The 137,744-nt window shown below is 36.3% G+C and overlaps 3 protein-coding genes across 3 annotated transcripts in view; 1 reads left to right on the forward strand and 2 right to left on the reverse strand.

Annotated features, from left to right (window-relative positions):
* Positions 1 to 1,444: 1,444 nt before the first annotated feature.
* On the reverse strand, positions 1,445 to 50,555 carry LOC121411945 (neuropeptide CCHamide-1 receptor-like). Its single transcript, XM_041604860.1, has 3 exons — positions 50,497 to 50,555; positions 23,090 to 23,162; positions 1,445 to 3,709 (listed from the first exon to the last, which is right to left on the reverse strand). The coding sequence occupies exon 3, from the start codon at positions 3,668 to 3,670 to the stop codon at positions 2,468 to 2,470; it is 1,203 nt and encodes a 400-aa protein (XP_041460794.1). The 5' UTR covers positions 3,671 to 3,709; positions 23,090 to 23,162; positions 50,497 to 50,555; the 3' UTR covers positions 1,445 to 2,467.
* Positions 50,556 to 118,906: 68,351 nt separating this feature from the next.
* LOC121430384 (neuronal acetylcholine receptor subunit alpha-9-like) lies at positions 118,907 to 127,164 on the reverse strand. Its single transcript, XM_041627672.1, has 7 exons — positions 127,032 to 127,164; positions 125,135 to 125,179; positions 121,497 to 121,606; positions 120,945 to 121,125; positions 120,460 to 120,615; positions 119,825 to 120,023; positions 118,907 to 119,454 (listed from the first exon to the last, which is right to left on the reverse strand). The coding sequence occupies exons 1-7, from the start codon at positions 127,071 to 127,073 to the stop codon at positions 118,907 to 118,909; spliced, it is 1,281 nt and encodes a 426-aa protein (XP_041483606.1). The 5' UTR covers positions 127,074 to 127,164.
* A 7,955-nt stretch (positions 127,165 to 135,119) lies between these two features.
* LOC121406418 (neuronal acetylcholine receptor subunit alpha-10-like) overlaps positions 135,120 to 137,744 on the forward strand; it is a 3,659-nt gene continuing 1,034 nt past the window's right edge. The window contains exons 1-5 of the mRNA XM_041597445.1: positions 135,120 to 135,325; positions 136,079 to 136,259; positions 136,657 to 136,818; positions 137,095 to 137,293; positions 137,478 to 137,744. The exon at positions 137,478 to 137,744 is cut by the window's right edge and continues 1,034 nt beyond it. Coding sequence (XP_041453379.1) covers positions 136,101 to 136,259; positions 136,657 to 136,818; positions 137,095 to 137,293; positions 137,478 to 137,744 — 787 coding nt within the window. The 5' untranslated portion in view covers positions 135,120 to 135,325; positions 136,079 to 136,100. The remainder of the gene's footprint in view (positions 135,326 to 136,078; positions 136,260 to 136,656; positions 136,819 to 137,094; positions 137,294 to 137,477) is intronic.

Genomic DNA, 137,744 nt, shown 5'->3' on the forward strand with positions numbered 1-137,744 from the left:
ATCAAACCGATTTAGGGCAGTATTTTACCCAAATGCGGGAAGCATATTGTCCAGTAATGGTAAACAATAAGCAGCAATCACTTTAGAATATGCAAAATTTTCATCACACTGGAAAAATGAAAATGCCCCACAGAAATTGCCAATATTGGTCGGACACATAATTACCCTTATGGAGCACTTTTACCAAATATTTTAAGGAGATCATGGACGACGTATAATGATACAAAATTAATTAGATTCAATCTATGTATAATAAAAATGTCGTCCCTTGCTCATCCTAAATATCTTAAATAATTTACAATTAAACGACCGTCGTTCAAAGACTAACGCATTAAAGCTGAATACATGTACATAAATTAGATTACGAAGCACACTTTGGAGATTGTTATTGGTTGAACGAGAGTTTGGTGAGGTTTGCAGAATTGTTAAGGTGTGGAGGCTTCCAAATGTATGATTGACTTTGGAAAAAGACAGTGAAAACCATATTTTGAACACAGTAAACCGGTAATCACAAGGAGTTGTTGAGGTCATACGGCTATATGGCAGTCGTGGAAGTTGCGGCAGTAGAAGTAGCAGTACAAAAGAGGTAGTACTTAAGTCGTACTTGGGTGGCAGGAATTAAAATCAATCTATTGTTCATGATCATGATAGTGGTGGTGGTAATGAGAGCAATGAGAGCTGAAGAAGGAACAGTAATAGACGTTTAAAACAAACAGCAAGGAAAAGGAAAGAAGATAAAAGAAGGTAGTAGTGTGATAATCGAAGTAGTAGTAATAATAGTAATAGTAGTGTAAAAGTAGTAGTAGTAGTAGTAGTAGTAGTAGTAGTAGTAGTAGTAGTAGTAGTAGTAGTAGTAATAGTAGTAGTAGTCGTAGTAGCAGTAGTAGTCAGTAGTGGTATTACATTTTTTTTTATTAACAGGAGTAGAAATAGCCAAATTATCAGGAGTAGCATAAAAAAGTGGGGGAAATATTTCAGTATCAGTCAGTGCTATTACAGAAGAAATTTATCGTAACATCGGTATCACTTTCATGCAAGAACCTCTAAAATAATTCGTAATGAAGCAGTAAATTGAACAGTTTAGAACTCTGTAATCAATATTTTGAATTATTAAAGATAAATTCCGGTTTTGGTAACGATCTCAAAATGACTTTTTACAGAATCTAATATAATGACCACCCAAGTGTCTGTTTGTATGAATAAAAAATATGTGCCAAAGGATTCTGGGAGAAATTGTGTAATTACTAAGAAATAAGCAAAATAAGCGCGGATTCGGTCACTTCCGTCGGGTCTTTATTCCAGCAATAATAATACACTGTCCCACGTGTGCCTATCTGTGTTGGTGATCTTCAGTGTAAACGTTTTAGATTTCACAAAGTTCAGTTTATGTAACTGTACCAGATCTAGATCCTCGATGATATTCTGACAATTAAGCCTGGTTTTACAGACTTTCTCATGAAATCAGTGTTTACTGCAACTACTGGCATTTATCTTTAATCTCGTAAGCGAGCATAGGTATTAGATCAACATAAATTGGTGAATTGACAGTTTACTTTTGGAGTGCACCTTATATCTGTCGGACGAAGAAACTAGTGCACTACTGTGTTATGCCCCCAAAGATGAGCTTTCATTAGACTGGCGCCAACGCAAAATATGCTTCGTGATTTGACAATCATGTTACACTAACATCATTAGAACCTTTCATTACCAGATTCCAAATAGCATTCTTTTTACTGGAAAACCTAATCTCCTTTTCCGGTAACAGATGTGTCGATAGCTTACTTGGTGGTAAAGGCCAAGTACAGCCAACGAACAAATTGTTTTGAATAAAAAGAAAAAATCAAACAAGCATAACACTAAGAACAGAATAAGGCGTTACACAGGAACGATATGGCTTTTTACATTTTAAATTTCACAAAAAATGCTGCATGCACAATGCAGGTGATATTACAATAATCATAGAGATGATGATGTCACATTCTCTCTATATTTTTTCAATTTTCACATCCACGGGTTTCATGCGGAATCTATCTCACATTTCATAAAATAAAATAGGAATAATAGTGACTGTGTAATGTAATTATTTCACCCATTTTCATACATCTAGTTGGAAAAATTTGCTTCACATTCGATTTCACTTTGATGAATTATCTGCATTGTGCCCTTTTTTGACGTTTGACCTTCAGGTCATGTAGGAGAACAAAGTCAAATGAGTACCATTTAACATTCAACCTCTCAAGATACCTTTGTGCGAATACAGATATTTCTACAGCATTAAACAAAAATGATTGAAATGAAAAATACTTTGATGATTTGATTGAGAATAAACATCTATTTCTTTCAATGTTGATAAAGGTAACCCTTTTTCATCAGATGGCCACTAGTTAAATCGTTCAAGTTACCCGACTGAATGAGTTATGGAATGTGCATCTATTTACAGTCATGAGAGTTTAATGTTTCTTCGTGATCACACCGCATCTGACGCAGTACGGACGTAATGGTTTTCTACGTTGCTAGTGTTGTCAACCAACGGAAGGGCTATCTGGGGGATAGAACGAAGAGATGGTGTACGAATGATAACGGAACTCCTGGTGCGTCCACTGGCCTCACTATTCGTCGGCCGTCTTCCGGTCAACCGATTGAGACCGAACTTCCTGGCGAGGTGTTGTCGAAATGACGAACTCATGGAGTAGAGGATGATGGGGTTGATACACGACGCCAGGTAGTACATGACTATACGGACGCGGCGGAAAATGCTCATAGACCTTGTGCCGAACACAAACACGTCGAATCCAAACAAAAGCCAAGCGGTGTAGATATACTGAGGCAACCAACAGATTGTAAACACGAGTGTGATGAGAAACAAGTTCACTGATACTCGAACCCTAGCCTTGGTATCTGCGCTCCCTCTTCGTCTTCGCTGTAGAATTGTCTTTTCTCGTAGGAGTTTCTTGGCACAGAGACCGTAAAAGATGGCCATGGAGCAAACAGGCAGGACGTACATGAATACAAGCTGTAAGACGTAGTAAATATGGTAGGACAGGTCCTCATAGGCAAACGTACAGGTGGTTTGAAACGACGGCACGGCGGCGACGAATACATAGGAGGCGATCGCGCAGGCGATACCCCAAATGATAAGGCATATTACCACAGTTGCGCGCATGATGCGCAACCGACGCACTAGGAAAGGCTTCACGATAGCGAAATACCGTTCAATGCTAATCGCGGTAAGACTGAACGAAGATACGCCGAACGACGTAAAATAAAAGAAGTGATTCATACGGCAATAGTCGAATGAGGTTGTCATGTACGAGGGTGCTATGGTAGGTGGTCCAGTTATAAGGACAAAGATAAAGTCACCGATAGCAAGATTCGCCAAGAGGATGTTGGGTGATGTCCGCAACTCGCGCACCGATGCCACCAGGTAGATCAATGTCCCATTGGTCATAGTCCCTAGAACCAATTCCATGACGATTATGATGGTGTATGCTATAGGCGAAGTGGGCATTCTGGGCCTGAACGGTGGGATATCGGTACCGTTCCAATAGTAATCAAATGGGGACACGGCTTCTGACTCCAGTAGCGACATGGTTGGTACATCTAGGAGGGAGTCGATGTGTGAGTCTAGATGCGGCCCCAAGTGGGATTCCCCGTTTGCCTCTGTTAACATCGTCGGGGTCCTAGTAGGCGTTACTTGTACATCTAGATCCTAGGTGTTTGAGAAGAACAGAGCATATGAAATGGGTTAGATGTTAGTTGTAAATGATGATGATTTTTTATAATGGCGAACTAGTGGTTAAGACAACAGAGGCACCGACGATGAAGAGGTACTGTCTACCCTTCAAAGTAGGTTTATCTGAACAGATAAACAGACATAAGGGGATTCCTTTCTACCGGGAAAAATAAGATGTGAAAGCATATAGAAATTACTTAATATATTGAATTAAAGTGAGTGAAGGATGAAACTACCACACATGACAATTAACTAATTTTTCATGATTTTTATTACTTACTCTTCGTTGAAATATCAAAAGGTAAAGGAAACATTTGAAGGTTGAATGTTTCACACCATTTGATCATGATTACACCATTCGTCAGAAAAGTGACAAATCAAGATTTATTATAAAAACACACTCGGGTTCATGGGATCAGAGAAGAGGCACAGACATCGTGCTTCAAAAATTAGCTAGTTACGTCACTGCTTATAGTGCCTGAATTTTTTTTGAACGGATATGAAGTAGGGGTGCACAAGGGTATTTTTAATGTTGATAGGAGGCAAGAATATATAGCAAAAGGTAGTGTATTACCAATCTGTCTAATTTAAATGCTCCTCTTCGTCCTCAATTCTCTCTCTTTTTTTCACTTGAAAATTAGAAGGGACAGTTGATCATTTTGTTGTTTCGACTTTTTATATGTGGATGCAGGAAAATATTGACGAGAAAAACAAATCGTTGCCTCCGTGCCATATTATGTAATTGGGGGTAAATGCACGGTTCCGTGACATTTGCTCTGGCGACAATTGCTCCGTTCTAAATTCCACACGCTAATGACGAAATTCAACCCTGGGTTTTACACTAAACCTAAACATACCCTAAACCTAACCGTAAACATAACATTAAACCCTATTACAACCATAACCCTACATCTCAGACGAAACACGGAGCAATTGTCGCAGGAACAAATGTCGTGTCACTAAATGGGTTTCCTTATTCAAACCCGTGATATTGGTTTTACTAGAGCCATTCTCTTCCGCAAGAATATACGTGCCATGACGCTTTTTCGAATGTCCACTAGACGGTCTCCACTCTAATGAAGTTTGGGCTTAATGTGGAATCCCCCTAAACACACTTCTTTTGAAACATTATTACTAGTAGAGGAAATGGCGGTGGACTGGAATGAGAAAATGAGCGATTACGAATTTAATGATGCGCGCACCGAAGATCCTTTTTTTAGTTTGATGTGATACCAATTATAGACATAATTGCATTGAGGCCACATTCGTCCTTCAGCAAATAATGTAATTGAGATGAAGATGGAACCTAAACTTGAACTACAATTATTCCAGGAAAACAATCAATTTGGTATCATGGGCAAGAAGTGCACGATGAGACAGCGCAAAAAATGAAAGAATGGAGATAATAAGATCCAAATGTGGAGGGATCGTTTGGTTGGAATTCAATATCTATTATACATTATAGGAAGAAAAATAATGTATCGTGGATTAAGTGGATTGAGGCCCAATATGGGAGGGGATGATATCTTTCTAATGTCTAATCTTATCATAACTCTTCTAGGAATATGCGATGTTATACACCACATGAAAATGGGGTACAAGGCAGGAGAGGGAAAATAAATTCAAATTGGACGGAGCCTCAAATTGAACTTCAATTCTGAGAATGCATTGCAACCTGGGACGCTGGTACAGAATTCAAATAACCAAGATAGATTCCAAACTTTATACTGGAAGCATAGAATCAAATAAAGGTAAACCGGGTCGTGTGGTCCAGTGGTTAGAGCATTGGACTCATAATCGTAAGGTTGTGAGTTCGAATCCCAACTCTGCCATTGTCTCCACTTTGATAAAAAGGCCCGAGAGTGATATCTGTCGTCTATAACGTCAGCCACTATGACTGATTAACCTAGACGTAAAATGTTTCATAGGTAATTGGTTTTATACCAGCTTGGCGTTTACCAGCAAAAATGCTGTCCTGCCGAGTTCCGACGGGAGTTACCACAAACAGAAACAGAAATAAATAAAGAATGTAGAGCGTTGAATCCAGATGGAAAAGTTTGTTGAAGAGGATAAGGAGTGACAAACATACAGGAAATATATCCACATGAGGGTGCAGAGAGAAACGAGATGAAAAGAGAAAACAGAAAAAAAAATACATTCCTTAATGAGCAAGGGATTATTTGTCCATTATCAAACGACAAATGAAGCATTCAAATGGAAATGGGCATAGAGTCGCATGGATTCGGACAGAGATCGCAAGTAAGTGGGATGGGTGCAGATGTGTGGGTGGGTGGGTGTGGCAGAGAGAGAGAGAGAGAGATGTAGGAAGATGGTCTTAGATAAATTAGAATGCGGGGGGTCAAAGATGATACGAGGATAAGGCATCAACGGAAGAAGAAAATAAGGTAGATATATTGAGTGAAGGGGAATTGTGATGGGTATGAATGGGTTGGCATAATAGTTTACACCTTGCATGTGAGTGCTTAAAACAAACATGTCAAAGCTGGCGTCAATGCTAACATCGAGAAATCTTGTAAGCTACGATTAAAATTCAAATATCGTCTGTTCGTTACACAACTAATGGTTTTAATTCGCAACCTCATGAAATGTTCTCTGTCGCATTTTGTAGACAGTATTTGCACATTGGAGCCAACTACAGTGAATTAGCCAATAAAAGCCTTCCGCATTTCTAGAACAGGAACAGAGCTCCGGCCATTTACGTAAACTAGTGAAGTTAAGGGATTCGAAATTACTTCTAATGAAGAAATTGTGAAATTATCTACATAGCATTATGAATGAGAGTTTTAAGCACTTAAATGTACATATTTTATAAATTAATTTTACCCCCGCACACAAAGCATTCAGACACATACTAAAACTTCCATGCGATTAATAAAACCCAAGGTCGTCATCAAAATAAATGGATTTAGATCAACCGAATAAAATCATGAAACCATTTAGTGAAAAGGTCATATAAGAAGAAGAGAAATGTTTGAAAATTATCCATCGTTAGGTGAACAATGTTGCCATGTTATTGATTACAGTTTAGTAACTAATCCGCTCATGGGGCCATAGACCACCCTTTCTGTAGTTTTCCTCCTGAACACAACTAAAAGAAACAGACACTTAGAGTTCTCTGACTGATCTGATATCTGTGATCTGAAATTATTTTTCTATTGTTTTCCAATAAGAATGAATCTAATAAAGTGATTTATTTTATAAATTTTAAAAACACAACGACGGGAAAGGGGGGGGGGTGATATAGTTATCCACTTCTTTAGAAAACGTTGTCACTCCGCTCGGCATTTTTAAATGATTATTTAATCCTTTCCATAATTTCATTTTTATTACGTACAAAAACTGAGCCAGTTAGTGCATTAAATTAGCGGTATAAGATAAATAATAAAAAAGGAATGTTTGTGCGTATGTGTAGATAGTGTGTGTGTGTGTTCAAGCGTTGGTGCGTGATAGAAAAGCGGGAGAATATTTTGTAATTAGAATCTTCCATATTTTGCTCTTAATTTACTGTCCCAAACACTTTTATTTCCTTATTTATTCCATTTCATGTGTCTATTCATTTATCTATTTATCACTTTGTTCTATGGTTAGTTTTATTCTGGTGTGTATTTACATTTCGTTGTGACGAATTTGTCTCTTCGCAATCTACGTCACAGATTGAGGAAATTAGTTACACCAACATGCTATTATGGGGTTGGAATGTAATTATTATCAGAAAATGTGAAATGTGTATCAATGTTTTCCCCAGACCTTATATGATTATTTTGAGAAATAACAGATGGCTATTGAATTGTATGACATCTGTTATATTCCCCGCTGAATTGCTATTCAAATAATACTGTAATTATTGGTTCTCCTGCAAATGAAAAAGAAAAACAGAATTGAAAATTCGTTTGTATTTCTCTTTTGCTACATTCTCGTTGCGGTTCAGTTGCGAATAGTGAACGCAGAGCGTACACAACTTATACTTCAGTTTAATGGATGACACACTTTTGACTATAATGAACTTGACCCATATCTGCTGCTAATGTTTGGAAGCTTTAGGCAGTTAGGCATTATATGGTTCAAGTTAAACATAAAGCATTAGTTTATTTCAGAAGGGAGGCGGTTTCCAGTTAGTACTGCTTAAAGCTGGGAGTTTTTTTCACCATGCTCGAAACCCAAATTATTTTATCATTCATTCAATCATAATGAATCTTTAAAACCGAAGTGTTATATCATCAGATTAATTTCTGACATAATTTTAGGAAGCCTTTTAAGCTCATCAAGGTGAGTTTTATATAATGAAAGTAATTTTTGACACAATTTTCATATTGAATAATGAAAACTATCAGAAAACCGTGAAGGCTGCATATCACCAACATGGATAATGATGATCACGTGGTCATGATCAATTTTGCAATCAAGTATTTGGTGAAAGTATACTATAATACTAGAATGCTACGCTAATGCAAAATACCAATATAGCAACCGTGGTGATGTTATTTATAACTGTAAACCGTCTTTAAATATGCATGAATTATATTTTTGATATCATAATACACATTATGTATAAAACAGTTCATAATTTTATGTGTAACCTTAAGAACAATTTTGTAAGAAACACTACACTTTCTAAAAAAGAGACATAGATGTAAAATACCAAAGAAAATGAGTAATGACTTGAAAGGGGGTACAAGTTTTTCCATTCTCAATCAAATTCTGATCGATTGCACGAGAGATATGAGAATACTAAGACTTGGTTTCCGGGCATCTTCGATGTGACCTCCTGTTTGAATCAAATATTCTGCCTGAATCCCCAACATTTCATTTCTTCAAAGGGAAAACCCTAACGTTTAACTCTGCAAAGATATCAATTTGCGATAAGAACAACATAATTATTCAAAACCATGTTAGTGGTAAGAGGCTTCTGATATAAGAAAACATCCCACGAAGATGAAATATCTCCAAATGCCGACTTCAACATACCCAAAGAGGGGCCTAGACAACCCTTCTTACATTTTAAGATCTCCGTCGGCTATACAAGTTATATTGGAATGTTTTCTATGGAGATTTATCTAAGTATGTTGGTGTCGTGTGCAGCATTTGAAGAGGCTAAGATATTTTCCATATGTCGGTTTTAACATACCATATCGATCATAACACATGTCGGTTGAACAAAATAATGACGAAAGAGGATAATGGAATGTGATCCCTCCTTCAATTATTTAGCTCAGAATCAATTCTAAACAGAACAAGATAAGCAAAATCTTTCAGTTTTTGCAGCAATAAGCAGCATTACTTTTAAAATGCACCTTTGACCACATGTTTTGGGGGTTTTGGATTACTGAACAAGTGTAAAATCGCAAGCAGGTACGCCCTATATCAAATACATGTATGTATGATTGCCTTCAGGCGAGTATTATTTCCCGATGTAGGGGTAGAGTCCTTTTTTTTCATAACAGTCGAGCGTTTCATCAACATTTGCCGCCAGACGAGTTGCCAGACCTGACAACTTTCCTTGATTTTCATTGGCTAAGATCCAAAGTCACTATGGTAACTACCGGATGAAAATACTTTGTCGGACATCCCACAAATCATTTCTTAAAACGCTCCCCGGATCGACCCAACCTAACTTGAACGCTATGATATTACTCAGATACTGCGTGCCGAGTCTTCCTGTTTTTAACGGCCAAGAGTTAGATATTAAAGTAGGAAGTCTATATGCCCCCGCGTATTGGCGCTTTAAGTCCATGTAAGTATATTGGTGTTTCCTCAGTGAATTCTCAAACGTACGTTAGTTCTTAAATACCCATTAGACGTGTTTAAAAAAGCATTTCAACTCAGGAAAATGAGCCAAGTGCCACATGCAAAGCCCAAGTTCTCTCCTTATTGCAACCGAATGCAACCCTTTTCTGTAAATGTTAAAACCGTAAAAGCCAACTTGTACCCTTGGGCAAAGTCTGTATGTTGAGTTGTATAAAGATCCTTTCAATAGGTGGTAATCGAGCGAAACTTCTTCTCGAATGAGAAACAGGATAGTTAACTGCATGGTTTATCATCAACTCAAAGTCGTATACGGCAAACATGAAAACATGAATAATGGTATATATAATCTGGTATTTATCTGGTTTATCGATTTGTTATTAACATGGAAGAGCTACATCGTATTTATTGTTAAATCATAAAACAAAAATAATGCTAAAATACTCTTTTTTTTATAACAACGAAGATACAAGCAAACGAAAGAAAGATGATTACATAGAGATACAGTAAACAGAAAATTGAAATTATTCTTTAAGTTCTTTCATTCTTCTTCTTGTATCTTACGTCTTATACGACGCCATTTTGGTCTTCCACATAATGATGTTATAAAATTTATGAAGTATCATTCTGCTCTTTCCATTTCGAAAATACACAATTAACCTTTCAAAAATGATAACGCTATCTTCTCATTTCTTTGATTACTTTCCTGTTTTTGATCAGAATGTTATTGCCAATGTCCGATGCAGGGGAATTATGAAAGCGTCATATTGGTATTGCTCGTGTGAGATGGGTAATTCGATCATGGTGTCCATTAGGATAGTGGCTTTACAGGACTATATCGGCGAGGTCAAACTGGAGCAAAAAGACGATAGGAGAAATGTCGTTAAAATAGGAGGGAGGGAGAGGGCGGCATTATTTTTTGCACGGTTATGCCTTTGCTGTGCTATATGCAATGGCGTTATATTAGGCCCCAACTATATACGGAACGGAGAAATGTTATACGATTCATTATTTCTGACAATAGAAAAGATTGTTAGACAAGCTAGTTCCCCCAAAGCGCCACTTTCAACGTTTTATCCCATATTTGGGACTGAACCGCTCGAAAATGCCACCCTTTGTTTTTTTAGGGAAGTCGGTTAACTTATCTTCAATTTTGTTCTGCAATGTCATTGAATTGTCTGTATTATTTTGAATATGTACTATTATTTCGATTATATTTTGATTATTTTGTTGAACGGAAATAAATGAATTCAAAATTTGGATAGTACTGTATCAGCATTGATATTATTTTTAAATGCAATAGTCAATAATTTCAGATAAATAAAATTGGTGTTGAACAAAACAATATACAATTAATAAAAATATGGTAATGAATGCTTGAGAACACGAAAATCATTATAACTGCACTGTAAACACTGTGGTGTTAAAACTGACACCAATCAGTGTTAATAGAGGACCACACCCTGAGGTGTTAAAATAACACCCTAGAGATTGAACATAACACCAAAGAGTGTAAATGTTACAACCATAGGTGTTGCAATAACACCTGTAGTTGTAAAACTAATACCACCAATTTAACAACGGTGTAACTGGTGTTGTTCTCTATATGTACACTGGTTAGCACCACAGTTTTTGCTGTGTGCTCAGTTACGCAGCAGTGGCATTTAAATTCACCGTATAGAGTTCACTTGATGCCATGATACCTGATAACATATAGGGCATATTCATTAATTAAATAATGGCATTGAGAGGTATACATCAGTACGGTACTATATAAGAAACATAATAATAAGTGCAACCGAATGCAGTAAGTATACATGTACATGTATAATGAAAAAAAATATTTGTTTCATTTAGCTTTCTTACCGTAAAATGCAATTCCACTTTAGTTCACATAACCCACTGATAAATAGAAAATTATAGTGATTCTAGGACCCCATCGCATTCAAGAACACATTAACTTGAAAGGGGCATTTTGATGATATGGCTTATATAAAGAATAAATTACTCTAAAGAAGTATGAAACTTTAAGATAATTTAAAGAACTTTAAAATCATGCCTATCTTTAACTCTTCTATATAATTGTTTCAGGACATCTCCAAATGGTTATTTAATCCTCCTCGCCATCTCATTTTCAAGAAATATTATTCCAATTATTTCCAGGAGTAGAAATATACTTTAAAAATGATGACGCTGTCCTGGAATTGGAAAACATGATATGGAAATAATCGCATTTCTGTATATGAACATGATAAAAAAGGAGTTTTATGCAACATGATTATGAAATTCAGTGTTATGAATTATTTCAATACTGTCTGATAAATTTGTTAGAGGGGTGCAACGAAATTGGTTTTGGATTTGTGGCTCTTATACCTTATTCATAACACTTGGCGATGCGAAATAGTTTGTCCTATTCCCGATCGATCTGATATTGGCAATACCATGAAAAATGAATTAGCTCAAAAATCAAGTGTTATTTGGATAGAAATTGAGGGCTTTTTTTTAACAGAAACATTCGAAATTCACTTCACATACACCCTCCCCTAACTAAATCCATGCAATCAGTAATGATTTGTTTCGATAATAGCTTTTCTGGAAGGATCGATGCAATGTTCTATCATCGAAAATAAAACAGACGGATGTAGATTAATATGGCACCGAAATAAGAACCATCTCATTTACTCATTGAAATTCAAGTACCTTTGGTGATAAAGTTAGTCCCAAATACATTGCCCATTTTGGATACCTATTTCATAAACTGATTCACCAGGAAATGTGATTAGGACCCGATTAGACCATTTGGGAGCGGCGGCTGGGTGGATGTTTGTTGGTCTTGCCAAGTCTCGCCTAATCGATTTCTGTATCAACTTCCCCTGGCTTTGCGACTGATGAACATTACGACCATATTCCTGATGAAGTTCTGATGCAAGGGGGGTGTAGAGGGACGTCTGTGTGGGATTGATGTCGTTGGCTTAAAAACGAGGGCTAGGACCCCAATCGACTATCAAGGGGATCTTAAAAGACATTTGAAAGATTGTTTCACCGACGAACAGAAGAGGAATATCTTTTCACATTGGCCTTCTGATTACTAAAGCGTTTGATAACACCATTATCGTCTCTACCCTAAATGCTTTAGGCGGTCATTTGTAAGATCGGACAGGCTGAGAACGAACGTGAACGTGCTCTGTGTCTTCATAACCTATAAACTTTTTCAAAGTAATTTAGGAAAAACAACAATGATCTTAATCCACGCACATTCCTTTAATTAAAGAAATAATAATAATGATATCAAAGTTTATGCACACACACACACACGCTATTTCTTGTCTTACATGGCAGAAACTAGCAAGAAATGAAAGACTTCTCTTTTACTAAAAGTTTCAAAATCAGTACTAACCTAGATAAAATTCAAATGAATATCAAAGTCTTTTTTAAATTATGATATATGAATCCCCATTTAAGGAAAAAGTACATGCATGAAAATGATATGATAACATTTCGCAATATCATCTATTTTTGTAGCTTAATGATATAAAAGCAATCAATGTGTAAGAAAGGCGCCAAAGGACCCTTTCAAAGGAGACGCTACCGAGAGAGGGAGGTAGATGTATTCAGAGGTAAATTTATCTTTTATTCTCCCCCCCCCCCCCAGCATAAACACATGAAATAAGATTCACCGATGACTATCCTTTTGAATGATTTGGAAGTAAAATGATACTCCAATCGACATTACTTTACCTTCATCAAGGCTTTAGACGGGTTTTTAGCCATTTTTATCTGAAAAAATGCGAACTTAGAGGAGGGCTTGAAGAGGCGTGCAAGGAAAAGTAAAATATTAATATGCAGGGTTTTTACAATAGAATTATGATAATAGGCCAGTAATAAGGCATCTCTTTATGTGTTTCTCCTTAGAGTTTCCACAAACCAATCGCACGATTTTTTCATTAGACTTATTTGGTATATAGGGAAAACAATCCTCAGTAATTTACTATCGTTGTAGCTAATTTCGACACGATGAAACAGATTATGATGAAATGAAAATGATGAAAATCTAAAATTTATTGTTCGAAATCGAGTCACCTGACATGAAATACTCCGAAAATTTGCTTTGCCCAATTGATCATTGGCCCGGCAGCCGCTGTGCAGCGCCAGATCGACGAGGTTCTATGCCTGTAATCGTTGAACGCCAAATCGGGTAGCAGTAACTCCCATCTTTTATCGTCTTATGGTCTGACGCGGCAGGAGTTTGAACCCCCGACCTCCCGGTTGTGAGACGGACGCTCTACCTACTGAGCCAACACACCGGTCAATTCTCTATCTTGATTGTCCATCGACAACATGGTTAGGTTGATGTCTATCGTTTGAACGATTTGTTTTCTATTTCACCTGGGACTTGCACTGCAAAGTAAAGTAGTACTTAGTGATTTGAAAACTATTGTCCTGTTGTCCACCAATTAAATTGTCAAGTCTTGCAGAAATCGTTCATAGTTTAAAAAAAACAAAGATAGAAACATCTTACCTATTTAGAAATCAATCAAATGCTACAATATAATCAATTATTTCACATGTAAGTCTCTCCGTCAAACGTAGGTCTCTCCATCACTTTATCACAACCGTCGACATATTATATAATGTGTGTACATGCGTGTATGTGTTTGTGTAACTAAGTTTTGTCTCACTTGTATCAATCAAATATGATTATTTATATCTGGACGGACCTTTAACGTCACTATCTGAAAGACTTGACCAGGGCTCGAACCTCGGCATCAATATTTTTGTAGCTTCCCCACTATACTAGCTTGGATTACAGGCGCACTCACAACGCCCCCAAAGCCTTGCGAGCAGAGACCTGGACGTATAAAAACGGGGGTGTCGTGGTATAGTGGTTGAGACTCTCGTCCTTCAATCTGATGGACGTGGGTTCGATTCCCAGCCATGGCATGTTTTCCTTGAGCAGAACAAAAAATAACAACTTTGTGCTGCACTCAACCCAGACGACTTAAATGGGTACCGGCAAAAAGTAATTCATCAAAAAAGCTGTGCGCACCGGAATTTATAGACTGGATTAGCCGGGGTAATATAGGAGCGCCTTGAGCACCAAACAAGGTAGAAACGTGCGCTAAAGAAGTCCTATGTTATTATTCTAATTATTAGTGACGGAGATGGGACTCGGGGCACTTGCCCCTCAAAAAAGTCCAGGTTCACAAAAATTGGGAAGGCAAATGACACACATCAGAAATGGTAAAGGAAAATAATAATGTTTAAACGCGATATATCTTGGTACTATGTGAAAATCGATCACGAAAATGTCTGATATGCAAAGCCATTAAGTAAAATGGCATTTGAACAAAGTTGTAATAGATTCGTCAAATCAAAACCCTGATATGAATGTCTATCGCCAAATAGTGCCGTTCTAAATTTCTACTTTGTCAATATAACGATCCAGTGATTTCTTCTTTGTCAGTATCCTCTCTCCCTTGTCATTCCTTTATTTCTAATATATTTCATCGTACCACTCATACTCTCCCTGGAGAAGAGAAAATATTTAGTATCTTTCACACCGTGTCAAGGAAATTTATTTCCGTCGGATTGAACGAAAAACATAATGCCTTCACTCCACAGCTTGACTGCCAGATCTTCAAAATAATCAATTCCAATTTCAAAATCCCTGATGAGAGTCCATCAATACCGTGGCAAATGATATTTCATTTCAAAAGATGCAAAAGCTGTGAAAGATTATTCTCCGATCTTAATGGATTGACTCACATGTTGTTGCCTGTCGGTCACAGACAATCGTGATCATTTCTCCAGGCTCAGACAATACCTTCTTAGGGATCATTAATTGTCACTTTCCTAATCGTTCTGTATAACCATGCCTGCGGCGAGAATCAAGATCTATATACCCTCCATGGAAAATTGAACATCGAAGCGACTCGCATCACTGAAACTCACACCAGGAAATTCTCCAACGTCTAACAGGTTGTACTTTGAAACTTCTAGTTCATCGATCGGACCTGTCGCAAATCGCTCAAACTTCATACACTGAAGGTACGTCATTGATATCCATCCCAACAAAAATTTAATCATGTGGGACTTCAGTGTGATATCTAACCTGCGAAAAACAAGATATTTTTTTCAATCACGAAAGCGCATTTGCTATAAAGATGTAATTCAGCATAGATGAAATGATGCATGTGACTGATATCATATTTGTATCAGGTACAATAGAATTATTGTCTCGTAACCTTTCATTTTAGGGACGGGAAACGATTAAAGTACTGGCACCGAAAGAAAAACATAAAACGGCAAACCGATTACATCTGAGTCAAATAGTCAATAGTAAATTAGTAAAATAAGTGTAGTAACCATGATATTTTACGAGAAATAGGTGCAGACATTTGGTAATTTTTTTTCCCGAAAAAAGACGGTCTCATTGACGAAGTCAGTAGACCTAATTGTAGCCATGAGAAAGGTGAAAAAATTCACGTAAGATACGCTCAGAATTGTCTTCAAAGACACCTGACAAACCCAAATAAAGGAAAAAAGAAAAAAGTTCGTCCTAGGGTACATGGATAATTGAATACGACTGGATGAGGTAGCGGAGGGGGGGGGGGGGGGGGCAGCGTTCCATCTGTGAATCCTCGATACATGATTTGATTTGATTTTATTGTTTACTTCTGCAATTACATCATTCGTATATAATACATTTTCCATAACATAACAAACATAGTATATTGAGAACTTTTTTTGGCATGAATCATAACTAAAAGTACTAAAATTATCATTACAAACAAAACTGATCTCATACCAAATTAGTTAACATAACATTTACAATTTGCAGGAGAAGGATTGTCATCATAAGCAGATTGCTTGAAAAAATGACATGAGTCTACATTTTCAAGATTTCAATTACTTACAAGCATTCTCTTTGTGAAAAGTAAACAATTTGTCCAATTACCCCTAAAGAATTAAAGATTAACATACAATATTTTTAAACTTCTCTTTCGGGATGTGGAGTTGCCACTTTATTTCATCATTTTTTAAAATCTCCTGGTGCAGATAGATATTTTGTGATAATAATAAGAAGATAAGTTTCAATCAAACTGGTTGCAAGGTTAATTTTACCTCACCATCCGAGTGTGCTAAATATAGATTTGCGTGTGTGCGTGGATGCGGGTGTGTCTGGGAGATGGGAAATAATGATTTCGCAAGTGTGGCAGAATTTCTTTTTATCCACCAATCAGATTATTGTTCCAAATCAATTACTATTGCTGATCTGTTTCTTAAATCAAAGGTCATAACTTTATTTGCGATGGTTAATTCATCTATCAATTACATACAATCCTGTCAATTGAAACAACCAACCACCCCCTCCCAGATGTTCAATGGACGTACTTTGTTTTATAAAAAAAGTGGCAAAATACATTTGAAATTGGAAAAAAAAGTACATGAAAGCTGGAAGTACATTTTAAATGAGATTAGAAAAATCGGCCGAAGCAATCAATGTGGGACGCGCCGAAAAGCTTGCCCTGTCAATGGAAAACGGTAAAATTATTATAATTTCTCTTTTTTTTATAATAATTGGTACCATGCTTATTCTTTGATACTGTTTAAGCAAATTAATGATTATCCTTTAGTGATGATTTATTCATTTTAGTACATTATTGTCGACGCAATATGAAAGATAATGATGTGCTCGAATGGCTAAAAGATGTAATCTGTCACTAAACCCATGCTAAAACACAGTTGTATCGTGCATCACTAAAAAAAATTGATTAACAGATTAACACGATTCGGTGTGGGAGGGGGGAATTTGTTGGTAAATTATCCTGATCGGATATTTCCTGTAACTTAAAGGTATTGTTTAACTTTGTGAGCAGCCGATTTTAAAAATTCTCAAACCAAGATGAAACATGTGTACAAGTGCATGTATTAGAACTAATAAACCCTGAAAACAACCATTATTGAGAATGAAAAGCTTAAACTACAAGGCAAACACCGTTTTTGTAAATAGGTGTCTTATAGACGCCTAAATACTACACATAAGTGTATTGGATGAAATTAAGATGGCGTTTCCGGTCATTTTATATTTCGATTTTTAAAGCACTAAAAAAAATTTTGGCACGCATTTTTTTTTTTTGGGGGGGGGCTTCATTTTTGTAACATATCACAGACACAGGTGACGAGTGTGACCTTCTAGCTCAGATTTTTAAAAAGTCAAACCAATGTTAATCAATCACTTTGATATTGACCATCCGTCAACTTGGATAAATAACACCTGACTAAAATTGACTAAAATTGGGTATATTCAATAGTGGATAAAACCTGGTCAGGAGATGTAATATACAACCATACACATTATGTCAAGGCAGAAAACAATATTATCTATGATTGGATCTATTTTCCCAACGATGGTTCAAAATATAGATAACCATACATGAAAGGAAAAATAACATAGGTAGTCATGACAGAGTTTTGATAGCTTTAAACAATTTGTCTCCATCAATTTTTAACCAAGTATATTTTAAAACCCATTGACCCGAATTCACAAAGATGGTTTTGGTGAACGAGGCCAAACAGTGATATAACACCAAAACCAGGGATATAAATATATGCTTTTGAAACTTGAAGGGCATAACAAGCGATCTAGTACTGTCAGTGGAATGTGCCCAGTATGTCATGGCGACGGGCTGCGAAGATGTAACGGTAACAATTATCAGTTTTGCTAGAGTCACACCTACGAAACCGACTCCAGACCGACCGATAGTATAATTGGATATAGCATAATAGAATTTTTCGGTTTGGTGTAATTTGGACCCTCGACGTGAATGGCGTGAAGTATATAGACATGTGACTTATATACCAAGGGAAATGACATTACCATGATAAACAAGTGCGAGACGGCCTGACATCATTAAGCCAGTTGTTTGATTAAGATTTCCACCGGAATTCGTGAGGCTGCATCATAAACTGCCTCATATGACGCCATTTTGAAAATTTCATCAGTCGCTGGGGAATATCTCTGAATGAAAAAGGTTTCTGATCGACCTCTGCGGATTGAGCCACACTACGATCCTCGGCCGCCTTAATGTGTAAATTCTGATTCTTTTGGAATACTGTGGGGGCAGTCGGAAACTCAGGTCAAGTGTGACCAAGATTAAGAATCTTATTTTAAAAATGAAATCCTTTCCTCCAAGTACGCTTGACTGTCTCGAAGGAGTTGCGGCAATTTAGCCATTCTAAGAACTCGTGATTGACAGGAACTTGCGCGAGGGTTAAGAAACTCTCAGTGCCTTAAATACTTTTCATCTGAGAAATCTACCCTCTTCTGTTTAAAGACGTTTAATCATAATCCAATAGTTTCTTTTTAAATAATGGAACAGAGAGGGATTTCCTGATTAAGAAACATCTAATTCAGTTTCAAATATATCGGCACCGATTGATTGAACATGTACATTGTCTATTTGAATTTTGACATCTTGAACATATTTTCACGTTTTCTTAAAAAAATAAAACCATTTCCTGCTATACACCTTTCTACTTCATAGGTGAAAAACGGCTATTGCTCTGCCAAATGGAATGGAGCTTGATAAGATAAGATTGATTTTATTCATACACGCTTAAAAGAGCCCAAATTTGTTACTTGCATAATATAAGATAGTGCCATCTGCATACAAATTTATTTTGCATTTTTTAAGACCTGAAAGCAAATCATTTAATATGCAAAATGAAAATAAGTGGCCCTTGGATGGACCCTTAAGGAATTCCAGATTTAATGGGTAATAGTTAAGATGATATACTATGAACTGTCGTTCGCTGATGTCTTCCATATTGATAACCTTCAAATTCAGTGATCCCCAATTCCATATTGTTTTGATTATTGGAAAAGAAATTCAGAATCACCATGTCAAAGGCTTTTTCTTTAAAGTCTATACACCTCTATCTGGGTATTTTGAAACCAATAAATCATTTGAGAAGAAGTAATTACCACAGACAGCTCCTTGGCAGAAAAGATAGGTTGGAAAAGATTTGCGCCAGCCTGGTACTATATTACTTCCAAAGAGTCTAATTACTTGCCTTTATCATGTCGAGTATGTATATACGGTAAGCAGAAAGGGATTTCTAACACAAAAATCAACAAAGCTTATCTTTAACTCTTAATGAAATTACCGTACGAACAACGCCATTCTATTTTTGTTTCCTTTTGCAAGTCTGAACTTCTTTTCAACCTTGCCAGCAGAATTCAAAAAAGAAAAGGAAACATATATTGATTCATGTTTCCTTGTTATTGAGATGGTGCAGGAGATAAACTCAAACATGGATCAAGTATCCGATAAAAAAACAGACATGGTCATATTTCGTTTGGTTATTTCAAATTACATTTCTCATCAGTTTTTTCCATGCTTTTATATAAATAGAAACATGTTTACTTGAAGGAATATCTAAATAAACGAAGTGAAATCCGGATGATGTTACATATTTTCATCACATGAAGTTTCGGATGCAGTTAAAAAGTGTCCATGAGTTGGCAATGGTTTCTTGGCTACAAGAATGATTTTCTTTTAGACCATTTTATCACTTACCTAACCTGCGGCCGTACGGCGAGTGGAAAACATCCGTTTTAACATTTTTTTGTACCAGCTACATATAGGTGGCTTGATAGGTGGTTTGAATAAAAAATATATAGATAACAATGAATAATGTGACTGCGACATAAATTCAACATGTTCGTTCTAATGAGAATGAACATGAGCTCGTCGAATGCTCCAAAAATGCCGTTCAAACGATTTTCCTTCTCTCCTCATGTTCTTCTATATACTAACCTTTGCCAGATAACATGAGAAATGCACCAAAATACGTGTAATAAGCAACTCGATCAATTTCTTCCCTGTCGTTATTGCCTTTGGGAATCTACCTTTTTATATTTTCCTACTAAAAAATATCCCGTGCTCGACACCCATCTAATTCATTTTCATATTGTTCAATAGATTGAAGTTGAAAGGCCGTTTTTGCTGGATTGAAAAAGAAATCTACATTGTTGTAAAACGGAATGAAAGGCCTCCTGGCTACAAAGGCAACGAGATGATCATCTTTAAACAAGCCTTTAAAAATTATAGCTCACCCAGTTAGAAATAACATCAATTTCTGGGTCTTTTGTAAATAATATTTATTTCAGATTAACCAAATAACACAAACAGCTCAGCAAAAAAGATAGGTGAAAAGAGGTTTGCGCTGGAAAATTTATTTTCAAACAGTAAATTTACCTGTCTTGAACATTACGATAAGTATGGTAACACAAAAGTAACAACACATATCTTTGTCTTTGAATTATAATCAGGCTATTCTAGTTTTTTCCCCTCGATACACTTCTAAACTTCTTTTTTGCTTTACCATCATCTGAATTCCATATAGAAAAGAACTCATGATGAGTTATATTTCATTGCTGCTGAGATTTTACTGGATATAGATCAGGCATCCGGTAAAAAAAAATCAGACATGCTCGACACTGCCTTTGATCACCAGTTTGGAATCAAACCGATATTGCTTTAATACTATAATTGGTGTTGTATAAACACATATCTGGTGTTAGACGAAAACCAAACTGGTGTTGTTTAACACTTCTCTGGTGTGGACAGATATAGATTCCGGGCTGGTTTTAAATCAACACCGGAGTTTTGCAGTGTGTATGTATGTAGCCATTTTGATACTTCTGCTGGTTTCTATAAATATATAGACTTGAATGTTGGTTAGGTTAGGTTTAAGTTAGGTTTACAGCCGTCCTACACTGTAAAAACTGTGGTGCTAAAACTGACACCAATTGGTGTTAATAGAGGACCACACCCTGAGGTGTTAAAATAACAACCTAGAGATTGAACATAACACCAAAGAGTGTAAATGTAACAACCATAGGTGTTGTAATAACACCTATAGGTGTAAAACAACAACACCATTTTAACACCGGTGTAAAATAACTGGTGTGGTCCTCTATGTACACCAGCTAACACCACAGTTTTTGCTGTGTATCCAGTATGAGAGAATTTGTTAGACGGAGGACAAGACGTTTACGAAAATAGTTGGCCAATGCTTCAAAAGAGATTACGACACATTTTACCATGATCTGGGCTAAAATCTATTCATCTAAAGAGGTCTTGTCTAGCCGTCACGTGGTGTAATATTTTTCATTTAAAGTTTCATATGAGATTGTCTGTCGCCTTGGGTGTTTTGTATTACACTTTGTATTCATGGCCAAGGGCGTTGAAAACTTGAACGAGTCAGAAACAGGAAGTGCCTACAGATGGCTTAGGACTAAGTTAGGTTTTTCTTTTAGAAACGGAAATGTTAAAATCACTCGACACACATCAGGATTTAAAGAACTTTAATGACAAATACACTTTCGTTTTCATGCGTATGAAAATAAATGAATTTGTTTGTATTACGGATTGAAAGAAAAAAAAAGAGAAACATTATGGAGAGAAAAGTAGCGATATTTCATATCACTCGAGGCAGGGAAAGTCCAAAATGCAGGATAACAGAGCTGTATGTAATACATAAACTGTGAAAGAGAGGGAAGGAAAGAGATAGAAAGAAACTTGGAAATTAGGGAAACAGTGGCAGGGAAATGATATGAGAGAGGCGATGCAGGGATGAAATGGGCGCAAAATTAGGAGTATTAATATTAATGAGAGAGGGGAGGGAGAGAGTAGACACAATAAAAGGATAAGAAATGACTTCATTAACTTATTTTAGGTAATTTTTTTTATTAGGTGAAACGCTTTCTAACGTGAGTGGCGATCTGCATCTGGCCACTTAAACATTTCTGCTGATAAAATCATTCGTAGTTGCTCGATAAATAGAATATGTAAAGAGAATAAACTAGGCATTGTGTCAAAAGCTTTTTAGAGTATAACAGATGTGTCATAAAAAGTCAAGTCCGACCATTCCATACTTCTAAAGAAAGATGTTAAATCTTCATGGTAATTGCGCCAAAAATAAATATGCTGAAGATTCCTCAATAGAAAGGTCAAAATATGATTTCATGAATTTAGTCAAACGTTTCACCATGGGAGAAGAACGGATTGAACTTTAACATGTCTAATTTAAACAAGACTGGCAACAAAAACACTTTGTAGTTATTTATATTCAATGAATGAGTGATTATTCCTACCATGAAGAGAATTTACTTCATTAATTTCTCCCATTTAGATGCAACTAACACGTGTATTGATCGTGCATTTTATCGCCGTTGAGAGCGCAGACCAATTCTTTCTTTTAATATTGTGTGATGCACTAGTGGTCGTTGTACCTAATGGGACCCTTTTCAACCAAGGAGTACTTTAATGAATGTTGACAACGCTAACATTTCGGTAGGCCTACTCACATTACTTATGAACCCACATTTTCCAGACAAACCAAAGCAAGTAAAGCTGAAAAATTATTAACGTTAAATTTTGCTGAAAGTGATATTTGAAAACAGTAATCAAATAAACAATAATGATACATAAACCAACGCCATGCATGAGACCGAGTTTCTTACGGAAAATTATAACGACGCTGAACCAAAGTAGCAAATATTATGTCTGTAACAGAAAATACCTCTTTGTGCTGGTTCTGAAAAGTATCCTCAGCAAGAATTCAACAAGTGCAATACGGGTAATCCCAGCTGAACCTGCATAATAGAGAGGTGGAGGAATAAAAAGAAGGTATCAATACTAAAATGAATCGATCTTCGCAAGAAAGGAACCTTGAAAGATCCTCCCACGAAAACATCCGGAGGGGGGCATTTTGAATGGATTGAAGTTGTTGACGAACCGATAAGTCCTAAAATATACTAATGAACTCTCTAGATACTATTAAAAGTTTAACACGATTATCATATCTATATGTCTGGTCAGATCGAAGCGCCTTGGTTCAGTTTAAAGTACTGAACGCCTGCATGCATATGGGCCTCTGGGGATGATCTGATGGCGAGGCGAATAAACGAATTGGAACGGACAAAGATCATGATGACATCTTTGGGGGTAATAATGGTAGATGGCGGATTGTCACGCCTCGCTAAAGGTCTGGACCAGGATAAAGGATGGAGCATAACAAGGTATCTTCGAACTTTTTACGAGGTTAGATCGTTTCCATGAGTATACTGAGTTTAGAGGAATTATAAGGGGAAAATAATCGTTTTAATCGGAGTTGTTTTTTTTAATAGAGAACGTGTAAATCTTTAGTCGTATTTCTTAGACATGATTATTATGTTTATAAAGTTGATACTCGGAAAGAAATATGATACGGAAATTCATATTTCAAGGGGAAACTATCAACAAAGTCACCATATTCTCTACCACATCTTTCATATCCAACCTACCAATTGTCATCATAATCAATATTTTGGAAGTCCTCGTGATAAAAAACAAGTGGAATGCCTCTGGCCGTCTCACCTGCATCACGCGGTTCAATATAGCATCAGTGCTGACTTTGAAAACTACTCTAACTCGCACAAGATGTTCAGTGATACATGGTTACTTTTATGTCCACTTTTTATGAACTAGACCAATAAACTTACAGAGATATGATGGTTATTCAACAAAAAAAACCCAACATGGCCAAAGTTCATTGACCTTACATGACCTTTGACCTTGATCATGTGACTTGAAACTCGCACAGGATGTTCAGTGATACTTGATTACTCTTATGTCCAAGATTCATGAATCAGATCTATAAACTTTCAAAGTTATGATGGTAATTCAACAGATACACCCAATTCGGCCAAAGTTCATTAACCTTTGACCTTGGTCATGTGACCTGAAATGCGCACAGGATGTTCAGTGATACTTGATTACTCTAATGTCCAAGTTTAACGAACTAGACCAATAAACTTTCAAAGTTATGATGGTAATTCAACAGATACCCCCAATTCGGCCAAAGTTCATTGACCCTAAATGACCTTTGACCTTGGTCATGTGACATAAAACTCACGCAGGATGTTAAGTGATAATTGATTAACCTTATGTCCAAGTTTCATGAACTAGGTCCATATATTTTCTAAGTTATGATGACATTGCCGCCGTCGCCGTCGCCGCCGCCGTCGGAAAAGCGGCGCCTATAGTCTCACTCTGCTATGCAGGTGATAAAAAAAACATCGCATTCACTTCCCAAGCAAAATGGTATCGATGCTGCATGAAAATATCAATAAAAAGTCGGTCTTCTAAGAAAAAAAGTCCATTCACGTCCAATGCAGAGGATTCCGGAAAGTTTGGTATATACAATATATACAGTATAAACAATAAACTTAAAGGTCACATAATATACGTGGAATCGTCGTCTTTAGTGTGTGTGTGACCACCCATGCAGTAATTAATATGTACATCGTTTAATGGTTACGTGAAACCGCCTGTCAAGATACGACAACACCGCGCCTCGAGGCCTCCTTGTCACTCTACTGATCGACATGACCTATTTCAGGACTTATTCTATGAAAAATTGATCAACTTACATGTAATAATCGGTGTTTTGCCATTATACACACCCCATGGGATACAAAACAGAAATGCAAATTGCTCGTTTCTGTTATGCAAATACAACAATATCACATAAGAGCTGAAATGTAATCCCTCGATCATACCCCAGATAGAACTTTTCATGAGTTTTCATTGATAATGCCCTCTATATTTTACCTTTTTCTTGGGTTCAGCCTCTTCGATTTTCCGCCAGTTAGAATGAAATAGTCATAATTTTATGCTTTCATAAATGATTTATTTTTACTCGGATTTTTATCGTCATATTTGTTAGCGCGTTTTTCACTTAATTGTATGCCCTGAGATGTGATTCTAGGTCAATCGTTGCCATAAATTTATTCCAAGGCCATTCATTATCTTGTCTCAGAAATTGAGGAAAGGTTTGAATACAGTGTATAATAATAACAATAGTTACATTTTATGGCGCCTAATACGTTGGTTTACTTTGCAATTATTATTACCTCGATCATAAGATCCATCACTATTCCAGACATAAAGTGCACCATCTCCACTCCCTGGGGAGTATCATTGCCAGGCAACCGTTTATCGGAACACACGTGCCAATCTAATCACATTGACGTTCACGTTCTATACCTGGTACCCGTTTAACACCAGGGTGGAGAGTCACAAACGTGATTAAGTACCTTGCCAAAGACAGCGCCGAATGGGATTCGAACCCTCGACCTATGGTTTAAGAATCAAGTGACTGAACCACTACGCCACGACACTTCCACTTATAAATGATCAGATTCAAGCTAATGGTAAGCGGTTTATTTTGGTCTATTTCTTTTATTTGAACATAGACTAATCACAGTCAGACTTTTTTTCCTTAACAGCATTCCTAAATAAGCCCTCAGACGCTTCTCAAAACTAAAGTTCTCTTTGTTATCATTATCAATATTTCGGCAATGAAAAGTATATCATATTGGTACAATGTATGAACATAGCAGTATAGATAGAGTATACATTGAGCACGCAATAGACGGCCTGGGTCAAATAAAGTTAACTCAATTACTCTATCCAATAAAGACCGTGACAAAATAGTGGGTATATGAACAAAAAGCTTAAGAACAACAAACAAAAGAATGGCATGCTTGATAACCTTAAGTTCATCTTAACTTATCTATAAATGGATACTAATAAAGTTACATTATGACACGAAAAAATAAATGTATTACAAAATCAACATTATTGTATAGTGTCTTTAAGAATAATATAGAATTCTAAGAACACCAATGCCTCTCGATAAGTAATCACATTTAAGAGTATCATTGATGCCTTTAAGATACGGCAAATGTATTTATTGCACCATCGATATATCTTTGGGGTATCCCTAATGGAACGTTTTTATTTCTTAATGGAGTATTCATTACGGATAACCAACGAGGATATTTAATTCAATGGAACTTGCCAGAGGCGTCCTGTAACAGTCTAAGTCGATAGCTAACATGTAAGTTGAAAAACAAAAACTTACTTGGAATATTACAAGTCTATATTGGCCCCGGGAACCTCTGCTATCTACTACGATCTTGAAAACATGGATCAACCAATGATTTTATATGTTGAAAGTTCCTCTTGTACGTTATATAATGTTAACATTGTCATGATAACTATGTTCAAAGAATAATGATAGGGATACAGTCATATACGATATTGAATAAACTGAAGTAAGTGTATAATGTATTAAAATTTATTGATAAATTTGATGATATGATTTCAGAAAGTAAACAGAGGGAAAAGGGAAATGCTCTGAAAATCAAGATAATCCTTACATTTGCTCGAGCTACCTATATTTTCAACGGCGATCAGTGCAATCAAGAAATCAATCTTGCCAGGTACCCATTCAACTTACCTGGGTCGAGTGCAGAACTGTGAAGATAGATTTCTTTCTGAAGGAAAACACGCCATGGTTAGGATTCGAACCCAGGGCTCTCTGGTTGAACGACGAGAATCAGAACCACTAGACCACGACACGCCAGCTACACAATTGTGCATTCATTTTCATACGTCGATATTTAGACTAAAGACTTTCCTACGTCAAAGTGAACTTTTCAAGATATAATGTAATATGTGTATATCCTAAAATTGGATGAGTAAAATTAACCCTACATTGGGTTAAACAGAAAGACATGTTTGTGTGTTGGCTAAAATATTAGGCCAAAACATATTTTAAGAATAATCTTTCACCTTACATTGCATATACACTTTGAAAAAATTAACTTCATTTCCCCAGTGCCCAGTAAGATGTGTTTCCCGATTTCTTCGCAAAGGAAACTAGAGGAAATTGCCATTGTACATTGTGATGTCCTATCAGTTGCCTGTCAGTTTGCTCTTGATGCTCTATCATGCTCCACAAGATAGCTAGGTTTTTTTTAATTATTTGTCATTCTGGTCGTCAACGTACTGGTTAGCATTCGGAGATTAAACAATTTTATCTGGACAAGAAAACCTGAAATTAGATCGTTTGACAGAGTTCAAGAAAATAGGTGAAACGAACTGTTGGTTAAATGAGACGTGATGTAATGATCATCAATATCTTGTCGGGTTGGAGAGGGTTTCTAAGTAGGTGCAAGAACATGACTCAATTGATACTTAATCTATATGCCAATGTGTAAGCGTGAAATTGGATGAACTAATGTAAAGTCTTTGCGTAAGTGCGTGTCTGGGTGTGTGAGGTCGTGCGTGCGCGCATGCGTGTTTGTATGTCCAATGCGTGCATGTGGGCATAGTGTATACCTTTTGCTAAAAAGAGAAAGCTGCAGCGTTCACACTGAAAAAAGAAGGCACACGGTACAAAACTGTATAAATACGATCTAACAAATGAATTCAAACACAAAGTTAAGATCCCATTTTGACAGATGGCCGTTGGATAAAAAAAATCAGTGTCTCTAATGGATACGTAATTTCAATTGATTTTATCACTTATATATCGAGGCCTGAAGACATTGCAGCCTTTAGCAACAGATTCTAGCTTAATTGAACAGATTTAGCAAAAATAGAAAGAAGTCTAGAAAAATAAAAGGTATCAAACAGCAGATGTTTGTCCATTGATGTATTTCATCATCCCATTTTCCTCTGTTTTAGTCCGTTGGTCAATAATACTTACGTGGATATTCTAGGGGAAAAATCAATCTTGATTTTGCAATTCGTTTGGTTCTGTTTTTAAATTGAATGTTATCTTCTTTTTACTAAAGGAAGCCTGACATTGAACCTGGCATACTCTTTCTTATTAATGTTAATCACGGCCTGGAAAAAATGTATAAGTGTCTGATCAGTTGACTACGCATGCTATCATCATGTTCAAAGATTAATGTACATAATTTTTTACAATTAATGACGCAGTAAAACTTACAAAACTTGAGATTGAATTGCCCTGGGCTGTTAATCAATCATAATAATTGGGGGAACCTTTCACTATCTCTGACTGTGATTGTCTTCCTCAACAAGAAAATATGAATACTAGCAAGGAAGTTAACTACTTCATGAACTGACTGATCGTGATAAATCCCTTCCCCATAAAGAACTAATAATAAATACAATAGGAAAAATACTAAAAATCAATTTGATAACTGAAATAAATAAATAAAGAAAAGAGTAAAAAAAAAAAAAAAGGAAATAGATACAAATCTGAAAGTGAACAAGGTGGCTGAAGTAATTTTCCAACTGTTGCAGAGATAATGGGGGTACCAAGGAGAAGCGAAAATGACGTTATCATTTCTCTTCAATAATGAAAGGGGTAATACAGACTTACAGGAACAATGCTTATCTCTTCGATGCTCTTTTTATCCGTTCTTCCCTTTCCCCGTTTTTCTCGTGTTATTTAACGAGTCACAAAAATAAAAGGAGGCGGCCGCCCCCGCATCGGCCCCTGTAGCGCCACCCTGACAAACTGCTTTAGTATGCAGTCAGTCCAGTATGCATAAGATGAGAACACTGCCCTAACAGAAGATACAAACATTTCGTAATTGATATCCCTAATCATTTATCGTGCTCCACTGCTTGACTATGTTGTTCTACTCATATCACTGCATAGATTTAGAGGTGCAATAGGTTTTCCTCTTATCCGTCAAAGCGCTATCATATTTCTATATTAGTAATAATAATTCCTTACTCTGTTACAGACAATTGTGTGATACCGCAGGGCTCTACTTTCTGGCCTTTCCTTTTCTCACATCCATGACATATCCCACTGGAAAAAACACAGTGTCACACAATGTGTTCACATAGTGGAAAGAGAGCTGTGATTCACACTGATAAAACCCTCAAATTTAACAGTGCGAATTTATTTTCACACTGTGGACACCTCGACAGTGTGACTGTTCACAGCATGTTCACATGGTCGACTATGAGAAAATAAGATTCATACTGTTAGATCCCTCAAACAGTGTGAAGGTGAATAACTGTGTCCCACAAGGTAAACGCATGCAGTTTGGGACACTGTGATCTGTCCAGAAAGTTATACAGATGAAATAAATGTACATTAATTAACCATGGACTTAGGAAGAACATGATTGAACATTCACCAAAATAAATTGCAATTGATGTCAGCAAAGAATGCATCAATTGTTACTGGTATTATTATTTTCTTCATCGATGTTATTCTCGTAAGTCTAGAGCAGATCCCATATTATAAGCGTGTGAGATTCATTGTACATCTAAGTTCTTTATGTCACATTGCTCTGTTACAACCATACAATGCAAAGCTAATTGTAATTCACCAACAACCCCAAGTTTTTACGGACCTGGACAGATTATAATTGATATTGTGTACCTTCAAGGCTCCTAGACCACTGGCGTGATTAAACAAATTTTTGACGACATTGCCATCGAAAGTATTCGTTATCAGGACAACGCCCTCTGGCGTTTACAAGCGTTCAGAGCTTCACAACTCAATTATTCATCCATTTAAATTGGCTTGATAAGATCGCTTTAATTCAATACAGGGTTTAATGTCATTTGACATTTAAATGAGCAAGTAACTATATCACTTTTATTTTTTCAATTGTCGTAACTTTAAATGGATTCTCAAATAAGAGATGATGAAAAGACAAAACAGCCATCAAAACTATTTGTTTTCCTCCATAGTGATTGAATGATATTAAAGGGGGAAAAAGGGAAACCACCTATGCCTTGTTTCGTGTGATGTGAGTGTTAAAATCACTATGGTCAATTCTATTCACAATGGGAAATCATCATTGAAGATGAAAATCATTATTAAAATCACTTCAAATCAGTACAATAATGATTAAATAAACATGGAACCAAATTGCTGAATTTTGGCCGATGTGCGCAATATCTTTATTCTTATAACGGAACTCTTCCATATTGTATTGCATCTGTAATATATATGATAGAAAAATGCAATAAATACTTCTTTATATCTATATTTTGTTTTTCATTAAAACAGAAGCTCATTCTTTATTCATTATATTAATTCAATAGATTACTACGTCAAACGACAGGTGGTTTAAAGTCCTGGTAATACGCATTTCCGTCCTTCTTTGGAAATAAACACTAGCAAACATTTAGGAAAATCCTTGCACAAAAAATTCTACTCCTCGGGCATTTTGTCCCAAACCGTAAAAAGACCGTTAAAAAGAATTTATGAGGTTTTCTATAACCGAAATTAATAGATTCCCAGGTAGGTATGTGACCTTTAAATCGGTATTATTTAACCTATATAAGAATAGGGAGGGGAGGGTAAGAAACACATCTAGAAACGTGCATAAATAAATTGAGTGAACGTCAAGGAGACACAAAGCTATCTTATAGGTTATATCTTGTTAAAGGAAACCAAAACCCAAGAAGAGAAGTAATCCTATTAAAAAAAGTAAAATGAGAGGAACAATAAAAAAAAAAGTTTCATCAAAATCGGTTATGAAATAAGCAAGTTATGGAAGTTTGAAAACTCTTGTTGTACTTTCTATGGGCATTGGCAAATGTGCTTCAAAATGGCTGATTTTGTGAACAACTCTCCATTTGTTTTGTACACAAATTTTCAGATTTCCTCATTATCTTTCAAATTGCATGTTGCCTAATTCTGAGCACAACATATGTCATGGGAAAATATAATCCACACCATATATGTGAAGGCCAGGGGGAGATAATGTGAAATATGTAAAATAAAGGGGAAAATCTGAAAATATGAGTACAAAACAAATGGAGAGTTGTCCACAAAATCAGCCATTTTGAAGCGCGTTTGCCAATTTGAGGATCCACATAGTAAGTACAACAAGACTTTTTAATCGTCCATAACTTGCTTCATAACCGATTTTGATGAAACTTTTTTTTAAATTTTCCTCTCATTCTACTCTTTCCAATAAGATTGCTTCTCTTCTTCGGTTTTGGTTTCCTTTAACAGAGGAGGGGGGGGGGGGTGAATGGTTAACTGATAGGATATTGGGAATCTGAAAAAAAAACGATGAGAATCATGATTCAGGAACTTGTGACAGTTAAATAAATACGATATATTTATTCAGGACAAAATTAGTCTAACCAGTATTAAAATAGAATAATCTCAATTTAATCTGATGATTTTTTCCAATGGGTTGAGTTTGAAAACTCAAAACATCAGATTAGATAACACTAAAATGATTAAAAGTTATGAACTAACCTTCCTAACATAAGTATGAAATTAATGGACAGTGAACATTATCAAAAGTGCATAGACCTATAGGTCGTGGTTGTAAAAGTGGTCATGGTGATTACTTTAGTTCAAGTAAACGGGCACTTGGACAAGACAAGTGACAATGTAGAGAATGAGAGAGTTTCAATTAGGAGAAACACGCAAAATCTTCACGATAATGAGACATATGGGATCCGTAAAATGAGATACACTGACTAAATTGGGTCAACATTTTGTTGGTCTCATCTATACAGTGAGAATGCTGTAATAATCAAAATACTCAAAGTATTTGTATAAAAAACGGTTTATTAAAATGTATTGGTTGTGTGTGTGTTATTTTTACAGAAAATTGTAACAACGATAAGGGAATGAGACCATATCTTTCTTTCCAAGGTCTCCCCTTCTTTCTTTCTCTATTTGTCTGTCTCTCTCTCTCCACTTCTCATCTCAGAAATAAAGACGAGTTACTTTCTGCTATTCGTACATTGGATGCTATGACGTGAATATGAAAGTATCTTCGGGCGCTGATTGCTGATGATTGCACGTTGAAGGAAAATGTTTATTTGAGCGCACATGCGTGTACAAGCTGAAGAAATTCAAGCCTCATTATTAGACCAATTGAGGAGACGGATAGAGGGTTCTGATGATACCCCCAGGGAATCCATAAAGACCTAACATCACGATCGCCGTATACGGTATGTTACAAACAACGTATTCATCAGTCACAACGTCAAACTTTTATATGACCGATCATCATTCGGGAACGTACAGATGGTGAATAAATAAAGAGGCTTTAATAGAAGAAAATAATAATTTGTGAACAAATTTTCGGCATTACCCCTACTCAAAAGATCTTTAGCAAATATAGACAGCCAGCGTTTATTCGTTTCTTGTTTGGTTGATTTGGTGTCACATCCTTTGTTGTGACAGAAGTTTTCCAGAGACGACTTCCGTTAGACTGAGGCAACGTGAAATATTGTGACTCCTTGATAAAAGTGATGATAATAATTAACACTTACAATCAAGAAGGCTCTAGGCGCTCGACAATAATGATGTATGATAATATCTCTAGCTTGAGCAGGTAATTTTTTTTACGCGATTGCGCGATTCATGGAGCATATTTCTACCAAGTAAAAAGAAAAACTGCAGCACATTTGGATAAATTTCATGCTCAACGAAATAAACGTATATTTTACAAATTTTAGCATTAAAGATGCCAAGAATCTAAGGGCAAACAATCTCAAAGACATTACATTCCATGCAATGAAGAGGGGAAAAATTAACATAAAATTGGTGGCGGCAATTGTGCGGTATAGTCCAATCTTCTTAAATAAGTAATATGAGCATCTGAAGTAGATGTGAAGATAGTAACTAACCTAGGATCCGTTGTAAAACTCAGAAGATCTTAAGAAAGTAATAAATGCACGCTTCTGATTGGTCGAAAAATCAAATGACGTTTGATTTTATCGTTGCCGCCGATTGCAACGCTTTCTGTAGAGGTGCTGTGGCTCATTGGATAAGCCTCCGGACTTTGAACCACAAGGTCCAGGGTTCAAATTTACCATGGCACCCGTGTCCTTATAGGCAAGGCGTTTATCTACATTTGCCTCTCTCCACCCAAGTGTAGTAAATGGGTACCCGGTAGGAAGGAATTTCTTGAATGCTTGAGTGCCCGATCAAGGTAGCCGTGGTAGAGCCTCGAGGTAATAGCATGTAGCGCTTAGAAACATTGTATTAAGCGTTATATAAATGTTGCATATTATTATTATTGATATTATCAATATTTCTGCAACTGATCTCAAGTGAACCAAACGAGAACACGTACTCTCTTTTTAACGAATATGGAACATCGTGAGTGGGGGTGTATGATGATGGATGGGTTGTCTATCCTTTTAAATTCAATTCGTTACATAGGATTTAAGCTATATTATCCTCCAACCACCATAACCCGGTTGTTTTTCCTTTTCCTATAGGAGGGATGGAAGAAATGCAACCCATGCAATATAAGGGTGTTATCTTCTGTTTCACCCTGGTTTGGTATAATATGAGCTGATTGAGTAGGCTTTGGTTTCTAATGATTTAAGTAAAAATATCGAGAAAATTCAGAACACAAGTAATATAGGAGGGAGGATAGGAAAGAGAGAGAGAGAGAGAGAGAGAGAGAAGAATGGTTACCGAAATTAAACGGATGCAGAATATGAGGTATCACTTCTAAAATGAACAAGAAAATTGCTGGCTTTGAGTGAACCGGTAATTACTTTCTGGATGATCTCCTGTTGTCAGGTAATCAAATTGTGATGTCTCTCTAGATCAAGCAGGTATACAAGAAAACCTTGGTCGTTGTTATTACTCAAATATGATCCGTGGGATTACCCTTGAAAGACGGCCTAGGAATAAAATCCAATCTCCTGTATTAATCAGGAGAGCGACCTCGTCTATATTCATGGTTAATCATAGGACCCAAGATCATTGTCTATCAATCAGAGCAGGGCTATCCCACTCCTGCCACCTCTATTTTATAGGCACTCCTGGGTCAAAGTGTACAAGCACTCCTTTGTTCCTCTTGATCATCATCATCGTCGTCGCCGCATTCATAATAATCATCATAAACTATCAACAAGACTTCCACCTCCTTTTCTAACCTTCTCCTCTTCCGGATCTTTGTCATCACTTTCACCACCATCATCTACTAAGGAAAAACCGACAGATTTGAAATGTGAACATTACTTTTTATACAAGATACGTTGAAAATACGAGGTTGTTGATAAATAATTTTTGAAAAATATCATTGTAGCGACCAAAAAAGTGAGACAAACCATCTATAATCAGCCCCAAGTGAGTTGACATGAACTTTTATTTTTGCCTTTTATCAGTAGATCTGGGTGTGGCATGGCCACAATGGATTGGAGTTTGATGGCGGAAACGCTTCATCAACAAAGTGGTGCCGACAAAAGATAACACCGTAGATTTGTCTTACTTACTTACAAAGATTTGATTTTAATCGTATTACACCTTACCATGAACTTGATTACCTGTGTATGAAATACGATTTATCATATTAATATCAAAGATTAAGCTTTAATATAATAATCATGGTCACCACGGTAGTGTAATGTCATTATTTGACTCGCTCAACTGACCAAGATTGGTTTATCAAGTTGGTTTCTTTCATTTCTTGAATGCGACAAGGTCAAATGTCAATCACATCCAGAAATGGACAATATTAAACTGTTTTCATATAAAGGGATTATGACAAGAGTTTGTTTCATTAATGTGATATGAGAAAATGGCAAATAATCACATAAGATAGAAATAAACATTGGTTAACTAATCTATATCTAAGCGTGCGAAATTTAGATTTTAGTTTTAAACGGGTTTATAAAGTGAGTCATGATGTAATGAGTTTGTTGTCTGTATTTGAAAGGAAACGGTACAATCTCAAGTATATTAAAACACTGATTAACTATCTGCATATAAACATGGTAAGTGTAGTTCAAAAAGGGTTTTAGAGCGGGAAGTTTATCGATTTTGGTTTTCTGAATATGATTTTGGTGTTTATCATAGATACATGCCTTCTATTTAGAAAAAAAAATCCACACCCACATAGGATTGAACCATAAATATACTACGTGCAAATGTTATGTAGTTATGTTCACATCTATTGAATAATAGAGAGCAAGTGAGCATGGAATGAGGTTTGTTGTAGCTTCTTAATTTTTCTGAATTATTTAGTGGTATCAATTATTTAGACCACTTCCTGGCTATTTCTAAATTTCAAACAAGAGGGTATTCAAGACCATCCTTCCAATTAATCGGATGAATTATTGATTAACATTATTTTAGTTGCAAGAACAAGAAAGGTCGGGTATTCCCTTGTGACAAAATGACATCAACGCTGAAGTAATATGCATTTGTAAGAAGCATTCAATAATAACTCAGGTGAAATATCCCCAGCCATATACGTTTTGTGATATCAATTACTTACTCATTTTATACATATGATAAGAATTATATGTTCAGCGTCAGGAAGTTATCCTGTTTATTTTACTTACCCAAGGTTCCATCCACCACTATACAAAAAACACTTGAATAAAGAGAGAAAGGGGAAACAGACATCGCACTAAATCGATGTCTCTCAAAATTGGACGATAAAACATTATATCATATTTTATAAAAAAAAAAAATGAAATGTAAGTGCTCAACGCGGGTGATATTATATATACACACTCACTACCTTTTTTATGATATGAAATATTACTTTGTTTATTTTTCAGAAACAGTAACAGAGAAGTTTTTGGTTAGATTTTGATGAGTGGGCAATTCTACACGATCAAGGTGGAGTCAAATCATGTTTCCAAACTGGGAGAAAATAATTGAAATAATGGGTATTTTATATAATAACTAGAATGCGTGGTGTCATCGCTTTTCTTTACTGGGATAACGTCTTTGTAAGCGATAAAGGAAACAAGTGGAATGCCTCTGGCCGTCTCACCTGCATCACGCGATTCAACATAGCAGCAGTGCTGACTCTGAAAACTACTATAACTCGCACAAGATGTTCATTGATACTTGGTTACTCTTATTTCCACGTTTTATGAACTAGACCAATACACTTTACAGAGATAGAATGGTAATTCAACAAATACCCGCAATATGGCCAAAGTTCATTGACCTCACATGACCTTTGACCTTGATCATGTGACCTGAAACTTGCACAGGATATTTGGTGATACTTGATTACTCTTTTGTCCAAGTTTCAAAAGTCAGATCAATAAACTTGCAGTTATGATGGTAATTCAACAGATACCCCCATTATTGCCAAGTTCATTGACCTTTAACCTTGGTCATGTGACCTAAAATGCACACAGGATGTTCAGTGATACTTGATTACTCTTATGTCCAAGTTTTATGAACTAGACCAACATACTTTTAAAGTTAAGATGGTAATTCAACAAATACCCCCAATTCGGCCAAAAATCATTGACCCTAAATGACCTTTGACATTGATCATGTGACCTAAAACTTGCACAGGATGTTCAGTGATACTAGATTACTATTATTTCCAAGTTTCATGAATCAGATTCAAAAACTTTTAAAGTTTTGATTGTAATTCAACAGATACCCCCCAAATCGGCCAAAGTTCATTGACCCTAAATGACCTTTGACCTTGGTCATGTGACGTGAAACTCATGCAGGATGTTTGATGATACTTGATTAACCTTATGTCCAAGTTTAATGAACAAGGTTTATATATTTTCTAAGTTATAATGTCATTTCAAAAACTTAACCTTAGGTTAAGATTTGATGTTGACGCCGCCGCCGCCGCTGTCGGAAAAGCGGCGCCTATAGTCTCACTTTGCTATACAGGTGAGACAAAAACGCACTTTATAACGTGCAAATCTGAATGTTAAACTGACAACGATTTTGAGGTTTAATTTCGGGATGTTATAGTAATTTTAGTCATGAAAATCTCTGTTACAATTTAATAAGAGAGAGAGTGCATTCTCAACATTAACAGGGTAAAGCCAAATGCACTTAAGAAAGTCCTAAATGGCTTATTATCGTAGGTATTATCAGTATTCAGAGATCAATAAAACAAAAACAAGTTAAGTCGACTAAAATAAGCCCAATAAAAAAAATGGTGCAAAGATGTTTAAGTTGAAATTTTAAAAAGTGACAGTGTGTAGGTGCAACTGACTAGGAGATAGAAAACATGTTGTGAACAACAACAAAACGAGAAAGAAGAAGAAAACAAGAAATCAATAATCATCGAGATAAAACGGAAGAATGGATCGTTTAATTCCTCAACGAAAGAAATCCTAACGCAGAGCAACAAGAATATGTCCTAAATCTCTCAATATGATACGCAATAAAATAAGTAAATCCGAATATCTATGTTCACATTTGATAAAATGACTCGATGCAGAAAGCCTAATGACCACTAATGTATGGACTTGTAAAGCGAAAATTGCACACTGCATGATTTTTCAACAACCCACTGACCAGTGATTAAGTATCACACCTCGTTAAGAAAACACGATTCTAAAATGTTTAATGGCCTGTGAAATTCTGAGAGAATCGATAAAACGTCTTTCATGCAATTCTAATTCAGTAAACAGTAATTTTTCATATGGGGGTTGAAAATATTGCATCGGAAGAGAATATGAATTATATTATGTCATGATAGTTTTTAATCACAAACATGAAAGATGAAGGCAACCCAAAAAAATGAATAGCATGCATAAGACAGGATACAACCGGCGATGTAGTGAAAATTTCCCCACTGTTAGAGAAGATTCAATAAGTCTTTTGGAATGATCAAAATATCGTCAATACAGTTTTCAAACATTGGCTAAGGTTATCATTATCATCCAATATTTGTTCACGTGGAGATGGTATATTCGTAACGAAGCATGAAGAAAACTTCCATTCCTTTGTATAATGGATTTAAGATTTATCAAAGTGCATTTCCATGATATAGGAAGAAAAAATTAAAAAAAGGTATATATGCTGGATTATATTAACTTGAAAATATACATTATGGGGTGACATACTGATAAGAATTGATTGTCTTGCCATTACCATTATCGTTGCTACCTTTATTATTATTTGATTAACAATCACTGACATAATCAATATTATTTTTTTCATTAGTAATATATCATCACTGGAGTAGATTCTGCCAACTTTAACGTACCCAACGTCAGGTTGTTTGTATTCCACGGTCGAGAAGAAGATTGTGTCATATGATATTAACCAAACAAAGAGAGATTTAACATTTACCAAAGATTTCGCACGGGACTCAAACCACTTGTTCGTTGACCCATCTATCTCCGCCAAAGATACTATGCCTGCGGTCTTGGCCAGCTCACTCTGTCATGATCCTTACATCACTATCACTGTCATGGGAAAATGCTCGTTTCCATAATCATCACTCGCAGTTGACTTGCTGAGATGTCAAAAAAAGATAATTAATCATTGTATTCAAAGTTCTTCCACGGGTTTTCCATAATATTACCGACTCGTGAGGACACCATAACCTTAATTCCAGGCACTACTCAACCCACAACCCTGTACCGGATCCAGGACAGTTTTGTTCCGCCGAAATCTGCTCAGCCGACAATAGCTACCTAAAATGCGAAAATTGCTCCGCCGATAATTGCTCTGCCGATATTCACACCGCGGACAATTGCTCCGCCGATATTTGCTCAGCTGACAATTGCTCCGCCGAAATTTACTTCGCAAAATGTGACAATTTCTCCGCGGACATTTGCTCCGCAAAATGCGACTATTGCTACAACGACATTTACTCCGCGGACATTTGCTCCCCAAATGCGACTATTGCTCCACCGACATTTACTCCGCGGACATTTGCTCCGCAAAATGCGACTATTGCTACACCGACATTTGCTCCGCAAAATGTGACAAATTCTCCACAGGCATGACCGATGAAATTTGGATCTGGAACATCCTTGGTCTGGTTTTCTTTATTATTTCTTTATTAATTTACTTAGTTGGAGTTTCATACAAACTTGCAATGGAAATAGCATCATTATATTGATAGGAACATAATGCTCTCCACAACGAACCTGCATACGCATTTTAAATACAATTTGGTAAAATCAAATCAGTAGATTTACATATAACACTAAACGAATTTGAATGCAAAAATTGAGGGTTTTTTTAACCCATCTAAACATTAAACAGTTCTTTAAAGGACAAGTCCATCCGGACAGGAAAAGTTGAATTTAATAAATAGAAAGAAAAATCCAACAAGCATAACACTGAAAATTCCATCAAAATCGGATGTAAATAAAGTAAAGTTACAAAATTCTAAAGTAAAGTAAAGTAAAATAGTGTGTGTATTTGAGTTTTGTCAGACGTGTATCAATCAGATATGATTATTTACGTCTGGGACCGACCTTTAACGTCACCATCCGAAAGACGTGACCAGGGCTCGAACCTCGACCTCTGCATCAATTTGTAACTTCCCCACAGCTTGGATTACAGGCGCACGCCACAACGCCCAGTTAATAAATAAAGTAAAGTTACAAAATTCTAAAGTTTCGCTTAATTTTTCAAAACAGTTATTAGCGCATCCTGGTCTGTATGTAAATGAGAGTGATGACGTCATATTTTTTTATAGTTTACATTCGATTTTGAAGGAAGTTTCAGTTTATGCTAGTTTGAGTTTCTCTATTAATTGATCAAAATTCTTCTGGAGTGGACTTGAAATTTTATTAACTGCACTAAATACATTAAACAGCGCTCTAAAACTATATTACACAGCTTGTGTATGTAAAAAATCAAACAGCGTTTTTCATTTGTGGAAAGATATATTATTATAAAAATCAGAATAAACTGGAAACAAAATCACATTATTTTTATTACACCAAGCCTTAATGATTGCTTGTCGAGATTTTTCTCCAGATAAATTGAGGACAAGACTTGGAATTAAATGAACCCTGCGATAATATGAATTTGATACGGGAAAGATAGAATCAAGTTTTGTAACGTTGAATCGGCTAATATAACAGTTTGAAAATTTTCAATTCACGTTCTATATTCCGATTTTGAAGTTGACAATGCTGCTGATAATGGCAGGTTTAGTTGTACAACTCTTTACATGAAATTCATATATCTTCCTTTATAACCTGAATATGCTGCTCATCTTTGTCTAAATTCAACATTATTTTTATTATTACATACTGTACGTTTTGAAACGATCCGATACTTATCGATCCATCGATATTCCAGGAAACAGCTATTGATTGATTAATTGTATGCTTTTAGATGTAAGTATACCGGGTAATATGTACAAATGTAAATAAATGTAATAATAATCAAACAAATGTATTACTCAATAAACAAAAAAGACATTTTAAAAAGAATGCGGAAGACTACCATGGTGAACGATTATGCTTGATAACGATGGCGGCCTCATAAAAGGTACATGTACTTCTTCATTGATCAAGAGAGGGTGCAGTGCAGGTGTAAGTGTAGGTGCATCGAAAATGTTCGCTCTCTTTAAGGCACTCAGAATTGATTTTTAACACCTTATTACAAAAAATAAGTTATAAGGCTGCTACAGAAAAAAAATATTTAGCCTTATCAAGATTATTGCACCATCGATCGGATGAAACACAAATGTACATAGAACACAATATCATGATTACACATCCTCGAAAATGCTTCAAATATACCTTAAAAACAGAGCACTAATATCTATTTACTGTTTCGACCGATTTCCGACTTTTTTATTCAAACATAAATAAAATAACCTGTTTATTAAGATATTTAGATTAATAGACAATTTGCTCCCTAACGTTTTAAGCAAAAAGAAGAGAGAAAATTATGTAACAAATAATCTATTCAGCACAAAGGGGATCCTGGAGAACAACGCCCCCAATCGTATGATATAAGTTGTCCTTCTTATTTCACTCTTTTCAAGCCCGATGAGCACCCATTTCCTTTTAAGCTTTCTGTTCCCTTCTAAAAGCGCATCTATCTGTTGGAAAATCGCTTTCAAAATGTTTTTATTGCCCCCTTTGGCTCCTTCTTTTCATAGTTTAGATAAATTTTTGGTCGAAAATATCATTCAAATGACGATCAAAATTATGATTGCGATGTCTTTAAATGAATTAATAAAATCATTAAAATTTTATTTTTAGGTAAAATATGGCCAAAATGACCACTAAGATTGTAATTTGGCAAATGAAACCACTTTAACTAAAGTCTGGGTACATTTTTACTTAAGATCATGAAGATAGACCGTTTGAATTGGTTGTGGTTTGTCAAATTGGTCATCTTGGTCAAAAATTGGCCACAATCTCGTGATCAATATGGTGCCGCTACTGTGTATAGAAAAAAACCCGAATTAACAGGAACTGAGGAAGATGCTGGATATATTTTATGAAACACTTGAGACTTGATAATGTGCTTACAGATTAACTAAAGATTGAAGCTGACTGCCATTGCAAATATTGTGCTATGTTTCAGATTATGCGGAGACTGGAAAGGAGAATAACTTGTTTGCTATTAACAGGAACAGGGGCGGCGGATCGAGTTTGAAAGTGAATGGCACAGGGAATAAAGAGCGCTTCATCTCTTGAAAACTGCATCTTAAAACAAAGTACATTTAAAAAATAGAATATCTACCGTACTCTAACATGTCTAAAATTATGAAAAAAAATCCCAATATAAGTTTCTGCCTGACATGCCTGAAGAAGCTGCGTGATTCAATGTAATTCAGAATGAACAATTTTTTTATTACAAAGAGTAATTATAGGCTAAGTGCGGTTTGAAAAAGAGATGAAAACTTTAATAGCCGTTAACAAGAAAACACTATCAGGCGCTTTTCCAAGATGCATGCGGATGCACACCGTAAATCCCCCCCCCCAAAAAAAAAAAGTTTCCTTCATTTTTCCCCTTTTTAGCTCGTAATTTTTTCTGGGGTAAATACTTTACGGGGCCCTTCAGAGGAGAAAAACTGAAATAAATTAAAAAAGAGGGAAATATATCGCAATATGAAATAAAAGACCGAGTAAAGGATAATCCATTTTAGGGCTAAAATGCGCAGATTTAAATGTGTCCATCACAGAGGGCACATTTCATTGGGAAAAGGAGCTTTTGTGGAAGGCAAGCACCCCCTTCCTCTGGTTTTGCTTTCCCTGCAAAAAAGCAGGTGTCAATTGCAATTAAATTACCTTAACAGACTAAACATTTTTGACCAACTATGTCAAACGAGGCACTCGATCAGAGGTGAAAGAAACATATTGCAGAAGAGAAATTTCACTGCGAAAAAAGAGCTAAAGGGGGCAATAAAAACATTTTGAAAGCGATCATCCAACTTCCTGATGGATGCACTTTCAGAAGGGAACGGAACGATAAAAAGGTAAACGGGTGCTGATCGAACATGGAAAGAGCAAATTAAGAAGGCCGCTTATCTCATACGAGAAAAGGCACTTAAGAAAGGGGCACTTGTTAACTCATAAACATTGTCAATTGAAGAAGTTTGTAAGAGGGTGCATGGGGGCGTTGTTCCCCCTGCCCCTAGGATCGCCCCCAATCAAGGGAGCGTTTTTTCAGCATTTGGTTAAACAATTTATTCAACTCTGGGTAGTTTTCAACCAATACTGTGTAGTTTTCACCCAAAGCACTGTTATGTATAAGAAGAATTGTAAGAGCAATTACATTCATTTATTTATCTTCTCTTTAAAGACATTCATAGCATAGATAAAGAACATTCCAGAATGTCTTTGAAAAAACTTTTGTTAAGCAGGCCTCTACCTATTTAAAGGCCAAGGATATTTGAATAGAGATTGCTTTACAATAGACTTGTATTGGTAGTGTAAATGAACAATAGGCTTAGCTATTTTGTTGACATTGTTTATTTCAATGAGGTCATTCAAGAGTGTTTCAAATGTAGACTGCTCTAGAAATTTGCAGAATGTTCTTAATGACAAAATGTAGACAATACTAGAACCTTCCACAATAGTGAATACTTGAAGCCTCTAGAATAGTGAATACTATAAGGTTCTAGAATAGTTGAAATGTGTATGTATAAGGTGGCAGTTTCTTCAAGGATCATCATATCATACCAGATCACTTCATCAGATCATATCAGATAAGAGCTAAGAGTTTCACGCCAGACTTTACGTCAGAGCAGAGTTTATTTCCACCTGGAATATTTATCTTCTGTGGAATTATTTGCCCGCCATCAAGAACTGTTCGCAGTTATTTTGAGAGAGGAGTTCTCAGTTCTCATCGAGATCATCAACCGGTTTTAATGAACGCTTTTCAACCCATGGATTGCTGAAATTGACTGTTCATTCATTTATTTATTTCCATTTCTGGTAAAAAAACATTCAAATACAATCAAATATTTACAAAAAGAAAACATATGAATATCAATACCAAGAATATGGGGGAGCCAGCAGAGGCCATTGGCCTTTCAAAGGCTGGGCTCCAAAGCCATATTGAAATATACATAATATAGAGAGAGAAAGGGGGGTACATTTATGTCTGAATTGTGATGGGTAAATTATATATTACTTAAGATTCCTTCATGAGATGCATTTTATACTTTCGTTTAAATGAGGCAATAGATGGGGACATTTTTATATTATCAGGTATTGCATTCCAAGTAATTACTCCAGAATATTTTACAGATTTACGTGAAGTTTGATATTTCAACAGAGGAATATACATGTTATTAGCATGTCTTGTATTAAGTGTATGGACGTCCTTTGTCATTTTAAACATATCATAAAAAATATGGGGAAGCAAGTTTTTATTATACATGTACATAAATGATCCAACTTGCAGTTCATGTATTTGAAATATAGTTAGCCTATTAAATTTTCTAAAAAGAGGTCCAGATGGAGTTCTCGGATGAGAGTTTGTAATTGCACGTAGTGCTCTTTTTTGTAGAACATACAATTTATTTAGAAGAATTTTAGCACAATGCCCCCACGTTACAATACAGTAAGACAGATGGGGAAGGGTAATAGCATTATATATATTAATCAATATTTTCAAAGGAACAAAGTGTCTCTCTGTTAATCATCATCAACATCGTCTTCGCGGACATTTCAACTCGTTACAGTGACTCTTGTTATTCATCGTGCTTCAACATCAGTTTCATCATCGCCATCATTAATAAAGAATCTTCCCAGCCAAATTGGATTAAACACTGGATTTTACTTTGGATTATTATCGCAATCTCAAGAGACATAAGATCAATGTTTATTTATGTTTTATTTATGATTGTTAATGTTTATTTTATTTCCTGTAGTAAAAGAAAAGGAAATTCAACACTCAATATTTATTGTTATTTGTTGCAGTATCGTAACAAATAATTTTTTTTTTGGGGGGGGAGGCTTGTCCGGGAATCGAACCCGGGGCCTCTCGCACCCAAAGCGAGAATCATACCATCGTAACAGCAGACATTATTGGTTAACAACTACCCAGAATTGATAAAGTTTTAACCAATTGTTGAATGAACAGTATGTTGCCTAACATTTTTAAGAATGCATATTTTATATATTACTCCAACAACATTGGGAATATATTGATTTATTGCTCAGTTCATTAGACATATTTGTTCCATGCCTTTACATGAGTTAAATTGCGTCCGTTATAAATTAATATGAAAAAAAAGAATCTGTATACAGTAATTACCAGCCTTCTTGACCGATTTACATGAACTTCTGTTGATGGACATATGAAAGAAATTAAATTAAATGAATTAAGGATGACCTAAATATATTCCTGAGTGGATTTGAGGGAACTAGATCATGAGGGAATAGCAATGAAACTAATCACGTCATAGTGATATTGAAAATAAATGTACGTTTGAATAATTGCCTTGGGGATCCTGACACTAAAGAATGACCAATGTTGTTCATAAAAGGGACACATAATGCCCTCTTTAACAAAAAGGTATTGGGGGGAAATCTGAAGAAGAAATGAAGTTGAAACTGTTATCATCACTGTTATAATAATGATTGTTAATAAATATTTAACCTGATGTTCGTCATCAGATTTATTATTATTGTAGTTAAAATTGTTATTGTGGTGTGCTTATCATTATTTGTCATTATTAGGGTTACTGCACACAGAGCTAAAAGAAAATCGCCCTTTTCACCGCATTCACACAGCCAAAAATGGTCATGGTTTCGAAGGAAAAGTTTAACGCATTTCTGACATAATTATGATCCCCTTATCCAAATTTAATTATTTTGGTATCAAAGTAAAAAAAAATATTCCAAATAACCTACTTACTTTATAATTTTGATTTGGAATTAAAAAGGGAAGTTCAAAGTCTCGTAGCTTGTGTGAATAAAAGTACCATTTTTGTAAACTAGCTGGTTTTTGTAGTATTGATAATGGCAAATCCAATGAAAATACTCATCTTTTCACCTTTCCTTTAGGATCAAGTTTCAGAATGGATTTAAAATACCATCCCCCACTACTCCAGAAAGCCTAATTCATAATTGCACACAAACTATGTGCACTCTGTGTGAGTGTGTTGTGAAAAATTAAAGCCTAATTGGAGCATTAGGCTGAATTTCATTCGATTATCACTCAAAAACCGATTCATGGATTACTAGAGGAAATTTAGTAGATTTCTATTTTGCACTATTTTCATCAAGATCGGAAAACATCAGACAGTCTGATGAAGTGGTTGATGAGATAAAAAAAAATCCCTATTATTATCATCATGATCTTCATTGCCATGGCTATTATCAATTCTATCATATTCAGAAAATTAACAACTTGGGTGTATATGTGTACGACGTCGCGACGTCTGTGTATGCGTGTGGAAGGGAGGGGGGGGGGGGTCTTTCGACATTACCTTCCAATTTTTATTTCTAATAAAATTCCTGTTAAAAAATCACGAAAGTGAGTGTGCGTTTGGACGTATGGGTGAGGATTTTTGTATAGATTTGTATAGATGTATACAGATGAAGTTTGCATTTTTTTACAATTTCATTTTATGTTATTTATTTCAAATTTTGTCATTATTCTTTTTGTGCCATTATCTACAAGCAATTTGATTTGTTTAATGGTCCTAGTCATATTCTGTATTGATATGTATACATATCAATATCATACATATCATATATATTTTTCCATTGACATTTTTATGGTTGAATAAATTAAAATTTGAAATGAAACTTTTGTTTCACCGAACGTCCTAAGTCCAAGAATGCACACGAAATGAAGTCAATTGGTGTTTTTTTTTGTTCTCCAAATATTACAGGCAGATAGGTTTATCTTATTTATCTTATTCACTTTCTTTTTGTTCTATATGGGCCATAAAAATTAGTATGTTCTATAAAAGCGCTTCATTTTTTGTTTTCTCATTGCACGTCGCATTGATCTTTCTTTCTTTACTAAGATGTAAAATGATAATGTCAATCCTGTTCAGAATCAAACCACTGCTGAAATCAAATTTCATTGGTTTACCGTCTGAGGATAGATGTGTCAAAAGAAAGAAGTGATTAAATTGTAATAAGATATAGTAGAGAACAGAAGTTAACTTGTGGTTTGAGCTAATACAAGAGAACAAATCATGGGTTTCAATCAGGCGCCATGGTTGGTCACTTGTCAATCATAAACAGAAAATAGATTGTGCGTAAAATCTAATCTGATTTGCCTTTGCCGAAATTAAAAATCCCAGGTTTCAAATTAAATTTGACCAAAAGGGGTTCGATTGGATTTTTTTTTTCGATGATTTGATTTTGAAAAGGGGAATGGAAAATAAGAATAGAACGGTTACTATCACAACATCTCACGGCCGTTAAAGGTTCATCTTGCTTAAACCGATAGGATGTACAAACTGTTAGATAATTTATATGTGTCTATAATTAAGTGATGTATTTTTTGTGAAGAAAATTCAATTACGAATTAGTATTTATATGTGCCATGCTAGCTCCATTTCATATAAGAATTCACGTTGTCCTATTATAAAACTCATTAATGGTAAATTCGTTTTACATGGTATTCTTAGCTCCCATTAGTATAAAAAATCATCATATGTAAATAATAATATTGTCTATGGGGGGGGGTGTTCCATTTAAAACTGCTGATTCTGAAGACGATAAATTGGCAATATCCTTGCTTACATTAAGTTTGTCATGAAAAACGCTAGTAACCTTTCGAAATAATTTTTGTGGTACTTGTGTTCAGTTGTTACGTTGCAGTCCTCACATGTTGGGCTGTTCATAGTGTATAAGTGTGTGCAAGGAAGTTGTTTATAAGGTCATTGACCTCTTAAGTGTACTACATCGACAGTCAACAGTCTATGTCGACAATAATAAGTAAGAAATCCAAGAGGGGGTATTTACAGGATTTAATGAGTGAACTATGGATAAAGGAAACAGGGATAGATGGAGAGCGGTGAAAATGACCTCCAATGACTTCATCCATCTAAAAGTCATTTGTCATGTAATTCATATAATCATTCAGAAAGATCACTCCCTTGCATCCCAAGTATTTCTCCTCAGTGACAAAAGCCGAGATTAGAATCTTGAAACATATAGGATGACATTCAAGTATCCAATTTTATTCATTTCCCAGAGGTGCAAAGCAGACGTGGATTGCATGAATGTGTTTATGTGACGTAATCCAAGGAGAAGACAAATCTATCACTTCCGGGGTTTTATTTGCATTTTTAGTTAAATGGCAATATTCGCTATTAGATCCTAGGTTCACTAGTACTAAAGGGCATATAAATCGTTTTCTGGTATTCCATTCACTCAATTGCCTGTGTGGTATTTGTTCCAGTCAAAAAACCGGAACCAACTCCTAACCAGCCGATGGTATATCACTGCAAACAACGTCATAGCTTTGATCCGTCTGGAGTCGGTTTGTGTGATTGAAACATATTGCTTCAGTTGGTTTAAGGAACCGACTCCTAACCGGCCTATGGTATGTCATTTAACAACGGTAGGTCAGCATGGTCAGGGAACCGATTCATGATAGTTGTCAGCACTGACAAGCTGTCTTTTTCCGACCGTTACCATAGTAACAGTCGGAGGCCAGAGCTTCTGAGCCAATCAAAACCAGGGATTCCATTGAAATTGTCAGCGTTGACGATTCAGTCAGTGCTGGCAACTTTCATGAAACGCCCCCTTAAGTCGGTTTCTCCCATGCGACTGTGGCATAGATATTCCTCGCAAACTGCACATACGCTGACTATGATACCGTCGAATAGTTCCATGACTTTTGCACCTGCGACAAACGCTCCTCTGTAAATTCCACATACTAATCAAATGACCAAATTCAACCCTGGGTTTAACACTACCCTACCCTTAACCTAACATAAAACCATATTTCAACCCTAACCCTACATCTTAGACGAAATTAAGCTCGGAGTACTTGTCGCAGGTGCAATTGTCTTGTCACCCGTCTTCCATGCCCATACAATCCTTGACTTCTTAAGAATTATATTTTTTTCATATGGTTACAAACATGAAAGCCAAAGGATAATGAGCCTGTCGTTATTTCTCATCACGTGACCCCGATCTTTCCCGCGAGGAGTGTTCAGTCAGAGACACTCTCGGAGACAGAGTAACACTTTTTGAAATGAAGACGGGCTTAAACCATATCGTTTTTATTGGAGGGGTCCAACACCCAAGATCAAGTGATTCCCGAGGGTGTAGTCGATGATTAGATAGAAATCAAGAATAGATTGTTCCGCTAACAAGAATAAAAGATTCAAGGCTTCACCGCGAATTTTGTAAATGAAGTTTGTTTTCTGATGTCTCTTCGGTTCCATCACCGTCTCCTTACCCTACGTCTGTCTGACCGGAGCGAACTGATGCCATGGCATCATCTTTCCAGCAATCATTGTCTTTCAATCAAGAGGATAAAGTAATTCTGAATAAATGAAATTACAGGGTTTGATGGCCTATTGCGAAGTAGCTTTTACCAAACGGGGTACTCTAACTGAGTGTGATGCAAGTTCGGGACTCATTTGCAATTTCAGATTTTGATGATATTCGAAAAGACATTTCGGTGGCGTCTTCATCAGTTGGGGAGATTATTTTGTTTGAGCCTTCGCTCTGAGGTTTGCCTATATATCAGATAAGTATTTCGCTGAGATTGAGGAGGCGTCTCAGAGATGTATGCATGACTTTCAATCAAATTAACACTAGTCTTCCGCTAGACTCTCCTGAAATTTGCGCCTTGGAAACGTCTCTGTTTCATTAACCGAGTTTCTTTATTTTCTGTCACAAAATTTGTTCAAAAAGTTTCTGCAACATAAAATTGTATGTGCTCAATAGAGACGTCCAGAGATTAATCATAGACGTGTCCAATCAAGTTGCTTGGTTACCGGGAGGACACCTCTGGAATGTTTCTCAGACGTCTTCTTATTCGCGGCGACATCTGTACGACGTCTCTCTAGGCGAAGTCGCTGAGACGTGTCCTGTCATTGCAACAACCTCTCCACGACTTCTCAGAAACAGCAACTGATGGAGACGTCTCGGAGCTGGAACAGTCTCCAAACAGTAAAATCAAACCGAACGTGTTTGAAGTTTTAGCTACATCTCGGAGGAATATTAAATTCTCCGGATACGACTCGGAGAAATTTTTCCGTGGTTAAAAGTAAACTGGTGGCGAATTACAATTAATCTCAGTAAGCATGTTTAGTCCTCCCGATTCCTAAGCAAGTTGATTTCCACCTGGCCTGACTCATTTCCGATCAATCTAATGGAGATTGCGTCTTGGTGAGAGCGGATTTTTTTTCATGACACACACAAAAAAAATCTTAGCGACATCCAATCTGGTGCACATTTGAAAGATACTTGGAAGATTTATTTTTTAAGAAAAAAAAATGTTTTGAAAATTTCGCTCCTTCTGCGTAGGACCAATTCTTTACATAATGTACAGACTGGACTTTCAAGATTCTTTGAAAATAAATGCACCATTCGTTAATTGGAAATATGTATTTCGCGATCCATCACTTGTCATTTTAATTTTCAGAGAAGAAAAGATTCTTATGATTCTGAAGATGTATTAGGTGGAGAATAGTGTATTTGATGGATTAACTTCAAAGCAAGAAATGACAAAATGGAAATGATTAACCTTTCTAATACCTGTTGACGAAAGATACGAGCATCAACGTGGATTTATTGGAATTTCTCATGAATACACAATGCACAACTTGACATGTAAGTTCTTCCTTTCCCCTCCCACGCCGACCCCCGTGTTATACCGGAAAATGCAACAAAAAAAAACAATTGGCAGCATTGCTAGCCAAGGATGCCACATCAAAATATCGTAATTTTGTTAACTTTCCATTCCTTCATATTCTCTGATATACTATTTCGAACACAATGGAAACATAGAGAACTTACCTTTTAGATCACGTGAATGTAATGTAAACACAAAGCCAATGTCTCCTACTCCTCTTAATTGCCTTTAGATCCTGTGGAAATATAATGACATAAACAAATATGTTAGAATCGGGTTTGTATTTTAAGACTGAAAAGGGTTCGTAGTAAATCAACGTCAAACTGTATTGTTAAGTTCATTATTTTCCTTTTAAGGCGAGGTGATGATTGCTCAGATGAAGCAAAATGTGATAACCTGGTATAGAGATATAGAATTTTGGAGACAGTAAAAATTGTTGGGTCTATATACAGTTCCACGGGTTAAACATTCGACACATGATATAAAGATGCGGTGTTATTTCGTCGGGGAAGTGAAAAGCTTGCACATTCACCTATTTGTATTGGTCAGCAGATATTGGAGATTTCGAATCGTGGCTTTATTGGATTGTTTCGTTTGTTTTTGTGTTTGTTCGCATTTTATTTTGTCAGCTTGTCGAGCAAAATCAAGTTATGATTCCGTCTACAGCGAAGGATGGATGGTGTCATTTTAGCCGGAGTTGGATTTTGATGTAGGAACATATCGTCACAGAAACCGACAAGATATGTGATATAGAGGAATATCACAGTTTCACATGAAATGAACAAGGTGAATAAACTACAAGGTGTCTGAGGAATCACAATTGAAAACAAACACGTTATATCGTTGACACTTCACAAGGAAAGTCTTTATTCAATCCTCACAAATGTCTTTCCTATTTTCAGTTTGTTATCCGCGGCTTATTAGTGATCGTCCTGATTTGCAATGGAATTTCACACACTATACATGTAACATGCTATATTGCCGAAGCAAATTACTACTATTATAATTCACACATCCTCGCTGAATTGTATTTATTCCATCCATACTTTTTTCTTTATTGTTTGAAATAGACATGAATATATCGTAGATGAAACTCTAAATAAAAGTTCTACTTCATATTTCAAGTCGATCTTTGAACAAAATCTTTACACACTTTGCATAAGAGCTGACAATCGTAAGGCAAAGCATACACTGTAAAAACTGCGGTGTTAAAACTGACACCGATTGGTGTTAATAGAGGACCACACCCTGAGGTGTTAAAATTACAACCTAGAGATTAAACATAGCACCAAAGAGTGTAAATGTAACGACAAAAAAAATTGTAATAACACCTATAGGTGTAAAACTAACACCACCAATATAACACCGATGTAAAATAACTGGTGTGGTCCTCTATGTACACCGGTTAACACCACAGTTTTTGCTGTGTACTTCTTTGTGAAATCTGGAAAAGAAAATGACCAAAGGGAAGAGTGTATGCACATAGTTATTCTATCAGAACTATGTACAGTTTGAGATAATCATTCCCACGTACTGTATATAGAAGGGTGAATACATCGGAGATAGACATGATTGTCACCACATGCATAAACCCTACATGGCACGACTTCAGAGAGAAAGGTTTACACCAAAGACTGGAGGGTGTAGAACACTAGCGTACCTACGGGGGGGGGGGGCAGAGGGGACAGTCTGTCCCCCTGACGAGCTTGAAAGACCTTTTTTTGCCCCCTTGACGAGCTTGAAGACCTTTTTTTTTTTGCTTGTCATTTTTTTTCTGGTACGAAATCATTTATTTGTGATTGATAACCTTTTTTTGTCCAATTTTTTGGCGGACGGTTTTGTCCCCCCCCCCCGTGGAAAATCCTAGGTACGCCACTGGTGTAGAACTTAGCAGGTGAACAACTTCTGTATCCGGGAGTGACCTTTGGTGAAGAAGGAAACTCCGTCATGCAGCTGCAGTGGGGGCAACAGCAGCATAGGCAAAATGAATAGCACTAACATGACTAACAGGTGTATTTGGGGATTAAAGGATACCAAGGAGACTGAAGATGTAGCTTTACAACAGCATCAACCTTCCGGCGTTGTTGTTTGATGCGGAGTCATGGACAATAGGGAGGAATGGGGAAGGATTCTGAGAGCAACATGAATCATTCTGTTCTTCATCTTCTTGAAGCTACACTGCCCCCTTCAATCCTGAAGATTATTACAGTATTGTATAGCACCAGGGACATGCAGGTGCAATATATCGAGTGAACACCCTACTCTTAACGAATAGTGTATTGGTTTTAACGTGCATAGGTTGTGACTTGCCTATGTACAGTATACCAGTAGGAGATACACTAAAAGGAAGAGATAAAGATGTGAAAACTCCTGGGAGGGCAATACATTTAGGGGTGATGACATTAACAGGAAAGTAATTGAGGGGAAGGACCAAGAGGAGAAACAAGGAAGAAGTGGAAGAATAATGTAATACAGGACATTGACCACCTCGAAGTGAGAATAATTATCAGATACAAATGCAGCCGGCCTGCAGAAGAAAGATGGCATTTAGGAAAACCAGGAGGAGATACAGAAACACAGAGGGAGTGGCATCACTAAAGAGAAAGAGAGGGTGATGATTCGGGATGAAATTGTCATTAATATTTTTTTCATCTTGATACTTGAAGAAACCTATCTGACCTGGGCCCGTTGCAGAAAGAGTTGCGTTTAAACGCAAGTCAAAAAATCAATCGCAAGTCCCAAACGCGCGCTGTTGATTTGTTGAAAATCAAGTTGCGCTTGATTTTTAGAGTTGCGATTGATTGCAACTCTTTCTGCAACGGGCCCCTTATGTCTAAGAGAATAGTTTGCTCCATGGTGCTGATATACACTTTAATGCATCATGAATGGTTGGAAATCATAATCAAGATTATAATTGTTCGTTCAAAGCAGCTATTTTGACAATGGCTTTATTTAAAACAACTAATTCGCCCTGTAAGAACAATTGGTTGATGATCTCACCATAAACACCAGATCACACTGCACTGGTAGATTTCATGAATTTTTTTAGAATGTCAGTGAGTACAAAATATCACTACATCGTTAGATGGTGTATTTCCTAATTCCTGGTAAATAGGGGTAACATAAATCATTTACAACACATATATACAAGTAGTATATATAGAGTTTTTAAAATATTTTTTTCGACTGTAACAAAATTTAAAATTATTACTGTATCAAACTTATGAGTTTCTGTTTGTGCTTGTCGGCACATGGGTGACAAAAGAACACCCCCCCCCCCTCTTTCCGGGGCAAATATAACACCAATTTCGCCAGTGGAAATGTGATTCCTTCCCATTGAAGACAGTAGGGATCAAGGGAATTAGATCCAGTTAAACATATACATTAGGTCAAATTCGTAAACAAGATTCTTCAATAAGAATTGGATAAGAAACCCAAGATTGACCAATATTGGCTGTCTTTCCCCTCTCACCCCAAGTCGTGTTTGTCATCCATCATGCCATGGCAGTGGTTATGGGAATTACGATGTCGGAGAAGCAGATAAAATAGAACTATTTTCTTTGTCGATGGATCAATATCACTTTGGAGTTCAGAGGGTAGCGCAAATAACGGAATCATATTTATGCATAGCTTAAAAATATGTCTTACTGGGGCCGTTTCATAAAGCTGTTCGTAAGTTTAGAGCGACTTTAAGAACGACTTGTAATCCTTTCTTACCCGCTAAACAATCCCCAATGAATCTACCATTTACCACTAGAAAGGATCCCCAGTCGTTCTTATAGTCGCAGTTAACGTACGAACAACTTTATGAAACGGCCCCAGGTATTATGTTTACAGTTTATGTTTACAAATAAAATATGCACATTTATTCATAAAAAATATTATTTGCATATTTAACACCCAATTTCACTTCGAATTTTCTTCTTTTTTTCCAGATCTCATTTTTGTAATCGAGTTTAAAAGTTTCCACGAAGAAAAATTGCGAAAGCCAATTTTTTTATATGGATTTCTTTGTGTTTATAATTTCATATGTATTTCATCTTTTTTTTCATTGTTTTTTTTCAATGGAAATTATTCCAGACCATTTTAGAACTAAATTAATTCTTTAATTAACTAAGCAGACCAATTAAAACGAAAAATAATCAACCTTTTATGAATTTAATCTCCCATAGACTTTGTACACAAAGTATAAAAATAAGTCATTTTCGGCATGACATAAAAAGTTACGTGACGTCGCGATGCTATACCCGTATGTTGCGAACTTGGTCCCAAATGTTGCGCGAGACTTAAAAAAAAAATCATACAATTTTGCAATGCCTTTTTGCAATGCCATCTTTTTGCGTTTTGGAAATATCGCGCGAAGCGTTGAGGGGGGGGGGGTGGGCATCAATCCCCCAGTCATTTTAGGGTTAACTTACGAACAACTTAATGAAATGGTCTTCCCCTTAGTATATACTTTGGCGGCGGTTTGAAATCTTCTTCTGGAAACAAAATATCATACCAGATACCAACTTTCCTCTCATACAACTTCAACTAAACTTTCAGTGTCTCAATGTGTTTCTTTTCGCATTGTGAATTTCGATTGCCGTCCTCGCGGGATATTTTGAGATACAATGTACTTATTACAAAATTTGTATGTATTATCTACGATGTAGAAATGAATAGAATGAGATGATCGTTATGTAAAAATGAGAAATAGAAAGGTTAAAATCGGGCAAAGGTATAGCTTATTAAAAAAAGATCTAGAGGGACATCAGCGCTGAAATTGCAAACATTTCTATCCGTTATTCTGAATTTCTTTCAACAACTTCACACGGTGGTATAAAAGATGCTTCAAGGATTTTTATTCATTCGGCAGCAGAAAATAGAGCAATGTTGGTCGATCCAATTCCTTATTCCAGACTATTGGTTCAATTGGTTGTGTTTGATAAAGGTCATGTTCATGACTGTTTTCCAGGCCTATTTATTACGAAAGGAATGATAAAGATCAAGAGGTTTAACATTTCACCTTTCACCTCTGAGGCTTATGTATTAATAGATTCTGTACATGTGGGTCATTAAAGTGTATAATGACCGATCAAGTATCAGCACCCATGACTATAATACCTTCCCCAAATGTCTTCCCATTTAAAGTCGACAGATCCCATTGTGGTGTACCGAAATGTCAATACCCAGGTGGATATTTAAAAGACCAAAGGTGCTCCTTGCTCTTTTCTAATATTCATAAGCACTGTCGTTTGCGAAGAGATAATGTTACATTAAATGTATCGGGTTAAGATAAATTCATGTTTTATTTGGCATTTTCAAAAATATGAATGGAATATAACGAGGCCGAACTAATATATCATGCAATGTGGTCACGATGCTGGAATGCATTGACAACATGACTGATGACGTGGCATACAGACTTAAAAAGCAATATGATAATAATAATCCGCTTTTATTATAGCGCTTTATGCATCGGAACGACGTTTCTAAGCGTTTTACAAGATCCCGGTCATCGGATCCAATCAGTCATTCCCGCACACAATGTGTGCACAACCTCCACTCCCTGGGGAGTGTTCCAGTCAGTCAATATAAATGAATGAAATAAATAACTTATTTCGGGGGAAAACAGATATACAATGCGTCCCAGAAAAAAAGACAACCGGTATTCCTATGCCTTTTTCTTTATGTTTAATTTACATCACCATACAATCTGATTATTATATATATCAAACCCTAAATCTCCTGGGGTATTTTGATTCTTGTCATTCCCGGGGGGGGGGCATTATGCCCCCCTTAAGATCTCAGCTGCGGATTGCGTGATCACAACGAAAAGTTTCATGATGGTAGAGAATGACGTAATCTTTATTTTATATGAATTAATTATGCTAATTTATTCATGAAATCATACTTTTTGCTCCGATTCACTAAATAAAGCTCCTAGAATGTTATTTTTGGTGAAAATATTCTATATAGCACTCCAAACAATTGTGAATGAAAAAAATTCTGGCACCAAGACCGATTTCTTATGTATTTTTTTTTTAATTCCTTTGTTTTTGTTTTTTATTGTTGTTATTGTTTTTTCGATGGAAATCGTTCCAGACTTGATTCTGATCATAAACAAGGCAAAATTAATCAAGTTTAATCAGTAAAAGTAGAAATAATGATACATTTATGAATTTTGGCTTAATACACAATTTGCATTTGATTTTTTTCCAGAATTCATGATTTATGAGCATTTTTTGGTCTGACATGCACTTACATAATGCTGCGTAATGTCGTAACCGCGAACCCGAGCGTCACAAATTTGGTCTCAAAATTTGCGCGAGACTTGAAAGTAAAGAGTCAGTGAGCGGCGAGGTCAAAAAAATTTGCGCAGCAGATATATCGCGAAAATTGTCGAAGGGGAGCATTATGCCCCCCCCCCCCCGAGAATTAGGGTTAAGATACCTCATATGAGACGAACAATTCATGCATTAATGAAAAAGACGAGTATGAAATTTTGAAATCAGATTGCGCAGAAAAATTTGAAAAGATTCGTTTGTGATGCGACTATCATGCTTATTCGACGATTGGCTCACGGGCATTTGTTATGTATTCCTTGTTTCACTCACTGATTCCTTATATGAAAAAGGATTCAGATTCACAAGCGAAATTATGCGCAAATAGTTTATGATGCCTTAATTTTTATTGTTTATTATGTCATGCATGAACGATTTACTAAACTGTTAGTCTGAAATTAAAGACGAAATTTTACTCTTATCATATGAGTAAAACCATATTGAACAATATTGTGAAACCTATCCTTGAAAATGGGTTTCCTTTTTTTGTGGGACGCACTGCATAACATGATAATAGCTTGACCATTACCTTCCTTCCTATACCTTCAAGAAACTAAGGAAATTTTATTAATTTATTTAAATTGGTCTGAAGTGATACATGGGTGTGAGGGAACTTTAGTTGTCACTGTTTTAGAGCATGTCGTGTTTGAAGTATACAGTTACCCGAGTCATTTGAGAAATGCAGCCACGTGACCTTGTTTCTGTGCCGTATACGTATCCACTAATTAACACTCAAAAACACATGTAATGGATAAGACAGTCGACCTACAACGGTGAATTGACTATACGTTTTAAAGGTATATTGCATGAATTATTCATACACTTATTTTGTTTTGTACCCTTTTATTTTTCTGTTGACCGTTACCTACTATCGCCTTTTTGAATTTTCCATTCTACTTGTCGAACTGCTTTCATGTTATGCTGAGGTAATATTCACTCTAAAGAACACAGTACCAAATAGTATGGTAAAAGCTGGAACATGCAGATTACATTTGCAAATATTTAATGATGAATGCGTTAAGGCTGTGTAATTTTGTTTGAACAATTTACCATATGGTATGCTATTAGTTTAACAATTAAACAACCGATTTTGAAGAATGTAATGGTCTAGTCTGTACTTAATGTTTAAACATTGCTTTGGGTACAGCATGAATGGTTAACAAATATCTATATCAAATATTATACAAGTGAATATAAATTGCAAATAATACAATGTATGGATATGTTGCCACCTTTTTCAATTTTACTGAAGAATGCAATAATGCTAGACATGGGTAAAAAAAAAATTGCTGCAAAGCCGTTTATATGTTAAAAGAAATGTTTGTAATATTCGGCCACGGAATGTATCCGTATATATACTCCAAATAAAATGTCAAAAAGGACTTGGGAGATTAGTTGAAATGGGATTAAGGAATGGAAAATGAAATACCCCTCTTTACGTACACCAAAACACCAACACTCAACACACAAACATATACTCATTTACATGACTTTCCCTCATCATATTTAGTCAAACTTTCAAGACTGCACATGTTATTTATACAATATGTTTATTGAATAATTTGCGCAGGATTTTTGTTTTCATGGAGTGCAAGAATGGTGGAATGTTAAAATATGTGCTTTATTAAGGGGACGGGCAAGCAAATATCTCCTTTTTGGCCCGAATTCACAAAGGAGGTTTAAACCACCAAAAACCAGGAGCTAGGTTTTTCGTGAATTCGGGCCTTTATGTTTTAAAAAGAAAATATGATGCATTTTAGAGTGGAAATTTGTGAAAAAAGCGAATACATTAAAGACGAGGTATTCGAGGAGTTGAGGGAAACTACCCTCTGATCTGAAAGCTCAAGCAGGATAGTTACACTCATCACTCCTGTAATGTCCAGAGGGTGAGTAAGCTTTGTTCTGTAGATCCAGTCTACATAGGTAGCAGAAGCCCAGGGTAGTTTGTTCGTAGTTTGCTCCTCCTACAAGCTGCCATGGTAGGGAAATTCTTACGTCAGTCCGCAAAATTGTTGGTATCAATCCATCAGTCTCCTTTTGTGTGTGACTTTTTCATTCGAGCTTAACCCTAGAACGAACGACTTGATACACTAGATCGAGGGTTCGATACCCTTTACCAATGATTGCGTATCTGTAGCAAAACTGGATTTATTGACGAGATGCAGCTTGGGCTACAATTCAATAGTTGCCGAACCCTCAGGGGTTGAACTTTCTTTTCGCTTGGTGTTCCCCTGTCAATAGTACACATGCAGGGCAGTCCATGAAAATATAGCTCCTTTGGCGAAACATTCGATATCAAATTACACCGACCATCAACCAATATTTCTTCGACATCCCCCATCTCCCCCAACCCTCTCCCTCTCTTCTTCACCCTCTCTCTCTTTCTTCTTTCTCTTTGCAATTTCCCTTCAGCCTTTCGATTATTCTCCCTCAGCCGAGCGAGTATTTTCCTCACCTCCCTTCTTACTTTCAAAATCCTTACATACTTATTTGTGTTTTAAATAAAACTTTAAAAGTTGATCAAATAGGATACATTGCCCTTCTGCGGGTTTTTACTACTTGGGGTACATTTTATTACTATCGTCTCTACTGAGATTACTTTTGACACATATCTCGTCTGGTAAACCAGTGTATTACCAACTGTTCAAGTCGTAATGCATACTTGTTTTTGTACTTTTTTTCAAGTTCAGAAAATCCCCATGTTCTCACGGAAACACAAAGAGTTACCCTTGTCTTAAGACCATGTTTGATACAATGTACATGTATATATCGTTTACTTCTTTTTATCTCATACCATTTACATTTCGACCCCTTTTAAGTTAAAAAAATGACAAAAATAGCTTGAAGCAACTGTCACGTGACTCAAACTTGACGCATCATTATTTAAATACGTTTTGACTTTGCAACTTGTTTCACAAAAGAAAATGCATGTTCATTAGCATCAATTTATGCAGTCTTCTTTAGATATGAACGTGTTTTCTATGAGTAGAGAGGTAATGGCAAATAAAAAGAATAATGCCGAAGGTAAAATTACATGCTCATTTATTCTGTAAGATATATTATCTCCATTAGTATTCAAGCATGTAGAGATTTCACCAAAAAGTGAAAGCACACAATATCTCCAAATCTCTCTTTATCACCCACAATCCACTATTTAATAATAACTTCTTGTTCTTATCCTCGTCTGTTTTTTCTTTATATTGTTGATTTAGTTCATCGAATTTTCCTTTCATCTTCAATATTACCACTGCCACTGACTGCGGGAGTATTTTTACACGTTGGATGGGTGTTTTACAATGTCGTCGTAAGTTACGAGCGACTTGGTGATCCTTAATGAGGCTGCGATGAATGCAAGGAATGCTCCCCAGGGAGTGGAAATTGTGCACTTTTCGTGCGGGATTGAAAGGAATCTAATGACCGGGAAAAATAATCTGTAACTCGCTTTGATTCATTCTGGGAAAAGCACTTTAAAAATTGGCTATTATTATCATTTTTGTTATTTCTTACGCGCTCATTCGTCACCAATGATTATGAATTTGGTGTATATATAATATTTTCGAGAAGAAAGGATCACCAGGCATTCTTAAAGTCCCTCATAACTTACAAACAGCTTTATGAAACACCCACCAATACCGCTTCACTCTTTTCCATTATACTCGTTTTCTTCTTCTCCTCCTACTTTATTTTCTACGTCTTCTTCCATCCTCTATCTATTTTCTCCACCTTCTATGTGCTTCTTCTCTTCAACTCCTGTGTAATGTTTAATCTCAAATGAAGAATCCGGGATTTATTCACTATAGTATTGCGCATACCATGTGCGTGGAAAGTTCAAGGTATAATTCTTTGGAAACAACCAACATCTGTCAGATGGGGCGTGTAATAAACGAAGATAGAATCATTGAGAAAGAAAGAGAGAGAGAGAATGAACGAAGGATTGAGTCATTTGATGAAATATTTGATTTATTCAGAGAGGGTGAGTGACAGCTAGACACTTTTTTTTTTTACAAACCATAATGCTTGTCCGAATATATCAATTAACTAACTTAAACTGGAGTATTTTTTGTTTGTATTTATTCATTTTTCATTTTATTATTATTTTATTTATTTTCATATTTTTTTTATTTATTTATTTTTTTTTTTTTGGATAGCGCCATCACGAGGGGGGGTAGTTTTTAAGTAATGCCCCTAAAATAGAAATAGTAATTTTGCATGATTCTATGTTCATGAAAATTTCGAAATCAAACAGTTTATGACACCTCGGCGATAAATTCATCTTTTTCAAGAGTGAGGGATAATTCAGGTTCCAACGCCTAAATGACTATCTCTATATAAGAAATTATCAATTATAAGTAAAGACTGTCTAAATGATTTAATTTTTTTCTTCTCAAACGATGATTACCTTTTTTCATAGATATAATTTCCATGTATGGACTGATGGAGCGATAGACATTGTTTAACGACCTTTGAACAATCCCCCATTTAAAACTCAATTAGCAATACATCACCCGAGGCTGTATACATGTAGATGGACTGTTCGTAGATTCTAAATGAATTGAAAGAAACTTTTTATTTCGTTGTTCCTAAACAATATCATTACCATTAGTAAGTTCAAAAGAGCATTCTATTTAATGGGGGAAGGTAGAAATAGGAATGGAATGATGGTTAGGTGCCCGATACAGACAATATTCAGTAGACCTACAGTAAGTTGATTCAGCATACATTAAGTCGTGTGGTCCAGTGGTTAGAGCATTGGACTCATAATCGCAAGGTTGTGAGTTCGAATCCCAACTCTGTCTTTATCTCCACTTTGATAAAAAGGCCCAAGAGTGATATCTGTCGTCTATTACGTCAGCCACTATGACTGATTAACCCAGACGTAAAATGTTTCCAAGGTAATTGGTTATATACCAGCTTGGCGTTTACCAGCAAAAGGCTGTCCTGCAGAGTTACTACGGGAATTACCACAAATAGAAACAGAAGTAAACGCGGTGGCGTTTAGAACGATATTAGTGTATTTTAGCACCATTTGGAAAACGCTTTCTGAAAAGTTTAGAATCTATCGGAAATGTTCGTCAAATTACAATGAACAGATAAGAGGTCATTGTCGATAATTGGTGAACTGGGACGTCCCATCGTCTACAGATTCGGACCGGACAAAAAAGGAAATATGTCGTTTGTCCAAGACGACACTTAAGTTTTGATTCGTCGATTTTTTTTCGTCAAAGGCTGCTTTTTATTCTGGCGTGTGATACGTCGAAACTATAAACAAACCCCAAGAATCAGACCGAGTCTAGTGTGTTGATGTGTGCACAGTGAGACTGACTGGTTCAATCTGCAATTTAATAACAAAATAAACAATACTTGTATAAGCTAAAATAGACAACATGTCATGACACATAAAACTATAAGTAATGGCTTTCTATTACATAATGCATGCATGTACACGCCTATACGGCGTTTTCATTAGCACAAATTCACTCGGCTTACATAACTTTGACATATTAATTCGTAATAACGTAAACCATATTTCAGCATGCCACTTGGCTTATCTGAGAATATAACTAATAAACTTCATAATAAACAAAATAAAACTTACGTCATTGGGCTCGTATCACGGAATTAGAGAAATTTAACAACTAAACTGACAAGCGACACGCTTTCCATGACTGTACAAATGGCAGTACGCCCTCAATCGGTGAATTTAGATCTAAATAAAATCGATTGACAAAATGAAATAAAAACAGTATGAAAACAAATTAGAAATTACCAAAAATTTAATCCTGTACACGACGAGTTATGAAGTGATTTTGAAAAAAGATTCTGTATGTTATAGATAGAAAGCGTCTGCTAAAATGACTGATTAAACCCAGTGCACACTATGCGGTTCTTAGCGATCCGAATTTCAAAGAAATTCTAATAACATTAAAGGGGAAGTTCACCCTGAAGAAAAGTTTATTGTAAAAATAGCAGAAAAATTAATAAAAAATATTGGTGAAGGTTTGAGGATAATCCGTCAAAGATTAAGAAAGTTATTAGAATTCAAAGTTTTGGACTTGTGACGTCATATGCGAGCAGCATTCCTACATAGTGAATGGTAAAAAATCAATGAAATGTCTTTTTCTCAGAAAATTGAAAATGTTTTTTACAGTGCCTTTTGTATATCAATAGACAAATCATTTCACACCCGATCATAGATAGAAAACAAAATAAAGTCATCAGGAACCATACAAAATTTGAAATTCATGGATTTTTTACCATTCGCTATGTAGGAATGCTGCTCGCATATGACGTCACAAATCCAAAACTTTGAATTCTAATAACTTTCTTAATCTTTAACGGATTTTCCACAAACCTTCACCAATATTTTTTATTAATATTTCTGCTATTTTTACAACAAACTTTTCTTCAGGGTGAACTTCCCCTTTAAACATTCCAACCAAATAAGATCTTAGCGATCAGAGTTCAAAACAGTGGTAGAACTATACTGAAATCGAAATTCAGTCTTGTTCCAGCCTCGCTGTAGGAATAAAAGAACTATTAAATTCCAAATTGCAATGACGTCATTATCGCCTGCGATTTGAAGCGGATTAGGACATTACTCCGACCACAGGGGCTTGCCCCAAAAACAATGTCACGAAGATTGTGATGATGAAGAAGATGGTGATGATGATAATGATGAAGATGATGATGTTGATGAAGATGATGGTAACGATGGTGATGATGATGATGATAATTATGATGATGATGAAGACGTTGGCAATGACGACAACGATTAATAAGAATAATTATAACAATAATAATAAGAACACGAAAGATTACAAATGGGATGAGAAATATGGAAATTTATTGTTTGATTAATGATGAATGAGTTTACAATTATGTGCATTTTTATAATCTACGCTGTGCATATCCTAAAAAAGTATTAAGATGAAATTCAAACAAGAACACAGCAGACCCGTTCAATCTAATACCCGCATAGAACGATGAATGATGGAAGCAAGGATTATAATCACCCTCTTCAGGACCAGTCCCCACCAGTCATTTTGGAGTGGGCTTATAGCTCCTTCTGGATTGAACTGTGCATATTTTAAGACATTTTCTCTCAAGAAGGAGCTATAATGCACTCTTAAAATATGTAAATCCCACTCAAAAATGACTGGTCCCTTGTCTCACTCCAAGAGGAGTGTCATAAGGGATCAGATTAGCTCTTTTGCATTTAGAGTGTATACCACTCTGTAAGGAATCTTACTGACAAGATGCTTTGTTTCATTGATACTTCGCATGTGGACACAGCGCACCAGATGAACGTAGAATCTGTAAATTGGAAGACATCTATTTCATCAAGCTCTTCTTAACGCAGGGGAAATCTATAGTCACATATGGGATGTCGGAAAGTGAATCTCCTTCTTTTATGTCTGCACCTCACGTACAGGTGCCTTAGGCTTGGGTGCCCCCGTCACTCGTAACGACAGAAGGCCAACTTGAAGCCATCATTTGCTCCTGAAACATTGCGCCCCGTGGTGTATGTTTTCGTGACGTGAAGTGTTTCCCCTTCAATTTTATACGCAGTCACTCTTCAATTCTGATCACCCTTTTATGTTTTCTTTCTAACAACATTCTTTCTTTTTCTCCGTCAATATCCTGATCATTCCATCTCAATATTTGTCCTTCTTTGTCAGATCCTTATCTCGAACTTCTCAAAGTTCTTCTCGCCCTACTTCATCCGTATCCCTGTTATTTTGCTCTAGTTAACTGACATTACATTCTCACCGCCCCCTCCTCTCCCCTCTTTACCATTGTAATTCCATCCCCTTATCTTTCATTTCTCATTGTTTGCAATTTGCTTCCATTTTTTTATATTCTTCCTGCATACCTGTTCACCCATCTAATATTTCATTTGTTCCCCCGATCTGCCTCGTAAAACACATGCCCATGTTCCATTTCTTTTCCCTGATTATTTTTTCAAGTCGTATTTTGGGACACAAAGTTTAATGCACAGTACACCACGAACAATGATTCATTGCGTATTTGATAAAAGGTTAAACAAAATAGGTAATTACCAGATACTTCAGATATCTTCTAGTGATAAGTATATGAGAATCAGGGAGGAGGAATGTTTACCTATCCGTCTCATTCGTGTGACAGTTATCGTTTAATCTTTCCTGAATCTCATTGTAATTAACACTAATAAAGCTGTATCGACACATTTGTTTGTCTTTCCGTGACATCCAGATACACACTATATGCTTGGATGTGTGTCACATGACAAGCTAAATACTGTCATGTCATGGCTCCTTTTACTCTATTATCAGGGCTGTCCTTATTTCTCCGTCTTTCCCTTCTTTCTCTGCTTATAAAAACAAAATCATTCTAAGGAGATGTTTATCTTTACCACCAGTATTCTTGAGATCTACAAATGACTTCATCAATGTCGTCAGTGTACGAAATGCATATAAAAAGCCTTTGATTCAGAGGGAATTATAAAAAAAACCTTCTTTAGTTACAAAATAATATTTAAAGAATATCGGATTCATTCATGCGTCTGCATAAAGCCTCTAAGGATATGGGGAATATGTGCTTAGATTAATATTTAATGATGGTACCGAAACAAAATTTTATGCAATTAAAATTGAAATATTAAAATCAAATATAAAAGACACTATATAATAGAAAAAATAGAAACTAGAAGTAGAAGTAGGATTATGTAGCATTGTCATAATCACAGGAATGATAGCCAACCAGAATAGAGAAAGATGTAGAATGTCAGAAATTTGATACTGCGGCAAAACAGCAATTGTAATAGTATCGTACGCCATCGAAAGTACAAAGTCTCGTTTTGCAAGGGAAACGAGGGTGCGAATCAAATCAATGAAAAGCGAGAATTGATATTGAGTGTTACAGTTACGAATGTTGGGCGACATTTGGGCGAAATAGCTGAACTTTGCAATGCTTTCAGTACTGTCAACAAAACAGGATTTGACCTTTTCGTTCTTAATATACCGTGGGCCAACTCTTGATATATCTACGTAATTTAACCCTGATAATTATGTGTTACGACAGGGAGGTCCCATTTAAAATGGTGCCAAAAGCAAATAGGTATTCCTTCATCTGCTGATATTGTTTTTAATTTGAAAATAAGTACGAAGCAAAAACAGACAGGTTGTAGATAAAGGGAAACAACCGTTCATTCAATTTGCTATGATATCGAGTATGGGGGTCAAAACTCTAGCTGATAATGTCTTTGCCCCTATAATTATGACCGAACTGATACGACCATCTTTATGTTTGCGACAAAACTTGACCTACATTTTACAATTTTCATGACCATACATTGCAACAATAGCGAGAATTTATCCAAATTTCTTTCAGAACTGAAATTCCATAACTCAGAATCTACATGACAGTAATGAAGCCTAATCTCACTTATTTAATGAAGTGGATGCATATCGAAATGAAAGTATAAGATCGTTACAAAGGATGCCATATACTCACTTTTACAATATTCGGAAAACATTTATCTGCGTGTGAAATTGTTTTAGGAATTCTTATAAATTTTGGATTTGGATATGCACAGGACTGGTGCACGACATGACAAACAAATAGTTTAGAAACCCATGCGTGTCCTTGAACAACAATTATTGGCATTTTCTTCATTAATATAAAATGAATTATAGTCAGTCGGGAAAGCAATCCTCTAAATTGGAAGTACTTGGAGATGGGCACGTCATTATATCCTATGGGATTCGAAACTTTTACCATTTATTTCCACGAATTTGTCAACGCCGAGTGAATTGACCTTCTTAATTAGGACAATCTTGATCACAAACCGTTACAGGGATGCCACAGTTACTTGTTCTCATATGCGATGTGTCTTGTGACATCAAGGTCAGTCTGTCTGGGGATCCCGCACCAACAGGCAATACGCATTGCATAATTATATTTGTTTTACAAGCATTAATGTAAAAAGTATTTGCTATGGACGATATTTCTGCAAAATTTGTCTTATCAATCCTTACACAGGACATCACTTGAAAACTAGAACACGGCGAACATGCATGGATAATGGGTCTTAAATTTTATTCCTGATAAAAGCCCTTAGAAATTGTGTTTTCTTGGAAATGCATGTCTTGGTCTTTCCGAGAGCGGTATTTCCCTTTCGTTATCATGGTTATTGCATCTCTAAACTGATGACTCTAATAAGAGTCCATGTTAATGACGTCGGGTTCATGACTTTCGCTCGTTTGTACACACGCTTCATTTGACCGATCATTTGCTAACCATCCGTGAATTTATTACAAACATTAATGGAAAGAAAAGTCAGTCAAGAATTCAATCTAAGATTTAATACGTTCTCAGATTTACCAATTATTAAAAAGAAAAAATACATTTTTACATCTCTGCTTACTCTTCCCCCCTAAGCAATTAAATGAAGTAAAGCAAGTTCAGCATTGCCGCAATGAGCTGAAAGTCTTGAGGGACTCAACATGATCCTATAACTAGTCTCAAGTGAGCAAAGGGGAAAGGCAAAGATTCTGATCTTGTTTTGAAATGGAAATTTAATTCTGTGATCGTTTTTTACATAATATACATACATATATATATAACTCGCTTAACTTTTTTAATCTTTATTCTTTTTTTCTTTAGTTAGTGGAAATGTTTGGTGGGCCAAGTGCCGTAGGCCCCTCCCCTCCAACTGTCAATATTCTGCAAGCCAATGCTCCTCAGTGCCACATCAATCATAACATATCATCCTACATTTATAAGATTGGTGAGCAGGATAACGATTCAAGTCACGTCTGGTTTACATTAGCCTTCAAGTACAACATGTGAAACAACGCTTCCCAGACGGAATCGGTAAAAAGCCTCAGAATTTAACACGATGCTTTTTTATCTTATCCAATCAAATTCATGAGCTTTGTGTTGCATCACTTTTCTAGATTTCGACCGCTCTTTTGCCTTTATTTCGATTTTTTAGTCAGACTAACGCGATTCGTTATTTGGATTTGGCCCGAGAGAAGCCCTGTCGCAGGTATACGTTTCATACATTCGGCAGGTGCGAGTATTACTCGTGAGAAAGTCGAGATATTTGAGTAAGGTGCCGAGGAAAGAGACGAAAAAGAAAATTCGATGAAGCTGCTGTTATTTTGGTTTTTATCAAGAACATTAAGCTATGAATATGTGGTATAGGTGTAGAAAAAAAATGTACGATATATATTGATATTCTATGCCGAGGTAAACTCGTCAATAATGTGGGCCTCAAGTATTTGTAACCTTAAAAGTTACCGCAGATGACTTTTTAAAAAATTACTTAATTTCGCACTGTTGCTTTCACAGTGTAATTTCGCACATTTGGAGAAAGCCATTTTTTTGACCCTCGAGAATGGGGTCAGTGTTTGCTCAAGCATGCACCAAAATTCGCTGTATGTGTGTGATGGTGTGTGTGTGTGTATGTCATCTGATAGAGACCCTAAAGCATCTATTAATATTACAAATTTCCTTCATATTGAAAAACAATGCAGATTTTTTTTAATTAACCTTTTATACGCACTGAAATGTGTAAACTAGTGCCATTGACAAGAAATTGTGTATATTTTTGTCCCTTCCTCTCTCTCTTTCCATATCCCTTTCATTCTTTTTCTAATGGTTTCGTAGATGTGAAAAGAATGATAGAGGGCAAACAGAAGATGTTGATAAGATGAATGTGTAGCCTGGGGAGTTGAAGGGGAATACAAATCGAATGAAAAGGCACGATGGGAAAAAGGCATCAAAGTGGCTCGGCATACGTTGAAACACCAGTTGCACCGAAGTGGGCGATGCATATTGGTACTGGGAGAAGTGAGTGGAAAGAAGGGAGAGAGAAAGAGAGGGAAAGAAAGAAAAAGTTGTGGACGAGCAAGGTGTGAAAAATGGATAAATAAGACAATAAGAACAGAGGACGTAGATGTAGAACATTAGGTTGAGTACAGTGAACTAAATCAAGAGTACAAAGACAAACGTAGCCTCTTCTAGAAGCAGTAGCATGAGCCTCACCCGTGAAATGCGATATCTTTTCAAGATGGTAAAACACTGAACTTATCATTTGTGATACTGGGTAAATAAACATGGTTTTGAAATACTCGCAAGAGCTTTCAGTTTGATGATGAAATGTATAAAAGAAGCGAGAGATGGATAAGTTTTTTATGATGAAAGATGTTTAGAATTACTGAACCATTATGATATAATATCTAACGGATATGCGCTTCGATGATTCGCCTAATTATTGATAAGAGTCCTCGTATACGAACGAAACCGGTATGGATCTTGACTGAAAAAAACGAGACTGAATTTCATACTAACTGTTTTATATATATATATATATATATATATATATATATATATATATATTAAAAGAAATAAGAACTCTGTTGGATTCCAAGAAGCCGCGTACTGAACTGTAAATAAGTGAGAGCAATTAACTTCTCCAATATCCCATTCTGTCGACTTATAAGTATCTTTTTAAGAAACCTAATCCAAATGAGTAAAAAATGCTAATATCGAACAATTTCTAGGTGTTATTAATCACATGTGCCCTAATTTTAGTATTGATACGAAAGCAAATAAGAGCTGGTCAAAAGTTTCGGATAATGTTTCGGCCTGACAATTTATATGTTAATTCTTCCTGCTGGTGATAGTTGTGTCAGTCAAAGTGGCATCAGGTTTGGAGAGTAATGGTCTATTTAAGCAGTTAAAGTTAAAAATAGCTTTCATTACGTTTATCTCTGCGCTTAATATTCCATTTCACACATATTTTAACTAAATACGTTTTTATACATATAATTTTTTTTGTGCTTTGCTTCCTCTCTCATTGCTTTGCATAGCAGATAGGAAATACGATAATAAAGACTGTATTGACCATCACTATATACTAAAAGCGAACAAAGTTTTATTTACACTGTAAAAACTGAAGTGCTAATTTAGCACTTACAGTGCTTGTATAGTGACTGCACTACGAGTGCTGATTTTCCAGTTACAGTGTATGTTCATGCATGTTTTCCCTTATTTGCGTGTTGTGATAGAGTGTATGTTCATGCATGTTTTCCCTTATATGCGTGTTGTGGTAGAGTGTATGTTCATGCATGTTTTCCCTTATTTGCGTGTTGTGGTAGATAGGCCCCATCAGGAGTAAAAGCACAGTCAAACACTCTTTTCATAAAGCCAATTAAATAGATGGTTGAATGATGTTCATGATTGGTGTGTGTGTGTGTGCGTGTGCGTTACTGAAAGTAATATTGAATCTTAGGTATATTTTGATATTTGAGATTGGTATTTCTATCAAATATCATTGTTGGGATGACACTGTCTTTTATACCATATTTTAGACGAATGCCTCTAACACATCCACCGCCCTGTGCATAGCGCATTCAGATTTGACAAATTCAAAACGTAGATCAAAAGCATTCGTCATGTAGACCTGATATCAAGGTCAAGATACAAAGCTTCTTTCCACAAAGCAACCTCTATTAGATAGTTGTTTCACATCTCCTCTATATTAGCACACACCAAGAGAGTTAATACTCTTTCTTAATCCTTGAACACATCTCGAGTGGTTGGATTAAATGTCAACTCCTACTTCGGGTTTGGACGTGTTTAAAAACCACTCCAATACCCGACACTTAACTCCATAGCTTTAATTGCTTGACACTGTGACGTTTTTATAATACGAATTATCGAGAAAATTGATCCCCTCCTTTCTTTCTGTTGTGATAATCCACCTGTACTGAACAGTATCAAGAGCAATCTAGTTTAGAAGTCTAGTACTATGTAGCCAAGAAGAGGGAAAAAATTGTGGAGACACGTAAATGACGCACGTACACGATCAATTTGTTTACTAAGGTTCTGCCAGTAGTTAAGTTTTCTGCAAGCACAATCTAATTTCTCCTTTTTTACAACAGTTCAATGTCATGGACAAGTTCCGATGTGACAGTCTGCTGAAGATTCCCTTGAAGCTGATTATAGTTACACCTATTCTTGATAAAGATGGATTTCAACTAACCATGCTAATGTTACACCTATTTCGCAATAGTAATATGCAATAATAACTTTTTAACGAAAAAAGATCGTTAACAGGCGATTATCCACAGTCTAGACTCCGAGGTCGAATTTGGAAATCTCCTCGCCCGGCGATCTTGTCGTGGACAGGTGGTCCAGTTAAATTACTGAAAGGGTAGTGCAAAACGAAGACAGTAAACAATCCACTGGTTCAACCGAAAAAAGGGCCACCTCGCGATGGGTTCTGGATTGCTTCGCTTTGTAAACCGAACCTTGAATAGATACATTCAATATACAGATTATAATTTTAAAATTTTAATTCATGGAGAGGATTAGGTGTTTTCGTGCGCTTCACGCGAAATTTGTGGGGGAAAAGGGCGAAATGAGCATCAACGGCTTCGAATTTCGTGCGGACCTTTAACATTGTCTCTGATGTGGTATCTCATGAAAATGTCATACAGAGAAACATGGAAGGCTTTATCAAAAGACGTTTTCAAGGACAACGGTCAGCAGAACTTGCGCAGTGTCAGCTTATCATACTAATGGAAAGCCAGCACCGTTATAATTCCGGTTACACTTCGTAATTCCGAAGGTTCGTTATTCCGGAGGTTCGTTATTCCAAAGGTTTGTAATTCCGAAACACGTATATTGCATAAACCTCGATGTTCGTTAATCCGAAAACGAAAAAGGATTCGTTAATCAGAACATTTGTGGCGTTATTCCGAAGGCTCGTTATTCCGAAGTTTCGTAAGTCCAAAAACGAAATAAGGTTCGTTGTTTCGAGGGTTCGTTAATCCGAAAACGAAATAAGGTTCGTTATTCCGAAGGTTCGTTGATCCGAAAACGAAATAAGGTTCGTTGTTCCGAAAAATGAAATAATAGATGGCGAAGCCGGGAAAACAAGAAGGGTGAACGTGATGGGGGGAGAGGAATGAGGATGAGGAGGCAAAAGGAAAGGCGGAGGAGCAAAGTAGAGTGAAGTGGAGCAAAGCCTTTTTGAAGTGATTTCGGATTATGGTAGGATATATGTTTAGGCTTGCTCAAACTTTTGGACATTTCAATAAGAAATAAAAACAAAAAAACCTGAGCAGTTCTTACAATAATAAAAAAAAGTGCATCTAACTGAAGAATTAACACGAGCAAGAAGTGCGAGCTGAAATATACTCGACCAGAAATTAAAAAGTAACCTGTTAAGGACTGCGTTTAGTGACTCATGAATAATCGAATATTGCGAGTGCGAAGCGCGAGCTAAAATATATTATAGCCTGAAAACTGAACAAAAACATTTTAAGCCTTTTTATAACCCAAAACGGTGAGTACCTTACTAAACAATAACTGATAACAATAACAAAAAAGAACGGGTTTTTCTTATCTAAAATGTATACTTCAACATTTCATTTTGGAAAAAGGAAAACAAGGGAATTTCCCATTATTGAAATAAAGTATTTCGTTCCTACGGGAATTTTTTTTTGGGGGTGCAAGTGCCCCCTACTTTCACCACCTCTCGCATTGCTATACCTGCAAATATGAATTGTATTATTAATTTGATTTAACCGGTTTAAATATAAATGAATGTACATGATACAAAGGTACAAGGATCAAACTGTAAAAGTTTACAATAATTACAACTTAAAAACAGACGACTGAACATAAAACAATTGATATAAATGCATTCAACGAGAAAACTACTATTTACCTATTAACGAAAACTAGATAGGAGCAGAATTATTATCATACAATTTATCAAATCAAATATCGATAGGGGGATGTTGATGCATTTTGAAATTGTTTTGTCAAAGTTCCAAATGTCAACTAAAAGATCTATTCTTCATTAAATGTTTACCACTTATATATAGACCTAAAAGAACAAATCTCTCTGCGCGGGGGCTGATTGTTTGGACCAGAATTGGGGTGAAATGACGCATTTTTTGGCCGGGGCGGGGCAAAAAAAATTCATCCGCAGCCATCGAAGCCAGCTTTTCGGAATGAAAGGGGAATGAGGGCACACAATGTTATTATTTCAGAATAGTTGTATATGTGTTTGCATATATACAAATATGGATCGAGCTTTCGCCAATAAGGGGGTGGGATTTTATTCACATTTTCCCCGATCGGCTGCTCAAAGCTGATTTTTTTCTTTAAATGGGTTATCCGAGCAGTGACTTCTCAGCTTTATTCTTTTAAACAAGATAATATTATCTCATTATCCCTGATTAAATAATGCGAACGCAAGAAGCCGAGCTAAATTTTATTGAAATTTCAGAATTTTTTTCTTAAAAGTTGAAAATTCTGAGCAATGTTTGTGATAATGAACAAGACGCGTATATATGGAACTAACTAATTACTTCGAGCGCGAAGTGCGAGCTGATTTTTTTTTATAAACTGTCATAAAGAAGGATTTTAAGTAGTTTGTTGGATGTCTTATAAAGGTAGGCTCATACATACTAATGAAAATGAGAGAGCACAGCGCAAGCTGATAAAATATGACGATCAGACCTGAAAAGAAATATTTTTAGAACTTCATGGAATACATGAATAGAAAGTATTTAAACGAACTTATTTCATTTTCGGATTAACGAACCTTATTTCGTTTTCGGACTTACGAACCTTCGGATTAACCAACCTCATTTTGTTTTCGGACAACGAACCTTCGGAATTACGAACCTTATTTCGCTTTTGGACTAACGAACCTTCGAAATTACGAACCTTCGGAATTACGAACATTCGGAATAACGAACCTTCGGAATATTCGAACCTTCGGAATAACGAATCGTCAGATGCGATAATTTTCTACTCGGCTGGTGGATGGTATGTATTTTACGAACCGGTTAGGAATTATGGCAGTGTCGACCTTGTATAGCGTTGTTTCGATCGACAAGCTTTGCTTGTCCTTAATAGATTGAAGAAAACTTCAGTTGCAAAGGAGGGAACATTTACCACTACATTTGGTAAATTATTTTCATTGTTACTTCATCCTGGGCAAATTTAACCACAATACGTAATTATGAGTGTCAATTGGATAACGTAGGATCCAACATCGGCAAATGATCGCTTTAAAATTGACCAACTTTTTTTTAACAGTATCTTTTAGTTGAACAATTAATTAAGAGCAAAAACATTGAGCTTTATCTAGGTCTGAAGTTAAGATAACATAACACAACACTTCATATTATTTAAAAATGGATTTTATTCAATATAACTGACTTGCGACATTTCACATCCATTTTTTTTAATGCCATGCATGAAGATAAAGTCTCCTATAGGAAAAGTGTATTCGATCTATTTTACTCAGAAAATTAATTTTATAGTCAAAATTATAATGGGACAAGAAATTCAGGTATAGTTAAATGATTCAAATTGTCATCCGAAACCTAAAAACTGTGATTTCCCATGTGTGCTTACCGGATCCAGAACGACCAACCTTATATATAATGACAGACCATTGGTAGGTTTCGTTGATGTGACTCTAGCATGATATATTTCTAATTGATCACATTGAAATAAGAGGGGACGGATGTTATCAATGAATGCCACTTTGCACAAGTGGAAGAAATTCATAAAGACAAATAATCTTATTATATTCTCGGTCATACCACCTATCTGCATAATATTTGGAAAAACCCTTAACTTATCTACATGTAGGCCTGGCTTGATTTCTGTTTTTGTATTAGAGAAATTAGTATAGATTGGTGCTCGATCAACAATGCATTCATCATTATTTTACTAGAATTTACTAGAATATTCATTTTATTATGCACACATTGTTTTCCCTTCTTGTGAATGCGATTCGTATCTATTGCTAAAGATGAATCGGCTAACATGAAAGAAGGTTGTATCAAATAAGAATTGGAATGATGAATGAAGATCTTCGGGACCTTACTTTCTCAGCTTACTGAGAGGCGATTGATTCTTCATGCAGTAGCAAAGAGAGCATAGTATTTCAGTTACCGTTAACCATAATAGAGTATTGCCGTTAACATGGCTAATGCCAGGATGGACAGAGGGTGTATAATTTGCAACGAAACAATTAAGCCTATAACGAGTGATATTTATCCAAGCTAATTGCATTACCCCCACGTGATGCCTGAGGTGTGGATCACCTACCATGCCTAGTAATCATCTACAAAAAGACGATTCTATATACAGGCTAGTGCTGATAACATCAGCTCCATGCATTGATTAAATTGCATAAACCTGGAAACTTAATTGAAGCCCAGACTCCTTAATTGATGAGCTAAGATGTTTTTTTTTCAAAGGTAGTGTCCTCTTGTAGGGAAACGTGTAACACAATTTTTCTTGCTCCATCTGCATCCCGAACCTCCTAAAATAAACTCTTCTATATTAAACAAATTTGTCTTTTGCTTGGCTAATCTTGGCAGAATGCGTAAGGTAAATCGATTTCTTGATCCATCGATCAATCAAGGAAGGATACCGGAGTCTAAGCAGTCGATTCTCTGCAGCTATATAGTCAAAAGTTACGTAACGCAATATTCTACGACTTCATAAATCCATTTTGGGTTCATTTGCAGATAGGACTTCAATCAAGTAATGTATGATAAATCTATTGCAAGTCCGAAAAATTATATTTAGAATGGTTTAAAATGAAGTTACGTTCCTACTTCAGAGCAACCATTTATGCGATATGCCATTGTTCGGTAGTACCCTTTAATAATCTATAGGGGAAGGCGGGGTAAGTTGTGACAGTTTTTGCTTTTTGCAAGTTAGAATTGATATGATTAATAATCTTGTCGAAATAAGTACCTTGCCTTGAAATTTAATTCTTCTGAAATATTTTCCACCTATATATAAATTCCTATCATCACACTGAAAGTCATCGTGACCTTTGAAAAAAACGATGTCAAATGGCTCAACTTGCCCCATATATGGGGTAAGTTTGAGCCACCTTCTGGGGTAAGTTGAGCCACAAAAACTATGTACAAAATGTATGAGGGGAGAACCAGCATGTCAATTTTTTGTTTAAAGTCTTTTCACTTGCTAATTCTCTATAAATACTAACATCCTTTAAAAGGAAAAGAGCAGTCATTTAAATTTGCTCCTTTCAGCCAGCATTTCAATCGATTTTTATGGTTTGTTTGTTTTTTAAGATACATTACCATAGGAATTACCATGGCTCAACTTGCCCCATGCTGTTTGGCTCAACTTACCCCAGTCCGAACTTAGTGCGATAATTTTGTATCCACACATTTATTATGCATCCATCATATAAAAGACTATGACAAGAATGAAGATCCATACCTGGACTAATAATGTTGTTATCATGTCTTTATCATATTTAAAGACGTGTGTGTTTATAAAGCACTTATCTATTTCACACTCTTTTTTACTTTTTTTGGCTGAAATTCATATTTTTCCCTCTAAAAAACTACTTTTTGTTTCAAAGTTGAAAATAATGCTATACATGACACCACCACAATGTCTGACTCATTCATTATTGGCCTGGGGCTGGTGGCTCAACTTGCCCCTATGCTCAACTTACCCCGCCTTCCTCTATATATACAGAAAGAACGCAAGTGATTACTGCCCACTACTGATGAATGAATTATGATGGAAGAGGGCAATTAAAAAAATCAACCTGCACAGTTTGTAGCCCACAAGACCCGTTTGATTAAAGGACAAGTCCACCCCAACAAAAAAATGATTTGAATAAATAGAGAAAAATTCAACAAGCATAACACTGAAAATTTCATCAAAATCGGATGTAAAATAAGAAAGTTATGACATTTCAAAATTTCGCTTCATTTCACAAAGACAGTTATATGAACGAGCCAGCTACATCCAAATGAGAGAGTCGATGATGTCATTCACTCACTATTTCTTTTGTTTTTTATTGTTTGAAATATGAAATATTTTGATTTTCTCGTCATTGTCATGTGAAATTAAGTTTCATTCCTCCCTGAACACGTGCAATTCCATTATTTTAACATTTTGTGCTTCAGGCAAGGAGGTCCTAATCGTCAAATTCGTAAAAATTGAAATATTGTATAATTCAAACAATAAAAAACAAAAGAAATAGTGAGTGAGTGACATCATCGACTCTCTCATTTGGATGTAACTGGCTCGTTCATATAACTATTTTGTTAAAAATAAGCGAAACTTTGAAATGTCATAACTTTCATATTTTACATCCGATTTTGATGAAATCTTCAGCATTGTGCTTGTCCGATTTTTCTCTATCGATTCAAATCAACCTTTTGATGGAGTGGACTTGTCCTTTAAGTATCTTCCAACCATCTTCTAATGCAGTTCTCTCATTCATTGCCATTTCTATATATAATGCAACAAGCGTAACGACTACAGTACTGGGCCATGACTCTACTTGGAGCTCTTTTTCTTTCCTTCGACGTTAAATCGCTTTTATGAATATGGTGGTTGATCTATGAAAGTGCATTAAACTTTAGGCCTATGAAAAGGAAATCTTGTGGGAGGCAAAGATCCAGGTAAGTTTTTGTTACGTTTCAAACCCCGTCGGCCTAATCAGGGTAAACAGCTTTAACAGTTATATCTTCTGACTTCAGGTCTATCCTGGATAAGAGAAAATGGAAAAAGAACGAATGCGGGTAATCATTTTGTGACGAGGTCATACGTCCACGTGACACGGCTCATGTCGTCTTCCATTCATCAATGTCCATTCCCTGCACCATTAGTGTCTCGGATTAAACGCTAATAAGACGGCACAAGCAAGGAGAAATTTGCAATTCTTTTCTCGTCATGCAGGTAGATGCCCACCTGGGGGAGTGAGGGATCTACTGATAAAACAATCTATATCCGACTGAGGAATACATCGATGAATTATTGATAACTGGTTATTTGCCTTCTGGGTTGGTCCGCTCTTGCCAGGGTCACACCTCAGCATATTCAGCTTTGTATTATTGCGCTTTCATTGTAAGGCGGTTTTTGCACAGCGATGCACGGAAGATTCAAGAACATAGAAAATATATTGTCAGGGGCCATTTATGACAAAGCACGACCAAGAAGTCTTTGTCGAAAACTGGTGAATCAAAACAGCAGTTTAAACTTTGACCCTGGACAAAGGACATATTTGCATTATCTTTTTGTCAGGACAAAACTGATGTTCCGGTTCACAGATTTGACAAAAACCTCCCAACTTGTCTTTGTCATTTGGCGAGCATTTTCAATAGATTTAGTGTGTTATTGAATCATCCATATACATCACTGAGCGAAAAATGCTTGCTTAGCCGTGGCCGTATCCAGTAATCATGGTAAAGTAGCATTCACGGTTAGTACATGTTTATGATACAGTCACAGCCCTGCCCATAATCAGACCGGAAAATTATTGACTGTGCTAAGTGCTTCCTAAATAACGTCATTTAACATCTAGTGTCATTTCTTTCCGGCGCTTGCTAATCCTCAGCAGCATATTATGCAAGATTTTTTTCTGCGAATATATTTTTTATGTCAAAGAAGCACCCCAAAGATCCTCTTTGGTATAAGGATGCCAACCCACTTCTAAATTTTTAAATGTCAAATGTTACTCCCCCATCCCGTCATTCATGATATTACTGGAATAATAAACGCTTTGATTGATCAGTTGGTTTGAGGTATAACATTCGTCACACGATGTCTCCTGTGTTGAGATCCCGGTTGCGATCTTAAGAGGGCAAACCTCAGCCTGCTTCTTATCCATATAAAAAAAACGACCGTGGCTGAACCTCATCCCAGGAGTGGCATCACAATTCATTCAAAATCTATGATCGATTTTTCACTGAATTCATCAATCATTCTTTGATACAATAATGGAAAGGACGATTCGCAAAAAAAAACCCGATGACCCTAAACTTTCCACTCTCCAATTTTACTTTTGATTGTATAGTTGTGATGGATTGATCTCCAAACTAACACCGTAAAGGAATCGAATGGATGATTAAAGCCGAATAGCCGAACTATTAAGAAAGGTTATATTCAAATAAAGAACACTGATACCAAAATGCAATTAATGATGACACCAAAATCAAGTGATTAATTAGAGTGCCATTCAACTTCAAGCGAGAAAATGTCATCAACTGTTCAACAAATTCGAGGGAAGCGACAAACCTTGCGTCAAGATATCAAATGGCATAAGACCCCGTTTTGAATTCCCGGGGTCGTACCTGGTAATTTGTCAAAGAAGAATGAAAATCAAACCCCTTGAGTCAAAGCGGGAAACGTAGTATGGTAAAAAGTGATATAGTAACTTGAGTGAACAACCGGGTTTCTCCCGACCGCCGAAGATTCGAGTCACTGACCATCGTCCATCCATCAATATAGTTTCCATCTTATAAGCCCACTTTTAATGAATAACGCATAAGATCTACACCTTCAGCAGTTCAGGAAGAACAAATGATAATAAAAAAATGAAGAAATCTTGTTACAATTTGATACAATTTGTGCAACATTAGATCTGCAGATTGTGTGCAAAATTCTTGTTAATACTACATTAAGCGACATGTCTAAACCACCGCTTGCCACCCTGCATGCCATAACCATTTCGCAGGTTGTGACATGAGAAAATCCTGTGATTTCACATACGACTGTTCAGCACAGCTTGCCCGCCACCCCGAGACTACACTGACGTTAGAAGCGCCAGGCCAACATGGCGTATTATTGCATGGATAAGAAAGTAGTTCTTCGAACAAAATCGAATACATAATAAGGGGGAAAATACTTATAGAATTAAGGCTTAAGTATATATCATTAGAGTCATATATGGCATCTATCGTGGATTATAGGTGGATCGCTGGCAATTAAATCCGTGGGTCATATTCACCCCTCCAGCTAAACCATTTCGCATGCGTGGATATCTGCACAGCAGAGTCCGTCTTAAATCTATTCGGATTTGTATTTTCTTTTGCTGGCTCCTCCTACAAAAATGGCAATCAATCTCACGCACAATGTGAAGGACATCCCCATGGGCATTGTTTTACTTTTCCCCGAAATAGGGGTTTAGATTCAAATTAATATTGCATTGTTAGGATATTATACAGAGGTGGTGGTGATTATCATATTCTATTTATTTTCAAAACCTGAATCCATTATAGACCCTTATTTTGATGAAAATATTGTTTTGATAAGAAAATAAAGAATTCATTTTTGGGCATAAGTTCCCTGTACAGAGTGCAATAATATATATATATAAGAATCTCTCTGGAGGCGCGCTAATTGACTGTTGCTTGCAGATTACAGAGGCGCTCTCGAGTTCTACGACGACTATCATGTGGCTCTAAATCGGAGATGTTATTGCTAACCATAATTTATAGCAACTAGAATTATGCACACGAACCGCAGATCTAATGTCCCCGTTGCGGTTGTGAACTGTGTTGTCCAAAATAAACTAGCGTCCGTACAATTGAGCGAAAAGTGCCTGATTATTCCTGCATGGTCCCGTTAAGTATAAAAGGCAAGCGGTTTGGTATTGAGATCTCATACGTCAGCGCTACGTCAGTAATTATAACTTCTCAAATACGCGCATAATCGATTTGACTGATCAGCGTCCGCATTCTGTTTTATGCAGTCGTTCGGAAAAGGGCGTTGCACCAGTACACCTACTAAGGTCTCACGGGCCTTAAGGCCACCGCACACATTACGACTGCTCGCGATCCGATTTTGGAATAAATCGCATTTTGCTCATTTTCTCATAGAACACATCATTTAATTTGAGGTTAAAATTAATTGAAAGAATACTAATATAACAATTTTATATTTTGGAGTAAAGGTAAGATTAGTTTCATATATTAGCCAATGGTACGACTGCTATGACGTTATTACGACTACATATTAGATTCGCTTTCATTCTCTGAAGGATGATAGCATAGTCACATATTTGATATAGGTATTCGTACGATGATTTAGAACATTACACAATGAGATATTCCAAGTTTCAATATTAGCATCAAATTCTACTGCATTTTATTCTGAAATCGCGTCGCAGACCAATCGTTAGGTGTGTGGTCGCCTTAAAACATTTCCCATAGAATCGTGTGTTGAAGTGGCACTTTAAAAAACTCATTAAAGGACAAGTCCACCCCAACAAAAAGTTTAATCGAATAAAAAGAGAAAAATCCACTTAGCATAACACTGAAAATTTCATCAAAATCGGATGTAAAATAAGAAAGTTATGACATTTTTAATTTCCGCTTAATTTCACAAAACAGTTATATTCACATCTTTGTCGGTATGCAAATGAGGAGATGACATCACTCACTCACTATTTCTTTTTTATTTTATTATATGAAATATGAAATATTCAAATTTTCTCCCTGTTGTCGTGTGAAACAACGATTAGTTCCTCCCTGAACATTCCAATTATCATTGTATAATAATTATATTGTTCCATTAAGTTGGTCCTTATTGTCAAATCTGTAAAAAATGAAATATTTCATAATTCAAACAATAAAAAACAAAAGAAATAGTGAGTGATGGACATCATCGACTGTCTTATTTGCATGTCACTGAGTTCTGCATATGACTGTTTTGTGAAAAGTAAGCGAAATTTTAAAATGTCGTAACTTTCTTATTTTAAATCCGATTTTGATGGAATTTTCAGCATAATGATTGTTTGATTTTTCTCAATTTATTCAAATCAACATTTTTCTGAAGTGGACATTACCTTTAAAAAATAAGGCGGAAACACGATGGTTGAATGTTTTCTACCAGTTGATAGGATATAACTATAGCTAAAATTCCATATGTGACCAGAAAATGGTACCCAAATCGGCATTTATTAAACAAAAATTAAAAGTGTAGGGGTGTTCCGCTATAAAAAAAAGCAATGCAGAATAAGCATTCTTTCACTGACATGCGGTTATGACAGATATAGTACAACACCCGCAGCATAAAACGGTCTCGTTATTATCATTGCCAACAGGGTATGCCAAGCTGCATATGATGAATGAGTATGAGAACAAAAAAATGTGAATTACTCATTTCATTTTTTTTTTGCAAAAAGTTTCATTTTCTTTTCTTAATGTGACATCCCACGGGATGTTGTTGTTTCGTACCCTTCGATCAACTCTTTGCGACATCAATTAACCCCAGCGATTTGAGAACGAAAGTCATTTATTAGAAATTTTCCTCCTATATAAGCCCTTGTGGCTACGCTGTATTTCCCAACAAATTCAAATAACCTTCCTTCAAAATGATGAAAAGAAAATTTGTCGTTGAGAATTACAACTGCAAACCATGTAAAGACCGTAAGCGAATTATACTTAAAAGGCGTGATTATTTTACGAAAATAGCAAAACGAAAGAAAGGAAAGGCATACTACAAGATAAATTACTTCACTAATCGATTATCCATATAGTCGAGGACTTCTTGGGCTTGTTGCATAAAACTTTCCTCTCAACCATAGATTTAAGATAATTCTTTAAAGTTCATTTCAAATTAAATTCAAAATTTTATCGTAAAACGAAATAGGCATACTTTCCATTCTTTAAAACTATAGTACACTCTTGAAAAAAGAAGGGGAAATGGTGCCCACCCTGATATAAATGTATCTGCCCCAAAGGTTGGTCACTAAATAAACTTAGAATTTACAAACCCCATATAGTTTATAATTATTCAACTTGGTCACGGAAAGTCCCAGATTAAATCGGATACATAGTGAACGTAGTGGAATGGCTTTCAGGAAATATTAGAATATGAACTTGTATATGAATATTGATGCACATTTTCTGCAGCTGCGTCTTTTTTCATCATCTCTTGTGGCAACCACGAATTGGAGCAAAATTTATTTGTGATTGTGTGAATTTTGGGAAATAAACACTGTGATTTGTATATGAGAACACACTCTGGTACTTTCCTGGTCGCTTTGTCGACTGCGTTTGTATGTGTGTGTTTGTTGACCTTTTCATACTGATGATCTTTAATAAAATAAATAGCTTTCAATAAAAAAAAAACATGATAAACGTGTTAAAAACAGAACTTGAGGAAACTCTCTCTGGTGTTAGGGGCTGAAGTAAAATTTCATCAAAATATTTGTGACATATCGCAACCGTTACTTTGATGATAAGGACTACTTGAAATAATATACATCTATCATCACCTATCAGGATGGGGGATTGCAAATGTAATTAGGCCTATACTCTTGTGCTTTTGTGGGTTTTACGGGGGGGGGGTATTCACCTTTTTACGAATAACTTAAAATTCAATCAGTTGGCATTTTAAGACAAATCAATGAACAAACTAAACTGATTACAAGTAATATTCAATGGCATTTCCAGAACTTATGTTGGATCAAACACGTTTTCAATGTCCTGTGATTTTTCATGCTGGCCCACGCTCCAGTAAAGTGCAAACAAGCGCTCTTCAAACTTCTATTTCTGTCATTTCCTCGGTCAATCTGATGTCGTTGATCGCACGTTCTACTTCATTCACTCATTGAGAGAAAGAAAGGATATGAAAGGGAACGGAGTTACCTTAAGTTGGATAGGAGTATGCCCATAAATAAATCGTAAGTATAGCTTCAAATATTTTAAATAGGGGACTTCAGAAAAGTCCCTGCTCCGATTAAAAATGTCGAAAATTTCTGGAACATGGAAGAGACTTTTCACTTAAAACTGTGTCCTGATAGGCAAAGGAAATGATAAAAAAAATATTCTCATCTCATGCATGGCGAGGGGACATCAAATCATTTATCATGGGATCTTCAATGATCGTGGCAACGATAACAAATTAATTTATATTAAATCCTAAAAATGACCACCGTGTATTTTTCAGTATAAATGAATATGTGCAGATGACCTATGTAATTTTGCAACAAGTCGTTGAACCAATTGGTAGAAAGAAAAAGGTAGTGAAAACTCAATATTTGGACATTCTAAACATGGACCCAGCCGATCAGGATGATCCTCGCTTCGCTTAAGGACATACACTCACCTATAAATACCGTTTGTCAATAATCATCGCATAGACACACTCGCAACACACACGCTCACACGTCCACCCTCACACACTAAAAGCGCTCGTTCGAGCACTATGACACCGAACGTCAAAACCCTCAAATACGAGTCACAGATTTGGACAGTGAACGAGAAGGCTCGTCACAGATTACTTCGCGCATGCGCAGCGCTCCCAAAATTCCTTAATCTCGTACGCCCACATGGCTCGTCACAGAAAACGAAAGGTCTCTAATATTTATAATTCCACACGCACACATAAACACACATACCACACAAACTAACCTTAAAGAAAACCAAAATACAGAAATAGTAAAATGGGAGGAGCAATATAAAATCTGTTTTATCAAAATCGGTTATAGAATAAGCGAGTTGTGGAAGTTTAAAACTCTAGTTGTATTATCAATGGGGATCCTCAAATTGGCAAACGTGCTTTAAAATGGCTGATTTTGTGGACATCTCTCCATTTGTTTTGCACAAAAATGTTCAGATTTTCCTCATTAACTTTTAAATGGCATCTTGCCTCCTTTTGAGCACAGCGTATGTCATGGGAAAATATAATTCACACCACATAATGTCAAGGTCAGGTGGAAATAATGTGAAATAGGTAAAATAAAGTGGAAAATCTGAAAATTTGTGTACAAAACAAATGGAGAGTTGTCCACAAAATAAGGCATTTTTAAGCACTTTTGCAAATTTGAGGATTCCCATAGAAAGTACAGCATGACTTTTTAAACGTCCATAACTTGCTTATTTCATAACTGATTTTGATGATACTTGTTTTAAATTGTACCTCTCGTCTCACTCTTTCTAATAAGATTGCTTCTCTTCTTAAGTTTTGATTTCCTTTAAATTTAGAAACCTTTTGTTTTTGTCACGCCCTTCCTTGACGGATTCATGTAAAAAAAATCATCATCTGTACGCGCGTGTGTGTGCTTTCACTTACATGAAAATCGTCGTTGGTTATCATTTTTGTTATACCGAGGTTATACCAGTTTGTTTTTACCTGACAGCTAGGAAAGTACGAAAGCCTGTGAGCAAGCAACCAGTGGACCAACGGCTTAAGGTCCTCTCCGTGGGACCTGGTAATGAGGATCTATGCCTTACCAAAGGGCACTAGCGCACCCCTTGGGAATCGAACCCGGGTCATTTTTATTCATCAAAATTAATGTGTAAATTTGTGTAGTGATTGATGTGATTACATTCTGCATCAGTCTCTCCTTACCATGGCTATTTTTTTTTACATGTTTTTACTTTATTAGCAGTCACTCCTTTGATATCCGTTACTCTCTCAATTATCATTTCGTCATTCCACAAATTAGGCATCCTATCAAATGTAGTATTGATATTATGACCTACTGGCAATTTGCTCTTTAGAATAACCGAGAATAGTGAGTACTCCCGGACAGAGACACAATCATGCTAATAGGAGAGACGGCTGTTTATTTAAAGGATGTATTAATTGGGCAGTGTCCATTAAATGGCAACATTTTCGTGAATGTCATTGGGGTAGCAACCTCGAAGGCCTCATGTAATTCCTGGTGGCGGCTATAGTGCTGGTTGTTTCAAAAACGTATTAAAGTTGTGGGTAAACTACCAGACTGAGAGACGAAGGTTTCGTTGAGATCAGACGAGAATATACTCTGATAGACTGTTGCGCACTCTAGGCCAAAAGGTTCGTCTTTGCAGGTTCAAGCAGTGTAACACGGAGCTACACTAGAACACCTTTACGGGTGTAACTTTGCACCTTTCTGGTATTGGTCTTGGGACGCCTTAACTCTACACATTTCAGACCAAAATGTGTATAATTCTACTTTCTAAACTGTAATTCCAGTGATATGGCTGAAGATGATATGTTAAGCTTTTTTACCCGCTCAGTCATGTTAGAGTGGACGTACATTAAAACCGAAGATTGTTTATTAAGTGCAACAATTTCAGTGGACTTCTCTCGTCATCCAATCAGTATCAGCACTAGAAAGGGGGTAGGAGCAATTGAATCAACAGCCATCCCAATAATAGCAAGACGATTATCTTGTTTTATTTCAAACTTGGGTGTTGGAAGAAAATATATTTGCAGTTGCAAATTTATCGAGTGACAAATCAATCATAATGAAAGCATATTAACTGATACTAATCATGCTTATTGATATAAGAAGCAATCCAGTCATGTCTTAATTGAAAATTTGCAATGATTGCAAGATTATGACTGATTTGAGAAACAAAATTTGACTTGCAATAATATGATTGCAAGTTTATTGCAACACTCCATTAGTCGTCAGCTCAGGTCCAGGCCTAAAATTTAGATTTTTCTTTAGGGAATTTAAGAATAATAATTATAATGATAATAATTGATTTCTTAAGCGCATTTAAGAAAGCACTCTCTATATGCGCTTTAAAATGTAAGACATAAATATTGACAATGTATAAAACATAGTAATTATAAGAATGCAAACTAGATAAAAATATAGATTACTGCTACAGCATGGAAATAAAACGAAGCATAATTTAATTAAAGTTAACATAAGACATTTGTAAAATAGCATGTTAATATTTATTAGTTATTGTAAAATTGGAATAAACTATATGAAATAATTTCAACATTTTTTAAAGCAAGTAAGATTTAAGTAAAGATTTAAAGGACTGTCCTGAGAAAGCCCGGTGGATGTACAGAGGGAGTGAATTCCAGAGTGTTGGGACTGCTACTAAGAGGATCTTTGGCCTAAGGATTGAGTTGAATAATGTGGAACATGTAGGAGAATTTGGTCTGAAGACCTGATTCTGCGTGAAGGAACATAGGTTGAAATCACGTTAGAGATGTGAGAGGGACTCATATTGTTCTGGGCTTTGAAAGTAATAAGGAGCAGTTTGAACATTATTCTCTTCTCGATCGGAAGTTAGTTCAACCCTTGAAGAAGATGTGACATACCCTACCTGCTTGATGTTCTTGAGATGCATTTTGGAGAGTTTGGAACTGGCGAATCTTATTCGTCTGAAGTCCAGTCTGCTGATGATGAACGTATGAGCGTGTGTGCTGCTGATTTTACCAATGGTCGGCAAAGCTGCTGTGGCGGATCTGCCGACATTCTTCATTTGGTCATGCATCGTAAGATTCTTGTCTTCATTGTCTCCCAGATTTCTGGCTTTCTCGGCAGGGTCAATCACGGCCTCTCCAACTGTTACTGCTGTAGGCTTGACCCTTCGGAACTTTGCCGAGAAGTGTATCACCTTTGTCTTCAAATCATCTATTTTGAGAGTGTTTTTGATTCCTCAAAGTTTAAATCTGAGATGCAAGCGTTGAGCCTCCGAGTAGATTCATCTCGACGATGTAATTTAAACAAGATATACAGCTGAGTATCGTCAGCGTACCTCACGGCTTGAAGACCGCGAGCTTCAGTGATATCATACATTGGGGCACTATACAGGATATAGATGAGAGGCCCCATTATTTAACAACAGAAGATATCGACCTCCCTTGCTTTCATATCAATATTACGTTAGTTTCGAACTATTAATTAATATTGAAACTAAAGGTCTCTGGGGAAAAAGCTACTTTGGAGAAATTATATCTCAAATTGCATGAGACACTAATTGGTCTTGTGATAAACCGTGATCTTGACCAATTCTGAAGTGGATATATCCTCTCAGATACGAAATAAAATACCAGACAGACAGCTGAATATATATATCATGACGTATGTTGATTAATATTGATCCAAATAAGATTTACTCAAATGGATGGATTTTTATTCATAGGACTGAAAGATGTTCAGCTCAAGTCCATTCATCCATCTTTCATCTTTGGGGCTTTTAAGACTAATTGATCAAACAATTATCCATATCATTGTATGTACTTAACGGAGGAAAGCCGGGGTATCAGTGGTATTAATTCAAATAAACTTGAGAATGATCGTTAGGCCATAAGAGGGGGAGAAATGCTATTTCAAAAGTAACTTCCATGCAGTTTAGGATAGATGGGCGTTTTTATGAAGAGAGAAATGTATGAAGAAACATATAATCAAGATAAAGAGGTAGACCTAATCCAAAATTAAGAAGGCTAATATTGATAGATTATTGAATATTACAATTTGACTTAAGAGTACGCGAAGGAGCCATTCTTCATTTCAAAAAAGAAAAAGGGAAAGGATATGGTTCAATATAATTTTCTTTAAATTTTGTCGTAATCAAGCACAAAGTCAAATTTCATTTTTAAAATCAAAAGGCGACGAGGGTATTTTCTTTATCTTGTATGTTTGTGCGGTATTATTTCTTTTGTCCTATCAACTACCTAAGACATTAAATCCTACAAAAAGGATTTATTTTAAATAGTCAGGAAACTAATCCCAAAGACGATTCTCATTTGAAATTCCCTATTCCTTTCCCCTATATACCCTTGTTAAATTATCAATTTCGAGGGAGGGGGTCGGTTACATTTCATTCTTTTCCCAATGGTAACCAAAATTTGCAGTAAGTCAACCATTTGTAGACAACATTCTAGAAATAAATTTATATGTTTAACCGTGTTGGCCTCTGCATGTCGTCAGCGTCACCCCCACAGCACCGAAATGGCCATAGCCAATACATAATAAATGATTTTAAAAAAATCAAATACTTATCAGTTAAACATCGTGGCTTTCCTTTCTCCATGCGATGCAGCGTTTAGATGAAAGTCCTTTTGTATTCCTAAATATTTCGCAACTTCAGAAACAACATTCATGTTTTCACCTCTTTGTCCCTCCCATTCTTTCTCAAGTTCACGAGAACTTGGTGGGTTTCCTTTTTTAGTTACGTTTCCGTATCATATCATTCATGGGCTATCCTGTCAAGGTATTCTCAATTTCATTGTAATCTCTTGTGATATTCTTGACGAATAAAATCAATCAAATCAATCAATCAATATTTCTGTTGATTTCTCATGATAACAATTCTCATTCAGGAATAAGTAGACATTACATAAACATGTAAACAGTTCTAGAAATGGGAAGGGGTAATAAACTCTTCTTTTTAAATTGTGATTTATACATGTAGCCCGACCTCCTTGGATCACCCACATAGGCCCGAATTCATAAAGGTGGTTTCTTTTGAAACCATGGTTTTTGCAAAAACCACCTTTGTGAATTCGGGCCATATAGGGTAATATACGAAGATATACGGACAGATATAGTAACAACAAGCAAATATCATGATCATAGCTCTAAATGAACCGAACATAGACTTTCCGGATTACTGTCCGATCATTAACATTCAACACTTCCGTTTTCTTCAGTAAATTGTTGATTACTTTGAGTGACACGAAAACGAAGACTAGATGGCTCTGCGTAATCATGATGTTCAAAACTCTACGTATGAGCAAAATTTAATCTTCTTCTGACCCTTTGTCATTTTGTGAACCATATTAAATCAGTTCGTGTAAATCGTTTTTAGAGGGGTAGTGACCTAATATTGAAAGAAACTTTATTTATTAATATTGTCCGAAATACAATGAAAACTGTGTTTATGGGTGTTATGCAAAATCAATCTTATTTTTTATGATGAATTGCTCCGGTAAATTAAACTTATCGAATCTATCAGCACTACACGAAAGAATTATTATTTACATTTACTTCACAATGCATGGTTTTAACGGGTTGAACATAATATACATTGCTTTGAAATAGTCATTAAAAAGTCTTCGTAAAATCTTTGATACGTTTTTAAGGTTATGAAAATACTATTTTTCCGCGACCAAAACAGGAGTGGTGATTTGGCGTCGGTGACTAAAGTAGTGTGTTGTTAATCGCAGCATAGGTGTGAATGTTCATATTCATGCCAAAACATCCAAGAACCATACAGTCCCCTGCTTCATAATAGAAGCCTCAACTTTCCCCCACTGTGTTGTGAGATTTATTGCACTTTCTCTGGGAGGAAGCAATTTATTTCATGCACGTCGCAATCTAAACGATCCGCAGAGATGTGACGATGTGTGGCACTTTTGATAGGTAAAAAAAAATATTCGTCTATTGAGATCCACATTTTTATTTTCATGATGTATTGTATCCCCTTCTCAATTTGACTACATACTCAAGGAAATATCTTATCCATCCCCTTCACTCCTTATGGAGGATTGTAGTAATATAGCTGTAAATAATATGCAACCAACTACTCAGTGCGCGATAGAAGTGATAATTAACTGTCCCTTTCTGGTAATGATGCAAGTTTTTAAGTACCAGAATGACCTGTCTAATTCTGTCTCTGTCTTATTTACAATACAAAGAATATTTGTAGATGATTATATAACCATATTGATCCTAGATTCACAGAAAGTGGTCTTTATTTCTCGCTTCCTCCACTTTTTGTCAACAACAACTCTCTGGGGTCTCTATACGTCCACTTAGATTAAGAACAAGAACGTTCGTTGTATTTGCTCATCCAGCCATTTCCTCTACATTAATCAATTAATCCTTGATTAGTATAACCATGTGAACTTGTAAATTAACATGATTTTTCCAGAAATTCAAAAGCTATTTTACATAAATCAAGGAAAAGGGGTTGACGGAATGGTTCTTAACTTCTTATGTCATGTTGCCTTATATGCATCATCTTCCAGAGTATACATTTTTTAAATAGGAAATTATTGATGATACATAAATAGGAGGATACATAACAAATTTCAATTAATATTTTTTCCAGAGAATCCCTTTTAACTTCTATTGGAAGTATTGATCATTTACTTGCATAAATCATTTTGCCATTAAACGTGGAAAGCAATAACTCTTCTGGTAACTTGAATGTGTATGTTTGATTATGAATTCTAATCAACAAGCGTTGCTTGAAATCTTTCAGCATTATATTTTGTTATCAAAATGGTATTGCAAGCAGAAAATGGAAACGTGGAGAAAATGATAATGGATCCTCTTAGTCTGAATCCAATTAAACGTTTATCTAGGGGTAATAAAGTCTAAACCTTTTACCCATGTAGAGCATTGTACGAACCTTATCAAGATTTCAATTAAAGAATGATCACCTCGGGGTGCCCTCTACGGGGGCGGTGTTTTATTTATTTCGCCTTTTCCTGACTTTAATCCACTAATTGATTTCAAGGAGAAAATGAGGATTCCTCTACATGTATAGCGTTGGCTGCTTTGTTTCCTTGCTCTTTAGAGACCATTTTCTTCCATAATGATAGATCTGTAGATATTTTCTGTAGAGGGGCGAACAAAAAATCCTTCATTCTTTAATATCAAATTTCAATATCAGATTTTGATACTAAGTTTAAACATTATTTTTAAGGTTTTTTTTTATTTGTCACTCGCAGTGCGAGTCGCAGAAACCCCATGGCTCAAGTCACATGCTTCGTGTTTACTCTTAAACCATTTTGTACCATCTCATTTGATATTTCAACATTCAAAAGATATTCAGCAAGGGAATACACAATTAAAGAAATAGAAAAGCTGGTGCTGATCAGACATCTCATAGGAAAGGAGCAGAAATCAAGGGGAAAACAAAGCAAAGGAAATGTAAATATAGCTTTCTGTATCCGCAATAGGAACGAATGAACGATAATTGCGTTTTCCTTTGTGAATTAGATTTTACGTACATGCCTATATTATAATCTGTTTCAATAACTTTATTTGAACTTAAGGGGCACAAAGACCATACATCAAGGTGTCTATTTTCTCTTCATTTTCCACTGGCCCCGGAGACATGTACCCATCCATCAGTATTGCCCCCAAAGATTTTTTTTATGAATGTTTCATATGGTGTAGCCGGGTGTGTTCCCTAGACTCCTCCTTTACCACGAAAGCCCTTCTCGTTAGCAGTTTGTAGTATTCTTGAGAAATATTGTTTATTTGTTCAAGTTCAGATTAAAGTTCTGCAGGGGGGTATTATTATATTCTCCTGTATAGGTTTGTTCAGTTATGTGGTGTTGACCCAAGTTCTTCGAAATTCGAGAAAAAAATTATGATAGACAGAAATGCGATGCATAATCCATCTTCCATACCACCTCATGTCGAAAGCAAAAATTAATTGACGCTAATTGACATTCGTATTCATCCTGATTATTATTTTAAACAAACGGATTTTTGCTAATGCTTGCCTGTAGGCCTATCGATCTTAGTTCCTAATTTTTCTCAGTCACCTGACGACGAGAAATCTCTCACAGCAACGTCGACTTCGATCGCTCAAGTTATCGGATTCGGCCTTTGCGGTGATTCTCTTCTGGGCTGCAGTCATCGATTCTAATCTATCTATATTTATTTCTCTATTTATCCAGTTATTATTTACTTATCCACCTTTCTTTCTTTCTGTATCCATTTATTTTTCATTCTGAGGAACAATATGCTAAATGAAATAATAGAAGAATGACATAGACCCTGTTTATATCCTGCTGGTGAGTTGTCCATTCACAAAATTTCCCACTACTCTTATTTTGACTTATATTTACTTTCAACTGTATTTTCAAATATAAAAGTCATTGCCAGATCAAGCTGTGTATGGTCTGCTTGCACCTTATTGCAACGATAGAGAGAGAGAGAAGGAGACGTTTTCAGGAACAAAATCATTTAATCATTACGTTGGTGTGGTATCGTATGTTGTACCAAAGGGAGTTTAGTGATACGAACATTAAACCCAAATTAAGAAGTGGAACAAATCAATCAGTCTTGTTTACTGCTCCATTTTTCAATTCGCACAGGCCTACTTAAAAGTTAGGGGAAATGTGGAAGAGGTAAATCAGTTGACCTTTACAATAGAAAGACTCTTTCTGTCTTAACTTTGTCATATTTGACAAAAAAAACTATGAAAAAGCAATTAACTCGAGCACCTTTGGGGGTGATGACATGAACCCCCCACCCTTTCTTCCATCTCTCGATAGTGGTTTTTCCTAATCGCGCCATCCTTTCTTTTTTTCCATCAATTTCCACTAGTTACTTCTTCTTTCTTCTTCCCCTCTCACTTTATCTCCCACTCTTTCAAGATCTATCCATCTTCCTCTCTGGACTATCTTGTCAAGTGTTATCTTTCATATTTTCTTCACTTCGTTGATGATATATCTCTTTTAATCTCCATAAAATCGTGCCGAGATAATGGTGGCAATGTTAATCACATTTTTGGTTCAGATTACGGAACGAATTGTTTTTACCTTTCTATAGGGATATTCCCGTTTCGTGATAGAATTACGAGCATACAAAAACATAATATGATCAGCGTTCTTCATTCTTCCTTTTTCTTCCTATTCCTTCTTTCCTTTTCTCCATCCATGTAGCATCTCTCCAGCGTATCCAGTGATATACGAACAGCATTCAATAACACATTAATTATTTTATTGATGATGGGTTCAATGACATTGAAATCATTAAGCAATGGTGTAAACAAAATTATTGTACGTCATACCCATTATTATTTTTCATTGGCACAGCAGAGTTAAAGAAAAAACATGTTGTTATATGTCCGGACAAGACGAAAATATTTAGTATAGTATGTTTAACAGTTCCATAGTTACCTTGTGCTTACAAAAACTACCGACGCACTCACATCTGTGCATCTTTAAATTAGGCGCCATCTTACTGGTTTGTTTTCAATGTCAGGGGGGGGGGGGCAGCCGGCCCGTACCCCCCCCCCCCCCGCTTTACCGCTTTGAGAGGCACAATTAAATTTTGGGATGTAAAAATGCCGTTATAACAGAAGTGTGCCCCCCCCTTGAAAGTGAAGATCTTTTTTCTTTTGCTTTCAATTTTTTCGTTGACGAACTCCCATTGTTTTTTGGTTTAAACCCTTTTTGGCTTGTCAAATTTTTTTCGTAGACAAAATCCCCTCAATTTGTTTTTTAAAACTCTGCTTGTGTGTTTGGTTGTCAATTGTTTTTCCTCGGGAAAATGTGCCCCCCCCCCCGTCCTTTCGAAAAATCCTGGATCCGCCCCTAGTCTGATCATGTGACCGGTAGACATAAAACACCAAACAATATTGAGCATTAGAGCATTAATATCTGACCCATTTCGATGTCTGCAGACTAATAGGAAACCTGATCAAGACATGTGTCAATAGTGATTTAGCTCTTCATGAAATATGAATGCTTCTGTAATGCGTGATCAAACTCACAAAAAGCATTTTCATGACGAATTTGAATACATTACAGTGATCCATTGTCTTTATATCTACACTGTATAAACGCTGTTGGGCGATTCCATACGTGTCGTACGGGACATAAAAAAGTTTGAGCTTCTTGTATAGAGTGGCAGGCTTGAACAAAGTGCTATTTTTTAATGTGATGATGCGTGAATAATGCCATATGTAGACTGATGTAAGAGATGTTCTGAAATACTTGCTCTTGAAATTATATAGTATCTATGGCCATTTTTAATGAAGATTTTCTTGCAAATGTAGGATTCATCATGTTAATTGAGCCGAGAAGCAATGTGAATAATTATGCATTGTCAATCTCAAGAATAATACCATTATCAAATTTATTTCAATGATATAGTGATAACAATCGTGACTATTAATTATGCTTAATATTTAGCTCACATGTCTACCTGTCGGTAGAAAAATTGGAAAAATTGGTGATGCCGAAAAAATGTCTCTGGTTCCCCAGAGCTATATACCCTTTGGAAAAATTGGTGATGCCGAAAAAAATGTCCAATTTTTCCAAAGGAAAAATAGCTCTGGGAAACCTTGATATAAGCTACGCCTACCATTGTTCTCTTCATCCATTTCTGTCACAAAATATTTAAATAAAAGAGTTGCCAAAGCTGTTGTACGTATAACTTCACACATCTGTATACTTGCTCCCATATGTGTGCTGTATCAAAGCAATAATTTTGATCCAGCTGAGGCATGGCGGCTTGTCATTGTCCAAAACCCACCTTCACCCGACAAAGGAAATTATAATTGGTTTACAGTCGAACATCTGTCTATCTGACGGTCAACCGGATCGGGATCGCCCTAGCCACTAACCCGTCTCTGTGGTCTAATGGTTAAGGCACTGGCGTTCAAAGCTGGGGGACATAACCAATTTTTCCAAAGGGTAGATAGCTCTGAGGAACCTTGATTTAAGCTACGCCTATCATTGTTCTCTTCATCCATTTCTGTCACAAAATATTTAAATAAAAGAGTTGCCAAAGCTGTTGTACGTAAAACTTCACACATCTATATATATATATATACATACATACAAGAATTAATTGTTACACAATGCCTTTCAACAAAAACTCCTTTTACAGTCTGAATATATTTACATCAGATAGTGTCATTAGGAGGAACGATTAAACTTTAAACAGGTTTGAAGTGTAAAATGGCTAGCACTACATAGCTGCTGATGTCTAGGTATAGCAACAAAATAACATTTAACCTGAAATGTCCAATAAAGGTACAAATTATTTTACCAGCCGGTATCATTAGACGGTATGTGACAATACCTCAACAATAATTAGAAAAATAAAGATAGACGTCCTTAAACACTGAAACTATTTCAGCTGATCATGCTGAACGAATGGTTACACAACAATCGCGCTTGTGGATACCGTGCAGACTTAGTGCTGTGGGATATTGCAATTCTAACAGATCACTTTTCATCATAATCGAATTAAATCCTAATTAATTATCCTTTTCCATACAAATCAGTCTGAAATGTTCGCAGGCGTATGTTGGCAAGGTAGATTGAGAATGACAAACAGATGGAACATTTACGTTGCTCAGTCCAATTGCCAATCAGCTTAAATGAGGATTGTAAAATAAATAAGTATACATGTTTCATGACGTGAAACAATCAAGAAATATTGATGAGGTAAAGCAATCGAGTAAAATATCAATTTCACTGGTATAACACTGATCAGGTAATCACGTTGTACATGGATATTCAAGGTAACACTTGATTAAAGCGTGACGATTAATTATACACTCGATCGTCATTATGAAATAGAAATAATATAGCCAAGGTTGAAGTATACTTGTGACCTGTGAAAATTTTAACTCGTGGTTGTTTTCTTTTTTTTTGAAGGGTTAGCTCGTTGGATATTATCATCGACAAGAATGAAACAAGCAAAATAATCGAATGAAAACAAAACACCTTCTTAATTTTTCATCCCTTCAAATTACACTTGCTACAGTAAAAAGAGGATATATGAAGACTTGTTTCAGTCCGTTGTGTGAACAGAATGAAATGGAAACTTTCAATGAAATTAGTATGTATTCTAAAAATGATATACAGCAAGAAAGAATGTTTGGTGTGTATTCACTCATAAGTTCATACCGCATTGTTTCTTAAAATTTTGTGATCAGTCAGAACTTTTGAATAGTTTTCCCCATTTTGCCTTTACAACCCCACGGCGCCGCCCATTAGAGCTCACGGTATTCGCCCTCGCGTGTACACCACTGGATGAAGATACGGTGTATTTAATCAAAGAGTATCAATGCTTCTTCAGTTGTGTAATAACCAGATTCCTATTCCTTCCCTACCCTGTAATGGCAATTAGCCGACATAATAATGAAGCCAACATAATGCATGCTCACGATTTGAACAAGGCAAACAAATTGATACTTTCCAACATCAAACACGTTAGTCGCATCACGTGCGAATTGCCAGACGCAATTACATAATACACACGAGATGATGGAAGAGATCAACCTGCATTCTCCTTTTTACTAACATAGATCAATCATGCATTCATATTACAATAATTTTTTTGGAAGGGAGAACGTGTATTCCCTTTCTAAGATATCACAAACCTTAAACGGTGTATGAAGACATGAGCATTTAAATAATAACCTTAAAAGATCGACTTAGGTTCATGGTAATAATTCAGTAGATACCATCTAATCATGATTCTTCCAATAAGCAGATAAACATGGTTAAGTACAAAACAATTTCGATAACGTGGATATCTATTTCATTTTCAAACACCAGGAGAGGAGAAATAACATTAATCAATGTTATTATCAATTCCATCTCCATGTAAAAGATTCAGCAGGGAGTGCTAATAATACGTATTGTTCAACGAAAAAAACATTTCACATCATCCAAAATCTTCCACAGCAAAGACATCTGTGTTTTCCATTGTAATTATTTTTGCAAAGACTTATGCCATTTCTAAATTGTTACGTTATCATTACAATAGGCCGGTTTACTAACACATTCAAATTTTATGCATACCCGTTTAGCAAAGGCTGCCCCTAACAATCGGAAAGCTTGCCCGACGTTTACCCAACATAGCAACAACTAATGTATGCAAGGTGGATTCCAAGTATTGAAATACCATTGTTAGGTACAGGTTAATGGAATAACTCGTTACTAGGCCCCGAGGGAAGAAACATCCATAAATTTGACTACATTAGTAAACCGGTCTATTCTAACGCATCACTCGCGTCCCTTGGCAAGGATTTAGGTTTTTTTTACACAGAAACGCAAAAGGAATTCAAGGACATATTAAATATGTTAAAAATGTCAAATCTGCTCAGACGGTGGGTCGAAAACAGCCGTTTTATTCATTTTATTCAAACCCCCTATATGTAGCTATTACTAAAATGTAAATAAAAACTGTTTTTAACTCGCCATACGGCCGCCGTAGAGCAAATGTGACAGAGCCTGAACTTCTGTACGAATGTAATCACACGCATCGGTATCGGCATAGGCTTCCTAAGTATTCGCTTGCGTTATTTTACGTTATAACAGTCTGGTCACGAAGTAATTGAATAAATCAAGCAAGAAAATTAACGATCAATTTTTAACAAAGAAAAGCAAAGTTTGAAATCCCCATCCGCCCTCTTTTCAAGTGCAATGATTAAAACATCTTTCCCCACTTTACTCCTAAAGATGATAACACCTAATGCAAAATAAATAAATGCATGCCGACAATCTCTTGAGTGCATAATGACCAATATTTCGTCGGGCTGATAGTTAAAAAGCTTTTAGAACTATTGAAAATCACTTATGCGAATTGCCCGCGTCCCAAATCGGGCAATCGCATAAACAACACTGTCCTCATCGTTGTTACCAAAGCTTCCCGAACGCACGTAATTATTCCATCAACAGGTGACAGAAAAAAATGATTAGGTTTTCAAAACTATTCAAGTCTTCCATATTTTAGACTTCGTCAATATATTGAAAAGGGTAAAGGAGAAGGGTGAAATATACCATTTTCTGAATATTATGTCAAATCTATCTCAAATTTGATTTTTTTTTCAATAAAAAATGTCGAATAGTTTACTCCTTCGCTTTGCTTGCTCGCAACTTTATATATATATATACATATATATATATAATTTGGCCCGCGCCATATCTGCCACCCCCCCCCAAAAAAAAAACAACTTTTGTCTCATTACGCCACTGGAAGAAATCATGAGCACCCATTGATTGAAGGATGAGAAGTGTATCAAACACAAACCTATAAAAATTAACACTAATGTAGTTTTTTTAATGGACTTCGATTTACTGATCACGTGTGTCATTTGTGGAGTAAATCGCTTTAGGAACAACCAATATTTCGTGTCAAATGTGAAAGATCGATAAACCTTTGAAATTGAGTGCATAATGACCAATATTCCGTCGGGCTGATAGTTAAAAAGCTTTTAGAACTATTGAAAATCACTTATGCGAATTGCCCGCGTCCCAAATCGGGCAATCGCATAAACAACACTGTCCTCATCGTTGTTACCAAAGCTTCCCGAACGCACGTAAGTATTCCATCAACAGGTGACAGAAAAAATGATTAGGTTTTCAAAACTATTCAAGTCTTCCATATTTTAGACTTCGTCAATCATTGTAGTTGATCTGTGAAATAATGCAAATCAGTTCCTTGATTGAATATATCTCAAATAAAATCAAAGCAAACAACCAACATTACATGTTAAAAATACGTAAGCCCTCGTTCAATTTCAATTTGCATTCGATACATTCTCCCAGGCCAAACAAGGTTAGTGTTGTTAAGACCAACATTAATGTTTTTGATAATGTCTCAATTTTACCCCCTTTAAGTCGAGAACAAGGCTATTTTGAAGAAAAAATAGAATGTCATCACAATGATCATAGTCGTCGTTGTCGTTATCTCATTATCATCGTCGTCATCATCTTCATTCCTAATCATCATCTCAACAACAAGAGCAACGTTATTATTATCATCATCATCATTCAAATTTACTCAAATTATAGGCACTCACCTATAATCGAAAAGCCGATCCAAAGAGAACGAAAATCTGCTTGTTAGTAAAATGCGCTGATTCATAATCAGCAAGAGGAAGCAAACGGTAACATCATCTTCGATCTGCAAAGGGTCGTTCTCGAATCTTGAAGTTCAGGTTTAAGCCTTCATTTTTTTCCTCTGTTCAGAAAACATTAACAAGTAGTCCAGCACCACTCACTATTTTTGATTGCTTAGATTGAAAAACAAAATCAATCCAGCCGTTTCAAAGTTATTTGTCCTTTGGCAGAAGTTCTAGCAACTTGATAAACTCGTGTGTTCGCGACGACCGAGAACAGAGAGTGTACAATCACAATCAAATCTCTCTCCCTCTCTTGCTCGAATGAATTGAAATACACGCTACCGCTTGTCCAGCAGAAACTCGCTTCCCCACTGGAAGTTTCACACTCGCTTCACTGACGAACATTGTGTTGGTACGGTGCTTTTGCAGCATCTGTCACGTGGTGGAGTGCAGTCAGCCAATCAAAGTCCCGGATTTCTATTCCTTTTTATTTACCTCTTAACGCGAGGCCACGGGATGATTTTTTTTATATACTGATGACAGGCATATAATCATTACATGACGATTATAAAAACAATCATTACAATATTATTTCAACCTAATCAATCTACTCTGTGATCCGGTTATCTATCTGATATCAAAATAACGGCCATTGGAGTGACAGCCTTAATATTTCTTTTTTGTAGGATGATTTTCGTGATAAACATTGTATGACAGAGTTAAACCAGCTCTTTGACAATGATTTCTTTTACTTTTTTTTTACTTCTGTGATGTTGTATTCATTTTTTGTTGACAGGTAAATATTCACCTCAAATATTCACAATACTCAAATGGCATTGTAAAACAGCAATCATATCTACTCATTCCTTCATCAAAACTAATGGTAAAGATTTTCTTTATTGTATGTGAATTGTTTCTTTTGAAGAGAAATACTGCAATAAATTTGGTGTCCTCGAAACCTACACTTACTAAAGATCAGGTCAACCTGATCCAACACTGTTCTTACATATCAACAATCATAAAGCACCGGGGAGTACGTTGACTTGTAGGATATAAGGTTGCATAAAGCAAAAAATGGAACACCAGACACAGACGAAGAGATAAAAGAATTGGTACAACCGCTTCTATCCATTTTGCCTGTATTACATGACTTTTAACACAAATGGACAAAGGGCAATGATGAAATCGAACACCAGAAAATAAATGATGGCGTATTCAGGCGCCAAAGGACGCGATTATAAGTTGTATATCATACATGCACATGCGCGTACACAAAGTAGAGTTCTAATTTCACACACTAGAACCCTGTTTCGTTTTTTGTTTTTTATCATCACAGTGAAAATTCATCTCAAATATGGTTAAAATTTATATCAAATTGGAATTAAATCATCGGTGAAATACCTTTAAAAATATTCTAAAAATGATAAAGACCGTCAATTTTTGTTAATGTCAATCATTCCTTTTTAGTCAGTACGATAATTAATTTCATTTCAATTGCTCATGTGATCGTTATTGTCATTCATCTTCTATTAAGATCTTATTATTTTCATGATTGGCACGCGAATTTGTAATGCATAACAATATCAGTGGTAATCAGATGATACACGTTATTTAGACATTATTTGCACAGCTGATGTTTCAAAGTATGGATGCGAGGAGGGGTGTTAGCCGCGATAGCTCAGTCGGTAGAGCGGGGGATTCGAATCCCGATGACCCGGCTTCGATTCCCACTTGGTGCGCTATGCTCGTTGGCTAAGGCATCCTCATTACCGGTCCCTCGGAGAGGACCTTAAGCCGACGCGTCGGTCCTCTGGTTGTTTGCTTAAAAGCATTCATGCATTCTTAGCAGCCAGGTAAAAAAAAATCACCACCAAATACCCCTCCCCCCGTCCACTCCTTAGCTGCTCCCCATGTCGGCGAGAAGGGTCATTCGAATCCACGGTTCACTTTCATTGAGCCACACGTTATCTTCGAATGAAATTGATACATGGCATTGAGACAGAAATAGTTCGCGCTCTCCTGTCGAAAAAAGAGCATTTTGAGAAGATGGGATATAAAGTGACCTACATTTGTAGGAAATGCATTTGAGAGTTGGGGCTCGGTACATGAAAGTGCAGCAGCATCATGTTCATTGTTTGATGGTGGTAGTCTCTTGGGAGAGAACTTATTTGATACAATGTATAAAAAATCACTAACCTTTGCTCACATTGCTAGGTCTGAGAGGGTAATATGGTCTGTAGCTCTGCATAATCATATCATGATACACGGCCTGTTTGATTTTGAAGACCTCGTTGGGATATATACATTCGTGATTATTTATAAAGACATGATTATGATGATGCATAACTTACTATATGCCATAAAAAACAGTATTTTCAAACAATGATTAAACGTGGCGAAACTACAGATGTGTCCAGGAATCACATGAACATGCAGAATAAGTAATGAAACAATAAAACAATAGAAATTGGACACTCTTCTCTGTCGAGGATTGTGATTTCACCAAAAGCTACTTAAATTAGCAAACCTATTTTCTTTCAAACAAACGTTCTCGACATTTGTATGGAGCCCTTGATTATGAAGGATCAATGATCTGTAAAGAAATTGTTCTCTCCGTAAAGTCAGTGAAGAGGATGGTCATGACAGTGACTATGATGGGCGTGACGGTTGCGAAAACAGTGATGATGATTGTACCTGCAGGTAGTCGATGACATAATGGCATTCATGGTGGCGATGAAGAGTAAAGACGTTTTAGATCAAGGTTTTTGTGTTTGCTCTTTTCTTTTTGGCCCATCATGGACTAACTATACTATGTACCTACTGGTACGGTAATATGAAACTCATGAAATTTACAAAATACTAACGTTATTATCATGATTGAGATTACACTGTAAAAATACTGGTGTTACTTTTACACCAGCTCGGTATCTAAATGAAAACACCACAGAGATGTTGAAACTGCACCACTTCGGCTTTAGGCTAACACCAGATATTGGTAAACCAATATGAGTTTGATTCTTAACTGGTGTTGTTTTAACACTGCCTTTGTGTTTCCAGATATAGATACAGGGATGGTGTTAAATCAACACCGGTATTTTTGCAGTGTAAGACTATAATTGAAGAAATCAGTGACGTACATATGATGAGGGGTGTTGGGGGCGCTTGCCCCACCCCCCCAAAAAAATATATAGAAAAGGGTAAAGGAGAAGGGTGAAATATACCATTTTCTGAATATTATGTCAAATCTATCTCAAATTTGATTTTTTTTTTCAATAAAAAATGTCGAATAGTTTACTCCTTCGCCTTGCTTTCTCGCAACTTTCTTTATATATATATATATATAATTTGGCCCGCGCCATATCTGCCACCCCCCTCCCCCCAAAAAAAAAAACTTTTGTCTCATTACGCCACTGGAAGAAATCATGAGCACCCATTGATTGAAGGATGAGAAGTGTATCAAACACAAACCTATAAAACTTAACACTAATGTAGTTCTTTTAATGGACTTCGATTTACTGATCACGTGTGTCATTTGTGGAGTAAATCGCTTTAGGAACAATCAATGCTTCGTGTCAAATGTGAAAGATCGATTAACCTTTGAAATTAAAAGGAAATTTAAAGAAGAAGAATGGGAAGAAAGAAGGCTGGCGCTAGGTAGAGGTAAGATGTCTCTTCATTTAAGGAAATGGGAAAATCTTAAAAGAATAAATAGGGAAAGTGGGGCAAAGGTATACATACAACGAGAGACAAAGCCACGAAACAAAATAAATAAAAACACAGAAAAAAACAATACGGAGAATTGGAGTCCCTTCCATGTAGAGTATAGGCATAAAGGGGAGAATGCTCCTAACCTGGGGACGGAGGGGGGGGGGGTGTGGGAGGTGGAACAACATTTTTTTTATCTTTTTTTCTCTCTTATCATGTCATATATTTTTTTGATATTTCATTCTGTAATTGCTGAAACGCATTAGTATTAATTTCTAGTATTTTTGAAGTTTGATGTATAATTTGTATAATTATATTTGTAATGGATTTATTGTATAATTTATAATTATGTTTCAAATAGTTTGTACAAATTGCTTATAGAATGTGATTGTGTATTTTGATTTGAGAGAATATAATGAAACATTCTTTTTAAAAAAAGTATCCTCTTTAAAATTTCTACAAGCGCTCGGTACTCGTTTTATCCGGTAGGCACTTAATACTTCAGTTTGAAAGGACACTAAAAATGACGTCACTCTCGCCGATGAATATTCATTAGATTGTGGTCGTGTGTGTTCCATACAAACATGCACACAGAAGTGCATGCATGCAGAGAGTTATATGAGAGGAACATTGGCTCCAGAGAGAAGTTGTCAATAACGTGTGTGTACTATTCCATGCTGTCCGCATGGGAGAGAGTGCATGGCAATTCGGTTAAACGAAGTTTCCGATATAAAGAGATAATTACTCTATGTACAGTAGACGTATACTGTAATAGAGGCAAATGTCAGATCAGGGGAGGCTGGAGTACAATCAGGTTTTCTTTTTGTAAGGGAAGAATAGTGTATAATTATAGCCAATTGATCTAAGTAAGGGAAGTGAACAATGATGTTTTTTTTAAATTGGCTTCACCATAATTCAGAGTACAGTTATAAATCCTCCATTGAAACTTGCCTCGCCTCCTTTTAAACTGGCTTCACCATGATATGTGTGGTACAGTTTATTCTTTTGAAAAAACCTCCATTGAAACTTGTCTCACCTCCATTTAAACTGGCGTCACCATAATGTGTGGTACCATTTATTCTTTTTAAAAAACCTCCATTGAAACCTGCCTCACCTCCTTTTAAATTGGCTTCACCATCATTTGTAGTAGTTATAAAAAACTCCATTGGAACTTGCCTCACCTCCTTTTAAATTGGCTTCACCATCATGTGTGGTACAGTTTATTCTTTTTAAAAACCTCCATTGAAACTTGCCTCACCTGCTTTTAAATTGGCTTCACCATAATTCAGAGTACAGTTATAAAAACCTCCATTGAAACTTGCCTCGCCTCCTTTTAAACTGGCTTCACCATGATATGTGTGGTACAGTTTATTCTTTTTAAAAAACCTCCATTGAAACTTGCCTCACCTGCTTTTAAATTGGCTTCACCATAATTCAGAGTACAGTTATAAATCCTCCATTGAAACTTGCCTCACCTCCATTTAAACTGGCGTCACCATAATGTGTGGTACCATTTATTCTTTTTAAAAAACCTCCATTGAAACCTGCCTCACCTCCTTTTAAATTGGCTTCACCATCATTTGTAGTAGTTATAAAAAACTCCATTGGAACTGGCTTCACCATCATGTGTGGTACAGTTTATTCTTTTTAAAAACCTCCATTGAAACTTGTCTCACCTGCTTTTAAATTGGCTTCACCATAATTCAGAGTACAGTTATAAAAACCTCCATTGAAACTTGCCTCGCCTCCTTTTAAACTGGCTTCACCATGATATGTGTGGTACAGTTTATTCTTTTTAAAAAACCTCCATTGAAACTTGCCTCACCTGCTTTTAAATTGGCTTCACCATAATTCAGAGTACAGTTATAAATCCTCCATTGAAACTTGCCTCGATCGCCTCCTTTTAAACTGGCTTCACCATGATATGTGTAGTACAGTTTATTCTTTTGAAAAAAACCTCCATTGAAACTTGTCTCACCTCCATTTAAACTGGCGTCACCATAATGTGTGGTACCATTTATTCTTTTTAAAAACCTCCATTGAAACCTGCCTCACCTCCTTTTAAATTGGCTTCACCATAATGTGTGGTACAGTTTATTCTTTTTAAAAAACCTCCATTGAAACTTGCCTCACCTGCTTTTAAATTGGCTTCACCATAATTCAGAGTACAGTTATAAAAACCTCCATTGAAACTTGCCTCGCCTCCTTTTAAACTGGCTTCACCATGATATGTGTGGTACAGTTTCTTTTGAAAAAACCTCCATTGAAACTTGCCTCACCTCTTTTTAAACTGGCTTCACCATAATGTGTGGTACAGTTTATTCTTTATAAAAAACCTCCATTGAAACCTGCCTCACCTCCTTTTAAACTGGCTTCACTATAATGTGTTGTACAGTTTATTTTTTTTTAATAACCTCCATTGAAACTTGCCTCACCTCCTTTCAAATTGGCTTCACCATGCAGGTATATAATATTCCATTCTTTTAAAAAACATCATTGTTCACTTCCCTTACTTAGATCAATTGGCTATAATTATACACTATTCTTCCCTTACAAAAAGAAAACCTGATTGTACTCCAGCCTCCCCTGATCTGACATTTGCCTCTATTACAGTATACGTCTACTGTACATAGAGTAATTATCTCTTTATATCGGAAACTTCGTTTAACCGAATTGCCATGCACTCTCTCCCACGCGGACAGCATGGAATAGTACACACACGTTATTGACAACTTCTCTCTGGAGCCAATGTTCCTCTCATATAACTCTCTGCATGCATGCACTTCTGTGTGCATGTTTGTATGGAACACACACGACCACAATCTAATGAATATTCATCGGCGAGAGTGACGTCATTTTACGAGTGTCCTTTCAAACTGAAGTATTAAGTGCCTACCGTTTTATCCTAAGCATCTAGACTCTTTCCTTTAAACTTAGAGGGCAGTATGCCATCACCCGACTTCCATGTCTTCTCTTTCCATCTCTTAGAGGGGATGAGGGCAGTGTCATCAGCTTAAAACGTACTCATATTGTGATAATTGCTGTATGTACCACCACTTTTATTGCCTTGAGAATATTTCAAAATTCTTGAAAGGACAGAAGTGAAATATACAGCTATTACATCACATCCGACCCCAAAACCCTGTGGGAAGCTAATATCGCCGATGTATCTCCAGCTTTTGGACCTGTCTGCGGATGGCTTTATTACGCTTTACGGTGATACCCAATCGATCTTTCCAGACAATTATTGCTTTCTCATTTTCTTCATCATCGTCCATTATCGTCCATTTAACTCATATCTTGCCGTTTGTTATCTGGCTCTGCAGCTCTAGGCTACACTTAAAACTATATAGCGATGGATCGTGACTTTAATCAGACTTTTCTCTTGTGCAACATGCTCCCAGTGGGGCCTATCAAAATAGGAGCTGGAAAGAAGGGCGATGGCTCGTTGCATCATGTTACATCGTCATTGTTTTTTTTAACAAGAAAAAAATTATATATGATTAAAAAAAACCCGCTAGAACATTCGCCTATGAACTCAGATCAACGATCTTCCTCCCCCTTGCCGGTCCCTCCCTGTCCCACCCCCCCCCCCACTTTCTTCTCTCTCTCTCACTCTCTCTCTCTCCATGTATTCTTCTGTCTCTGCCCCTTTCCTCTATCTCTTTTTCGAAGACAGCAAACATGTGTTAAGTCTTGAGCTTGCAAGAGACACGAGGGAAGTACGTTTAAAATGACGAATGATTGCGACGGTGATTATGAGGATGAGGATATCTTACTGGAGACACACATCTATGAGGTATGTAGAGGTATAGAGTTGGACGCTGGACAAAAAGACTCTAATTGACATCGGCTGCTTATATAATAAGGGGCGTTTCATTTCATTTCAAATAAATATTTATTTTCCTCCATTATATAAATTTCTTCATTTTTGTTAACAAGAATTCACATGAAATCAATTTTCATAAAGAATATAAATATATATACAACTTAATGTGTACAGAGGAAGGCGTAGGTCCCTAGAAGCAAAATCAGTGTTTCCACAGCTCCAAAATAAATTTCCCGAAATTGGATTCCAAATTTCCTGAAATTCATAAATATTTCCTGGAATTTTCAAGTTTGATTTTCAACGAAAATCGGGCAACAATACAACGAGTGTAAATTGTTTCCAGGTGGGAAAAATCAGGGAAATTAACATTTTTTGTCCCCGCCCTCTTTAAAAATAGGAACAACATTACGAAATGTGAGCGCGGAGCGCGAGCGAAAAAATTTGAGCTACGTATGGAGGTTAACTCATGTAAATATAACATGAATATTAATAGTTGCTATATTTAATTGTTGTTTCATTGTAATTTTCGGATTTCCCGGAATTTCCTGGAATTTTTCATTTCCCGGAAATTACCTGGAAAACGTCTGGATTTCCCGGAATTTGGGTAATTTCCTTCAAAGTGGAAACACTGAGCACAATGCCTGTAGCGGGATACGCCTGTGGACATAATACAATACACAAAACACAATACAAAGATAAGAATTCAATTTCTTTGGGGAGACGGATCAGAAGCTGTAACGTTTTTATCTGGGATCTGGAGTGAGGGAGATATGGATGATAGTTTATTATAGATTCTGAGAATGAAGTTTAGATAAAGAAGTCTTATGACCTATCAGGAGAAATTGATGTTTAGCTTAAACATTTTTGCATTAATTCATAAACCATGACGGTGGTGATGTAGCTGGCAGTTTATTTAATTTGTGCAAAAGCATGAGGGTGATTTTAGTTGTAGCTTATCAGCTCTCATAGGATTTGATATAGACTAAACCATTTAGGAATATTGAGAAAGGATTAGATAAGACTTTGAGAGCAAATGATATAAGGCGAGGCATAAAATAAGCCCTATTTTACTGCTCATCAGACTCATGAATAATTATAAGCATTGGCGGCGGAAGGCAAAAATTTAAGGGGACAACCAAACAATTTTTGACAAGCCAAAAAGAAAAAAAAGGTTCTCAACCCAAAAAATTTTAGGGGGGACGTAGGAAAATAAATTGAAAATAAAAAAAAAAAAAAGGTCATCAACAACAAATTTAGGGGGGGGGGACACGTCCCCCCGCTTCCGCCGCCTATGATTATAAGAGTCACCAGAGGTACTGAATTCTTTTGAAGAATGTTTCCATTTAATATTTAGACGAAAGGAACTATTTCTTTTAAGAGAGTTTCGGTACACAAAAATGATAATTAGTCAATGAAGACTTGATTTTAGCTTGAACAAATTTATTTCTAAATGACAACATAGCAAGGAGTTAATATGATAAAGTGTTACATATAAACAGAGTGAGTCAAATAAGTGTATTTTACATGCACTTGCAGCATACCTATGATGTTTTTTCATTTCTTTTTCTGATTATGCAGATTGAATAAAATCTACCTATACAATAATCGGTACTTGTAACTTCCGAGCTTGAAAGTGTCTTTTCTCCGGTGATCCATCAAATTTGCTGTCCCCTTCACCCCCGCCTCCTCAACAAGTTCCACGAAAAAAAAAATGAAATGAATAAGTGTAAATAATGGAATTAATATCAGGACTTTATGTGAATAGAAATCTGTTAAATAAATCTGTGAAATAAATTTTCATTTAAAAAAATAAATTATTTGCTCACTCGACTCGCTTTCTTACAACCATTTATTTTTTTTACCGTACGTATGATACATTCAGCCTCAAATTTTTTGTCTCATTGCGCCAATTATTCCCATCTGTCTAAAGAGTATAAGAGTCTGATAAATCTACGTACTAATTAAATATTGTTTGCAATACCACCTGTTTTTTACAATATTGTCAAAAAAATAGAGAAAGAATGTTTTAGTGCATGACCATCATGAGGTTGTAATAGATTAAGATTTGGAGTTAGAGGAATGAAAATAAGTGTGAATAGATTGCAATTACAATATTGAAATAATGCACAGATAACTGAGATCGGCTGAAACAAAAGTGTACTAAAATGTTATCATAGATACAAAGGTGATATAACTGATTGAGAAATGTCAAATCTAACTGTTTTTGCTTTGCCGTGTTTTTTTTTATCTAATCTGTTTTCTATCTCGATCAGGACCCGGTTGGGCCTCATATGCAAAATGGGTCTACAGTGGGAAAGGAAAACATTAGACAGAACCATTGGCGGCGGAAGCCAGAAAATTTAGGGGGTGTCCACCTGAAATTTTGGGATGGACACAGGTAAAAATTTTGACAAGCGCCCCCAAAAAGGGTTTTGAACCTAAATTTTATGATTTGCTAACCAAAATTTTTTGATAACCAAAATTTTTTGACAAGCAAAAAAGAAAAAAAGGTTTTGAACCTAAATTTTATGAGTTGCTAACCAAAAAGAAGGTCATCAACCTACATTTTAGGGGGGGCAACACACGTTTCAGGGGGGTCCACGTGAATTTAGGGGGGGACGCAGGAAAAAAAGTTGACAAGCAAAAAAAAAAAAAAAGGTTATCAAAACAAAATTTAGGAGGGACCGCCCCCCTAAACTAAAATTTAGGGGGGGACACGTCCCCCCGTCCCCCCCCCCCCGCTTCCGCCGCCTATGGACAGAACACGAAACACATTTAAACTGTCTTTGTTCTTTTATTCCTAGATACAGGTATCATAAATAGAAGGAAGTGCCAAGTTTGATTTACAAAATATCTAAATTTTAGTGGCGCAATAATAGGGGGGATCTATAATATTACGAGCCTACATTGGAATGGTATCATTGTCAACAGCGCATTCATTTACCCACAACCTTCTGAATTGTCCCTTAACCCTATGATAGGCATATAGACCTATGCCATGGCCCATCCAGTTGACGACATCCGAGGGTTAAAGATTATTTCTGTGCTCAATCCATCCAACACCATCCAATTAATTAAGATATCTAACTATCAACGTGATTGAGGACAGGCCCCGAGGTCATTTAACAACATGGATATGAAGAGGTGGGACCGAAGATTAATTGACCTAAAGAGGACTAGGCAGTGAAGGGAAAAAACAGAAAGTATCAGCATGATCGAAGAAAATAGAATTTTCTTATGAAAAAAATAGAAAGCTAAAAAGCAAGAAAGGGAAAGAAATGTAAAAATGAAAATGATAAACCAAGAAAAGTGGAAGAAAATTTGAAAAATAATATGAAAGACCCATCCCCCAACAAAAAACAAGTGGAAGAAGATTTTTAAAAAAAATGAAAGACCCCTCCCCAACAAAAAACAAGTGGAAGGAAATTGGAAAAAAATATGAAAGACCCCTCCTCAACAAAAAACAAGTGGAAGTAAATTGAAAAAAATATGAAAGACCCCTCCTCAACAAAAAGCAAGTAGAAAGAAATTGAAAAAAAAATGAAAGACCCCTCCCCAACAAAAAAAAACAAGTGGAAGAAAATTGAAAAAAAAAATATGAAAGACCCCTCCTCAACAAAAAACAAGTGGAAGGAAATTGAAAAAAAAAATAAAAGACCCCTCCCCAACAAAAAACAAGTGGAAGGAAATTGAAAAAAAAGAATATGAAAGACCACTCCCCAACAAAAAACAAGTGGAAGTAAATTGGAAAAAAAATGAAAGACCCCTCCCCAACAAAAAACAAGTGGAAGGAAATTGAAAAAAAAGAATATGAAAGACCCCTCCCCAACAAAAAACAAGTGGAAGTAAATTGGAAAAAAAAATGAAAGACCCCTCCCCAACAAAAAACAAGTGGAAGAAAATTGAAAAAAAATATGAAAGACCCCTCCTCAAAAAAAAAACAAGTGGAAGGAAATTGAAAAAAAAATGAAAGACCCCTTCAAGTGGAAGAAAATTGGAAAAAAATGAAAGTCCCCTCCCCAACAAAAAACAAGTGGAAGAAAATTGGAAAAAAATATGAAAGACCCCTCCTCAACAAAAAACAAGTGGAAGGAAATTGAAAAAAAAAATATGAAAGACCCCTCCCCAACAAAAAACAAGTGGAAGTAAATTGGAAAAAAATGAAAGACCCCTCCCCAACAAAAAAACAAGTGGAAGAAAATTGAAAAAAAAATTGAAAGACCCCTCCTCAACAAAAAACAAGTGGAAGGAAATTGGAAAAAAAATGAAAGACCCCTCCCCAACAAAATAAGTAGAAGAAATTAATGAAGAAGAAATGAAACAACAACAAAAAAGAAAAAGAAAAATAGAGACAGAATAGATACAGAAGCATGGCAATGCAAAAACATCAATGAGATCACTGTTGTACAGATAGGGAAAGGCTTGGGGCCATGATCCCCCCCCCTTCCCGAAAAAGGGGAATTATTGTCATGAATGTGCCTGCTTTTTAAAATTTGTACCCTAAATCATGCCATGTCTGGCCCCTTCAAAACTTTTGGCTTATTATGCCACTGACTAAAGACAAAAAGAACGAGAAAGAAGGGAATGTGAAACACAGTTTGAAGAAACTATTGAAAAGGGTACAAAGAGAAAGGAAGAACATGAATAAAGGGGAGAAGGAGATGTCATCCATTAGGTAAGTTTTATTAAGCCCCTTTCACAATTGACGTACGACCACTTGCGACCTTTTGGTCGTGCGACAGGCTACAACAGGCATCAATCGCTAGTCATCTCATAAGATCGCACAGAGGCTTTCACAGTTGCAACAGCTGTCGTACAACAAAAACAACCAGTAAAACCCGTTGCACGAGTAAGTCGCTTATGATCCTATTGTGCTCGTATGATCACATGCGAGTGTTGCACGAGGGATTGCGAGGGGAACGGTCGCATACATGCGAATGAAACGGTAGTGCAATGTTGTAAGTCGTTGTGATCGGTCTTGCAACAGTCTTATGGCCCATATATTGTCGCACCCAGTCGCAAGACAGGTCTCTGTACATGTAGGTCGCTAGCACATGTACATGTGATGTACGACCTCCAGTCGAGTAAACTTAATTGTGCCACGTCTCGCACCAAGTCGTGCAACGTTGCACAACACTCGCACGATGATCGCCCGACCGATGGTACGACCCTGGATACGACCTGATGGGAGTGAATCGATCGTATTTGATCGCGTTCGGATTTCGAACATGTTCAAAGTTCAGATGTGACCAGTCACGACTTCCCCTCAGGTTCGTGCTACCGTCTACAACGACTGCGAGTCCTCGCAAGACACCTAGAGATCGATCGTGCAACAGCAAGAAAAAACTGCTGCAGCCGGTCGTAAACTGGTCGGACGTCAATTGTGAAAGGGGCTGAACGGTCGCATACATACGAATGCAACGGTAGTGGAATGTTGTAAGCCGTAATTTCGATCGGTCTTGCAACAGTCTTATATTATCGCACCCAGTCGCAAGACTGGTCTCTGTAGGTCTCTAGCACATGTGCAAGTGTTGTACGACCTCCAGTCGACTAAATGCGACTATACGTAGTTGTGCCACCTCTCGCACCAAGTCGTACAACGTTGAACAACACTCACACGATGATCGCCAGACCGATGGTACGAGCTGATGCGAGTAAATCAATCGTATTTGATCGCGTTTGGATTTTGAACATGTTCAAATTCAGATGCGACCAGTCACGACCACCTCCGACCACCTCAAATTCGTCTACAACGACTGCGAGAGCTCGCAAGACACCAAGAGATCGATCGTGCAACAACAAGAAAAAAAACTGTTGCAGGCGGTCGTAAACAGGTCGTATGTCAATTGTGAAAGGGGCTTTACAAACGTACAAATCCATGAATCCATCCTAAATTTGTTTTTATTGAAAGAATTGAACATTGTATGTATCAGTGAAAGTTCCAGCAATTATGAAATTTTGAAGGGGTGCGGTTGACCAACTAAAAATTGTCAACTCAAATAAACATGCGTTATTCAAGGTTTTATCAATTTCTTGAATGTAAAACTTTCCGTTTATAGATTAAAATCAATATGAAATGTATGTATATAGAAGTTTGTTTTCCCCGCTCAAAAGGTTGCATAATCAGCAAATTCCCAGTGCGCCTTTGCATGAGTAAGAATATTATGTAATTTCATAGTTTCATTAAAGAAATAAAAAATTTTGTCACTTCATGTGCATATTGTGCAACAGAAATGAAGAAGAGCGAAAGATATGGCAATGATGACCGACATGTCCAAATATCAATGGCATATTTGCCTATTTATGTATATTTTAAGTGGATTTTCTGCAGTAGCTTCAAAAGCATGCATAAATCGCACATAATATTTCTGCGTCAGCTAAGACACGAAACGAAAAATATGCTTACTTAGTTATAAACTAATCTTTGAATACCAAGGTCACGGTAAGGGGTTGTCCCTTTCCTTCAACTGCTAGAAGTCATTCTGAATGAGTAAAGCTTGTAAAAATATTATTTTGATATGCCTGAGAAACTGCAAAAAAAGGTCCTCAAGCTCGTCAGGGGTCAGTAAAGGTATTCAAGCTCGTCAGGGGGGCAAAAAGGGTCTTTCAAGCTCATCAGGGGGCAGGGATACATCCTTTGCATGGGTTGTGACTCGTCAGGGTGGCAGACTGCACCCCCCCCCCCCGTAGGTAAGCTAGTGGCTGAAGTGCTTATATTCCACACGACGCCATCGTCGGAACTGTGGAGACTCCCTATTTTAAAAACCTCATTCTTGAGTGGGCCTATCTGATCACCATTAAATCGATTAGATTACTCAGAAGAACATTAATGATATTTCCATCCACCTCTGTACCAGGAAACCTATATGAATCTCGGTTTGAATCAACATGATAAAGGTCGATTAAGGATAAAGATTACCCTTGGTGGAGACTTCCCATCGAATGTCATCCGGGAGTTTGTATATCGTAATTGTCTTGTAAGAGATACTATCAACCCACAAAAAGACGGTTTTAATAATTCTCCATCCAGTTTCTGTACTTTAAAATAGTTATTTAGAAAATTCACGCTGTATCTTGGCGCTTCGTCGAACACTAAATGTCATACCACCTTTGAATTTGTGAAAAAAAAGCAAAATCCAATTGTCTATATTGTCGTTATTAAAAAATATGAGCAATCAATGTTTCCAATAAGCGAGAATAAACCAATCAAATAGTGAAGAAAACTTACATTTATTCAACTAGGTAAATTCAATAGTTTTGGTGAACTTTTATTTTGTAGTTTATTTGGAGATTTGATTCGAAAGATATAATGTCTGTATTTTATCTTAGGTTTATGCATGCAACATTATGTATGCGCATCGGAGCCGGGTTTTTTTTTTGCATGATAGCCTATTTCTGAACATTTAACCAACGGCAAATCATGGACAAGGGATATCCTGTTTAATTCAAAGATGGCATGGTATATACACTGTAAAAAAAATGAAGTGCTAATTTAGCACGCATATATAGTGCTTGTATAGTGACTGCACTGCGAGTGCTGATTTTCTAGTTTAAATTTGAACTAGAAAATCAACACTCATATAGTGCAATCATTATACAAGCACTGTAAGTGATAAATTAGCACTTCATTTTTTTTACAGCAGGGGCCTCGGAACGGTTTTCAAAGTGGGGGGGGGGGCTGACGAAGCAAAAATCACAATCATATGGTCACTTTTACTTTTTGTACACGGTTTTCCGCGGCCCCTGTACAGTGTACTGTAGGGGTTTTTATCAAAAGATTTGATTCTTTAAAAAATAAAATAAAACATATGAACACTTCAAAAATATTTGTATTATTTTCTTCGTTGAAAATGAGTAGAGTGATAAAGTGAAAATTAAGGTTGGTTCCACAAATTATATAGTTCATTATTTACAAATTTAAAATGGCTTCTGAACGAAGAGTCGAAGTCGAAAACTGGAGACAGGCTATTTCCAGATGATCGTAAGTCGTAATAATTCAACTCATCAATGCGTAGAACAGCTGTGGCGTCACATTAAATAGTAGATACAGTTTATCAAGTTCGGTGAATTTCAATCAAACAAAATAGGAGATCCAGATAGGATGGCCAGTGGCATATTAAGGGTGACAGGGGTAAGTGCTCAGGCCGAGACTTGAGAGCGCGCATAAAGGCAAACGAAGAGAGAAGAATAAGGAGTTAAACAATGGAAACAAATAATTTGAGAAGATTTGAGTTCCCTCCTCCCATTTTGAAATATAAAAATGTCTTTGAAGGTTTAAAAAAATGGTAAAGCTTAGGTGCTCTGCTTCCTTGCACAATTTTGTGTCTTTATGATTGTTCTGAAACGATTTTTTTTACAGGAAATTGTGTTTTCAAATTGGAATTCGAAGTTGTCCAGGGCCCTGTTGTACAATGAGTTATGATTGATCTGATCAATCGTAACTCTATGGAAATCCATTAGTGTCATAATTTTTTCTACCAAAAAAATGCACAATGTCCTTTTTATGCAAAGAGAAGCGCAGTGAATTTTCAAGAAAACAATGAATGCATGAATATCACAGCTATATAGAAAATATTTTGAACAAACATGCATAATATTTGTTGACGTTGCTGGCCGTCCATAGTTTCAATTGATCGGATCAATCGTGACTCTTTGTACAACAGGGCCCTGGTCTAATCACTTCGCCGGCCTCTTGCTTGTAATAGAGATACATCAGTGCAGTATGGACGAGGCGCAACCTTTGGTTGAATCGTTCATGTTTACGTCGGCTGCCGTATGCATGGCGCCATCTTCCGCTTTTACAGAATTTAGATAGGGGTAAATTATGCTGTTCTGATTTGATATCAACTTCTATCGATTGATGTACCCAGTTTAACAAAAAGATACAGCGCCGTCTTTTGGCAAATTTAGAAGGTGATGTTCATTTTAATACTAGCAACCAATGACTATTTTCGCCATCATAAATGTTATTTGAAATGCAAAGACAATTTTTTTCTCTCTGTCTCTCTCTTCCTTTTTTAATGCTTGGATTTATAATCAAGGATGGGGACTCCCACTGAAAACGTAACTGATAAATGTATATAAAAGATGGATGAGTGATTTCGTAGTTGTTGTTGTTAATGTTGACTATAGATTTTGGAACACATTCCACATTATCATGATTCTCTCATTCCTTTCTTTCTTAAAGGGGAAGTTCACCCTGACAAAAAGTTTATTGTAAAAATAGCAGAAAAAATAATAAAAAAATATTGCCGAAGGTTTGAGAAAAATTAATCAAATAATTAAAAAGTTATTAGTATTTCAATTATTTGATTTGTGACGTCATATTATGCGAGCAGCATTCCTACATAGCGAATGGTAAAAAAATCAATGAAATGTCATTTGCTCAGAAAATTGAAAATTGTTTTCACTGTACCTTCTTTATATCAATTAATCATTTCACACCCGATCATGATAAGAAAACAAGATTAAGTCATCAAGAACCATACAAAATTTGAAATTCATGCATTTCATATTACATAACAAATGGGGCAGCTGCTCGTTTATGACGCCACAAATCAAAAATTTCGAACTCCAATAACTTTCTTACTCTTTAACGGATTTTCCTCAAACCTTCACCAATATTTTTTACTATTTTTACAACAAAGTTTTCTTCAGGGTGAACTTCCCCTTTAAGGTCCTGTTTACAAAGTAATGTGTTACGTTTGTAGCAATATAATTGTTGAATAGATGAATAGAGGACAATCATGAGGATATGAGAGAGGGGGAAATAGAGAGGAGAAAGAAAGGAAGAAGAAAGAAAATAAGAATAGAAAAGAAATGAATGAAGAGAAAGAAAGAAAGAAAGAAAGAGGGGGAGAGAGAAAGAAGACTGATTGAGAAAATCTATCTGATTGAGTCAAGAAATTAAGTGTTGCTAAAAACTCCAATACAATTAGTAATGTGCGTTGGCTTTCTGATATTAAAAAGAAAGAAATCCTGCAATATCTGTATTTTATACGAATAATTCATCAGTTAGCAAGCACAAAGAGAACTACATAAAAAGGCTGGAATAAAAAACGCAATTCTATTTGAAATTGTGTTTTAATTGTCAAACTACTTTGCTGCCTCTGCATTAATATTCAACACTACAGTTGACAGAGTCTGTATACGATATATAGGCAAATTCTTTATACATTAATTCAATACTTTAAATATAATTGTTCCCATATATTATGTTGCTTCACATTCAAACATACATTATAGAATAATACCAGACACATACCAAGAAAGACAGCATTAAAATTATTTAAAATTAATTGAATAAACTTGAAACCAATAATAGTCCGAATGATGAGCATCTGATGATACCTCTTAATAATGAACCAAACTGAGGAATATAATGTAAGATAACGATGAAAGAAAAAATATCAATTTAGATTTAAAAAAAATAAGAGGTAAATCTAACCTACATTAAGATGACAACCTATAAACTTTTGATGTAGTAGATCAATAGAGAAAAGCAATTAAGATAATAAAATTGCAAGTAATATCTAATTAAAATATCAAAATTAGATATAAAGGTTTCACAGTGCCCTTTCCGGATTAAATGCTGTTTCTTTAAATAAATATACTTATGTAATCACACATGAAATCATTTATATGTAAAAGAATAGATCACACGTACATGACATCATATTTACAAGAACATAGCATAAACCGACTGACATGTTATATTCGCATTTTGTGCAGTCTATATTTCCGATTTAAACATCATCCTACGATATAACTTTATACATCATAATATATTAAAATTCTTCACACAATCATTAATAACTGAAAGATGATCACCAGTCGAGTTTCATACAGAGAGCTTGAATCTCACATCAGAAATTATGATAAAGTATATGAATTAATAATAATAATGATATAGGGTATTTATATTGCGCACATATCCACCTTGTCAATAGGTGCTCAAGGCGCTTCTATATTACCCGGCTAAGCTAGGCGTTCATATAGCGCACACAACTTTTTAAGGAATTACTTCCTACCGGTACCCAATTAACTGTTTTGATTATACTTGTATTTAATACTAATTCTACTTGGATTCTCTTACACGAAAATATGTTGTTGTACATCCAGCTTACGAGCACCGGTGATATTTAAAGAAAGATGGAACTTAAAGGTCAAGTCTACCCCAGAAAAGTGTTGATTTGGGATCAATAGAGAAAACTCAAACAAGCATAATGCTGAAAATTTAATCGAAATTGGATAATAAGAAAGTTATGACATTTCAAAGTTTCACTTATATTGCACAAAACAGTTATGTGCACAACTCAGTAATATGCAAATGAGAGATTCGACGATGTCCCTCTCTCACTATTTCTTTTGTGTTTTTTTTTTTGTTTGAATTATACAATATTTACATTTTTACACATTTGACAACAAAGACCAACTTGACTGAACCAAAAAATGTTAAATGTGAATTCAACATGTTCAGGGAGGAATAAAACTTTGTTTTACATGACAATGAGGAAAAAATACAAATATTTCATATAATGAAATACAAACGAAATGCTGACTGCGTCATCAGTCCCCTCATTTGCAAACCAACCAGGGGTTACACTTTAATTCCGAAGGTTCGTAATTTCGAAACACGTAAATTGCCTATACCCCGAGGTTCGTTAATCATAAACAGGGAAAAGGTTCGTTAATCCGAACAGTTGTGGCGTTATTCCGAAAGTTCGATAATCCGTAAACGAAATAAGCTTCGTTTTTCCGAAGGTTCGTTAGTTCGAAAACGAAATAACGTTAGTTGATCATTTAGTTTTCGGACTAACGAACCTTCGGAATTACGAACCTCATTTCTTTTTCGGATTAACGAAGCTTCGGAATTTACGAACCCCACTTCGTTTTCGGACTAACGAACGCTCGGAATTACGAACCTTCGGAATAACGAAGCTTCGGAATTACGAATGTATGCGCCAACCAGGATATACAGAACAACTTTTTTTATTAAACGTAATTTTAGAATGTCATAACTTTTTTATTTTACATTCGATTTTTATGAAATTCTAAGTGTTATGCTTGTGGAATATTGTATTTTTACTCAATTTAACTTTTGTTCGGGTGGACTTGTCCTTTAACAAATATATAGTTTGCGCACCGTGTACTGTCCTTTCACAGTTTAATGGGTCTCAAACATTTCTGTCGCTCCTTCATACCCACCCCCCCCCCCCCAGAATTGAATCCTCCCTCCTTAAAACAAAAATCCAGACCTCTCTTTCTTTTTTTGCTTGTCAAATTTTCTGCGGTACGAAACGACGTAAATTTTGTGGTGGAGGTTGTCAGTATTTCATTCAGCAGAACCCCCCTTAAAAAAATCCTGCGTACGCTACTGGATGTTATTATGAACTTAAGGCCTGGTCACACCGGCCGAGGGTTGTTGGAGCGGTCGTGGAGCGGAGAGAAAAAAATCATCACCGCCCGCTACCGTTTACCATTTTCGATTTTTGTTTTCGATTTTCCCCCAATTTTGAGAGCGAAATTCGACCCTCTTTCCTTTCAGCTCCAACAACGCTCGGCCGGTGTGACCATGTCTTTAATGACTCAGTTTCTCTTTCAGTCTTCAGGTTCTTTCAGGGAAGTCTCCTTCCTCTTGGGCGATGTATAAGAAGGTGATCACCAGAGCAGTCGTTATGACCGAACTAGTGAGTAGAAACGCCATGATACGGTTCACTTTCAAGGATAACTCCTGCCACTGTGCAACGATCTCCTCCTTCGTTTCCTTCGAAAGTTCACTTGCTTCATCGGTAGCATTATCCTTCATCTTATCTTCTTGAGCCTTTTTCTTGAGTCCTGCTACCGAGGAGAGTTCCAGATACCTTGAGCTTATCAAATTGGTGCCGATTGCGTTCTGCCCGCTGCTGTCTTGTGTGTGGTGCAGGTGGACAGCTTTGGAAATGGTGCTGGTTGATATGAAACCAGACAGGCGCCGTTTTACCCAATTTGGACGAGTGTCAACCGGTTGGGACTGCTTTGATGCAGTCTTCAACATGGCAAGTTTCTGGACCCACGAAGGAACTGGTCTGTCGTCTTTGTTATGCAGGTACATGATCATAATGGATGTGAAGATGGAAAATGTGTTGATTACGATGGATGCAACGAAAAAGCTTCCTAGTGGTTAAAATGTAGAAAATATATCGAATGGTATAAACCATATGAATATTGTTTCATTACATAATGAAATACATAAATTGCGTAAGAACACTAGATTTTCCATTTGATAATCAATAACCTTAAAGTCAAGTTCGTATAAAAAATAGATCGAAGAAAAATCAATTAATCTCTTTTGTACCCTAAGTTTTCAACCAGTGAGCACATGAGAAAATGAAAAAAATTTCATCAAGCATTGGAATAATAACAATGCAAAAGATGAAAAGACTACAATCATGATACGAACTCACTTCAACGAAAAATGGGACTCAGTGGAAAAGATATCTTATTCCGAGTGTTCCATGGAACATAATTATGAGTGAAGCTTTACCTATGAGTGGAAATTGATTCCCAATCGGTGGCATCGAAGTTGACACGAGCTCCTGGAAAAGAAGCATGGCTAGGAGATTGCTAGATGCTAAGGTTACCTTCTCTTCAGAGTCAGGTGGCATGAAGAAGACTAGAAGAGACACCAGAGAAAGTGTGGTACTCGGTACAATGACGGTGATTACGTAATATCTAGACTGGCGCTGAATGAGATAAAAAAGTTTATAGAATAAGAATAATCATGATACCATAAGAATGAGATAATGAATATTGTTTTACTCGAGCTTTTGTCTGATAGTAATCCGTCTTCTAATTTTTTTATTCAACTGTAAAAGATTATTTCGAACGTAATATTACAGGAAAAGCATAATGCCTAACTTTGGATTATCGAGCCCACGTTTAGGAAATAATTTTCAAAATCAAGCCAAGGTTATGACTATGTAGGAATTGGTGTCGGAGACAATGGATTTTTGAAGGTGCAAGCCATTGACACCACAAAATGGCTGCACCTGCGAGCGCAACGTCTCAGCTGAGCTTTTCGACGCCACTGACTATAAAATTGCATGACTAAAAGTAATTGATTATACATGTAATTTGAAAAATGAATAAGTTCTCATTATGACGACAGGGCAAACTTACTGTGAAGAGGAGAAGATAATGGGCCTCTACCCATTCGTTCGGACAGCATTCCCAATTCAATATCTGGTACTCCTTGTGGATACTAGACAGGTCCCACACACCGTTGTTGATAAAGTATTTCTTTCTTACATTTTCAGTATTTTGTATGAGCGTCACCTTCAGGACAAAAGAGAGTACAACGAAGTTACATTCTAAACCTCCTTTCATTTTTCGATCAAAACACTTCAAATTTTCTCTTGCAGTAGTACTTCAGCTCTGGAACTTGACGACTGGCGCCAAATAAATTATGTAGTCCCTAACATACGTGTCGGGACGGCCCGACAATCACTCTTGTCAAAGTTTATTTTTTTCGTGATTTTTCTTAAGATATACGATTTCGTTGGGGGTTAGATTTAGGTTTGACGATACCGTGTGTACTTGCAGATTTTTCATAAGAGCCAGTGCCACAATGAAATATGTCATGGATTCGTTGCGGACGTACTTACTGAAGTATTGTCGTAAGTCCAAGATGCCACAATCAGTCGACAGTATTGCTTGTCGAATGGAAAATATTTTACCCGCACCAAACAGGATGAGTGTAGAACAGCGGCACTGAACCACGTGACAGTTCCATCTGGTCTTACGAAAGCAACATTGTGGTCCATCTGAATCGGTGATCTACCAACTCTAGAATAGAAGGAGTACCATTCGGAAGACGATAAGAAGATGCTTCTATGTAGATAATTCGGCTTATACTTAAAGCAAGATATTAATGCCTTGTATTTTTGTGGATATTATAGTTGTGTTTCCATTTCTTATTTTTCCTCGAATCCAATAACAGTTAAAGAGGGCTGTTTTGCAACATGAGTTATTTTTATATTGAATATTCAGCACAATTTCTTCTTCTTCTTTTCTTCTTCTTTTCTTCTTCTTCTTCTTCTTCCTCTTCTTCTTCATCTTCTTCTTATTATTATTTTTCTCTTTCTTCGTCATATTTTGTTACTGAAATTGCATTTGAATAATTCTTAATAAAAAATAGAAAGAGTAAATGAACATACGATGAGTACAGCGTCAGGTCATATCTCCAAATCTTCTCTATCGGTAAAAAGAGAATATCGACGCCACTGTGATTAGCGGGATTCCACGTCAAATATTCATCTCGCCAAAGCTAAAATGATGGAAATGATATTGCAAGAAAATGGGATAAAGAACATTAAAAATGGCGAATTACTTAAATCTAGTTTTCAGCTGCACGACGTCATTCAGATTCAATTTTATTGCACATCAATGTGTAACTTTGAAAAGTGTAAAGATATTGTCAACATTTTCACCATCATTTTCCTTGCATGAATATGAAAACGAATCATACGGTAACTTAATACTAGGATTTTTTTTCTTAACCACCCACCTACCCTACCCAGTGGCCCAGTGGATAGGTCTTCTGACTTTGAAACAGAGGTTCGTGGGTTCAAATCCCAGCCATGGCGTAATTTCCTTCAGCAAGAAATTTATCCACACTGTGCCGCACTCGACCCAGGTGAGGTGAATGGGTACCCGGCAGGATTAATTCCTTGAATGCATGAGCGCTGAGAGGCAGCTCAAGCTAATGCCGGGGTAATAACAATAATAACAACGCGCGTCGGAATAGAATATTTCTAGATAGATGGCGCTATATAAATGCCTATTATTATTATTATTACCCTCCCGAAATCCTAATGAGGGAGGGGAGGGGGCTTTGGGGGGAAGGGTGCTTGATCTGGGATTGACCGGGGTCAGTCAGTGTTGTACAGATTTTTTTTCGCCAATATCAAAAATGGAGTAAAGATCACAACGTAGACCAATTTGTGTACCCCACCCCCCCCCCCCCTCATGATAGTGATACCCAATAGATGATGAATAATGGCGGGCCAGGGGGGGCGAAACCTCGGTCCTCTTGGATCTGCTCATGTATAGGCGACAAAACAAAGTGCACTAACATACAAATACTGAAATATTAAGAATGCAGTGGACATATTCTTAATCATGAGGTGAAAGATGAAATTCAACGAGGCGTAGCTGAGTTGAATTGATCATTCATTTCATCTTTCATAAATTTCGAATGAAAACGAAAGGAATCTATTTTTAAGTGTCACATAAACCAATCGATGGATGTTATTATCATTTGTGCGATGGACAGAATATTTAATTCGGTGAAAGGTGAAATGGATCATTTCATCTTTAACCTCATAAGGTATTCTGTCCATTGCGCTCATAAACATTCATTATTTGTATATGAATCTCATACATTTTATAATTATATGACAAAATGTCCAACTTGTCAGTTTTGTTATGCCTCTTTAGAAACATAGTTTGCCTTTTATTGCATCATCAACATTATATTATCTCAGCAACTGAGATGGCGTCGCAACAGTTCATCATCCCGGCATGAATAGACAGACTGAAGGTCAATAGCTGAAGCGTTTTATGAACTAATGCAGATTCATGGACATCATCATTATCTCTTCTCTACATGATGAAGCAATATTTATCTTTGTGATTTTCCTGTTATCTTGACAAAAAGCAGATTGGATATCATTCTTGCAATATCTGCCATTGACCACGTTGACATATTGACATGATAAATTGAACGAGATGAATTTAGCGGACATGTCAAGATCGCCGACATGATAATATTCTTACTGTACTTATTCCCCGGGACTAATTGGGGATGATATCGTCTGAATATCTCTTTCGTTATGATGGTCTAGAATTTGCAAAACATTGCACCCGAATAAACATTTTTGTTGAATTTCTTAATGATTTTGAACTTTTCGATTCGTTTTCTAGAAAACTGTTTCGCATCACCATCTCAATTCTCAAGTTTTATTGTTTGAACATATAGGCCTATTCATTATGTATAGTGATTTATCTTCTATATTTAATATCAAATTGTCATTCTTGTTGGAAACACTATGGGCCAATCGATAGAAAGTGCATGCGCGAACTTCGATGACATAAATATGATTTCGGAGGATCTCTTGGACAAAACAAATTGTATAGATCGGCTACACTTCGTAATTCCGAAACACGTACATTACCTATACCTCGATGTTCGTTAATCCGAAAACGTAAAAGGGTTTGTTAATCCGAACATTTGTGACGTTATTCCGAAGGTTTGATAATCCGAAAAGGAAATAAGGTTCGATGTTCCGAAGGTTCGTTAGTCCGAAAACGAAATAAGGTTCGTTTGTTAATCATTACGGTTTCGGACTAACGAACCTTCGGAATTACGAACCTTCGGAAATACGAATCTCCGGAATATCCGAACCTTCGTAATAACGAAGCTTCGGAATTACGAATGTATGCGGTGTAGGTTATGGGCAGAATTTTAGGTTCCCGGTGCAGGCCTCTTCGCTTTTAACCAACAACTGCATATCGTGACAAGGCCAATGCTATTTACAATATGGTGTTCCATTCATTTTAGTTCAAGCATTTTGTGGGACGAACATTAATCATTCACTAATTTCGATCTAGTCTTGATCCAATGCAACAATATATAATTGATAACATAATAATAGTCCAATGTCATCGCTGTTGAGGGATAATTTCACTAATTTCGATCTAGTCTAGATCCATTGCAACAATGATTGATAACATAATAATAGTCCAATGTCATCGCTGTTGAGGGATAAAATCTCATCAGCTGGAGACGAAAGTGAAGCATTTGAGGTAATTGCCAAGCTTTTTAATGCGATGACAAAAATTGCATTAAGGAAATTGAGGATAAGGAGAAAGGGGGGGGGGGTTAAGCCCATTGAGCAGTACACGATCAATTATTTGCGATTCAATTTTTCGGATAAAAAAATATCATATTGTCAATTCCGGGAAGTAAAATTAGAAATAGCATAGAATAAGATATTATGTTAATCTTTAGACATTATCTACTATATTACACAATATCTATCATACTCAGCCACCCCCTCCTCCTCCTCCTCGAACTAGTTTATGTAGGAGCCATGGTATATAGTGGTTCTGACTCTCGCCTTGTATAGACAGAGGGTCGTGTGTTCGAATCTCACAGGGGTCTATCGTCATTTGGCAAAGCGTTAATCCACACTTTGCCACTATCGACCCAGGTGCTAAATGGATACCCTGTAGGATGTGAAAGTCATTGTAGCTTGTCAGTTATGTGTGTGACTGGCTTGAATACTCCCCAGGGAGTAGAGGATGTGCACATATTTTGTGTGGCAGTAACTGATTAAATCCGATGACCAGGGTAATAATATATCTGTAAAGCGCTTAAACACGTGTTCCGATGTATTACGCGCTATATAAAAGCGGATAATAATAATAATTATTACTATTGTTATCATTATCGTTATTATTACTATAACTATTATTATCATTTTATTAGTATCATTATCATTTTTTTATCATTATTACCATTATTATTATTGTTATTATTAGTAGTAGTAGTAATGTACCCAGCCAAGATACATTAAAACAAAATGCCCCTTTCAATCAGTAACTTCCATGTATTCAAACCAAACTCAATATTCAAGAAACACTCTTTCAATACTTTTGTGTGTGCGCATGTTCTGGCATCATGTCGCCTAATTCCCAGCATCACATGAAAATGGTTATCATTAACAAGCGGAAAAACATTCGATTCACGTTCCCAAACATAAAAAAGTGCCGTAAATGTGTTTGCTCTTACCATCTCGATGTTGACTATCACCTTTAGTTGCTGCTCGCTCTGTTCCTGAAAATATTAAATCAGACGGAGAATACTTTGGACACTGGAGGTAATAAAAACCCACACGATAATTAAAAAGATGAGAACATCAGCGGTATATCCAGGGAAACGGGGAGGGGCGTCCGTTCCTGCAAAAAATACGAACTTCACAAGAAGCATCAAGGAACCATCATTTTGTAAAGCAGATATCATAAAGATGTGAGTAAAATGTAGTACTGACTGATTCTATAGGATTTGTCGTCAATCTTATATCATAATGTTACCTCTTAAACTTGACTATTTATTTTGATCTCCACCAAAATAAGATCGCTTTTTTTATTTTTTAAGAACCGTTTTCCAGCAAAGTGAGCAGTCGCCAATCGGCATTGAATTTTGAAATCGCGATAACCGGGAAAACTCCAAAAGACACTACATTTTTCAATGATTTTTTAAAAAATATTACTGCCAATTTGGGAGCTATTTATTTGAATTGGTTTTGTATGAAATGTGAATATTTTGTAAATGAATTCTAGCCTGACGAATTTTTCGAAATGTGCACGAAATATGACATCCCATCTTAAATATTATTTCATACTTTCAATAGTTTACATTTTCATTTCATCATTTCTTTGTTGGAATATCTTTTCAAGGAAGAGCCGTGGTGTAGTGGTTCTGACTCTCGTCTTGTAAACAGAAGGTCGTGTGTTCGAATCCCACCGCGGCCTAGCGTCCTTTGGCAAGGCGTTAATCCACACTTTGTCACTCTCGACCCAGGTGCTAAATGGGTACCCGGTAATATGCTGTAACGCGCTTTGGGCCATTCTGGGAAAGGCGCTTTATAAAAACTGGCTATTATTATTTTCTCCAATTATTTACAGACAAGAAGGTCGGATATTGAACTATCAGGCGCAAAGTTTCATATCAGAGGTGTATGTCTGAGGTTGAAATGTAAAGATGGAGAAAGCCACAAGTAAAATGCTAAAAAGATGAATATATACTTAAAATAATGGTAGAAACTATAAGAGGTTTATGAAAAATGTGATGAAATGGAAGAAAATAAATGTTTTATTTGAATTGAATTGATCTTTTAAAAGCAAAAATCAAGGGGAAGATATCACGGAAAGTTCATCAAAAAATCATCAAGATATCAAAGTTATGACGTTTACAATTTTCAATCAGCATGATATAAATGATGAAAATTGCAATGAAAATTGCAAACTTCTCCTCATCGTAAAAATATTATTTTACTGTCAAATAAATAGACATTCTTTTAAAGAAGCATGGTTGAAAATAATTTTGTACTAAACCTATATATTTTCTGGAAAATGGGCATTTTCATGAGTTCATTGTGAATTTCATGATGCAGAAGATCAGTTCAAAAACAAATCAAACTCCATTGTTTTTTTCCTTCCTCTGATCATGTTGAATGACTTCGTCAGATTTTATTGATAATGATATTTACTTTATTTCCTTCTTCTTCTTAGATCCACCTTGACATCAGGGTGGACTCAAAAAGCTATAAAAGAGCAAATCTGGCAAATTTGGGAATCCATAAATCATCATCATCATCATCACCATCTTCACCATCACTTTCATCATCAACGGTATCATCAGAACCGTTCTCAACGTCATTATCGTTATCATCATCATGTGACGGCACAAACTCGATTGGTCTTCGGATGCAAATCAAAAGATGCGCTCTTTTGGATGAATTTGACCTTACAGTGGGTACATGATCAGACTTATTGTTAAAGCCAATTATCAAGAAGATTCGGATTGGTAGACTCAAGTGAGCCGAACAGACGCCATTATACACTTGTCTGAAATGGCCCTGCTGCGAACTTAAAATATAAAATAAAATGAAAGGATGGTTACTTACAAAAGACACCATGCGTTTGAACTCTACTCTTAAATCAACCATTACGGGAAGAGAATGATTGAGGACAGGTCGGATTGAAGGTTCGCCATAACTGTCAAGAAGGCCTTTCAGCAGTTTCTTCTGAGGAGACTTCAACTCGGCGTTTTCATCATAAGGATCCGATTCTGATGATGAAAGTGATGATGGTGATTATGCTGTTGATTGTGGGCGATGGTGATGAAGATGTAGTTGAAATGTGATGGTGCTGGTGTTGGTGGTGATGGTAATCATAGTAAAGGGTTCGTCGACCATGATAATAATGGTAACAATGATAGTACGATAAAATGGATAATGACAGTGAAGTGATAATGATCGAAAATATGATAGTCATGACAGATGGAATTATATTGGTGGTGGAAAACAACTTAAAACTAGTGGTGGTGATCGGTAGAACTATTGATGATGAAAAGAATGATGACGATGATGGTGATGATGATGATGGTGATGGTGACGATGATGAAGATGATGGTTTTGTTGTTGATGATGACGATTGGAATGGTGATGATGATGATGACAATGACGATGATGCCGATGATTAGGTAGAAGACGATGTTGTCAATGATAATGATGATGACGATGATGAAGAACGTGGCAATAATAATGATGATGACGGTGGTGGTGGTGATAACGATGATTATTAGGATGATTTTGATGAAGATAAATTGAATGGAGGTTTATTGAATATGGCAGTTAAACAAAAAATACACAAATATGTCATCCTCCCTCTCACAGTTGTCATGAATCGATCAATAAACTATAGGATTGTTAATGGTTTATCGATAATCAAAAAATAATTTTTTATCATCGTTCAAGTAATATTACTTCGCATTAGGAAATTTTTGTGTAAAATCGACAAAGATACAACATACCACTTTTCGCAAAATGTTCGTGACCCGCAGCTAATAGCAAGGCAAGCAAACACGTGATGTGAAGAGGAGCCATGGCTTGAAGAAAAATAATGCTATCTTACACAGCAATGGTGATGATGAGTACCTTGTACCGCTTTACACGAGCATTGACGTGATTGGTTGAATGTGATTCTACAAATGGGTGGTACTCTACCTTTTTAGGTGGAAGTACTCTGTGCGGCCAGAAAAGCGAATAGGGATTATATTTTCCATCCATGGATGAGATCGATCCTTATGAATTTCAAAGTATCATATCATTTTGGTGTATGATAGTGGAGGCGTGCGAGGAAGGATAATTGAGCGTGCCCGGCTCTATGTGTGTCAGTAAATGGAGAGACTGTGACGAGATTATGTTTTAACGTTATCAATCATAAGGTTATCAAATAAGTGATTATTTTTTTATACTTCGTGTTTGGTTTTATCCATCCGATTGCTAAACCATCCATCTCTAAAAGGTAAAATCTGATTGTTTGAAAAATCCTACCCCCCTTGAAGCGAATGAATCAATTTAAAAGTCTATAGCGTACCAGTTAGATATAGATTTCAATTTAAATTGACAATAACCCAGTATTGATGGCAACTGTTGCTGGGCATGTGACACGATTGCCCCTATGTCTGACAAAGGGATTACACACAATTATTTGCTGTCCCCCTCCCATCGCCGTCTCTCCCACCCCCCCCCCCCTCTCACCCTCCCCCTCTCTCCCCCTCCCCTCCCACCCCCCTCTCACTCTCCCCCTCTCTCCCCCTCCCCTCCCCAAAGTATCCCCCTCTCCCTCTCAAAACGCACACTTATACCGTGTTTACACTTAATCGGCTCGCGGTTCTGAACCGCGAGCTGTAACAACGTGTAAACGCAAACCAAAAGCCGATTCTGCATCGGCTTTCGGTTCTGAACCAAATGCCGATTAAGTGTAAACACGATATTATACACCCAATCTCACACACACACCAACTAAACTAAACGCCAGCAGCGCACACACCTCACCTTCATTCTCACATGAGTGCAACCTCTCTCACACACATATCTCACACACGCACACACACCCTCACTCTCCCTCTCACATGCGCACACCCATCCATATCCCCACAAACATACATTCCCCTCTCTCACCATTCCCTTCCCTTTTCTCTGTCTCTTACTAAGGAGAAATCTCGAATTTTCGGAGAAGGCCTTGATATAGATTAGGCTATGATGTTTTCTTTATTTCTTTTTATAACATACAAATTATGTATATTTCAATTCAATTTTCAATTTCAATTTTATTTATTTCACTTCCATCAAACAAAAACAAACTGTATACCATATATATAAAAATCAGTATTTGTATCCATTGCAATGAAACAAAAATAATAATACATATGTTGTGAAAAAAAACTTACACGATTTGGGCAACACATTGGAGGTTTTAAATAAGTATACTATTTTTCAATAGAAATTAAATTAAGATGGAAATGGAGGGACCCACTAAAAAGCAATGCTTGTACAATGTGGGCCCCTCAAAAATAGATAACAAAACCATTAACAGAGTACAAATGCAGACATATGTAATCAAATGAGAAAAAAAATAAATGAGAGAGAAATAATACTCACAAAATATAAAATACGAAGATATCAAAAAATATAGTTTGTATAGGACAAAACAAACCGTCCTATATGATGTATATAGCTTTTTCATCTATATTTCAGATAGATCTATATAGAGTAAAGAGCACTGTCGGAATAAATACCTTACACAAGGTGCCCTGACCGGGGCTCTAACCTCCTAGACTTACTTGGGGCATGTTGCCTCCATTTATTATCAGTCAAACCCCAACTCCATCCACAGACAACATAAAATCGCCCGGTCCCCTCATTCTTTTTTTCCATTTTTTTTCCAGTCCGACAATCTGATCAAACCTAATGGGACGTTTCTTTATACTGGAACATGCCACGTTACTCACGTGATCCCATGTTCAGCCAATCACGTGCTGCTCGTGATATATCAGGAAATATCAATAATCGGATTGAACACGGTGAAGTTCCGTAGTGAATTAATGCAGAATATTTTATTTAACGCCATGGCGTCGCGAGCTATCACGTGGATGATATCCATCTCATTGGCTGTTGCTCACATAAACCTTGTAAAGAGTGGTAAGGAAATGTCTGTTTTACTACTACCTATTGATAGTTACAATGAAGTGAAAAATAATAATACTATTGACTTCTTATGTTTTTATGTTTATTTCAATTTTAAACTTGCACTATAAAAAATCAATGAACTATAGGAGAGTTTTCAAATCAATAGTGTGATGTATTGGTGGTATAGGGTCATTAAGAATGAATGCCTACACCTAGAGTTTCCCATTTTTTGCAATTAGTAATTAAATAGTTAATTTACAAGGCGAATTATAATTCATATTAATACTTCATAATAGTCCATTAGACGTTCTAGTCATATATTAATACAGGGTAATCATGGCAACATCCATAAATCAGCAGCAGGAGAAGCAGTATCGTATAGCTAGAAGTAGGGTAGTATGGTAGGGATCACAAAATATAGCGGTTTTGATGTTGATGATGTTCGTGATGCCAGATAATGGTAGTAGTGAGCATATAAAAGTATTTATATAATATTGACTGGCCTTGAGGGAGATACCAAATATATTTCCCAAACTAGTCTCATATTGCCCCGAGTCGAAGACGAGGACAATGTGGGTCTAGTGAGGGAAATATTTTTGGTATCTCCCGAAAGTGACGCAAGTCAATATTATTTTTATTACCTGTTCAACTCTTTCTGGTACATTAAATTAACATATTGATAGATTATATAACTAAATTGTTGGACTTACCTTGGTCAAGCCTCTAGTGTCAATTCTGCACTTTACCATTATGACGTACTTACAAGCGCTCGGATCCAGCGTTGTCTTTATTATGACGTATATTGTTGGTGCGCGGATCCTTGTGAAGCGTATCTCTTTATACGCATCCACAAATGCGCTGGGATTATATTTATGAGCTCGGAATATACGGCCGGATATTATGGACCGCTCATTATTGTACGTATGTGCAGTAGGAAAATTACCCTTTTCGGGGAGGAGGGGTGTACGAATATTATGGTCACTCGTCATTCAGCTGATCGCTGACCGAGCCATTGCGTAGTTTATGTTGAGTTAATCAGTTAGACAGACAAAATACGCGTTTATATCATAATAATAATAATAATAATAGGCATTTATATAGCGCCATGTCTCCAAAATGCCCCATTCAGGTAATAATAGTACATAGTGCCAGTATTAGTAGCAGCAGTAGCAACAGCGGGGGTTGTAGTAGTAGCAGTAGTAGTAGTGGGAGTAGAAGTGGTAATAGTGGTGGTGGTGGTAGTGGTGACAGTAGTAGTAGTAGTAGTAGTAGTAGTAGTAGTAGTAGTAGTAGTAATAGCAGTGGTGGTGGTGGTAGTAGTAGTAGTAGTGGTAGTAGTAGTAGTAGTAGTAGTAGTAGTAGTAGTAGTAGTAGTAGAAGTGGTAGTAGTAGTAGTAATAGCAGTGGTGGTAGTAGTAGTAGTAGTAGTAGTAGTAGTAGTAGTAGTAGTAGTAGTAGTAGAAGAAGTGATAGTAGTAGTAGTAGTAGTAGTAGTAGTAGTAGTAGTAGTAGTAGTAGTAATAGCAGTGGTGGTGGTGGTGGTGGTAGTAGTTGTAGTAGTAGTAGTAGTAGTAGTAGTAGTAGTAGTAGTAGTAGTAGCAGTGGTGGTGGTGGTAGTAGTAGTAGTAGTAGTAGAAATGATAGTAGTAGTAGTAGTAGTAGTAGTAGTAGTAGTAGTAGTAGTAGTAGTATAGTAATAGTAATAGTAGTAGTAGTAGTAGTAGTAGTAGTAGTAGTAGTAGTAGTAGTAGTAGTAGTAGTAGTATAGCAGTGGTGGTGGTGGTGGTAGTAGAAGTAGTAGTAGTAGTAGTAGTAGTAGTAGTAGTAGTAGTAGTAGTAGTAGTAGTAGTAGTAGTAGTAGTAGTAGTGGTAGTGGTGGTAGTGGTGGTAGTGGTAGTAATGGTTGTAGTAGTAGTAGTAGTAGTAGTAGTAGTAGTAGTAGTAGTAGTAGTAGTAGTAGTAGTAGTAGTAGTAGTAGTAGTAGTAGTAGTAGTAGTAGTAATAGTTGTTGTTGTTGTTGCTGCTGCTGCTGTTGTTGTTGCAACAGCTGAATCAGATCGCTTTAGTACAGCTTCAGTAGTGTTTTCTTCGGCTTATGTTGCACGAATTACTTTTGACGTGAACTTTGGACATTTGCTTTTATGAATTGCTGCATCATCAGATTGTAGGCCAAAAGTTCAGTCTCCTCAGAAGATTCTTTTGGATGAAATCCTCGATAGATATGGAGAAACATCCATTCGTCCAGTCATCAATCAATCTCATCCAGTCATCTTAAACCTGAGGGTATACTTCAACCGGATTGTGTCCTTTGTAAGTTTAACTGAAAAGAACACAGTATTACACAGTGTGTTCATCCTGTCTGTACATTGTGTTCACACTGTGGACTACATTCGGAAATAAGATTCACACGGTTATCATATCCAACAGTGTGAAGACGAGGATTATTCAGCATTGTGTTTTATACAGTACACAGTGAGAACGCTGTATAGGACACCTTTCCAGCATTTATTTTCACTTTCCAGTATGGCTGAATAAACTAATCACTTAATTTTGACGACGAAAGTCAACTCACTACATAATTGATGATTGAGAGTATACGGATTTGTGACTGAAAAGCACGATTGATCCAACTTCTATTCAGAATAATAATTAATGTGTGTCGTTGTATAGAATGTTTAGCATCATTGAAAAGGACCATTAGGTAGATTTAATATTCACCTCTACTAAAGTCCAATCTTTCATCTAGATCTATAAAACACCTTAAGGCCTGCGTGTGGTGACCCTTTATATTTCGTTTTATGTAATTTTCATAGTTATTCATGGTTTTCTTTTCTTCATATTTTTATTTTCTACACGAGAATTTAGGAATTTAGGAATTCAAATTGACTTTTCATCATATTATGGATGTTTATTTCAAAATAAATTTTCATGATAGTTTTACACAGATATCATTCATCCATACTTACATGTAAATGAATTGAAAATGGACACCTTTCTATCGAGAATAACATGGTTCTACCGATTCGGTACTGAAATAAGCAAATATTGTTTGCACTTATGAAAAAATGTAGTTTATATTTTAAGTTACATTCTCTGTGTGTCATCTGGATATGTATTTATAATTTGGTATTTATGTTCTTGTTCCCGACATCATTTAGAATCAAGGAGACCAGGAATTAAAAGTTATCATCGATGTTAAGATGGTAAGTGAAATCTTAACTACATTTAAAAGGATAACAAATAAATTACATTCACGTTTTCATTCAACAGGTTGTACAAATTTTGAGCTGAAACAGGAAATAGATATAAGTATCATAAATACAAGAGTTTGATACACGGTAAACTTTTATGTTCCCCTTATCATGTTTATTATGAAGAAAGGGACATTGAATACATAATACATATTTCAAAAAAAATTGACGAAACAATATAAATATGTTTCAATCTCATTGGCGATCGTTTGGCTTATCTTATTTCTTGAATTACTTTTAAATGTAAAAATAATTACGATGGCATTTTCTGATTTCGACTTATATTCTTTGATATTATTGGAAATGAAGTAAAACTCCTGTCTGGTCGTTGCAAATCAGGTAAGGGTGATTCAACCTAAGTTGATTTTCTTTACTGTATATTCATATCGTGTCAATTAGATAAAAAGTAATAAATGCACTGTTGATATCACTCAGTCAGAACATGGCAGTCAATTATCAGCATTACTTAAAAGATCAAACATTCTTGGCTATAATCTGGAGGCACAGATAGAGAGTAATTTTCAAAAGAAAGCGTCTGGGGGCGTTTCATGAAAGGACTTGTCGGACGTTTTATCCGACAAGTCCCATTTTATCCGACAGTTACCATAGGAACAGTGCCTCTCAGCCATTCAAACTCATGGAAAGATGTCAGATCTGACAACTTGTCGGATGAAAATATTGATGAAACGCTCCCCTGATGAGAAAGGGTAGTCGTTTACAAAATAGAGCCACTTTCCATGAAAATGATAAGGGGGCGGTATACACCCATGTGTCCTTGATGGACCCGCGCCTGATTTCAAGTCAAATGAAAAGCGTGTTTCGCCATCGCCCAAATACAAATACCGTCAAAAATTACATGTTTCACCTGTCAAATTCATTGATCCTATAATGGAAGTACGATCATGAAAAGACATAATGACTTGTCAATATAACTTTCCTTCAATATTAGCGGTTTGGCGATGCGGGCTTGGCGGATGATAATTGCAGATATCGTCCATGATTACTAATCGTCTCTGTCCGAACCAGGCTTCATGATCACACCATACAAACTGGCATAATGATCCAAATGTCCCCACTATGTCGGCGTGTCAAAAGATTGAATGACAATTTGTAGGTAAATTAGAGTGATATGAGACTCTCTTTTGTGAAGAGGAAGCCATATAAAATAGGTGAGAAGTCAACATTATGTCCCATTATATCAAGACGTGCTGTTTTCATGATTTTGATAAACAGTTAATGTAGGTGTTGAAATCTAATGAAGATATAAACTTTCCCTATTTTCAAAAATTGATAGGATTTTAAGTCCCTTTTACAAAGTATTTTAAAGTATATGGAAATCGTCTGTCAAGATTATATCTGTCAACATTTAGATAGAAAGGAAATCTTCAATAGCCGCCGAAATATTGTGTTTTATACAGATTTTGTATGAGCTTGAGTAGGCCTATAATATTAGAAATCATTCTCAGTTAGGCTTCTCAAAGTATAGCTCTGGTAATTTCACTAAAAAAAAATCATCGTTGAATCATGATTAGCATGGGCGGAAATCCCAGGGTGGACAGGGGGACGTGTTCCCCCTACTCAAAATAGTAGGGGGGGACACAATATCAAATGTCCCTCTACTTTTTTTTATGTCTTTTATGATACATCATTCAAAATCTAAATAAAACTTTTTGCTTGTCAAATTTATTTTTGTCGAAATGACCTTAGATTTAAACTTGGTACGATTACCTTTTTTTTTTGCTTGGCAATTTTTCCAACCCCTTGTTCCCCCCTTCCTACCTTTTGGGAGAGATTTCCGCCCCTGATGACTAGGATGATTGGTCAAATATGAGACCATTTCACTTGATATGTGGTTCATTTTCAGTATTGGCGAGATGAATACTTTACGTGGGATCCAGCAGAACAAGAAGGCGTTGATTTTCTCTTCGTGCCGACGGACAAGATTTGGACTTTCGATCTAACCCTTTATTCATCGTAAGTCACTGCTGTTTTTATGATTAAAATTTTGAGTTATTTTCTTAATTTCCATTTAATAATATTTTTCGGTGTGCATGTTCTGACAGCAATAAGATTATTAAACAAGATCAAGTTAGTCGGTTTATCCTGGTTAACTTTGTAGTCGGTCAAAGTTAAATAGTTCTGAAAATAGACCGATTGCCACCTCAAGCGTTCCCATCAAAACCACAATTGGAAGACATTTCCTTTTCGTGCATACTTTATAGCAACTGGCGAGGTTAAAAGGACTCTAAAATACTTGGTTGCCATGCCATTAGCAGCAAGTTTCCCCCTATTGGTGTTCTTATCTTACGGTGATGAGGAAGCAATTAACCGGGCATGGTGGCTCAGTGGTAGAGCGTCTGCCTCATGAACGTGAGGTCATGGGTTCGATCCTCGACCGAGTAATACCAAAGACTTATAAAAATCGGACCTTCTGCCTTCTTGCTAGGCGCTCAGCATTTAGATTGTAGAAGGGTAATGTTATGCGGGGCCCGCTGGTAGAGCAGTTTCCTAGCTGAAGTGGCTACCCTGGGTAAATAAGATATTATTGTTATCATTATTATTTTTCTATTACTCTTATTATTATTATTATAACTGGTCCCTTTCTTACTTGACAATATATGCGGGTGGCATCATTGGAAAGCATATAGGGACAACTGTAGGTGTTAATGCTTCAGAAATTAGACACCATTGTAGCAATTCACTTCATGCCGTTCTCCTCATATATAGAGTCAGCAAATCACTAATTGAGATGGATCATCATGTGGCCAAAGTAACATCAGACGGCATGGTCGAATGGTTTAGTTCTGCAGTCCTACATTCCACCTGTTTGGTGCGCCCTCAGTATTTTCCTTTCGACAAGCAATACTGTAAAGTGATCTTAGCTTCTTGGGCTTACGACACTAGCTTGGTATGCACGAACGGGTTATATTTTGATATAAACAATACCGGTGAATCATTAATCGTATATATAAGACCAATCCTGAGATGGTATATAGGATGGCATGATCCTAACATTCTCTTGTAGTTTGTTCAATGAAGGGTCAATATAACAGTTAATAGAGAGCTATATAAAGAAAAGTCTGACAAACATAGTTGGGAAGTATAATTTCTAAAGCTGTACTTCTATGGTGATTCAACTTAGAGTAAACATGTATGTAGACAGGTTTTTATTATTATTTCAACTTCACAATCTTGTCCTTAATAAAAATTAATGCGGGTTTTTTTATTATGGCATATTAATGTTCACGTGAAAATTGTTTAGGAATTAAGGTATACGCAGGAGTTGTGCCCTTGCTCTCGTTCAGGTTACCATCAAGGATTCATCGCCAGAAGGTCCTATTTTACTTCAACATTTTATGTCAAATGGCGTGTGGGACCTGCCGAGTATCGAAAAGGAACAAGTTCTAAAGAACTGGACATGCTGCACCAATCCATATTCAGAGATACATTATCTACTAATTTTCAAGGTGAGATGTAGGCCTACATCAATTTATGTTTATAAAAAATAAAAGAGATACCGATTAATGAAAGGTAAATGATATCCCCCTATACAGGCACACATCCTCACCCCAACTCACACAACAAACACCCATAAACAGAGCTTCGCGTCTATTTCAGATTAACGTTATTAAAAGTACTCTTCACTTGGAAATCTTGAAAAAAAAAACCCTCATTGAATTGATGATCAGGTTATCAGATCCTGATGGCCTCATTTTTTTCTCTCGCTCTTTCTTTATCTTCAGCGCCAGCCTGCATACTACGTAATCACCCTAATCGTACCTGGTAGTGTTTTGTCTATGGTCTCTCTTCTCGTCTTCTTTATGCCTCCGGATTCTGAAGAGAAAGTGGCCCTAGCCTCTAGCAACCTCCTGGCCATGCTACTGTTTCAGGAACTCGTGTCGACCTCGATGCCTCCTATAGGCGATCAGTTCCCACTCATAGGTAGGCCCGATCAGTAACTCGTCCTCTGCTCCCTTACCCCATCTCTAACAATTCTTTCTCCCGTAAACACATTCGATATGCCACTTTAACGAAATCAGCACCTATACGTCTTAAAACTGATCAATCAGTGCACGAGAATGATATTTGGTTGACTTTTGTTTCGGGGTTTGATTTATTTTCATAGGATCCTTTTTCGTCGCTTCGATTGTTGTCAGCACATTTTCCATCTTGGCATCTCTTTTCATCATGCACCTGCACAACAAAGACAACCGACCAGTCCCCATGTGGCTTCAGAAGCTCACCGGTTCTCATTACCCTAAACCGGTTCAATCCAGACCGACCTGGGTAAATCAGCGCCTCTCCGGTCTTATCTGCACCGTTTCAAAGGCGGTTTACCCAATCGGTCATCGTCAGGAAACATTTCTTGAAGAAAGTGCGGACATCGGTGATG

Source organism: Lytechinus variegatus, chromosome 1 (genome assembly GCF_018143015.1).
Source record: "Lytechinus variegatus isolate NC3 chromosome 1, Lvar_3.0, whole genome shotgun sequence".
Lineage (NCBI taxonomy): Eukaryota > Metazoa > Echinodermata > Echinoidea > Temnopleuroida > Toxopneustidae > Lytechinus > Lytechinus variegatus.

Excerpts from the sequence above, each read along its gene's own strand:
- LOC121430384 (XM_041627672.1), bottom strand. The coding sequence starts at position 127,073 with ATGGTTGATTTAAGAGTAGAGTTCAAACGCATGGTGTCTTTT. Across the intron at positions 121,607-125,134 it reads TGATAGTCAACATCGAGATG|CTTTGGCGAGATGAATATTT; the intron begins GTAAGAGCAAAC and ends CCATCATTTTAG. Across the intron at positions 119,455-119,824 it reads GAATCAATTTCCACTCATAG|GAAGCTTTTTCGTTGCATCC; the intron begins GTAAAGCTTCAC and ends TTTAACCACTAG.
- LOC121411945 (XM_041604860.1), bottom strand. The coding sequence starts at position 3,670 with ATGTTAACAGAGGCAAACGGGGAATCCCACTTGGGGCCGCATCTAGAC.